Source organism: Ixodes scapularis, unplaced genomic scaffold (assembly GCF_016920785.2).
Source record: "Ixodes scapularis isolate PalLabHiFi unplaced genomic scaffold, ASM1692078v2 PGA_scaffold4__175_contigs__length_147842914, whole genome shotgun sequence".
In the NCBI taxonomy this organism is placed as follows: domain Eukaryota; kingdom Metazoa; phylum Arthropoda; class Arachnida; order Ixodida; family Ixodidae; genus Ixodes; species Ixodes scapularis.
Genome location: NW_024609879.1, coordinates 32,795,180 through 32,915,066, shown reverse-complemented (window position 1 = coordinate 32,915,066; position 119,887 = coordinate 32,795,180). Strand labels below are relative to the sequence as shown.

General features: G+C 46.8%; 1 protein-coding gene across 1 annotated transcript; it reads left to right on the top strand.

Moving 5' to 3' along the window:
• The first annotated feature begins 23,802 nt into the window (after nucleotides 1-23,802).
• LOC115311275 lies at nucleotides 23,803-111,252 on the top strand. The gene is made up of 11 exons (XM_040220294.1): nucleotides 23,803-23,857; nucleotides 28,590-28,655; nucleotides 29,578-29,687; nucleotides 38,649-38,720; nucleotides 39,727-39,878; nucleotides 39,959-40,005; nucleotides 86,704-86,812; nucleotides 93,067-93,216; nucleotides 96,368-96,524; nucleotides 107,954-108,070; nucleotides 111,166-111,252. Exons 1-11 carry the CDS (start codon nucleotides 23,803-23,805, stop codon nucleotides 111,250-111,252), a joined length of 1,122 nt encoding a protein of 373 aa, XP_040076228.1.
• Nucleotides 111,253-119,887: the final 8,635 nt, after the last annotated feature.

Genomic DNA, 119,887 nt, shown 5'->3' with positions numbered 1-119,887 from the left:
TTTTCTTCAAACACCTGTTAAGTGCAACCTCTATTTCGAAAGCCTAAGGCGGAACAACAAATGTTAGCAAGCGTGCTGCACTCTGTATGGAGGCAGCATCTGCGGTATTTACTCGAGTAATAGCCGCACTGTTTAAGAAGAAGATACCGCACATCTGCACTTGGAAAAAAAAAAAAACGCTTGACTTGCGTTCATTTGGCCTTTAGAATAGCAGATATCACAATTATATTTCAGTGCGACGCGCGGGAGAGCCATTCGAGCAATTTCAAAATAGGGCTGAAGCCCCGCCTCCTTAGCCTTGGGCAGACAAAAGAACCGTCGATGACGTCACGGACAGTGACTGTCTTCCGCGTTTTCTCGCGTTCAACTATACTTGCGCAGCAGATGGTTTGGGTATTCGGGTTCCCGGGGTAAAGATACACTAGAAGTCACTTTTAACTCCTTTTTTTTTTTTTTTTTTTTAAAGCTCCGTAGCTTTTTTTTTAAGAAGGAAACCTGAGTGTTCGCTTTTCCGCGGAGCACGCAGATAGCCAATCACCGCGATCTACAGCATGAGTTAGGCTGTTTACAAGACAGAGATAAGGTCTTCGTGCGAAGATGCCATTTGTATAGATTGCATTTGTATGGAGAATATTGTTCTCGATCTGGTTATTCGTTATGTTATTTATGCGTAACGGAATGATTGGCTGTATTTGTGTTGTGTGGGAAAGCAGACGCAAAAGGCCTTGCTCTTAAATATTGTGGCTATTACTCGAGTAAATACGGTATACATTTATTCGTTGCGGTTGACCTATTAATGTAATCGACCCCGTATGTGCAGCGAACGACGCAGGGCACCACCCACAGACACACAAAACACTTTCAAAATCAGATGTGCGAATTTCGAATAGATAATTGGGATCTAAACGAAATTACCGCACATAAAGAGCGAAGAGTGAAAATACAGTAGAGAGGGCGCCACTCACAACTGTATTTACTGAGATGAAGAGAAGGAAGAACATCGTAAAAACCCATCACCCTCCCCCCCCCCCCCCCAAAAAAAAAAAAAAAAAACAATGACGAAAAATAAACTTCTTACATTATCACCTTTTTTGGGTTGATGGGTTTCTACGATGTTCTTTTTTTCTTTTCATCTTAGTAAATATAGTTGTGAGTAGTGCTCTGGTACTGTATCTTCTTTCTTCTCTCTACGTGCGCGCTAATACCGTTTAGATGTTTAATTAACAACTAGACCAATTATCTACCCTTTTAAGGCCCTGTCAAACTGAGGCAACACGACGGTAACAGCAACACAACACGTTGTCCAACAGTCGGGCTCATTCCCCGTGTTGGCCGACAAACCTGTCATATTGCGGAAACAGCAGGACAACTAAAATGTTGCCTCGGTATGACAGCTTTCGGCAACAAAAACAGCAGCAACTTATGTTGGAGAACGTGTGTTGCTCTGATCGCTGGCTCAGCGGGCCGGAAACCCGAAAACACAGATAGCTTAGATGGCAGAGCTAGTTCCGTCTCAATAACGTCTTACTCGAATAAAGGCTTCGAAAACTTTATTTAAAAATAATAAAGGCAGCCGTGCAGCTAAAATAAAGTTGATGAATATTTTACTTCGTAATTAAGGAAAGCGATTGTCGAGATGGTCACAACTACGGTAGTGAACATTCAAACAAGAGTTGAAATTAGAACTGCCGGGAAACCAGCTCACATTACTGCAAGTCAAATAATATGGCATGCCTACTCACCTGATATTGTGCAGTAAAATAATCCACGAACGCAAACTTTACAATATTGAAGAATTAAAACGACCACTGTGATCATGATCGTTGATGCTTGGAACTTGGAAACAGCCGCTACCACTCACCTGATCTATTTCTAAAATTCCCAGAACATTTTAGTGAATGAAGCAATCACATCGCAGGCGGTAGGCAAATAGACAACGCTGAAAAATATTTATTTCACCGATTGTTATGAAGGCCAATTGTTTCGGTGTGGCGGTTTTTAAGCACTATCAGTCCAGCTCAACACCACGCTATAAAAAGACGCTTTGGGATACCTCATGTGCTAACTCATTTTTATAGTAGAAATAAAAATTGCTTGAGGAAAAAATCTTGACGCAAAGACTTCATACGTTTTTCCTCGGTTAGGGCTATCTGCTTTGTCAGCGAGTAAATAACATTTTGATAAAATATAGGGTGAAAATACTCCCCTTGTCAAGTTTTTCTAATCGCAGTCACCGGTTGATGCCGTCTCGTGGTAATTTCCGGCTCCTCGAACGCTCTAGCACTTCGTAGACACACATATCCAGTGACGCCGCCACGCCGCGCCACACACGGACAAAGCTAAACAGTCAAGATGGCGGAGTGTTCCCCGTGTTGTCCCCGCAGTCAGCGCGGTAGGACAGGGTTGTCGGACAAGAAATCGGAAAACACGGTTGCCGGGCGGCAGCAACACGTTGTCCGACTGTTGTTGTTACCGCGATGTGACAAGGTCCCCGGCCACACGAATTCCTTGTGTTGCCCGGTAGAGTTGTCGAACTGCTGCATCCGTGTGACAGGGCCTTTACGGATGATTGGGCAACTAAAGGAAAAACTAGAGCCCTTCAATTCCCTAAGGGTTGCAAAATGTCTCCCTAATACATTAAAAAGGTGAGTGGAAAGCGTTTCCGACTACTATATATATCGCGTCCTACAATGCGGTTGTTCGCGATCGATTTTCCTTGGATGACATTAAATGAGTGTCACGTTGTAACGGACCATGATTTTGGTAACGTAACACCAGCGGTGGTGGATGTTGCAGACGCCTATTTTTACGCGGTAGATGCCTTTTGGCTTGACAGTTCATGGAAACATGCGTGGCCGTGAGTTGGGACGCCGCGACGACAGCGACACTTGAGTTCTTTCCTACCTGAAGACCAATCATTACTTGCCACTTGGGGACATCTTTTGATATTTGAGCAGGATGGCCAGGAAGCTAAACGCACCAGTCGAAACGCGTTCCAGAATTCATGTTACAGCCATATACTCCCTGATCGCGAATTTGAATTTTCTCATGAAAACATTTTATGGCGGTTCTAATAGGACGTGCTGTTATTCTAGCTGTGCCGCGTGCACTGCTTAACATGACAGCATCAGTGTTATACTCGTTCCTTAAAAAAAAAAAAAGAACGGAAGCTCGTTCTTCCGTCCTGATTTTTGGACAGCGTTTCCGTTAAAAGTTTCATTTGTGAAAAAGGAACTCGCTCCCGTTACAGTAAAAAAAAATGTATCGTTGCATATACGTTGCATTTGTATTTTGCTGATTACCATATTTAGTTTGATCAAGCAAAGTTTTAGTTTTATATTTATCCCATCAAATGGCAAGACAACATGTTGAGTTCCTCGATGAAAGGGCACCAGGAGATGAAGACAAGTGGACGCAGGGTTTCATTTGTTTATATATTCACCATTAAAAATCTTAGCTTTTAACCATATTCATCTTTGTAATGAGCGATTCAGACGAGCCAAATGTACTCTTACGCCACATTGCACGAGCGCTTTACATCAACCTCACATGTTTCAATCTGACAAAGTCCCGTGTTCGAACTTAACAACAGTTGCTTATCGATGTTGCTGTCCGTAAGGCGAGCGATTTTAGAAGAGTGTGGGGCTTTTGGAACGTCACCCTTGAAAACTACTACTCCTTCATGAAGGTTGGATTTGCTGTTCAGTTTAAAGGTGGGGGACAAGGGAAGAAGGAATAAAGATTCATTTTTGGTCATCGTTTAAGCGACCATTGTTCGGGGTACACGGGTGCGTTCAATGGCTTGTAACTTGTTATTTTGTTGTAAGTGTAGGTTTTTTGAGGGAGTGCAGGAGATGGCGGTAGTCGGTTTTAGATTCCTTGACGTATGATAATTCCTGGAAATAAAAAAGTAGCTGCGTTTGAAACGTTTCTCTTTTTGTGAGTTTTTCTTCGACTAAAAGATTTGGTTTTATAGCGCAGCCTTGGGCACTGAAAACAAAATCGAAGTCCACTAGCTCTCCTTCAGCCTACTGTTACCAAGCGAGGACCACACAAAATAAACCATAAGATGAGTAATCAAAAAGTTACCGAGGTCGTGTTCTTCGTTAAGATATTGTTTTTACACGTTGGCATTTCTTTTTTGGAAATAAAATAAACACTACCGCACTCTGCAAAAAAAAAGGAACGCTGTTCCTTTTCTCGTTCCAGTAAAAATGCAACGACTTCCTGTTCCAGTTCCACCGATGGAAAAAAAAAAAAAAACGGTGGCGTTCCTCCTTTCCTTCTAAAAGAAACGCGTTCCAGGAACGCCTTTCTTTGGAACGCCGTTCCGTACAACAATGGACAGCACAAACGACACTCAGGTGACTGCAAACCAGATTATTCTACAGCATTCTCTACGGGTCTCAAAGAACAAAAATTTAAGACCGCGACGCACGCAGCGCAAGCTGTAATGCCAAGCTCCAGTATTGTTTTTGAACACTTTATAGAATTAGTATATAAAAGGGCACTTGGTGACGATGTAATTCAGGAAAAAAATTCCCGAAAACGACATGCGCAATGTTGCGATAAATCAACCTTTATGAATTGGCATAGATGTGAAGTGACATATTCGCTCTTTCTAATTCCTTGGCGCGTCGTCTGCTCTAATCATTATCGCCACATCACACGAGAGCGCCCGCCGAGGTGGTACATCGAATCATCTCGTCGCAACTTTGGTGGTGTCACATGACATTTTTGAGGCTTCAACTTTCACCAAACGCCATAGCTAAAAAAAAAAAAAAAATCTTTTTTTCGGTAGTGTTCCCAAGTGAGTGGGTGCTGTGTTTCCGATTCCACTCTACTTTTTTTTTTTTTTTTCTCCGCAGTGATCGGGACGATAAATAAACATCCACAAGCACTTGAGTCATATGCATACCGATCTTTATTCCGAATCGAGACGGGCGGGCGATAAACAAGTTGTTACGTCCGAGGTCAAAATGGCGCCAATACATCCAAAGGAGACGACTCCAAAAAAAAAAAGAAAGGAAGCGGTCTAACTGCTCATTCACACTGAAAGCGGATCCGCGTTCGCCAAGCGGAAGCGAACGTGGTTGTATAAAGATCCAGTACAAATGCACGCGCACTTGATGTCATCGAGTGCGCGAGCAATTGTACTGGATCTTTGCACAACCGCGTTCGCAACTGCTTTCCGAACACGGATCCGCTTCCAGTGTGAATGAGCGGTAAGGGTGTGTTTGTACCGTCCAAATACGTCCAGTCATATCTACAGACTTCTTTCGAGAACCCACCCGCTCGCCACACTTATGCACTTTGCAAACAGTTACCACGTCTCTAATAACTGATCTTCTGCATACAAACACACGGTGGAGTAGAGGAAGCTGTTTATCAACATGGCCGACAAATGACACGTCACGCGGAAGCCATGTGTTTTTCTGTAGGATGTCACTACACTGGCAGTTGGCCGTAGACATTTCTCCAAAGCGCAGAAGCAAGCGTAAGTGCCACATTCATCGCAGAGTTGCAACTCCTCTCTGGTGAAACTTCCGTGAGCCCTGAAGCCGGAGACCGAGCTGCAGTATGCACTCAATATGATCCAGAATTTTGGACAAAAACGAGCACGTACGACGTGAAAGCATGCGCGTGCCACGTTACACTCGGCGGCGTGTGTTTTGAGAACACCTTTCATTGAATACTCTTCGTTTCCCGCCATTATTAATTCATACGAAAACCCGAAGAGACAAGTCTATGTGGTGCAGTGGTTAGTTCACTCGACCGGACATTTGGAGACCCGCCAATAGTTTGTCATTCGGTGGCTTCGTACACTTTGTTCTATTCGATCAAGTACTGTTCACTCGTCTTCATATTTTCGATTATTATACATGTTTGGAGGCCGCGCATGATAACGAAGGTGCCCTTGGCAGAAGTTGTTATACACATAATGTGCATGCAAACATATTAGTTGAGCGGGTAATTATATTTCCAGTTCAGAAGCAAATATATTATATTACCCTGTGGGGCCTATTTCGTCCTTGATGCATACTTTTAGCATAGGTATATAACAGATGAATGCCGCCCCCTTGTTTAGTTACCAACCGAATGTTTAACAAAACGTTGTCGCATTTTTCGCCTCTCGAGGGCAAGCAACAAACATCGGCAATTGAATGCCGCTGGAATCCTAAGGCAGTGCAGCGGCCTTTTCGTAGTTTCTCTTTGGGATCGGCCGCTCTCTGCTTTACCGCCCCCGTGCTGATAAAATGGCACACGCCGGGAAGCGTATTTGGAAAAGCTTGTCGAAAAAGACCGCAGCCTATTTTCGGCACTGTTAGGAAATCCCGCTAGCATTGTGTGTACGTGACCGCATCGACAGATGTTGCCGCGGGATGTATTAAAATTTGTTTAACGCAGCGAACACTCCTTACAAATTATCATCCTGCTGCGCTTTATATATTATATTCTTTCCAGATTTCCTGAATGCTCAGTTTAGATCGCTGGAGGTGTGATCTAAATGTAGAAAAAGCGTTTCAAGCGCTTCCGACTACGTGGAAATGGTTAAGGTTCTTTGGACACCTTACGTCATTAAAGGGCTTACATTTTACACGTGCGTCATACCCCTTCTTTATTTGTATCTTAATATACAAAAATGTTTCCCTCGGAGCCTACATAGCCATGAATATAACTTATTGTAATATTTTGGCACCCCTGAAATGATTACTCTTTCATGTCATGGGATTTTGACACTGCGTGTCAAGTCCCATGACATGCAAGGAGAGTAAAAAAAAATAATTTCGTAAATTGAAAGGTTGATTTAGAAAGGCGTCATTATATAAACGTATTTAGCGTTTGGTATTAGAGGATAAATGGGACCAACTTTCATAAAAACATATTTTGCAGGTGTAAACACGAGTTATACGTGGATGTCTCAGCTTGAGAATGCACAACACTATTTCGACCAGGCAGGGGTTTCCTGCTTCAGTATCCACAAAATCACAATCGACCATCACCATTTGCATTTCTCTACGAATTAAATAATCTCGATGAATTAAATTTGATAAAGGGATAGCGGTAATCGTTGTACAACAGAAGATTTGTGTCTATAGTTGGAACTTTTATTTTAATTAATTCTTCTTGACTTCTTATTTGATGGTTTGTTATACTTATCATCAAGGTGTACCTTTTTGAAAACACTTCGCAGGTAATAATGTAGTTTTCCAGCTTCTTTAGACTATTGCTACAAATTAATTAAAACGCACCATATCAACTATGATCACTCGACTGTTCTGTGGACATTGAAACAATTTCGCTGGCGCAGGCTGCTTCATTGTAACTTCATACGATAACACCAACCATCGGTACGATAGCCTCACTACCTATTTCTATTAAGTATGTGAAAATGGAGCGCAATGTCAAGGATACTTCTTGGAGCCTCAAAATTGCGACGGTCATTTTGTGATGAGGAATACAAAATCATACTTCTGTTAACTGCTCTAAATCAATTGGGGTGTTTGCACGTTTATACAGCCTGTACTTGGTCAGCCACTTTCAAACCTGCAACGAGACACTCGCTGTAGATGAGCAATTTAGGCTGTCCAGTACAACTGCTACTTTGGTATCTTTAACGTGCACCACACAGTAGTGATACACTACCACGCCCCGGTACGATGCTCGTCCACATCAAAACGGACAGGGGTGGAATTGAACCCAGGATCTCGGGGTTCCTGAATAAATGCCATAGGTGTTCTCAGGGCTAACTTTTAGTTTTACAATGAATAAACCTAAATATACATCGCCTCATAATTTTTTTTTGTATTCTATCATCAGATCACTTGTGATCACGCTTTCAAACCTTAACATCCTACAATCCCCACTAGTGTAACATATGCGCGGATGTTTGAAGTTCTGCGATGGATTTAATTGGGCTAGAAACCAGGGTGCTGTTACCTCTATCCAACAAAGTTCTTCTAGAAAGCACCCTAGCGCACAAGTCTGACGCTTCATTGATCAATGTCCGCATTGTTACGTGAAGTTGGGTCAGCTCGGCCATCACAATTTTTTGTTTTGCGATTTTGTTTTGAATGTAGGTTGCGGAGATAAGGGTCTGATGCCAGAAAGTGGCTCTGCGCCCATACTATTGGCAGTTAAATAAATAATGAATCTATCAAATATAGCAAATGATTCAAGTCAGTATGAATAATAGTGTTAATAATATTTATTATTCATCGGTCAATTGATTAATCCATCAATCACGCAAGCACTGTTGGTGATTCTGTCCAGAAAGACAAATCGATCTTAGTGCTTGCACACTTAAAAAAAACAAGCAAAAACACACACACACAAACGCACATACACACGAGTGCAGAAGGGGAACGTAGTTCACCAGTCTGAGACTAAACGTATTAACAAGTAGGAAGACACTTAAATGAATAAGGCAAATCAAAAGAGCAAAAGAGAGACATCATCAGGTGTGAAAGCAAACAGTAAATACGTGGATATTGTACTGACAAACATCAACAATTCAACTGATCATCTCTTTTTTGCAGGAGGAATTTTCGAACACTCAGTCGATCTTTGGATCGGGGTTAAGCGGCTGAAATGTTGAGCTATATAAAAAGATGACTGAAGCCCTGTAGGCAGAAGTGGAACTTTAAAGCTGACTCGGACAGAAGGCTGAGAGAGGTAATCAAGCCGTGCAGGATCTTAAACAAAAACAACGAATATGCCTTGTGGGCACCCTGGCGGCTCCCCAGCCAAGTTGCCCGACTGCGAGGCAAAGGTGCCGAAGTTTTCCCGCGTGGCGGCGACGTCACGCCAGCCACGCGCACATCGGATGCGCCGCCTTGATAAGGCAGATCAGAGGCGGCGCACGGAGAGTCGCTGCCTGGACTCCGGCAGCGCCGGTAGCAATGTTAATCGTCTTGTCCATGTCCAATTAAATGTAGTTTCTTGTTGTTGAAACCGTTGGCTCCGTGTTATTCCTCCGGGTCGGGTATGCAGCAAGGCAAACCGACCACAATGGCGCCCAACCGTGGTATGCTACCCACTCGCAGGAATTTCACGGGGCTTGGTTTCTTCTTTCGGTAAGCCTTTTTCACATTCCCCGTGTTTCCTATCGTTGTTTCGTGCTTCCGACACGTCCACGTTTGTTGTATTGGCGTGTTTCTGACTGTTTGTTTTGTGACCGCGGCAATCGTTTTGCGCGCTTGTGTTGGGTTTTTGGGGACGTTTCTTTTTTTGTGCTTGCAGGAATGCTCACGCGGGAGCAGGAAGCGATGGCCGCAGCAGCACAAATGAACCTGCTCACGAAGGTCACGGAGATGTGCGACTCCGTGATGCAGCGCCTGGCCCACACGCCTGGCCAGCAGGAAACCCCACCGCGAGAGCCCAGACCACACTTGACTGTTCCGGTCTACATGGGGTACGACGACGTCAAGTCCGTGGCAGACTTCCTGGGCGAGCTGCAGACGTACCACCTTGCCTCCGGTGCCTCAGAAGCCTTCATCGTGAACCGGATTGTCCCGCTGGCGTTGCAAGCCAGCACCAGGTGCTGGTTGGGGTCACAGGCCCCCTTCACCAGCCTGGCGGACTTCCAGACAAGGCTTCGAGACGAGTTCCTGCCTGCAGGCTACGCGACGCAGATTCTCCGAGAGCTCGAGGCAAGGACGCAGCACTCGGATGAAAGTCTGGTCCGGTACGTTCGGGTCATGCAAGAGCTCTTCAAGAGGGCGGACCCGAAGTCACCGGAGTCGGACAGAGTAGCTCGGGTCAGAAGACAGTGTCACCCCAGGTACCACGTCTACCTGATCAACCGCACCTTTGAGACCCTTGAAGAGCTAGCCCGGGGCGCCCGCCTCATCGAGGAAGCTCTTCATGACGAGCGGAATTACGTGCCGCCGCCACCAGCCAAGTACGCGCTCGAACCGGCATGAGCATGGCGGGGCCCCGAGGCCTCCACGCAAGTGGACTGTCCGAACGAGACCTCCCTTCCCCACCACGTCAACCAGGAGAGTTGGCGTGGCATGCTTGGTGATATCCCGTGCGGGATAAGCGTATGTTCGCCTAACTCTCCCCGAGAGATCCCCGGAGGTCACAGCGAGGCCCGTGAGGGTTTCGGCCGGGGGTCGCCGCGACAGGTGGGAGGTTGTTGGCCGTGCCCTATCGTAAGCTGGCGCCCAACGGAGATCACCACTCAAGCGAACCATCTTCATCAGTCTGCTCCTGCAAGTGCTGGCGAAAACTGGCACGGTGCGGTCCCAAACCCGCAGCCCAGCAGCATTGACCCCCGCCGCAACGGAACAAGCCCTCCCCACAACAGCCAGTCGCAAGCCTGGTGGAGGCCCTCCCATAGTGGTTCCTTATCCGATCACTGGAGGCGGTCCGACGGGCACCTCGGTGCGGGTGGCCTAAGCAGGCAACTGTCGTCGGACTGCTGCTACGAGTGCGAGCAGCCCGGCCATCACCGAAAGCAGTGTCCAAGGCTTCTGGACACTACAAACAAGAGGTGGCACGAGACAGCGGCAAAGGGCCGGAACCAAAACAACCAGGGAAACTACTACGGCCGGCGACGCTGAAACCAGACAGCCACTCGCCGACGGCCGGTGCAATCCCTGGGAGCGGTCAGGCCGCGGCACAGATTCCATCGGTATGTCGAATCCAGCCCGAGCCTAACATCATTGAACCGCGCATGACAATATCACTGCTCGATTTTCCCATTGCCGCACTTTTGGATTCTGGGGCCGCTATCTCGCTCATAGGGGATTTCGTTTTCGAACTCTGCAAAGCAAAAAAGATAAGCCTCCGGGAGTGCGAAACCCGCTTGCAGCTAGCTTCTGGTACAGCGATAACAGCTGGAGGAGCCGTGAGGCTGCAGATTCGGTTTAATGGAAAGAAGCGACGTCAGCGATTTCTTTATATGCCAGGACTTGTGGTACCTGTGATCTTGGGCCGAGATTTCATTACAAGCGAAAGCATGACACTCGACTTTTCTGGTGCTGGATACCGGCTGGGACAACAACCGGAGCTGACTCCGTTAACCAAAAGGGAGGACTGCATCCCTAACTCGACCACTGCAGCCCACTTCATTACGGTGCCAGACGTCTTGCCTGCCGGCGTTCGAGAATCGTTGCGAAAGTGCCCCGCAAGCAGCCAGCAGAAGCAGGAGCTGCAAGCCGTCCTGGAGTCTTTCTCACCGATGTTCACGGAAACACCTGGAAAGACTGACATTCTGCTGCACCGTATTGAAACCGGTGACGCGCCGCCTCGGAGGTGCAACCCTCGACCGATCAGCGTCCACAAAAGGGCACTCCTTGATGCGGCGCTCGAGGAAATGATCGACACCGATTCAGTACGTGAGTCGAAGAGCCCCTGGGCATTCCCCGTTGTTCTCGCCCCGAAAAATGACGGAACAGCCAGACTCTGTGTGGATTACAGGCGGCTTAACGATGTGTCCGTACGAGACAGCTACCCTTTCCCCAGCATTTCCTCCGTGATGTACGCACTCGGTAACGCGACCGTGTTTACAACGCTGGATTGCAGTCGCGGGTTCCTTCAGATCGAGATTCACCCATCAGACGTTCCAAAAACGGCTTTCATCTGCCACAGAGGGTTGTTCGAGTTCACCCGACTGCCGTTTGGCTTGTCTAACTCTCCAGCCAGTTTTCAACGCCTGATGGATGTTGTACTTGGGAACTCGAAGTACGAATTTGCCATGGCATACATGGACGACGTGGTTGTTTTCTCGAGAACTATCGAAGAGCATGTCGAGCACCTTCGCATTGTACTTGAGCGAATGCGTAATGCTGGGCTCACGATTCATCCCGGAAAGGTTCAGTTAGCCGCGCCCAAGATTAACCTCCTTGGATTCGTTGTGGATAACGGCACGCTCCGCCCCAACGAAGATAAGTTGCGCGCGCTAACGGAATACCCAAGCCCACATGACGTAAAGAGCCTACAAAGATACCTCGGAATGATTGCGTTCTACGGGGATTTCATTCCACACTGTTCCGAGATATCGCAACCGCTCAATCACCTTCTAAAAAAAGGCGTCAAGTGGTGTTGGGCCGAACAACAACAATGCGCATTCGCAGCCCTTTCAAGAGCCGTGACTGACAACGCTTGTTTACAGCTCCCAGACTTCAACAAGCCGTTCGTTCTGCAGACAGATGCAAGCGACTGTGGCCTGGGTGCTGTCTTGCTGCAGGAGTATGGCGGTGTGCTTCGGCCAGTTGCTTTCGCGAGCCACACGCTAACTCCAGCCGAGCGCAACTACAGTGTCGTAGAACGTGAATGTCTCGCTATTATTCATGCTCTGAAGCGCTTCGATATGTACCTAGATGGCGCAACGTTCCAGATTCAATCTGATCACTTAGCGCTATCATGGCTAAGGGGACTTAAGAATCCAGCTGGACGTCTTGCTCGTTGGGCGCTTACGCTACAACAGTACGACTACTCCATTGTGTACCGCCCGGGGTCAACTAACAAAGTTGCTGATGCTCTTTCTCGTGCTCCACTTCCCGAGGAACACTCGCAGGATATCCATGGCTTGGTGACCGTCGCGGCCACGACACGAGGATCCCCAGATTCACGGTGGGGTACATTGGTGAGCCGAGAGGAGCTTCGCAAGGCGCAGCTGGATGACGGACTCTGCCAACGCGTGTCCGCTTGGCTGGCAGCAAGAGGTCCAGTCGACCGCCCAAGTGAGGAGGAGTTCGACTCCTACTTGATGAGTGACGACGGCCTCCTGCTGCGCTACATCCCCCAGGCCGACGACGATCCGGATGGCTCGGCATTCCGGACCGTGATACCCCGCAAGCTACGTAAGCTTTTCATCCGATACATGCATGACTCTGCCTTGGCAGGACACAGCAGTGGGAGCAAGACTTACGAAAAGTTATCCCAAATCGCTACCTGGCCAGGCATGAGGCAGGATGTGCTCCGATAGGCTCGTAGCTGCTCGGTGTGCCAGAAGGCAAAACCACGTGGTGGCCAGCCCCCCGGTCTCATGCAACGAACCGCGAGTCAGAGCCCTTGGCAGATTTGTTGCTGTGACGTCATGGGCCCCTTCCCACGTAGTACCCGGGGTAATCAGTACTTATTCGTGGTAACCGACCACTTCACGAAGTGGGTCGAGTTATTCCCTTTGCGGAAGCTAGATTCGCAAAAAATCTGGGAGTGTCTACTCGAAACATTCGCTAGGTTTGGCTTTCCTGCACAGCTTGTAAGCGATAATGCCTCCTATCTCACGAGTAAGGTGTTTGTGGACGCATGCGCGGTACTGGGAATCAAGCACAAAAGAACTTCCCCGTACCACCCGCAAGCAAACATCACGGAAAGGGTAAATCGAAACCTTAAGATGATGCTAGTGGCCTACACCGAGCGCCTCAAGGACTGGGACGCGAAACTGCCCGAGCTGGCATTCGCAACCCGTACAACCACTAATCGGTCAACCGGTCTCACTCCTGCCCAATTTAATTTCGGCAAGGAGCTCGCATTCCCGCTTTCTTACAGCCTCCTTTCTACAGAGTCTGGAGGAAGGCCTCGCCCCTACGTGAAGTTCGCAGAGGACCTGCGAAAGCGTTTCTCCGATAACCTTCGAGAGGCCAGAAAAAATCTAGACGTCGCCCGGGTACAGCAGGCTGAACAGTACAACCGGGGCGACGTGACTTGCAGTTCGAGGTGGGAGATATTGTGCTCCGGCGTACTCACCCACTGAGTGACGCCGCTGGAGGCTTCGCAGCCTCCCTCGCCAACAGGTGGGAAGGTCCGTTTCGCGTGCGTGAAAAGTGCTCGCCACTCACTTACAAACTAGTTAACTGTGAGTCTAGTGAGGAAACCGGGCCTGTTCATGTCACCGACCTTAAACGATTTTTTCAAGCAGAAGACGAAGATTTCTCGCAGGACCGGAACGACACTGACGGCAGTCCCGTTCCGGAAACCCCCTTGTCTCCACCGAGGCGGCGGTATAACCTGCGACGTCGGTGACACCAAAGAGAGAGAAACCCTTTTTTTTTTTGTCTCCTTGGCCTCTCTCGCATTTTGGGGGTAGTTGTCTACTTCCACGGATCTGCCTCCTTTTCAAGAGAGGGGGGAGAAGATTGTGTGCCCACCTCAGACCCGTTATTTCAAACTTTCTGGAAGGGGTGCGAAGATAACGTTAAGCTCAACCCTCAGCTGAGCTCCATGTCGTCTGCTTCCTTGTTTTTCTGTGGAGCTGGCTCATGGACACCACCGTCACCACAGCCGCCATCGGAATGACACGGCGGCCGGTCTCATGGTGGACCGGGCCACCAAGGACGTCGGCGCGCCAGGGGCAGCCCAGAGAACCATGGACCACGTGCAGAGCAGCCACCTGCTGGAGGCCTGGTCCAGAACAAGCTCAAGTGACAAGCTGGAGCCGACGGAGCCGCCGCGCTCGTCAGCAGCCGCCGCGCTCGTCAGCAGCCGCCGCGCTCGTCCAGCAGGCGCCGGCCGGACTTACAACGTCAGTCCGCCCAACAGCGCCATCCACCCCCTGACGCCCACAACGTCTCCCGTCATCGACATGCCGGACGAAGCTTGAGGGGGGGAAGTGTGGGCACCCTGGCGGCTCCCCAGCCAAGTTGCCCGACTGCGAGGCAAAGGTGCCGAAGTTTTCCCGCGTGGCGGCGACGTCACGCCAGCCACGCGCACATCGGATGCGCCGCCTTGATAAGGCAGATCAGAGGCGGCGCACGGAGAGTCGCTGCCTGGACTCCGGCAGCGCCGGTAGCAATGTTAATCGTCTTGTCCATGTCCAATTAAATGTAGTTTCTTGTTGTTGAAACCGTTGGCTCCGTGTTATTCCTCCGGGTCGGGTATGCAGCAAGGCAAACCGGCCACAGCCTTCACACGACGCTGCTGCAGGCTCAACAAGTTCACGAGTAGCAAGTTACTACCAACGTTTAACAAGGAGCACCTTTCTCAAGGTAATCATATTTAAAGATAGAAATGCATTTTATTTGGACTCGCTCGACATTTGAACTGCTAGTTTTGGGAATGCCGTTCAAAACAACCTACGCCTACTCTAGCTAGAACCTAATTAAGGAACAGTACAGCGTCAAAAAAGCGGCCGGCCTTTTTAATTCATTCGCTAATAATACTAATAATAATAGTAAAAATAATAACTATTTATTTGAGAAGAGGAGCATATCCCCGGTGCAACGCAGGTTCGTCAAAGCCTTCAAGGGCTTGTTTGACAAAACCAAGGTTGCAGATGCATCAAAATAAGTATCACACATACACACGCAAAACATAAATATGAACAAAAAAACTTGTCAAATTCATCAGTTTTTACAGCAGTTCCAGCTGAAGCCTTGGGCTCCCAATATAAAAAAAAAAATAGAACTAAAGAATTTTGAATGCCACTACACTGGCCGGTTGTTTGAAGACATTTCTACAAAACGTAGGAGCAAGTGCTAGTGTCGCAGTCTTTGCGAAGTCGAACTCCTGGCTAACGAATCTTCCGTGAGCTGAGAAGTCGGAGAGCGAGCTGCAGTATGTGCTTACTGTGCTCTAGAATTGTGGAGAACAACGAGCAAGCTCAACGTGCTATCGAGTGCGGTACCGCATTACACTCACCGGCGCGTGTTTCCAGAACACCTCTCATTATAATTCATTTTGCTTGCGTGCTATATTAATTCACACAAAAAGCCGAAAAGACAAGGCGATGTGGTGCATTGGTTAGCACACCCGACCGGATATTTTGGCGACCCCCAAAATATTTTGTCATTCGGGGGCTTCGTATGCGCTATTCTTTTCGGTGAAGTACTGTTCACTCATCTGCATATTTTCGATTTCTACCTCTTTGGAGGCCGACCAAGATAACGAAGGTGCCGCCTGAGAGAGCTTCTCATAAACATAATGTGCATGTAAACATATTAGGTGACCAGGCAGCTCCATATGCAGCTGAGGAGCCAATATATTTTATTACTTTGTTGGGCCCAATTCTTCCTTTATGCATAATCTAAGTATAGGAAGAGAACAGGGGCATGGCGCCCACTTCGTTAGTTACCAACCGAAGCACGCACGGACACGAAATTTCGTAGGGTTATTCAAGAAATACTCTAATCTTTAACAGAAAGTTATAGCATCGTTTCCTACTCTAAAGCAAGCAACAAACAACAGTAAAAATGGCCGGTGGAAACCTGAGGCAGAGCAGCGGCCTTTTCGTAGTTTTGCTTTGGGTTCGGTCGCCCTCTGCTTGACCTCCCCCGTACTCATAAAATGGCAAACGCCGGGAAGCGTATTTGGAAAAGTCTGTCGTGTAAGTCCGCACGCAAATTTCGGCACTTTGGTTGGCGGGTTTTGATGGACGTCCCGTCGCATGGCTTAAGGCCTGATCATACCAGCGGCAACGGCACCGCCGGTCGGCGCCGCTGGGCGGCATTGCCATCCGGTACCCCAACGGGAGGTGGCCACGTTGGCTTCCGTTTAACGGGCGTTGTAGTCACGTGACAGCACTAACTCCCACGTCCTTGCAATCGCGCGCGCGCCTCCAGCCGGATTTTTTCTTCATTCGTCGTCTGCTCTTCCTTAGATTCTTCCATTTCGGCTCTCATCCTTCGCATGTATCAGCACTGAAACCGCACTGACTGCCTACATCATAGAAGTCCGTGATGACCAGGTCATGAGCTTGAACTTGATCCTTCTTGTCAAACCCTTGCGATGTCGCCGCGTTCTGTAGGGAATGAGGCGCAGGTTTTGGGCCCGGCCAAGTTGGTGCCACCGAGACAGAATAGGACAAGTGAGTGCTTTGTTGCTCGGGCTGCACGCCAGGTATAAAGCCTTCTTTTGAGAACGTCACCATGTCAACACGATATCCGTCACAACGCAGGCGACATGCGGCAAGTGAAACAGAGAAACTCGTGTTATTACCGAATTTCTTTCCGATAATTTCTCGTCAGTTGTCCTTAGCTTCCTTATCTTTGTAGTCTGGTTTCGTCTTGTCTTATAAAAAGGAAAACAGTCGCAGAGTTTCGAGGAGCCGCTCCGTGGGTAAAGGGATTGGGGGAGATAGGGATAGCAGACGAAACGAAACAACGCAACGCTCCTTTGTAAAGCGTAGGCGCGCGAAGTGGCTTGCGTGTTGCCATAGGATCGCAACGTCACTATCTATACAAACTCGCATTGGCACCTTTCTTTCGAGGCAAGAAATGGCCAGCCCTCAACCACACACGTGCAGGTTACCTTGGCTGGGCTCGGGGGTGCGCCGCGGGGGGCGGAAACTTGTGTTGGACTTCAGGCCGCGGCGTCAGGCGGCGCGCGGCAAGCCTCCACGACGCTTGTGTGGTCGTGCCTGTGTTGAAAAAAGAAGAGGGGGGCGGGGGGCAAGCACACGTCAATGATTCAAGCAATAACCTTTAGGTGGCTCTTGGATTCGTTTAGGCTTATCAGGTAAGCAAATACATGAGTCGCCTAAAGGCTGTGCATGGATTACTAGAACGTGTTCACCCAAACTTTGCCCCCACCCCCCTCCCCTCTCATCTCTCTCTGCCCGTAACAAGGCAACGTATCTCCTATAAAAGCGAGCCATCCAGGGTGGCAGAATGGGCCTGTTAAGCCCATTCTGCCACCCTGGATTAATTAATTAATTAATCCAGGGTTTACTGAGGCTTTCAACCAGGCTTTTATTTCCAATTTTGGAAGCACAAAGAGGAAGATGCCGGGACGAACGCTGCCGTTGAAGACTGACAATATCCTGTCTCACTGACACACGTTGAAAAAAAAATGAAAATATCAGAGATCAAAACAAACAAAGAAAAAGCTTTCCCGAACACAACGTTAGCAAATATCGCTTGCGTTGCGTGTACGTGATTGCAGTGCCAGGTGTTGCCATTTTGCCGGCCCGGAAATTCGTTAGTTCGAATTCGTTTCATGCAGCGAATACTGTTTTAACAAAGAAAGAAATTGCTTCCTGCTGTCCTTTGTATATTTTATACTTCGAGATTTCCAGAATGCTCAATGTAAATCGCTGTAGATGCGATGTAAATGTAAAAAAAGAGAGGTTTTGCCGTTTCGGATTACGAGGAAATGGCTAAGGTACTTCGGAGACCTTACCTCGCTCGTTTACTTACCTTTGACGCCTGCGCTGTACCACTCGTTTGTATGTATCTCCATACTCAACAATGTTTCCCTCGGAGTCAACATAGCAACAGATATACCCTATGATGGTTTCAAATCATGGAACTTGACAAGCAGTGTATTAATACCTAAATTCAAGAAAGGGATAAAAACTCGTTAAATGAAAACTGGATTATGTTGAAAAAACATCGTGACTGGCACTTGGACAAAGAGACGAAGAAAACACAATACATTTTTTACTTGTCCCAGTAGAGGTTTTTTTTTTTTTTTTTTTTTTTAAACATCAACTTTTATTAGCTTGCCCAGTTATCTATCCTAATAAAAATGAATTTAGATAAGCGTCATTATAGCAAACGTATTCTACGTTTGGTAGTAGAGGGAACATGGAACCCACTTTTCCAATAAATATTTCTTAGATATAAACACAAGTTATATGTTGAGGATTCAGCCTGAGAATGCACGGGACTATTTCGACCAGGCAGCGGTTTCCTGCTCCAAGATACACAAAAATTACAATCAAATCGGAACACACGTGTTCTTAATATCTGAGTTATGCAAGGTAAAATCAAAATGGGTCGGTAATTTTACATCCTCCGGCGATATTTTTCTTTATGAAGTGGTTTAAACTTCGAATTCTTTAGATCATTAGAAATTTTTTCATCGGCCATAAAAGCATTTTGCATGTGTATAAGGACGTTTTTAATGGAGGCAATCATTTCGCGGAAATCACTCACTTTTATATTCTCAGCCACAGGTGATTTTTGTCTGAAAACTAAACAATATACTCCTGAGATAATCCCCTGTTTATACAGAAAGGAAAGCTGAACCTTTATTTGAGCCCCTTGAGTTAATTGAAAATGTAACGTTACCCTCCAGAACGCCTAAAGACGCCGTAAATAATAAATTAAACCTATCGGAAAGAGAACATGTAATTGTACCAAATATTTTTTTTCTAACGTCTCATCTACCGAATCGGTACCTTATGTCCACGAAGTTGGGTAAGCAAAGACCACGTTTCTGTAAAATTAGAGATAGCAGAACGGGACTGGCCCTGAAAGTAATTTCTCTTGGCTGCCCGAACAAACGCATTTGCGAAATTACGAGCGCAGCGAAATTCAGTCTTTAATTGCGTACGTCGGGGAGAACGCCTGAATTTCTTCCTTAGTTACTCTGTTTTGGATGGCACGTAAGATGCCAGAATTCAGCCAAACGTATTACTCGCCATGTTTTCTGATTTTGATAGTCTTGTTGGAGTGATTCGTAAAAAAACTTAAAATTTGTTGAAAAGTATAGTACACGTCGTTATAGAGTTAGAATCAGGTCTTGCCAATAAAAAACGAAAACCACTTCGTCAAATATATATATTTTTTTTATCTACGATTTCAATTTGCCTTCTTGTTTTAGCTGCTAGGTTAATAAAGTTTTCGGACGCAACCTGACAAGCTATGAAATATAGATCCGCTTTCATTTGTGATTTACTGCTGAAGTAATGATCGAATTTGACGTACGTTAGTGAATATGATACACGAAAGACGTGATGATTTGATCACCCAAAAGTCCTTCTCGTCTTGGCGAGTAAATAATGCTTTTGATTCTGTCACTCCAGTCGAACCGGAACTTTTTAGGAATCTATAATGAAATCCCCAACTAGGCAAACTATCTCGACAGACGAAAATCCAAGTAGCATTGTCCTTCGCTCGTGAGGAAAAAGATCTAGATTTGTCAAAAGGATACTATAAAGCGCCAAATCTGACCAGCAGCAGTGTGCGTTCCAAATTTTTAAGGAAGGTAACTCAGAGTTAGAAAACTCAATGTCAGTAACATTGCGCAACCCCTTGTTTCTCACCAGAAGTCCTATACCTCCTGACCCTTCATGCTTGCTAAAGAAGCTGGTGTAACCACACAACTAATATTGTTCGCTCAAGTTATAATAGATGTTAATATCTGTTAAACCTGAAACATAAAAATTACTGGTTCAGTAGAGAATATACATCAACCTTTAATGACATTGTATTAAATGAATCGACAACTAATGTAATTTCGCTCAGCGGGAGACGTGACGTTTTGCAATGCTTCTATGCCTTAGGCACTACTGTATCAGCCTTTTCTCTCTAATTAGGGATAATAGTTTTTATTTCCACACTGACATTTCTCTTAATCGTGATGTTGCAAATATTGTCGACACGTCTCTAACTGTTATTGTTTTCGAAACACGTATATTAAGCAATTAAAAAAAAATCCGCAGCTTTTAAATATTATTTCGCTCTCATTTGCGAAGCCGTCTTGAGTTTTCTTCTGTTTTATATAACAGCATTGGAGAGACTAAGTCTTCTACAATTGAGCGAGTTCAAACAAAATGTATACGTGTCTTTTATTCTAGTTACCTACATTTCGGGGTGTTTATGATTATCAAAGAATATGTAAACTGATTCGCTTGCACATCTTGTGTAGTTGACGGATGTTGCGTCATTTCATGCTTTTGCATAAGGTTGTAAGTGGTGTTGTTAGTTGCACAGCCCTACTGAACTGTGTAGATTTAGGTATTCCTCAAATGTCTAGCTGTGTACGCTCATTGTTTTATCCTTCGGTTTTACATAACACCGTTCCCATTACAAGTTTTCAACTGTTGTTTAAGCAATTCGATTCAAACCTAGATAAATTTGATATTGCTATTTCTGGATGCGAACATTCAGGAAGCGCACTGAGATCTTCATTTAGTTATGAAATATCAACGTTTGTTTTTGGGATGTGGATGTTCATAATTTTGACGCATTGCATCACTAAAGAGGCGTGTAGTTGTTTGTGTGGCACTGAGAATAAACCAAACGAATGAAAGTTCTATAATACAGGGACTGCAGTATTTAAGGAGTGTTTGTTTACATTTGTTTAAAACAGAATAAACGTTCGTTTTTAACAGGGTTGAGCCTATTCGTTATTATTTCCATGCTAAATTCAGCTAAAAAGTCCCGTGACGTCAGGTTCAGTTCCGTCAGCTTCGTAGCTAAATATAGCCCGGAAACTGAATGGGTGTAAAGGCAACGTGAAGATAGGTCACGTGATGTCAATTTCCACGCTTAATTCAGCGGAGAGGTATACGGACGGAACAACGATCGCAAGGACGAATTGACGGAGACTTTTTGGGGATCAGGGGGTTTTGTTAAAGAAGCATTGCATATTTTAACACCTCCATTCAGAGGGCGCAAGGTTATTGCATGCGTCAGGCGAACTACACGCGCAGAAAAGAATCTTCTCGGCCAGGTAGAATTGGCGGATCTAAGCGGTTAGTTTCGTCACGCCGCCGCTGCCGGCATGGATCTTGAGAACTGTAGTTTTTCTGCCCGCGTGACAAACTCCCTGGAGCTCTGCTGGAGCTGAGCATGACGCGACACGGGGCATCCCGTTCATGCAATGGCACCTGCCCCTTGTGAACTACAGTTATAGCGGCGCCACGCAGGCGTAGAACGTTTATGCTGAATTGGTGCTCTAATCGCAACCCCGAGGCAGATCCGCTCGTTTTCATCAAATGCGCGGGAAACTGCACGGAATCTTTAATCAACCACGTTCGCAACCGCTTCGCCAATGCGGTCCACCTGCCAGTGTGAATGAGGCATCAGGGAGACCGGTCTATTGTATACGTCCGCGAAATAGCCGACCGGATGTCCCTTTTTTCGCAATGCCAACGTGGAGCCAGTGGCGTCACGAGGTTCAACGGCACCCGGGGCGGTAGCCCGCCTCGACACCGCCCCCCCCCTCCCCCTCTCTTGCGTGGCCCACCGCGCCCCACTCTCGCGTGGCCCGCCGCGACTCCCCCCCCTCCCCGCTCTCGTGGCCCGCCGCCACACCCCTTTGAGCCCTGCATTCGGGGCGGTCCGCCGCCCCTCCCCCTCCCCCCCGCCCCCTTGTGACGCCACTGCGTGGAGCACACAGACATCCGCGACACAACGACTGCGAGCAGGATGGTAATATTAACTAAAAAAGAACACTAAAGCCCCCCGCGTACACTCATGATCAAAAGAAATACGAACAACGGAGCGCGCACCACCCCGAACCTGAAAAACTTTCAAGCGGAAAAGGGTGATACTTCTCCGCAAAGATTATTACCGGTGTTTGCACAGTCTTCCGTAAACTTGACTATACGTGTCCCGGAACTCGCTTTATTCATAGTAGGTTCAGCCATGAATTGCTGCGCTTCGTAAACAAAGCACCATCAGTGATGACCTCGTTTTCTTGCACTCCATTTTGACCATTTTACATTTTACATATTGAACATTTTCACTTGGAGTGCGGAGTTACCTTACTGCGTGTGATTTCTTTCACATAACCAAAGCCGTGCTTTAGTGCAGCATAATGATTGCATCGATGCACACAGGCCACAGTGCCAAAGGTTTATTGGAGAATGACTCCCCTTCGGTAAACCGTTTCACTCTACGTTTGACCGCGGCCGACGCATGTAATCCGATGGGGCCGAACAACCAGTACCAAAAGTGCACCGTAAGGGCGCACATCGTCTTTGTGCACTTGATATCATGGTCCAATTTGGGAGGGGGGGGGGGGGCCGGGCCCCATGACCCCCCCCCCCCCCCCCTTTGGCTACATGCCTGGTTCAAACCAATCACAGACGGTCAATGCGCCGCCATCCCGCGCTTTTTAGGTGCGCGATTACTCTAGCCATTGAGGGCAAACCGTCGAGCACTACGAGCGCCGTGCTTTTCACTTTTGGCGCCGCTTTATTTCTTTAGTTATATCGTGGCATCGGCTTCGGTCGGAATTGAAGCGCAATGTAGTTTCGTTGCTTCAGTCGAATGAGTAAGCAGAATCTCTCAAGGCGTACGAAACTCCTGAGACTGCGCGACCTGGCGCTGCGGTGCCGCAAATACCTTCGAAGGCTCCACGTCAATATTCCTGCCAGCCACTTAAGAGCACAGCGTGAAGGCAGTGCCGAATCAGATATGTAAACTCTCACGCGATGAATAAAATGCATAAACCGTCACTTGATTTCAATAAGTGCCGAGTTCTTTCGGCGGCACCCTCTTACGGTTTCCGTTCGCCACGTCAAAGCCAGGATTCGCCTCGATGTGATTGGCAGCCTTTGCTTTTTCGTGAACAGGCGATTGGGCAGGCATGATCAGCTATGGTTTGGGCAATCGCGAATGCCGACCACATCGGCGCTTTTGGTCGCGCACGTCGCTCATACCACCCACATTTTTCGATATGAGGCGCGCTATATAAATATAAATGGAGTGGTTGCCGCTCCGTTTTCGTGTTTATGTTTCCTGTGACTGTACGTGTTGTCATAAACTTCACGGATGTGCATTTTTACTTGCCCTATAATGTACTTTTGAAGGCCACTTCGGTAAGCAGAGAAAAGCAGTTAACTTTTGATTTTCAACTATGACCTTTCAATAGGAAAAACACCAAACACATTGCATGTTCATAAAAAAAAAAAAAAAAAAAGTTTCGGGCGTTTTTAATCTTTAAGTGAAGCATAAACAACGTTTCGAAACCGAACAATAGAAGCACTTGTCTTTTTCTCTTTTTTTCTTTCGAGGAAGTAACATGTGGTGTGTAAATATCGCGTAAAAAATATATTTGTCCCTGCTCTGAAAACAAATGGAGGAGAAGACCTGATATACGATTCAGACGAACGTTGAACATTATTCCGTTTCGCTTATGACCGCAAGTCTCTTTGATTTTGTTCAAGACAACGCAATGCTTTCGGTTGCCTTCTTCGTGTTTCTAACAGCGGCTCTTCTAGTCCCTTCAAGTAAGTTTATGAGAAAATCGTGATTGAAAATAGATATTTTATAAAATAACGCCGCGTGTGAATTTTCTTACTTAGCTCGTACCATAATTCGTAGATATCTGAGGCGCATATTTGTTTAAATATGACACAATAACAAATTGCGTTAAAGATATACTACTGATGTATTGTATTTTGTCTTTTTATTGAACCAGATCATTTGGTGCATTTTTATTTTTTCATACAGTTTCCCAAACCTATTATTAATAAATCAAATCAGCCTGCATTTCAATGGCATTTTTTTAGAAACGGAGTAGGTACTTCGCTCTACATGTGACTGATGTTTCGAATCGCAGATGACCTTACGATGTACACCTTCCTACAATATGAAAGTCCCACTAGAGAATGCATTTCAAGGTGAATAGGCCGAATTCGCTTTGAAAAAGGCAACATTTCTTAGTTCGAAAAAACAGATTCAACTTTCTTTGTTAGCCTCATATATAATTATATGTTTCTTACAAGTGTGGACTTAACAACAACGCTTAAACTGATTAGGCGAAGAGATCTTTCATATTGCAAGTAACTTTACTTCGTTTAATTTTAAGCCAGAGCGAAGCCGATGCTAATAGCCCTATACTCCGATTCAAGCAGCGTCAAAACACAACGTCGTCTTTCGGTGTGCATGTTATCATTAGCTTAGCCAATCAAGCCCAGGCGTGTGATGTGACCTTACACCTTTATTTTATCATATTTCGCTTGTCTTGTATGACTTCTAGCATTTGACTACAATCCGACTTATAATAAAATGACGTATAGATATATTCAATTTTTTTATTTATTCATTTCGAGTAACCTCGAAAGGCCTCATTGGTACAGTAAGCACGAAAGAATGATGGGTGAAACTTCGTAATTAATAAGCAGGTATCTCAAAGCAATAAATTTTAATGAGCTCGTTTTTTTACTCTCATTACGGCTAGTTTATTCTGCAGACGTATGAAGATTTCAAGAAAAACGGCACTTTAATTACCTTCTTTTGGTAAAGCATTTGCTCCTTTTTGCACTCCTGGAGTGTGAAGAATCAGCGGGCAAAAGTCCCTTCTTCATACAAAGACGATAGCCCGAAAATACATGACTTCCTCTGAACTCTAGTTTTAGATCTAATTAATGTAGATTCCCCCACCCTGGAGTTCGCAAGTAAAACTTAGTGCTCGGAGTTTTCAGCAAAAGCTTCCAGCACTGCTTTGACAACATCATTGTCAAATGCCACTCCGCCCCGCCCCTCCCCTTTTCCCCGGAAACACCTTTTGTGGCCACCATGTAATCGTTCACATATGTAAAAAACCTAAGAGCACACTTGCCGTCCAAGTATTGTTTCATAGCTCGATCGCACATTGCCAAAGATATATCACAAAGTACGGGGGCTACAGTATAGCCTATGAATCTTTTTTTTTCCTTTTGTTCAGAGTAACCACTTTCAAACCGAAATACCGTCGAATGAAAATACAGCTTGAACACTTCCATGAATACTTCAACGGACGTACATTTTGCGTTCTGACACTGAAGCACTTCATCTGTCTTGACACAGTGACGTATCGAAGCAAATAAACGCTAACCGGGAACGGAATAAAAAACTTCCTCAATGTAGATATTAAAAAAAAAAAACACCTCCGAGTTTGTTTATTACCTATCTCTAAGGAACTCCACAACAGCTTGCGAGTTCTACACAAGAGACTGGTGGAATAATTAAAACGTTCCCAACTGTTTCTGAAGAAACCACACTCGAAAAAAAGCTCCTGAGTCTGCTTTCCCGCACAACACTTGGAGAGCCAATCACCGCAACTTACGGAGGCAGCTCTGCAAATGATATTGCCGAAACATATGTTTAGACGAAAAATGCAGTCTGAGTTGTGGCATTAAGCAATGCAAGCGTGACGTTTTGCATTGCTTAATGTCACAACTCAGATTGCGTTCTTCGGTCTAAACATATGTTTCGGCATTGTCATTCGTTGAGCTGCCTTTGTAAGTTGCGGTGATTGGCTCTCCGAGGTTTCGTGCGTGAAAGTAGACGCACAAACATATTTTACAGTGCAGCTAAGCAGTGTTTGCCAAGCGCCCACCTTATAACAATGGTCGTAAATAAATGGCCCAGCTTGAGTGTTTTTACAGCAAAGAAGGCATCTAGGAGATTGTTCTTGCTCTTCCTTGCGCCCTTCTCCACTCCAAGTTAGCCAGCGCCAGACCATCACACAACTTCAGTGCAGCAGTCTTAACCTTCTTCGGATCGAACGAAATTAGTTTAAAGTTCTTAAGAATGGCTGCGATAGACTTAGACTTAAACATGTCCCGTGGTAGCCTGGCAAAAAACATCCCCTCTTCTTGTCTACCTTTAAGAAGCCAAGCTCGTTCTTTTTATTTTTGGGTGAATGAAAAAAACCCTTTCCAACGTCCTCCGCGCCTTGCGTTGACGACGTATTAGTGTTTTTGTCACAACGTAACAAACAGTCAACACACTGTAAAACATATTCGTTCCTTTCTTTTGTATCAGACCTATCTTAAACCTAGCGCAGCACAGCTAACTGTTCACGCGGTTTCAAATGTGGTTTGACACTGTACTTGCCTTTTGCGAGAGTTCTAAAGACATATCCTGAAAGCTGGACGCCCCGCTTAGCACTTGCGATCGGGTCTGCTTAGGCATCCCACTTCTAACTCATTGCGAAATAAGTTCTGTCAGTCTTTTCAGCAGATGCTGACATTTTCGATGTTTTCGGAGTCCCTCTGGTAAAGAGCCGCCCCCCATATACAACATTTTCATATAGTCGTGCAGTATACGCACCGGCCTCCAGTTCCTCAGGAGATCCGAACGCATTTTCAGCATCCTAAGGACTTCTTTGGCATGACCCCTGGAAAGCTGCATGCAAATACTCTCAACCTAGATTGGCAGCAGCGATCAAAAGCGGGAGGTCATCTACCCCTGCACTGCGGAACTTGTTTGTGTCATCCTTTTTCTTACAACATCACGATCATTGAAAGATGAGCTGATAAGACACAGGAAATGATTAGATGCGTGTGAAATAAATAACCAGTGCGAAAACAACTGCGAAACCCAAACTTCAATTTACTTACACAAAGAGAAATAAGACAACCTTTATGGACATGTGTTTGCACAATACTGATATGGTGGTTTGCTGTGTTTTTTTGTTTTTTTTGTAGATAAATACTTATTTGTCAGTTTCTCACTCGTGGTGTGTGCTTCTTCTCTCCCTTCTCCGTTGCGCTGTGCGCTAGTTCATACACTGCCTACACACGAACACCACTCGCCCACATCACCACTTTCATTCGACGCGTATAAATCGACCTTGCACCGACTGCGAGAAGGAAGGCAATGTTAAATAAAAAAAGCTAGAACGCCCCACATACATGGAACAGTTAATTTAGCTGTTCGCCACGCCGTCTGTGGCGCCGCAAACTATACTCTGTTTCACTCCAAGGGCCCTAAACTCGTCAAACGCAAGGTTGGGCCGAAGTTCACGGAGCGCACAGATTAAAAAATTCCGACGATGATTTTCTGTTTTTTTCGCCGGCGTCCAATTGGCGAGCTCCGCTAACTTTCGGCTCCAACTTTGTGTTTGACGAGTTTAGGGTTTAGGACTAAAAGAGTCAACATTAGAAAGACTTGGAGCACGTGAGAAGTTCGGTGGAGCGCTAAGGTTCCCGCCCGTGTGCGGCAGCAAGGCTACCGTTACGACAAAGCGCCCGCGTGGTTTATCCGTCTGTTGCCCGCGTTTTAACGGCCATGCATTGTACCTGTTTAACATGTGGTAAATTTAGAGCACTACTGCGCTTCCCTCGCGTTTAAGCTATTTCTAAAATGACATATTAAGTGGTTATCGATGACGCTCAGCAGTTTTTAATTGAAATCATTTGTCTATTTTCGTTAATTAAATCGTTACTTTTTAATTATCCTACTCAAAACTATGAGTAGGATAATCTATGTCCCCCCGGCCGCATAACTCTCCTGCCCAAACGCATTGGTGTATCTTTCACGGCTTTTCCTAAACAAATCTGTTCAAGACCGACCTACAGAATCTTCTTCTACGGAGCAGAAAACCGCTTTCCCAGTTTTCATCTCCTCATTTCTTCTCACAGCCTTTTATCTTCCTCTCCCCGCTGAAGCGGGCCTCTAAGCCACCCTCACAGGAAGGAGGAGGGTTTCCTTCTTTTTCACAGATAGAGAGAATTGAGGGAGAGTTTCCTCTTTTCTGCTCGTTGGTCTTCCTTCGAACTTAAGAAACAGCCTTTTTTTTAGAGAACGTTTAGATTTAATTCAAACATATCTGTTAAAACAAGACGCGAAAGCGTTATTAATGCTGAATTGCTTTGTACCGTTAAAATTAAAAACCTGCTGAGCTTTGTTAAAAATCACTGAAGTAGCGTATGAAGCACCTAGAAATGCCAGGAGTGCCCCGAAATTACCAGTTGTTCAATAGGAGCAACGCAGGCGAGGCGAAAACACAAATTACAAATTCATTCTCGATTTGTGTTATCCATCGTATCGACATGCATATTATATACCTTGTGGACTGGAGTAGGGTAGGGTGGTTCCAGTTTCGTTTAGGTAGGCTAACATATGTTCGCTGTTTCATTAAATATGGACGAGTGGTCACCACACAAACAATTGCTGATAGTTGTATAAATATTCATATAATTTTGGTACGAATTATAAATTAAGCGATACCAAACATTATATTCCTTACAGGTGCAGGAATCTGCGAAGGAGATGATTATGAAACTGATGACCGGTACAAAGACCTTTGTAAATCTGGTAAGAACATTTAGACATATTAAATTTTTAAAAATAAATCAAATGTCTCACCCCTAGGACAGCGGCGTTCCGAATTTAACTCTCTTAAGTTTTAACTCAGAAGATTCGAGCTATGCTTATTCTATCAAATTTAGAAAAAAATCCTTCCGACATTAACAATTGCATAATCTGCCGATTTCTTACTCAACGTTAGAAAGATGTTTGAACTGAAAATTCTCATTTGTATGAGAAATTTCTTGTGTCCAATAAACACATATGAATCATACAAGATATATAAGAACATATAAGAACATATAAGAACCGCATAAGAACCATATAAGAACTATATAAGAACTATATAAGATATATGAGAACACACAAGCACCATATGAGAAACTAGTGGGAACTTTCTTATAAGTTTCTTATGGGGTTCTTATATATCTTATATAATTCTTATATAGTTCTCATATAATACTTATATGGTTCTTATATGTTCTTGTATGTTCTTATATATCTTGTATGATTCATATGTGTTTATTGGACACAAGAAATTTCTCATACAAATGACTTTTTTTACTAGGGAGTAGAGCCGTTATTACAGGACGTTTCGAGAAGTCTCTTCCCGAAACGTCGTGTAATAAAGCCCCTACTCCTGTTCAAACATTTTTCTACGTTTGCGACTTTCTTGATGAAGACTTGTTCATTAATACCGTTGATTTCCGACTTCTGAGACCTGCTGAGGAAGATGTAAAATTTCGCATCTGTTATTCAGTGTTTTCTCTTCTTCTTAGGTTTATTGCACACCGACTCAGATGTTATGCGCTAGATATGTGAAATAATTAGGGGCAAAATATTATTTTGATGACCAACGCTGAATGTGTATATGTGGAACACCCTTGTGTAAAAAAATGGATGTTCTGAGAAAAAAAATTTACCTTTCTAGTTGGCACTATTGACGTGGGAATATACATAATGGTGGATACAGCCTACGGGAAACTGCTTAAAAATAAGCATTCGGACGTCATATCGTACATCAAAGTACTCGTCAACAACGTACGTATATCACAATTGATTTGCACAGAGCTATAGAACTCAATTTTCAGCTAAGGAGTAGATAAGTAGAAGTGTTAAAATCGGTTTGCTTTTTGCAATTGCCTCAACTATTTTGATAAAAAAAAACTAGTAGGTGTAAATTGAGTATGCTTCTCAAATACAAAACTAGCAGATGAGTTGAGTGTAGAGCAAATGAATGCACACTGACAACCTCATACATATTCAAAATAAAATATCCAAAAACCTCTGGTTTTGTTCTGCCTTATTGTTCAATCCGGGCATGCTTCATAATCGATTCTTTAAAACGTACAACGACAGAGACGGGACGGAAGAAAGGGGACAAACAACCGCTGAACTTACAACTGGAGTTTTAATCGTCAAGGCGAAGCCTATATACAGGATCAAACGAGGGAAACACACAAAGCCAATAACACCCCACTGAAACCAGCACAATTCGTGCATTCTGTGTTGTGAGAGAGGATCAAATTCTTTAGCCGACAGAAGAACCGACGGGATGCTGACACACTCTTCCCCCAAGCGCGCTATAGCCTGTCTCTATAATCGCCCGGTCAAGGCATTAACACTTCTTCCAATGACAGTATTTTTTTTTTTCAATTCCGCATTAGATTAAAATGACAGAGGCTATAGTACGCTTGGGGAAAAAGTAGTATGTCAGCGTCTCGTCAGTTCTTTTGTCGGCTAAAGAATTAGATTTTCTTTCACAACGACAGCATGCACGATGATTGTGTGAGTTTCATCATGTATATAGGCTCCGCATTGACGAATAAAACTTCAGTTGTAAGTTCAGCGGTTGCTTGTCTCCTTTCTTCCGTCACGTCCGTTTCATTGTACGTTTTAAATACTCATGCCTTACCAACACGCCCAAGCTTCCATTCTGAACAATTTTATAATGGACTTGTGGCGGTATTTGTAAAAGAGTTATGATCGTTATCCTGCGTATAAATTTTGAATTACTAAGAAAGCGGACTTCAAAAACTCTTATACCATGAGATATGAAATTAGGAAGTTTAGAATAGTGCATCCAAAAGCTTGGCGTTTTAAAGGAAATAGCGTTGTTGGCACCGCGCGTGCGTAGAACCGAAACAATGTCTTAGGTTTTAGGTGTACACATCATCATTCGAAAAATGCCTGGGAAACCATGGTCTTATCAGCCTTTCGGACTGCTCTCGCACACTTTTGCAAAGCGCCAAATTTACCCGGTGGTCTTGCAAAAATAAAAAAATAAAAACTTTTATCGTTTCCACTCTGGTGAAGAATGAAGACCAGCGAAGTTGTACTATATATGGTGGGAATGAAGTAATGGCCGGCCGCAAGTCAGCAAGCCAGAGTAGAAAGGCTGGAAAGGTTGGCTCCATCTATGAGCGACGGCGGCAATCAGACAACCGGCAAGTCGGTTTTCTGGTTGCCGACGTCGCTCAAAGATGGCGGTAGCTGTCCGGCGTTTTGTGTTGACATTTGTTTGCCCCCGTACACAAGACTGGGGAAGCTAGCCCTTAGCAGCTCCGCTGTAAAGGAATCGCGTTCGTCGATCCGCGTAAAGAACCAACGCATCGCAGGAACCTGGAACTCCGTGAGAATGTGACGCCATCGGCTGGGATAAAACGCGAAACTTTAGGAGCGAAACGTATTCGCAACTCCAACACCCTATAGGTGGCAGGGCGGTAGTTTCAAGATGGCGGAAGAGACGGGGAAAGATTCTCCAGGATATCCCGTGCGCCTGCTCGCTGGCGCTGTTCAGCGCGCAAAAATGATTTGTTTGTCTACAAATGCGAAGCGGTTAGGGAGGGATCATATTACAGGTGACGGAGATGCTGATGCACGTTAGGAAGACGAGCATGCTCTTATTTAAAAGTTGCAGAAACCTCAAAGTGTGAAGCTTTGTGGTGAGCGAGCGCGTTTTAGGCGCCGGTCACGTTACTGTTTGTGGCAGAATATTTTTGAGGGTGATGAAGATATGTTTGCGCTTTGCCTGGCCATTAGTGCTCTAAAAAGAGAGCCGCGAACGGTGATCGCCAAGCTTCGAAGAGCAGCAATACACAGTATTGGTGTCTTCGCGTCACAGCCTCTCAAATCGCTGCTCACCGTCTCGGTTTTAGTGTATTGCAACACATAATCAAACAACTCTATGGTTATTAATTAAAAAGTTTATTACCGCAGGCTACCGTGTGGTTTCGCATTACCACCGCCAGCTCGCGCTGCGCCTTTGAAGCACAATTTTCAGTGTGCGCCAGGAGCGTTGCCGTGCTCATCACTCTTAAAACAAAAACAAACAAAAAAATGTTGTAGTCCTTACAGCCCTTGTCACATATACGGCACTCTGAAACTTCAGTTCGCCGTGCAGCCCACTGACGTCAAACTGACTGCCCCAACTTTTACGAGAGGCTTGATGACGGCGCAATATAATATATGAAACAGCTAAAGTACGCATCAAAGAGTGCCGAAAAACAAAAAAAAAAAAAAAAAAAAACACCGAGGTTTTGCAGTAGGGCCTAGAAAACTCGATTACTTTCTTTTTTTTACACTCATTTACACTTACTTAGGCTCTTTTAATAAGTTGCACAACTCCGCTATTAAGCCGCTCGTGAAAGTTGGTAGCGCCGGTTGAACGTCAGTGCGCTGTACGTCCAACTGAAGTTTAAAGGTGCCCTACGCTATGCAAAAACTGCCTATTAACATAATCGGCGTGTTTAGGGGTTTGGTTTATTGATCTATAAAAAAACATATCTTAATATACCGTACATTTGTTATACCGTGTTATTTGCAACATTGCCGTCCCTCTGGCCAAAACTGCGCGTTCTGAGCTCTCGTCACAAACGGCCGGCTGACACAGACGCGCTTAAAATGCTTTGAGCATTTTTTTTATTTGCTTTGTAATTACCTCAAAGCAAGTACGGGTATTATGTCTTTTTAAAGTGCTTGGAATAAATGGTCATGTTCCTTGTAACGGCCTTAAAACGCGAACCCATTCCCGATTTGCATTGCTCGACATACCGTGGCGCGACGAGTTTGCTCCTACTTATGGCAAAAAATAGACTTTTCATATACCGTAATACAGAATTCTTTATTATTATCGGGAGCGTTTTCCGTCACGTTGAGCACAGATTGAGCTGGGGGCCATGCAGAAGACTAGAAATCCGCAGCGTATGCGAGACACGAAAAGTCCCTAATGAAATTTGACCTCCCGGTCCTTTGTGCAAGGCTGTTGCAAGGCGGAGGACGAGAATTCCTTTTTTAACGCGCCCACTTTTTTCGTTAAAACGGCTTCACGCATCAAGGCCTACAGTCCTTGCCACCGTTTCCGCGCCGCCGCCGCCGCTGCCGTCCCCGCTCCTCTGGTTCTCCGTTCGTCCGCGGGAGGGCGAGCGGCGCGCTGGAGTTGCGAATACTGAATAAAAAATAAAACAGAAAAAAAAATTTGATTACACGTCATCTTAAGCGTAATATCGGGAAAACAAGATCTGACATTACGGACTCATATGACATCTTTATTCGTAATAAATGCTTTGCAAAAAAAAAAAAAAAGTTATGTAGTTTTTTTTGTGCAGTTTATTTTTTTGCAGAAATATATCCCATAACAGCTCACCCACAATGTAATTTCTTGCGTGTATGGTATCATGCTTGAGTGGATGGCGGCTGACAGGAATGTTTCGCCTATCTCTTTTGTCGTTTAATCATGATAACGACAGGTCCTCAAACTTTAGAATCTTACCACAAAATGGCTGATGTCAGATTCTGGCGGAGTGTTACCTTCCTGTGATGCACAGTTTATTTACGCTGGGTGAAAACCGCGGTTCTTTTTTCTCAACCACAGCCGGTGCACTCTATTTCACTTTTATTTATCAAATACTGCAGGCCAAAAGACCGATCTCACCAAGCTTCGGCGCATGCGTGAGGCAGCCTTATAATTTTTGGTTCAGGGGGGGCTGGCAAAAGTACTCGAAACTGCTCGTGCTGCTCCTTGTTCTAGTCGCGCGGAGCTCCAGCGATGTGTCACACGCGCAACGAGACTAAAGATCTCTCAATGTGTTGCGGCAGCGGCGGCGTAGTCAAACTGGCTGGTGAGATCGGTCTACCAGGAGTTAAAAAAAAGACTGTATACAAAAAAAAAGATTTTGAAAGCAAATATAAAGAAAAAAGAAAAGAGTCAATCATACTTACGAAGACAATCATACTTACACCCACAAGTGCACCTAAAAAAAAAAAAGAAATGTTTAGTTTTCAATATAAAATATACTGCGCGAATAATAGAGTGCAATATGATAACAGAAAATGAAATTAATTTTGGGCTGGGATAAATAATTTTCTATTGGAGTCTTACTAATCGCATAGCATCTAGTGGGTCAAAAGAAAGAGGGTAGAAATTCAAAAGCCTGCTTTTTGGCATGAAAATTCGAACATATGGATGACTATTTTGTATCTCCTTCTCTTCGTAAGTTTTTCGCTTTTTCGCTGCGATCTATACGCGGTGCCCAATGCACGTGAGCCTACCCCAGCTCACGCAACGGACGCGAGAAGTGCGTAACTCGGATATACACGCTAGTCAACAGTCAGTTCGGCGACAATGTTTGAATTCGTGTTCGTCGCCAACAAGGGCTGTGACGGTACTCATCATCCGTTGAAAATGACAAGTTTCACGGCGTGCTTAAAAAGAATTACGGAAGCTTGGAGTCACCGTGCCAGTGCCCAAGCACGTCTCTATTGCGTAATTTCTTATTTCTTTTTTGAGTTGAGGAGAAAAGCCAAGGAGAAAGAAGTAGAAAAATTACTTCATGACCCTTTTAATACTTTTCGACAAGGAAATTTGCTTCTATGTCAATTATAACAATATTCAAGAATAAAAAAAAAATACATGCCCACAACGTCGCAACAAACGTCACTCTAAAAATGCTGGAGGATAAACCATATGACTCACTGACGATGCGGGGTGAAAAAAATAGCAACGGCGCGTTTTGAACAACGGCGCGTTCAAAGAAACGGCGCACTCTGAGAAAAAGTGGAGAAAAAACCCAGGGCAACGGTGCGTTTTCCTCCCTTTTACGACCCGCCCCCAAGTTCCAAACGGCGCGTTCTAAACGGTAGCCTAGGTGCATTCTAAGGAAGAAGAATGGCAAACAGGTAGCATTGGCGCGTTCTCCTGCCTTCCACTGACGCGCCGTCAAGCGGACACGAGAAGGGAGGAACCAGAAGTTTTTTCGTCCTCCATACGAAAGGAAAGTTCCTCCCTCCTGGCTCACCTTCTTTCGGTTTAGTATGCCGGGCACGTCGCAGGGGCTGTTTAATATACTCTGCTGAGTTTATTTAGCGTCAGCGGCAGCAAAGGCCGCCTGTAATTCAGCCTTCTAGTTCAAAACGCGGAGGACTATGGTTTTATTTTTGTTTTTACCACCAATTTTATAAAATGAGCAAACGAAGCCGTTAGAGACATCGAAGATCCCGAGCCGTGTCAGCAGTGCTACGCACCCTGGGCTAAGATATCTTTCTCCGCAACTCCTGAACCGCAACGTTTGGGACGACGCTTGCCATCGCCGTAGTGGCAACATTGCGTCTCAGACAGGCACGTTTTCTTCCGTGAACCAGCGTGTCTTTTGTGCTGTACGTTCGGTTCTGATTCCTGCTGCCTATCACCAACGACGATCGCCATGGTTTCGTATTACTGCGTGTCACCAAGATCACCATGACAGTGATGGACGCTGGGAACGACAACTGGAATCATATATATGACGATGTCACAATGTGTTTGGCGTGCCAGTGGTGTTACGTCACGATGAGATAACGTATACCGTAGCAGGTTGACATTCTGCTTTACATTAGAATTTCAAAACCTCGCTTGATCGATTATGTCCAATCGATCAACTAACGGGTTATGTTGGAACGCTGTCTGAACCCAGCTTCAATCGTACGGACCAACGTACCTTTTTGCAATGTGCTGTTCCCTCCTCGAAAGCGATTGCGATCTCGGGGAAGGGCTGAACAGGCTTGATATTTTACAGGAAGTACGTATATGCACAGTTCGGTATAATAGCATTCAACGTGATTAAGCAGAAATAACGATGCGGTGTAAGGAAAATGTGCTTTGTGATATAGCCGGATAGGTTTTAGTCGGTAGTCGGTTTGTCTCCGAGAAGCTGGTTTTTGAACTTGCGAGGACGTAGCAAGCCATATACAAACCATGCAGCAAATTGCGTCTTTGACAGCACTTATGTTGAGCGAAATTCAATTTATCTACCCCTAAGGCAGTGAAGCGTCGCTTCAAGCTGAGTGAATACCTTCTTTAGAGAGGTTAATTCAAGGCGACAATTGTACCGCATACGAACACCGTAAAAAAATACAACGTTAAAAAAACTCTGTCTCTAGTGCATTACAGAATACGCTTCGCGGGGCAGCGCGCGGGGCAGCGAACACGTGGCCGCTAGGACCCGCAGTTTAGCGAGCTGTTTAATCGGCAGTCGCGAATAATTACGGCATGAACGTTTACTTTTTTTAAGAGATTCTTCTCTTCGGCCGATGCAAATGCCTCCTGAGGAAGGACATTCCTGAGAAGATGTCAACATAGTGTCAACATTATGTATTGCTTAATTTCTCAGCGAGAAAATCTGGAGAAAATTCGTACCTTCAAAATGACGAGCAATAAATTAAGAATCGCGGTGCTAAGAGTAAGTAATCGGGGTAGTGAGTGTCCAGGTTTGTCTGTTTCGTGTATATATGCGATTTTCTTTTTTTTTTTTCTTCTTTTTTTGTTTAGCTGATGCTATTGTGTTCTCGCACCCGTAATATATGCACAAGTGTGTATGGTAAATTCCCGAAGAGCAATGGCGCCGAGAGCAAATAAAAACTTTCAATTTGTCGCCTATGAATGCGGCAGTACGTGGCACCGCCCAGCCTAGGTACCTGCAATTATTTTATTTAATACTGCCACCAGGTGGCGAGCGATTTATCCTTATTTCACCCTTCGCGATATATTCTGGTTACCGTGCAAAATTGAGGCAAGTAGGCTGCTTGGGATTCGCTCTCTCATTTGAGGGTAGTTTTTATTTCGCGAATGGATCACCACTTCTTCGTAATGTGCGGTGCTAAAGAAAGAATTTTTTGCTTGAGAAATAGCACAAGTAAGACCTGAAGTGCCCTAAGTTGACGTTTTTGTGCTGTCTCTGTTTAACATCGTATAGTGTTGACAACAAGGGAACTGAGTGACTGGATTCAAAACGCGAGCTTCCTCAGCCGCGCGGGGGCTGACTTCGGCAATAAATGCAGTTCAGGAAAAGCTCGTGTTACGTTTTTATTTTCTGCTCCTCTCGCCCCAAAAGCAGCCTACTGCTTTTCTTGCTATTGTTTTCAGCAGTCACTGCGAGGTCACCAGAAGCCCGAGGCATTCGCCTGTCCAAAAACTATCCCAACTATTTTCGGTTTAACCTCCACAGCGTTTTGTGTAAAGACCGAAAACAAACGCAGCGTCCTCGCTAAGCATTATTAAGCTCAATTCACTCGACTCGGGGCCGCAATAACTAGATGAATACGTGGGAAGGATTTTGCTCCACTGCGTTCAGGGACCAACGTTCCTCCCTTATCGAAGGAACGTAGACTAGAAGTTCGATCTTTAATTGATAGAGGAATATATAAAACCTTTTTTTTTCTAAGAGTGTGGTCTAGCAGCAAGACAAGCAGAGTTGGAAGATGGCGGCACCTAGGAGAGGCGGTCGCCGCATGAGCCAGGGTGGGCGCGAAGTCGGTTGCGTTCTCGTCACTGGAAATTTCAGGTCAGGGCGACAAACAATTTATGCAGCAGATACATTTCATAAACTATTTGGAAGGTTCAACAAGGCGGTAACGATCGCCAGCAACTTGTTGTTGGCGACGTGTAAAGCCTCTCGTGCCGTGGCGACGCGAGCTGACATGACCATTCGAATGCTCTGATCGTATTCTCGAAATTACGCGAATCTAAAATGTTGCTCATGGCCTAGCTTTTTTTTTTTTTATTTAAAGTAATTCGCGTGTCCAAAAAATTGGTTTCTGCACCTTGTTGGCGCTGCAAGCACGGGATTCGTCGCATTCGAATTGCGACGGAGAAACGCTTTTCTAAAACTCTCTTACTTGACATGCGCTGAGGTTAGCGCTGAATTTATCGCTGATGTGGGCTAAGATCGCGCACATTACTTTAAAACTTCCCATTTTCTTCTACGTCTTTCGTTGACAGCGTTCACGGGATACAAACCCCATGTCTATGCGACTTAACGTCATTCAAACTACGATGCCACGCGACAGCGTCGTTTCACATGACGTCACTATACGTTACTTCGTCAAAGAGCATTACGTGTTGTCGTCTGACGCTGTAACGTTAACTTACGTGGCCACCTGATACTGTTGCGTACCGATGTCACGTGACTTGGTTGAGTCAAGTTACGTGGTAACGTACCACTGACGGAAAGTTACGTGGTCACTTGATACTGACATCAAGTACGTGGTGACGAGACACTCTAACATCATGGCGCGTGGTCACATGACAATACGACGTCGAGTTACGTGAAATTGTGACACTATAACCCCAAGTTACGTGGTTATTCTACAATGAGACGCCAAGTTCAGTATTTGCGGAACGTGGCGAGTTCAAGGTACGCGGTTACGTGACATTCTGACGTCAAGTTACACAATCACGTGTCACCACGACGTCATGTGACGTGATCGCGTAATCCATCGTGGATTAGAACACGTGACAACGTGTCCCATAATGACACCACCCATGCAATCGACAAGCGCACGGTTTACCATTTCTTCATTCCAACTCCGCGTGACGTACTTTATTTAGGAACCCGCTCATAAAAGGATCGTGCTTTAAAAGAAAGGTATTAAAATCGCACCTTAGCCCTTCGTTTTATTCCTAGAGCTAGTTACACCGTATGCCTTAAATTTGAAATCTAGTATTCTCAAAGTTTCTTTTTGTTTCAGGTAGAGGCTTATTTCTGGAACTTCAAGTGCCCTGATGTTAAATTTTCTCTTCTTGGAGTAAAGGAGTTAACGGTAAGCGAAGTGAAGGAAAAAAATATAACCGTATTGAATCAGTGTTTGTAATCATTTCGCCGTGGTCTTGATGCTCAGGGAATAACCATGTCTTTTCGATTGGTGCTGTTATTTCTTACTATATTTATTTTATATTGCTACAATCGACTCTGCATGAAACATTCTTGACGCGCGTCACTTTTACATTTTCTCATCAGCATTAATTTTTATAATACGTACCTTTTTTGCACAATGTCAACGTGCAGAAAAGTGTAAACCTTTTTGTTTAAACAAATTCCAGACTGTGGAGGCACGATAAAGACGGCTTTCATTGCTTTATTAAATATAATACCAAAAACGGTCGTAACAAAATAAATTTACTTCCTACGAAACTTTTTTTCCATTAGAAGGAACCATGCGTAATCCCACTAGGTTGCTGCGAATAAGAGTTAAATTTAAAGCGGTCCATATAATATTAAAAATATATCGCTACTTTGAAACTTCATACTTCATACGTGTATCATGACGCGCGCTTTAGAATCTTGGGTCGTGTCGCATATTTAACACAATGGAAATGTTTGGCCTGCGTAATTTTGTAAATTTCTAATATACAATATGAACTCAAATTAAAACAAAACAAAAATATTTTTCTGCAAAACATTATACTTGATCACATGTATGAACGAATTTTTCAATGTCTTACTCTTTTGAAAATACTTTTATTATCCAGTAAACATGAGATATTCTGAGATAAATGTTGATTCAACACCTCGGGTACCGTACTTTGTGACATGATGGATTCTGGTGCTTTAAAATTATGCACACTGTGCTAATTAATTTTAACCCTACATATCCAGCCACCATTATTTTAACAAAAGCTAGTGTTACAATATTTTAACATAATAAGGTGATTTGTATGAGATCTATAAAACAAAACAAAAATTCCACTTACGTGCTAACCATATTTAAATTTCAAGAAGTTTTTTTAATCACGAAATCACGACATCTGTGCAACGATCTGTTTTAGGAAGAGGAAGAACGTTCTTTCAAGAAATACAAGACATTCAAAAACGAGTCAACGAAAAAGCTAGACTCCACTTTTACATTGGCTATGTTTAACCGCTGGGTAAATAAGACAAACCAATGCGAACGCGCTGATGTTGTCTATCTACTAACAAGGTCGGTATGATCAGAATACTTTACGCTAAAGAAACCTTTCATATAATGCAATTATCAGTCTAGTCATGTTTTTGTTATAGTGATCCCATTGGTGATTTTATGGGGGCATACAGACTAGAAATGAAAGGTAAGAAATCATTACATTTATTCAATTCATTTAATACATAATGTTTCAAAACACTCTAAATGTGTGAAGGCGCAGTAACCACTGTGTCAGGTTGATTATCGCCTTCTTTATTCTGTAACGTTCCGAATTGTTGTCGTTAATTGTTTTCTTTATATTAGGTGTAAAAATTATTGTGAACAACAAAAAGTTTAAATGTAATAAACAAAGCCTAACGTGTTAAAAATAAAGAAAAATTAAAATTTAGATGATAATTCCGGTAACCAACGATTATTCATTCATTCAAGGATCTGGAAATTATGCTGAATCATAAGAAAATAGGCATTGAGAAATGCAATCATTGATATTATTTACTTTTAAGAGTGCAACCAGCTCCAAGACTGTTGTGATATTAAAAAGATACACTTGCCCGGATACTTTTGAATACATATATCGAGTAATAATCTACACGGAGCGACAATTGTGGCCCACGTGAATTGCCGTTTGTTTTTATTGGAGTGTGTTTCTCATAACTATAGAGAAATACCTAAACTGTCTAATGTAGAGAAACGCTCTTCTCCGGTACAAAAAACTGCCCGAGCAACGATCGAAAATAAAATTAGAGCGGGTTGGTAATGATTTCATGAGAAGACCCCACGCACAAATTTCTACAGTACTTATATTTTCGACTTCCTCTTCTCCCCTCCGGCCTGCGCTGGGATTTTTAATAACGTTCTAAAAAAAAAATATCGGTTCCCCTTTTTTCAGTTTTCACTCTAAAATGATGAAGCATGGAATTGTTCGGTTCCACGTTATCTCTTCCCGTTCAAAGTCCCGTGGCCACCTAGATGCGTTCAGAATAGCAGCATGGCAAGAACGCTTCTTCGTGGCTGGGTAACGGAACGATATTCAAAAGTTCCACTCTCATTCGTATATAATAGAATCGGGAAGCTCTTATTTTCCCATAAAGAAGCCTTCATGTCTATTTACCATTTCTTATCTGCGTAACTCCGCTAACTGCCTCAACGTCATGGCAGCGCGTTTTGATACGTGCGTTGTTTTCTCGTGGAAGTTTCGCCTCAAAGAACTTTGAAAAAAATTGAACAGCAATAGTGCTCCAAAGGTAGTTTCATCCAACATTCCAACCGGGTTCTCGCTTGCTAAGATCAAGTGGTGTACTCCATCCGTTAAACTGTGGAGATAAGTACATTGGAAATACTGGTAGATGCCTCAACACTCTCCTCTGGGAGCACATCTTTGAAGTAACCAGAGTAGCCAGTGACTCTCTTCACCATGTTGTGGAGCATAAATGCATTTCTTTGAACTATGAGCTGCACTTCTAAGCAACGCGAGTTATCGGGTAAAACAAGGATAGACTTGACAGATAAATAATTAAGTCCTATCGGATGGACGGTGATGTCTTCAACTTTGCCTCGCCTTCATATATGTTATCAAAGAGTGCAGTTGAGTTTCTGGGGCAATAGTTAGTCAGCTCACTTCAATTTTATAATTTTCCATTTTCGTTTCCTATGTTTTATGTTTCTTTCTTTCCTTCGCGTTATTTTTATTGTTTTTTTTTTCTTTAAGAACATTACATTAACGGAAACGTTTCCTTAACAGTTTCTTTATGTGCTTTTAATCATTTTCCTTAATGCGCTTCTTTCTCCCGCGTTTCTTTTTCTTTTTTACAAGGATGTTATTCCTTTTGTTTTTCGAGCGCTTTCGGTTGTTAGGGAAGGGAAGAGCTGACGATTTGAGGGTGACTTCATTAAAAGTATTTTTCTATTTGAAAGAACTGTACTATTTGTTTTCGTCCCTACATGTTTTATTCTTTCTTTTTTTTTTCAAATCAAGAAAACCGCGAGTGTAGTATTAACATTAACAGTTCGCGCGGTGTATAGTTCAGAAGAAAGTACAATAATAAAAATTAATTGCTGACGGAAGCTTTTATTTTTAAGGACAATAAATATAGTCGTGTCATAATCCCTACTGAAAAAAACCATTTGGCGCCTGTATGAAAATAAACGGGTCCATACCGGTAACAGTTTAACCATACCGGTCACCAGTTTTCCAAAAGGGTCGTCCGTATGGCTCAAAAGGGTCCCCCATATGAGCCATAACGGTCGCCTATTTGGTCAAAGAGGTCACTTCTTTGGCAAACGGGTCACTCGTCGGGGTAAATGGGCGACTCGTTTGGGCAAAGTTGTCGCACGTTTGCTCAAACCGGTGAACCTGTTGCACAAGCGGGTGACCGTTGACCGTCAAATTGTACCGGTTTAATCAAACGGCTCTCGGGAGCCCGTTTGATATTGAACGTACAGATCGGCGGCCTGGGCACGCCTAGGTGTTTCAGCCGTGGCAGCCAATGTTTCCGGAAGGCTGGGAGCGCCGGTTCATTGACGCGTAATGCAAGTAATTGTATTTATATTTTAAGTGCGCTGATGTGCGCTTATACTGCAACTAAAACTAACATTTTTTTTTATTTTTTCACGTAAACGCGCGACGTTGGTGAGCCGATATTTTTCACAGAACTTTAAAACTTTGTCCATCTTTTTTTCCTCAATTTCCTTATAGGCCCGTAGCTCTCAAGTTTTGAGAAGCGCTCCAGACGAGCACAATAGAATGAAGCAATGGTGAGGGTGCAGGCTAGCTGGTGTAAATTGAGCATAGCTGTAATCCCCAGTCTCGGGTTTACAACTATGCACAATAGAATATTTGGCTCGCGTTTCGAACGTGCGTCATCACGCTTACCCCACTACAGTTTTTTTATACTCCGTTCCATTCTAAGTGCCAGCGTAGCAGAGGCTACAAGAGCGAGCTCCGAGCTTGCAGTGTCCCTTCCAAGCACGCGCGCCCGTGCAGTGCCAGCATCGCTCAGGTAATATGTCTTTGCAAGAAGCTTCGGCTTTGCTATCATGTAAATTCAAACATACGGGCTCATGGAAGCTATGAAAAAAAGTGAAAGCCGCTTACAACTCCCTGTAACGCCGAATTGGAGCGCAGCTCTTGAGGAGGAGGAGGGAAGGGCGCTGGGGGGGGGGTTAGACTAACCAGGGGGGGGTTACGTGACCTTGGGGGGTCACCTGACCCCCAATGCCGATGACGTCATCACCGACGTCACTGATGACGTCATTAGTGACGTCACTGATGACTTCACCAGTGATGATGACGATGACGATGCGAATGTCGGTGACGTCATCAGTGACGTCGCTGACGACGTCATCAGTGATGATGACGATGACGATGCGAATGCCGGTGACGACATCAATGACGTCACTGATTTCGTCATCAGTGATGATGACGATGACGATGCGGATGTCGGTAACGTCACCGGCATCCACATCGTCATCGTCATCATCACCGATGACGTCACCGGCATCCACATCGTCATCGTCATCATCACTGATGACGTCACCGGCATCCGCATCGTCATCGTCATCATCACTGATGACGTCATCACTGATGACGTCACCGGCAACCACATCGTCATCATCACTGATGACGTCATCACTGATGACGTCACCGGCATCCACATCGTCATCATCACTGATGACGTCACCGGCATCCACATCGTCATCGTCACTGATGACGTCATCATCACTGATGTCATCATCACTGATGACGTCACCGGCATCCAAATCGTCATCGTCATCATCACTGATGACGTCACCAGCATCCACATCGTCATCATCACTTATGACGTCACCGGCATCCGCATCGTCATCGTCATCACTGATGATGACGATGACGATGTGGATGCCGGTGACGTCATCAGTGTCGATGACGTCATCGGGGGGTCACGCGACATCGGCGGGGGTCACGTGACCTCGGGGGGTCACGTGACCTCGAGGAGGGGGTCACGTGACCTCAGGGGAGTCACGTGACCTAGAGGAGGGGGTCACGTGACCTCAGGGGAGTCACGTAACCTCGAGGAGGGGGTCACGTGACCTCAGGGGAGTCACGTGACTTCGGGGGGTCACGTGACTTCGGGGGGGGTCACGTGCCTCCCCACGAAGTCACGTGACCCCGGTGGGAGGCTCGCGCGGTGCATTATGGGATATTTCCCATGATGCACCGCGCGGTTACGCCGACGGCGACGGCGACGGCGACGGCGACGCCGCTCAAGCCGGAAACGGGCCCCTAAGAGCTGCGCTCTAAAACGCAATGAAATAATAAAGCTGATTGGGACGCCGAGGCCGCGAGCTGCATAATTCCTTTTTATTATTATTTTTTTTTACTTTTTGTTATCGCGCGTCCACAGATGCGGACAGATGCTTGAATTCGAACGTGGCATGTGCAAAATCGAACGTTACAGCGCCACCTGGATAGTGCTGCCAGCATAACATGGTCGCGTCTTGCGGACGCGCTCGCGCCCCCTGCCTGAGAGCAACGGGTCTATTCAGCTGGAATCTCTCTCGCAGAAGACGCAACCGCATGAAAGAATGTACTTCTAGAGTCCGTTTCACTTCATTTCAAGACGCGGCGAAGGTAGCGCGCGAACACCTGGCTGCAAGAACATCGAGCATTGCGAGAGCACGCCCGCCGTTGCAGCAGTCAAATTATGAGCTCGTGCTGGGTGCTTCTTTGGCTCGGGCGCAAGCTAAGCTCATGGCCGACACCATTTCCAGCGTGCGTGCTGAAATGCGCGCGTTTCGCCTGCTTTCCAAGGCTGCAAACGCGACGTGCAGTGGCAATTTCAAGAGAGGAAAAAAGCGCGTGTACAGCGGTGTTGGTACAGCGGTCCGTGCACCCTCCCCCCTAGCATTGACTGCATTGGCGCAAAAAGCCAACCGCAGGTTTTCTTTTTTTTTTTTCTTTTTTTATGGAATACATGAGGAGAGGGGTGCGAGGGAGGGGGGTGGGGTGTCCCACCCCCCTCCCTCCCGGTGTCTTGCTCCTTGACCTCGCCGTCGCCCCCTCCCTCCTCTCTGGTCGGCTCTGTCACGTGACCAGAGAGAGGGTAGGGCAGGCTCCACGCTGATAAGCAAAGCCAGATCCGGCTGCGCGCGCGTTGACAGTCGCTTCTTTCTTTGTCTGCTTGTTTTCCGTTGCAACTTCGTTAGTCCTGCATGCTTCGATCTGCCGCCTTTCCCTGCGGTCTTATAAGAATGTCTCTCGACAACGTATGGGATGTGCACCAAATGTTCGAAAAGTCCTACGCGTACATCGGGCGCGTTCAGTAGCGCCTCCCTTGCCTCTGAACGGAGTGATTCGAGTCGGAGTCATCGGAGCGCCTACTGAACGGCAAAAAAACCCGCGGCTCCAAACTTGCTTCTACGCAATTTCCGCTTCCTCCCCTGTGCCAGACGGTCTCCGAATAAACTGGAAGCAGACGATGGCGAGCACGATCGCTTTTATTTGACGCCGGTATTGAAGTCTTTACAAGGTCGTTGAAGAAAAAGCGGGTGATTGTACACATCAGCGCTGCTGTTCGAAACGATGCAACGCGATCGAGCCCTTCGCTTGGCGGTGCAAAGGCAGCTACTGTCATAAAAGCCAACAAAAAACGTCGTCAGCACACGCAAAATATAGAGCTCGGCGAATCTACGCCGCCGGTTGCGATACTTTTATACGGCCATACGTTTGTTCTGCACTTCGTAACGAACTCGTATACACACGGGAAGTTCGGCCGCGCTCGGCGATCAAGGTTTTGTCGGCCGAAGGGAGCCTCAGCCAACGTGCACCCCGATTTAGCTACGCAAACAAAACACTAATCGGTATCATGCTCTGCGTGAGTGTCCAACCGGCTTCCAAAGTCGCGGTCATACCCTGCCTTGCTCTGTTGAGCGCGGACAGGACTATCGTCAATATTACCGAGTTTCCGTGCAACGGCGATCAAGACACGACGTCAAATGAACGTTTGCGTTGTTTATTAGCATATTCAAACCAAACAAAATGAGGTCCAATGCATTTTCCGAAAGAGCCTTACCTCAAAAAGAAATTCGAACGCGTTATTCGTCTTACCTTGAGCACTTTTCATTAACAAAAGCGAGCAAACCGCACACCCGCGACAGAACCGAAGCAGCTTATCCCGCCATTTTTTTTTTTCTCTTTTAGCGCCGGAAATCGTCACCAGTCAGGAAATGACGTCATCTTAGCTCCTTTGACTCTACGTGCACCGTCTCCGGACTTGGTGCTTCGGAGCTTGACTCCGAAGCCCCGGAGTTACGTGCACCGGAAGTGACTTTTGGCCGTCCAGTGGAAGGAGTCAGTGACTCCTTGACTCCGGGGCCGCTACTGAACGCGCCCATCGGCAACAAGCGATTCTTCAAAGAAGTCAGGAATTCTTGCGGTGTGGCTGCGTTCGGCAAATGACAGCTTGTGCGCCGCATCGTGCACTTCAAGGAGCCTTCCTTCACGTTCTAGTGTTTGTGTGGTTGTCCTGTTTTGACCGTGTCGACAAATATTACGGATTGCATCTCACAAGGCCGCTATTATTATGGTAAGTGCACTGCAACCTACGTGTTGGCAACGATTGACCGCTCTTCTTGGCGTACTATTCCAGGTTATCCGTAGAATTATGCAGCGCCTATTTACGCGGCAGCCGAGAGAATAATTTCCCCGAAAGTCCAGCTGTATAATCTAGAATTACCTCGATTCTTGTTTGCTTTGCAATCTTCTCAGTTGTATAAAAGCTTAAAGTGCCTCGCACATTTCACAGATCGCTTGCACGTTTGTACTTGTCGTCAGAAGAGGTAATAAACTTCGAGGAGAATTGAAAACAATGTTTTGTGTCTGTTTTCCTGTCCATTTGCAAGCACCTACGCGAGCGCATTTGTTCTACGTGTTTTCTCCATGTTATAAATACGTTTTTGAGTTTCGGGACGTCTTAAATAAGTTTAAAATAACCAACCTCCCAGACGATACCCATTTAGGGCTAGCGAATCCGAATGGCACGTTCAAACGTGTGGTCACGTGCCAGGTCGAACGGCCACCCGTATCAAACCGGCAGCTGTATCAAACGGGCATCCGTATCAAATGGGTACCGTTTCAAACGGCTACCCGTATCCCATATTCACGTTTGATTCAAACGGATCGACAGGTTTGATTCAAACGGGTCGACCAGTTTGAATTTCAAATGTTTTTTTTCAGTAGGGAATGTGACTTCAAGGATACCATATATGCGTTTTTTAGTTGTATTTAAAAACAAGATAGCCGGAAACGAACATAAGATAGCCGGAAAAAGGCTATCTTATTTACGTTACAAGGCACAGAAGCCCAACGCAATGTAGATGCACTCCAGCTTTACGAGACGCTCCCTGCAGATGGAACCGATGAGTTCCAGACTTTCCTAGAGGCCTTCAGTAAACAATTTGAGTTTTCCAGTAGTGTTACGCTTGAGCACCGAAAGCTACGTGCGTTGGTTCAACCTCCCAGACAGTCGGTCACTGGGTTTCTCGCTGAATTACGCCACCAGGGCTCGTTTTTCGCATGCGGAACAACACTCGACGGAAGAGTGTGCAAGGGTTTCTTGGATAGGTTTAGAATCTAGACGCGTTCACGATCGCGGTCTTCAGGAGTGCGAAGGCTGTGCAGTGCCGACTTTGTGCGAGCTTTTCAGTGAGCACAACAGTATGAGCAGAAACCGAAAATGGCAGCGAGTTTTTAAGGGCGAGAAAGGTCAGAAACGGCGGTCTCAACGGAAGTTCAGCAAGTCGTAAAACACCGAGCACCGAGCCACCAAGATGGCGTCCAGGCGCCATAGTCTTCTCGGCACGTAAGAGATGGCTACTCCGGCATCCCTCCGTGGCCTCAACCTGGCTACCCCCGTCCCAGCCTGGACAAGGGATGTCTTGGACCCCGGTGACATCTGGTCTCATGCCCCGGCTCCCGGCACTGGTGTTTCAGCCTCGCAGTTGTCGTGATCCCGCTCCGCCTCCAACTGGCAGGTACGAAACCAACAACGCCTGCTTTTTCTTCGGACTTCGTCATCATGACATGACACTTTACCCGGCGTCCGAAGCTACACGCTTCCTGCGCGGGAATCTAGGACATATTGCGGTGCTATGCCGCAGTCGACGCCCGCCGTCGGCAGCCTTCGCCTACGTTCGTCTGCAAGCATCTTTTTTGGTTCCCGGCCGAGGTTCTCGGTGAACCTTCGCTGACCGACACTCTCAAGGAGACTGGTCTAACCTGTTTGGCGCGTTCGACCCGCTTCTGCCTCCGGACATGTGGCCGAGTGTCCGTTTGTGGAGGATCCGGCGCCCGTGGAGACGACAGTGCGAGAAGGCGGTCTCGTTCGTCATGATTTATTCATAGCCGAAATGACGGTAAATGGAACACCTCTTAATCTTCTTGTTTATTCAACAAAAACGTTCAACGAAGTTAACAAGCATCACAAGATAGAGTTGCATCCGCCATCGAAGAATCGTTCGCTCTATGCAAGATACCATACCTGTGCTTGGATGTTTTGTGGGGCAAGTAGTCTTTAAGGACCACTGGGTAGCAATGGAATTTTGTATAACCAAGATTGGACGTTCATTACTCGGCATCGACGCGGTTTGCGAACTGAAACTTGTGTTGAATGGCGCTAAACTCAAATGTCTGTATGCGAATGCAGCTCACGGAGGAGGAGCACCGCAGCGAGATGTGAGCCTCATGCCCAACCCGCGGCGACAACCGTTCACCGTGCCGTCCCGTCAAGCATCGCAGCTGCCTGGTTTTTGACATACTACAAGTTCCAGGTTCCCTTCAACACCTGCTCATAATTACACATCTCCTGCCTCAGCGGTCCCGGCGGAGACCATACATAAAGTCATCATACACAAGTCAAGTCAGCAACGCCATCTCTAGAGTCACGAACTACGCGGTCCACAAGACCATCCTGAGAGTCAAGCGCCCTATGGTACGCAATCTCACCCGGAGAACACAAGTTCATTGAATAGTCACCCTGCCACTGCTGGTTCTTTTAAACAAGACACCTCTAAGTTACCACCCGGGTTCAAACATTTCGAATATATTTTTAGCCCACGCTTGGGTCTGGTGAAGAATCACACTCGTAAGATTAAGTTGCGGCATACAGTTACACCAGTTTAATCACAGCTTCGTCGTCTCCCGATGAGCTTCAGAGAACGAGTTTCTGAAGAAATCTTCAAGTTGGAAAGCGAGGGCGTCATCGAACATGGTCAAGATTCAGAGTGGGTGTCGCCCATTGTTGTCGTTTGCAAGCCAGACGGCAAGATCCCAATATGTGTGGATCTACGAGCACCGAATCAAGCCATTGTCATCGATTCTTTTCCTCTTCCCTGCATCAATGAACTTTTAAGTTCTGTAAAAGAACTTGTTGTTGGGCTAGTTGGTGTTGACTGTATTGAACCATGGTTAAAAGTGCTAAAAAGACGTACACAAGCAAGAAGACAAACACAGTGCTCTGCGTGGAGGGGCAGTGTTCTCGAAACTGGAGTTGGCTTATGCCTACCATCAGGTCCGTCTCGACCCGGTGAGTCGTGACCTCACTTTTTGCATCACCTTTGAAGGATTGTTCCGCTTTCAGCTAGTCTGTTTCGGACTAGCATCCGCACCCACAGCTTTCCAATAGTTAATGTCTAAAACTTTAAGCGATGGTCCGGGAGTCCAGTTCTACTTGGAAGATGTTATCGCTTATAGATCCACTTTGAAAGAGCACAATGAAAACCTATGTGGCGTCTTGTCTCGAATTTCATAAGCGGGATTGAAGTTGAACCGTAAAGGTGTTTTCCAAGAAAAAGAGCTCTCATTTTTGGGACACCATCTTTCCATGAAAGGCTTAGCACCCGTTTAATCCAAGGTAAATTAAGTCCTAAATTTTGCAACTCCTTCTGATCCAGTTAAGTTGAGAGTGTTTCTAGGGCTTGCAGAGTATTACAGCAAATTCATTCCTCGTTGTTCCACGGTCGTAGAACCGACTCGTCGTCTCCTCCGTAAAGGAGTTCGTTTCAACTGGTCTCCGGAAGTCGAGGCTAGTTTTCAGAAGATAAAGGCTTCCAACAAACAGACTCCAATGTTATCCATGTTTGACCCAAAGTCGCCTATCGTCATGGTAGCATAAGCTTCGCGGTATGGTCTTGGCGATGTTGTCCAACAACAGTATGGAAATCGGCTTTGTCGTGTAGCCTTCGCGTCTTGCTCACTAACTGATGCAGAGCGAAGGTACTCGACTGGCAAAAAGCAAGCACTAGCATGTCTCTGGGCGTGTGAAAAGTGGCATGTCTATCTGTGGGGAAGGTCGTTTGAGATCCGTACGGACCACCCAAGCGTTGGTTACGTTACTTTAAAACGAGGATCCTTGAATCCGCCTTTAAGAATCACGCGATGGTCATCCAAAATTGTGAACTACAACTTTAAGATGGAGTTTTAGAAGGGTGCCAGCAACGTCGTCGCTAACGCATTTTCAGGGTTGCTAGTGTTTGACACTGAAGAGGACATGAGATTCGACGAGAAAGTTGTTTCCGTTCCCTACTGAAAAAAACCATTTGAAATTCAAACTGGTCGACCCGTTTGAATCAAACCTGTTGATCCGTTTAAATCAAACGTGATTATGGGATACGGGTACCCGTTCGAAACGGTACCCGTTCGAAACGGTACCCATTTGATACGGATGCCCCGTTTGATACAGGTACCTGTTTGATACGGGTGCCCGTTCGACCTGGCACGTGACCACATGTTTGAACGTGCCATTCGGATTCGCTAGCCCTAAAGGGTATCGTCTGGGAGGTTGGCTATTTTTAAACTTATTTAAGACATCCCGAAACTCATAAACGTATTTATAACATGGGGAAAACACGTAGAAAAATGCGCTCGCGTAGGTGCTTGCAAATGGACAGGAAAACAGACACAAAGGATTGTTTTCAATTCTCCTCGAAGTTTATTACTTCTTCTGACGACAAGTACAAACGTTCAAGCGATCTGTGAAATGTGCGAGGCACTTTAAGCTTTTATACAACTGAGAAGATTGCAAAGCAAACAAGAACCGAGGTGATGTGAGACTACACAGATAGACTTTCGGGGAAACTATTCTCCCCGCTGCCGCGTGAATAGGCGCTGCATAATTCTCCGGATAACCTGGAAGAGTACGCGTAGAACAGCGGTCAATCGTTGCCAACACGTATTTTGCAGTGCACTTACCATAATAATAGCGGACTTGAAAGATGTAATCCGTGATATTTGTCGTCACGGTCAAAGCAGGACAACCACACAAGCACAAAAACGAGAAGGAAGGCTCGTTTAAGTTTTAACACGATGCGGCGCACAAGCTGTCAATTGCCGAACCCAGCAAACCGCAAGAATTCCTGACTCCTTTGAAGAATCGCTTGTTGCCGATACACGCGTAGGACCTTTCGAACATTTGGTGCACATCCCGTACGTTGTCGAGAGGCATTCTTATAAGACCGCAGGGAAAGGCGGCAGATCGAAGAAGGCAGTACAAACGGTTGCAACGGAAAACAAGCAGACAAAGAAAGAAGCGACTGTCAACGCGCGCGCAGCCGGATCTGGCTTTGCTTATCAGCGTGGAGCCTGCCCTACCCTCTCTCTGGTCACGTGACAGAGCCGACCAGAGAGGAGGAAGGGGGCGACGGCGAGGTCAAGGAGCAAGACACCGGGACACCCCACCCCCCTCCCTCGCAACCCTCTCCTCATGCATTCTATAGAAAAAAAAAACAAAAAAAACAACAACTTGCGGTTGGCTTTTTGTGGCAATGCAGTCAATGCTAGGGGAGAGGGTGCACGGACCGCTCTACACGGGCTTATCTTCTCTCTTGGAGTTGCCACTGCACATCGCGTTTGCAGCTTTGGAAAGGAGGCGAAACGCGCGCATTTCAGCACGCACGCTCGAAATGGCGTCGGCCATAAGCTCGGCTTGTGCCCGAGCCAAAAAAGCACCCACTACGAGCTCGTAATTTGACTGCTGCAACGGCGGGCGTGCTCTCGCCATGCTCGATGTTCTTGCAGGCACGTGTTCGCGCTACCTTCGCCGCGTCTTGAAATGAAGTGACACGGACTCTAGAAGTACATTCTTTCATGCGGCCGCGTCTTCTGCGAGAGAGATTCGAGCTGAATAAAAAAACTGAAGCAAAAAAGGTGGACAAAGTTTTAAAGTTCTGTCAAAAATATCGGCTCACCAACGTCGCGCGTTTACGTAAAAAACGAAAAAAAAATGTGCTAGTTTTAGTTGCAGTATAAGCGCACATCAGCGCACTTAAAATATATATACAATTGCTTGCATTACGCGGACGATTTGAAAGCAATGAACCGGCGCTCCCAGCCTTCCGGAAACATTGGCCAGCTAGGCGTGCCCAGGCCGCCGATCTGTACGTTCAACATCAAACGGGCTCCCGAGAGCCGTTTGATTAAATCGGTACAGTTTGACGGTCACCGGTCACCCGTTTGTGCAACATGGTCACCGGTTTGAGCAAACGTGCGACAACTTTGCCCAAACGAGTCGCCCATTTGCCCAGAGGAGCGACCCGTTTGCCAAAGAAGTGACCTGTTTGCCCAAATAGGTGACCGTTATGGCTCATACGGGGGACCCCTTTGAGCCATACGGGCGACCCCTTTGGCAAACTGGTGACCGGTATGGCTAAACTGTTACCAGTATGGACCTGTTTATTTTCATACAGGCGTCAAATGGTTTTTTTTTCAGTAGGGTTGTCATGATTCCATCGCCCAAAGACGGTTTTCAGCAGGCTACGGCCTATGACGTATTCCTACCTACAGTGATACGGTACACTACGTCCTCCTGGCCTGAAAATATCAAAACAGACCCAGACCTACGACCTTAATACCAAGTCAGAGATCAGCTTCCCTTGTACGATAACATCCTGAACATGGGAGAGATGTTAGTGGTTCCTGTGCAGATCCGGGACAGGATAATTGAAGTAGCACTTGAAGTACAGGGTGATTCAAGGAGACGCTAGGCTCTTTAAATCGACCGCAAAGTTCGATTTCTTAACCTATGGCGCTACGACCTTGTGCAGCGTTGCCCACAGATGGTGCATTTTTTTTTTTGTGACATTTGCAGAGAGCGAGCTTACCTGAAGAAAAAGTAAAGAAAGAAGAAGGCTTAGCTCCTATGGAAATGCGGCGACGCCACCGGTCTTCAAACAACACGGCACCGTTTCGCACGGGAGACAAGAGTTGGCGCAAGCGGTCGCGACGCCAACTGCCGCCAACGAAAGAGCACATGCACGACGCCGAGAGCAGGCGTCTTTAGCAGACAAGGACCTGCAGTTCCTTTTTGTTACCGCGCCTGTTTTCGTTTCTGCGGCTGTCGCCTCCAGCGCAACTCGCACCGCTTTTGAGTCGAAAAGATTGTCTGCTAAAGACGCCGGCTCTGGGCGCCGTATGCTCGCTGTTTGGCGGCGTTCGTTGCGCCATCTCTTGTCTCCCGTGGCGTCGCTGCCGGTGGCGTCGCTGCGTTTCCATAGGAGCTAAGCCTTTTTCTTTCTTTACTTTTTCCTCAGGTAAGTTCGCTCTTTGCAAATTTTACAAAGAAAATGCACCATATGTGGGCACCGCTGCACAAAGTCGTAGCGCGATAGGTTAAAAAACCGAATTTTGCGGTCGATTTAAGGAACCTGGCGTCTCCTTGAATCACTCTGTATATCAAGGAATCACAAAAACCACGAGTGTGATCCGTGAACACTATTAGTGGCCACTCATGAATCAACAAATCAAGAGAAATTTTCGTGTCGTTCTATTGACAAACCAGTGAAGACAGCACGGGCTCCTTTGCAGCCCGTTCATTTCCGAAGACAACCCTGGGACAAACTCGGGATCGACATTGTCGGCCCGATTGATCTTGAACCACCCAGTCAGGCGTTTCTCATTGTCTTATAGACTACCACTCCAAGTGGCCCGAGGTTCAAGCCATGTCTTCTGTTGCCTCAGCGAGCGTCATCAGTTTTCTCTAGAATATTTTCTTCGCGCGAAGGACTCGATGTCAGATTGTCTCTGACAATGAATTCCATTTTATCTCTTTAGAGTTTCAAGATTTTCTACGTTAGAATGGTATCAAACACAGGAGAAAGGTTGAAAGATTTAATCGTGTTTTGAAATCTTGTCTTCAGTTGGCCGTTGTACAAGGTCGTCCAGTTACAAAAGCCGTCGGGGATCACCTGGAACGTATTTTCGTACTGTGCATCCTACAACAGGATTTGCACCGTCCCTTCTTCTACATTGGGAGAATTCACAGCTCTAAGCTTGACGTGCAGTGTGTGCCGAGAAGAGAAGCTCCTACTGACCTCCCAGAGAGACGAGCTCAACTTCAAGAAAGAGTCAACAGGCACGGCCGCTCGATTAGCACTCCCCTTGCAAGCGGCCTGCCCTATGCCTCACTCCGCCGGTGAGAGCGATATATCTTCTTTACCGCGCAGCGCCAGCCGTGGCCCTCGTTATCGGCAAGAGAGGAGTAGTCGGCCCGGCCCGGCCCGGTGTGGCTATTTAGATTGTTTCTCATGGAGCGGCACCTCTCAATTGAAACGAGGGCCAGATTGCATGACTGGTGTGACATATCTGTGTAGAATAAAAGCACACCATTCTGTCTGCAAGGAGCTCATCAAGCTGCAGGCTACGCGTTAGAGCCGCATTCAGCTGGCAATATATTCGAATTGTCGTTTTCTTGTTCCCGTAAGTGTTGCCCCGTTTCTATTATCACTGTAATAGAGGAGTTATAGTTGGACATAGCTAGGCCGTATAATTACCGGTTTTAACCGACGCTCGAGCACGCTCGAGCTGTGCCTGTCATTTATCTGTGAAGTACAATAAGAAAAGGATGTCTCGTGCATGACTTCAGCAATATAAACTTCATTGTTCACAAGCAGATCAAGGGAGTCATATAGTTCACAAGAGGAGTATCTTTCGGGAAAGAGGCTTCCACGAAAGTCACAATATATTTTCTAGAGAGTTGTTTAGGTCACCAGCCCAGTTTGCCAAATGAGGTCTGAGGAGCTTCCTAAGAAAGAGCTCGCAGAGCTCTTCGCTGTAGTACGGGCCTCTGCAGTCAGTACACTGCATCAGCGGGTAGTCCATAAGGTGTGGAAACACAGCGCTCGAGAGGACCTTGCAAATCCGTCCACAACAATGAATCGCTGCCGACTGCAGAGGCCACTCGATAAAGGTGCAGGCCAGCTTGCACATACAGAGAGCGTCATGTCGTGGATACTGGAGTCCTCCTTATTCAGGGCTAAACACGAAGTGATATGCTCCGTCTTGTGATGTATTTCCTTTAGGTTGCAGCTTGCATTCAGGATACGTCACCTGCAGAGTTGAGCGTTTTCTACACATTAGCCTCCCTTGCTTTCAGTCAGACATTTCTATTGCTTTGCTAGGCTGAATGTTTCAGAAAATTACTTTGAAAGTACGACAATTTCTACAATAAAAATGGTCACTTTTTGTTCGCAAACAAAGCCTAAGAAACCAGCAATGTAAGTCAGCCGTGCAAACTCAAGTTCGGAAGCCCACGTCTCTTCTTCTTTCTCATCCATCAGTGGCTATCGCCACGAAAATATAGAGACGCGCGAAAAAACGACCGAAAACACAAACAACACACTCGAGCACAGAGTGACAATACGATATTTTCTCCACGCAAAGTGGTGCAAAGGTGGGGGGCAAGCAAGTTTTGCGGCTTCTGCAACTGCTGCCGCGCCTTACTATCGGCGAAGACAATGACGGCCAGATATTTTATCTGGATCGCGGAGCAAGAACGTGTCGGGCGCCTTCTCTAGCTTTCTACTCACAAGACCACTCTCCGATGTGCAGCGCCCCCACGGCATTTGGCAGAAGTTCTCTCACGCGTGCTCTTTTGTTTTCGGAAAAATTTGGCAGGCCACACCAGCAGGGGGGATCGAGCGGCCGTGCAACAGGTATCAGCATGATATGAAATCCTACTCGGATCACCGTAGAGCGGTACGACCGCTCTACGGTTACATTATAAACTGCATAGTAGATACACTGAGCCACAATGTATACAAGCACAAAAAGGACCTGCCACATATCACCTAGCTGATGGTCGAAGAGGGAGCGCACCGAAGTTCAGGAAGTCAACATAACTGCCGCCGATACAGGTATTTGAGCTCTGAAAGAAGTTTCTGAACAAGACTGCTACGAGGATGATCAGTGTGGTATACTTTTACCTCCTACGGCTCCTGCGGTTCCTGCGCCAGTACATATCCTTGGAACCACTTCAGCGCCTCCAGTGCAAGTGGGACCTTCCTTGCCGGATGGTTCCACTGACCTCGCAGCATCTGGCCTCTAGGTGAAATCCGGGTCTCCTGCTGCACGTACGATAGGTGCTCCCCTTCATGCTGCGCTGGATTCTTCCAAGAAGACAGATTCTACTGCTGCTCTCGAGTGTCCTGCTACAGATACCCCTGGCTTTTCCCTGGTTCCTCGGTGGACTTGGGGCACTCCAACGCGTCCGGCCACCCTGCTGCGACCGTGTCTCCTGTTCCTGTTGGGGCTCATGGCTCGGGTCTCGCTGTAGACCCCGGGCATTCAGTGGAGCCGGTGCACGCTACTGTGCCAGGGTCTATGGTTCCTGTATCTATCCCTGGTCTGTTCTGATGCCTGTACCTGGTCCTTCGTCCGAGCGTGAACAGTCGGTTCATGGCCAGACTGCTATTCCTGAACAACTGGCCGTCCCTGACCTTATAGTTTTCCCAGGACCCCCTGCGGAACTTATCAATTTCCCGTTGCCGAGGTGGAGTAGTCCTCCGGAGTCTCGCTCCGGTAAACCATAACCCACGCTTCCGAAGAGTGTACTTTTTGCAAGTAGTGTGTAGTATGTAGTGATTTCTATATAAATGTACTTCTTGCAAATTAATTCTGACGTTTATTTGGAAATAAATTTGTATATAAATCATAACAAAATAGAAATTGAAGCACATAATGATGAATGTGCTCGAATTTATAAATTTATATTTTTTTATTTTAGTTTCTTTTGTTTGGATATTTTTAATTAATATTATTCGTCACTGTTTTCTATCCGGCATACGCGGGCCTATTTTATATTACGGAGTGCGTGGGTGCCGGTGAACTACAAAGCATATGGACATGGTGCAGATACCACATAGACGGAGGTGCCGGCGACTTACTGTGGAACCGCAACCCGGTAGCTGGCAGCATTCACAGGTAGCTTAGCCCACGACCCTGATTACAAAACTGGCACCATGGCCAGGCCACAGAAGCTAAGTACCCCGAGTGTCGGCCTCACGAGAGGCGGGCGCGAGCTTGTCGACGCTTCCTAGAACTCGAATGGAGCGGTTGTCGTTCCTTTGTTCCCGAGGAACCCAGCCTGGGTTCACTCGGGGTACTTAGTATGATCTATCAAATTCTTTATGTATATCGTATGTATAAAATATACATATATATTGCCGCGCGCGCAGCTGCCAAGTAGGCAGCGCGGCCGTGGCCTTAGTCTACTTCCGGCAGCGATAGCGTGCGGACATACGATGTCTGGCTCCGAGGGAGCAGTTTCAGCGGCCCAATCGGGCCGCGGTATCAGGATCACCGACGATAAGGAATACGCTGTCATCCTTCCTTCGCTGCCAACAGGATCACTTGTGTTGAACACAGTATTTTTACACGCTGATGTCAAGGGCCGCCCGTACCGTGCGGAAGAATTTCGGGACGCTTTGGCAAGCCTGAGTTTACTCCCCGAGGTCGTAGCCCTCGGGGCGTACCAGATGAATCATGTCTGGGCCGTCACGTTCAAGTCCCTCGAGGGTGCCAAGAAACTGCTGGCTACACCGGAGCTCACCGTCAAGGGGCGGAGGTGCATCGTTGTAGACCCGGGAAACCGGGACGTGCACCTCAAGCTCCATTGGCTGCTTTTTAACGTTGGCGACGACGACGTGAGGGCAGCCTTGGCGCCTTTCGGCAAGGTCCTGGACGTCTCCAGGGAGCGGTGGCACATCGACGGCTGCCACAGCGTCAGCACCATGACGCGGACGGCGGTGCTGCGCCTGAAGGGGGGAGTGACTCCCGACGACATCCCGCACCAGCTGCGCGTCGCCGGTGAGCTCGCACTCGTCGTCGTGCCGGGCAGGGCGCCGCTCTGCCTGCGGTGTCAGCGGACGGGGCACATCCGCAAGGAGTGCCGCGTCCCCAAGTGCGACGTCTGCCGACGTTTCGGCCACGAGGGCACGCAATGCGTAAGGACCTACGCGGCGGCCGTGGGTCCTGTGGGAGGCGAGGAGAAGTCCGAGCTTCTCATGGACGAGGCCGACGCCGAGGAGACCGTCGCGGGTCCGGACACCGGGGCGGCGCCATCGCAGAGAGCAGCGGCGGCACCCGAGGGCGACACGGCCACGTCCGCGGTCAACGTGGCACTCTGTGCTGGGACGGCGAGCCAGGCCAAGTCTCCGGACGTTCCGTCCGTTGAGGCGCCGAGGCCAGGAGTCAGAGCAGCCGACACGTGCGACGACGCCCTCCCTGAACAACCAGGCGACGCGCCCATGGAGACGGCCGTGACACCGGAGCTCGCCCCAAAGCGGACTCGGGACGTCGACGGTGCTGACCCAGCGGCAGCGACCAAGGAAGAGCCGCCTGCCAAGACGGTGCCCCTGTGGAGGCGACGTGCGCCTGTTAGGCCGAACATTCCGGAGGAGGACAGGAGGGCAGCCAAGCCTCCGCCGTGAATGCGTGCGCCGTAGTTCGCCGAGAGCCACGGAGTCAGCGATTTCAAAGGACAGACACCTGCACCGCGTCGACGCGGCAGGTTGTTCCGAGGTAAGCACCACGCGGTCTGTCTTTTCTCCCTATCTTGAATGGCGGTGATATTAGACGCCCCTTTTCGTGTCGCCACGATTAACGTCCGCGGGTTCGCTGCGAGGCGTCGGCAGTACCAACTGAGCCGACTGTTTGCCGAGAACGAGTTGGATATCATTGCCGTTCAGGAAACAAAGGTTGAGAGTCAAGAGCAGACAGACCGTTTGGTGCGGCCTTTTCGAACTCGTTTTAATGTCTGCGTTTCGCACGCTATGGGAACATCGGGGGGTTGTTGTTTGTTTCTTCGGAAGTCTCTGGGGTTTCTTGAGACCGCCGTGGTTTCTTGCGCGTATGGCCGTTTTGTAATATGTCATTTTTCTTTTTCAAACATGGAATGGCGCGTTATCTGTGTTTTTGCGCCCAATCGTGAGTGCGAGCGCAGGGTCTTTTTTGAAGGTCTGAGCGAGTACCTTAATTGTGAGCGATTTGTAATTTTTCTTGGAGATTTTAATTGTGTTTGCGCGCCCCAAGATCGGGTGAATTTGACACGTGTTCGCGACCAGAGTGCCTTTTATTTAACTGACATTGTCACGAACAATTCGTTGGAGGACGTGGCTTCTGTATCCTCTAGTAACGGTGTTCGTTTTACCCATTTTCAGGGCTCGAGCCATGCGCGTCTCGATAGGGCCTATGTGTCACTCGACCTTGTCCCGCTATGTGCCCATTATATTGTTCAACCCGTCTCTTTTAGCGATCATTCGTTAGTAATGTTCACGATTGGTAAAAAAGTAAGCAGCCAAATTAGAATTGGTCGCTCTGGAAAATGAATAGCTGTCTTGTGAAGGATGAAGTTTTTACCGTTCAAGTAGAAGAATTATTTAGGAAGTTGCATGAAAATGAGGCGACCATGTGGGGTGAGCGATGGGAACTTTTTAAAGAGGAGGTGAAACTTGAGGCCATAGAAAGAAGCAGTATTCTTAATTTTCAGCGAAAGCAGAAAGAAAAAACGCTGCGTAGTCAGTTAAGCACCTTTTTACTAGAAGAAAGTGCGAAGCCGGGCGAGTTTGGGCAAGAGATAAGACAAGGGAAGAATCAACTCGAACTTATCGACTGCGAAAGATACAGGGGGGCTATTGTGCGTTCGCGGTCTGAAAAGCTGTGGCAGGGCGAAAGACCGACGAAGCGCGCGATGAGCGACGAGAAGCGGTATGCACAGCGCAAGGAGATAACCGAGTTGTGTGTCCGTAACTCGATAATCCGCGATAAGAAAGCGATTGAGGGGGCCTTCGTTGAATTTTATCGGGTTCTGCTTAGAAAAAGCGTTCCAGAAGAGGACGGGTTTGAAAATGAATTCTTGTCGATCATGCCCAGGCTTGAAGAGCACGTTCGAGAACGGCTGGAAGAGCCGATTAGTGTTCGCTAGCTTACAGTTGCGATCGAGGAATTAAGTGCTAGCAAAACGCCCGGGCCGGATGGCCTTAGTGCGGAATTTTATAAAGCATTTAAGAGCGAGGCCGCAGAAGCTTTGCATGAGGTGTTGACCGAGGTCTATCAAAGAAACGTGTTACCGCCATCTTTTTCAAAATCACATATCGTTCTTATCCCTAAATCCGATGACCCTGTGAAACTGTTATCCGTGTCCTCTTACAGACCAATAAGTCTTACTAACGTAGACTATAAAATTTATATGAAAGTCTTAGCCAGACTTGTGCACGTTACTGAAAAATAGTAAGGAATTACATTTACAATTACTCAAGGCTAAATTGTAATTTATTACAATTACAATTACCCTCCCATGAAAGTAACTGACCGTTACCCCAAAAAGTAATCCGTTACTTTCGTGGCGTTACTTTTAACATTATTGTCCTCAAGTAAGAAACAAAAGCAAGAGGGTTATTCAAGTTCTTATTCTTGCCACCTGTTCCATTTAATGACCTTGAGTATTTTGAGCAACAGCTGGCTCTCGAATGTCTCGTCAGACATTTTGCATTATCTATTATTGAATGTCACGGGTGGTGAGTCGTGACCAATAAACAAGAAATAAACAGAAATAAATAAACGTTTAATGTGGCGAACTTGTGCCAAAAATAAAGAAGGAAACAGAAGAAAGCAGAGCGTCGCGGGCGTCGAAGTCGGCGTGTCAGCAGAATCGAGCGCTAGGGCGAGACTCACTCGACAAGGTCGCGGGCGGCCTCTTATCTAGAGTGCACCGCTATCTCGAAGATTCGGCGAAAGCGGTTCGAGCGTCGCGTGATCGGGGCGAGAATGAACACGCACTTTCTAGAAAACAAAAGCAGGGATAAATGATAGAAGTTACGTGCGGTACATGAATAAACGGGAACTTTCAGGAGGACCGTGACCGAGCGTTGCTTTCTCAGCCTTGCGCGCGGCATTACTACCCCCCCTTTAAAAGTGCATCGCCCCGATGCAGTGTAAAACAAATCAAAATAAAAAAAAGAACGATAAACTAAGGAGTCTTTTGGAGCACAAAAGGTCCACAGTCCTATCGAGCGTAGTACGGCCTCAGGCGCACGACGTGGACGACCTCAGGTCGTGGTGGGCGGCGTGACGATGTTCGTGTTCCGTCGGGCATCACCTCGTAGTTCAGCTCACCGAGGCGACGAAGTACCTTGTATGGTCCAAAGTACCGTTTCAGCAGTTTCTCACTGAGGCCGCGGCGACGGATGGGCGTCCATACCCACACCCTATCTCCGGGCTGGAAGTGGACGTCCCTGCGACGAAGGTTGTAGCGGCCGGCGTCGACGCGTTGCTGGTCTTGAATCAGGAGTCGGGCGAGCTGGTGAACTTCTTCGGCGCGTTGAGCAACCGCCTGGGCGTCGTCGCTCTCGTTGTCAGATGGCTCATCGGGCAGCATGGCGTCCAGGATGGTCGTTACCTTCCGACCATGTACCAGCTGGAAAGGGGTGAATCCAGTGGTCTCTTGAACCGCCGTATTGTAGGCGAACGTGACGTAGGGCAGCACCTCGTCCCACGTCTTGTGCTCTACGTCGACGTACATAGAGATCATATCGGCGATTGTCTTGTTGAGTCGCTCCGTCAGCCCGTTGGTCTGCGGGTGGTACGCAGTTGTACGACGATGGCTGGTGTGACTGAGTCGGAAGATTTCTTGGGTCAGTTGTGCCATGAACGATGATCCGCGATCTGTAATCAGAACTACTGGAGCGCCGTGCCGGAGGACGATGGACTCAATGAAAAACTTGGCAACTTCCACAGCAGTCCCCGAAGGAAGAGCTTTCGTTTCGGCGTACCGCGTGAGATAATCTGTGGCGACGATAATCCAGCGGTTCCCCGACGTGGAAGGCGGAAAAGGACCAAGTAGATCCATTCCGATCTGCTGGAAGGGTGCAGTTGGAGGAGAAATAGGCTGCAGGAGTCCGGCCGGCCTCGTCGGAGGTTTCTTGCGTCGCTGGCACTCGTGGCATGATCGTGTGTACAGGTGGACGGTCTTGGGGAGCTTGGGCCAGTAATACTTTTCACGAATACGGGCCAGTGTCCGGCTGTATCCAAGGTGTCCGGACGTCGGGTCGTCGTGACATGCTTGAAAGATCTCCCCTCGAAGGTCGGTCGGGATTACCAGCAGCCACGGCGAGTGGTTGTTCCCGAAGTTCTCTTTGTAGAGTACACCTTGTCGAATGGTGAAGGTCGGCACGGCTCGTGAGAAAACACGGGGTACGGTACCGCCGCGCCCTTCCAGGTGCTCGATTAAGGCTCGCAGCTCCGGATCGTCTCGTTGACGTCGTGCCATGTCATCTGTGTTCACTGTCCCTAGAAAGCACTCGTCATCATCGTCGTCGCTGCTGCCGGAAGGTGTTTCGACAGGGGCCCTGGACAGGCAGTCAGCATCGCTGTGCTTGTGTCCTGACTTGTAAACCACAGTCATGTTGAACTCTTGTAGCCGGAGGCTCCACCAAGCGAGGCGTCCTGACGGGTCCTTGAGGTTCGCAAGCCAGCAGAGCGAGTGGTGGTCCGTGACCACGCGGAAAGGGGCTTCCGTACAAGTACGGACGAAACTTAGTGATTCCCCAGACGACCGCAAGGCATTCTTTCTCAGTCGTGGAGTAATTTATCTCTGCCTTGGAGAGTGTCCGACTTGCGTAGGCGATGACTCGTTCGGTGCCTTCTTGTACTTGAACTAGTACCGCGCCAAGTCCTGCGTTACTTGCGTCAGTGTGAATCTCGGTGTCCGCATCCTGATCGAAATGTCCAAGAACCGGAGGCGTCTGGAGTCGTCGCTTCAGCTCGTCGAATGCCCGCTGTTGTTTCTCGGCCCATTCGATCCTCTCGGCGTCCTTCGTGAGGTTTGTGAGCGGTGCGGAAATCCGTGCGAAATCCCGAACGAAGCGACGATAGTAGGCGCAAAGTCCAAGGAATCTTCGCACGGCCTTTTTGTCGGTCGGCACTGGAAATGACGCGACGGCGCGAGTCTTCTCAGAGTCTGGGCGTACGCCTTCGTTGCTAACCACGTGACATAGAAACTTCAGTTCGTCATAGGCGAACCGACACTTTGACGGCTTGAGGGTGAGTCCAGCGGTCCGTATGGCTTGAAGAACAGCTCGGAGTCGTCGCAAGTGCTCGTCGAAGTCGCTGGAAAACACCACGACGTCATCAAGGTTGACCAGACAGCTCTGCCACTTCAGTCCTGCCAGTACGGTGTCCATAACACGCTGGAAAGTTTCTGGCGCCGTACATAGTCCGAAGGGCATTACCTTGAACTCGTACAGCCCATCCGGCGTGACGAAAGCTGTCTTCTCTCGGTCCCGTTCGTCGACTTCGATCTGCCAGTAGCCGCTCTTCAGGTCCATCGATGAGAAGTATCGAGAGTGGCGGAGCCGGTCTAACGTGTCGTCGATTCGGGGGAGTGGGTAGACGTCTTTCTTCGTCACCGCGTTCAGCTGCCGGTAGTCCACGCAGAACCGAAGCGTTCCGTCCTTCTTCTTAACCAGTACGACTGGAGAGGCCCACGGACTGCTTGATGGTTGGATTATGTCGTCGTTCAGCATCTCTTGAACTTGCTCCTGGATCACCTCCCTTTCTTTAACGGAGACTCTGTACGGTGATCGATGCACAGGGCGCGCGTCGTCCTCGGTAATGATGCGGTGCTTCGCAACGGCTGTTTGGCGTAACTTCGACGACGTCGCAAAGCAGTCACGGTATTCGGCGAGGAGGTTAATCAGCTGCCGTCGTTTCAGGTCCGGAAGCTTAGGGTCGATGTCGAGTTGCGCTGGCGACGTACCGTCTTGCTGAGGTGGCGAGGATTCATCAGTAATGGCGGCGATTTCGGCGGAGTTTCGGAGATCCTCGACGTGGCCAACGGCTGCACCTTTTGTGAGGTGTTGCGTTTCATTCCGGAAGTTCGTCACGAGGACCACAGTGCGGCCATCCTGAAGTTCAGCTACTCCTCGTGCGACGCCTATTCCTCTTCCCAGGAGCAACTGGAGGTTACCTTCCAGAAGAACTTCGCTACGGGTAGCTGCATCGGTCACGACAGGTACGACAACACTTGATCGCGGCGGCAGATTCACGTGGTCGGCAGCGACTCGGACGGTGGCTGACGCAGTTTGGAGTTTCTCTGAAGGCGGAACAGGTGTCCGCAGCGTCAGTCTGTTTTCTCCAAGGTCGATGACGGCGCCGTATTCACACAAAAAGTCCATGCCGAGAATGACGTCTCTGGAACAGTCTTGTAGAATGACGAATTTCACAGGACACGTCTCGCCGTGAATTTCGACGCGAGCGGTGCACCTTCCGACAGGCGTGATGAGGTGTCCTCCGGCGGTTCGTATCTGCGGTCCATCGCACGGCGTCGTGACTTTTCGAAGGTGGCGAGAGAGCCTCCCACTCAATACTGAGTAGTCTGCCCCGGTGTAAACGACTGCCGATGCGTTTTGGCCATCGATAACAACGTTTAGGTTGTTGGACACCGTTGTAGGCGCGTCGGTGCAATGCGGGGCGTCGAGAGAGTGGGAGCCCTCCGGCGTTCTTGGAGGCTGTTTGCTTCCGTCGTTTTCGGCAACGTCTCCTCCAGGCGTTGCCGCACTCAATTTTTCCCGACGACGCAGGGGAGACAGGCTCTCTCGGCGGGATCGTGGCGCTGGGGAGGCTGAACGTCGTGGCGATGGGGAGCGGGCTTCACGGCGGACAGACGACACTGGGGAGGGCGAACGTCGGAGGTACTCCTCGATGTCGTGAAGGCGTTCGCCGTACCTCGGGCGTGGGTCGTTCGGGTGGAACCCACGCAGGCCCATTTGCCGGTAGGGACAACGACGGTAGATATGGTCGGCCTCCCCGCAGTGGTAGCACAACGGGCGTCGATCGGCCGTCCTCCACACGTCGGTCTTTCGTGGAGCAGCTTGTTCTGGGCGGACGTGCGCCCGATCTTCAAGGCGTCGTGAATACTGCGGCGCTAGAGGTTCACGTCGAGGTGGCGCCGTATACGGGTGAGAAGGGGGCGGTGGTCGTCGGGTAGCTGTGGCGTAGCTCAGCTTCGGTGGTTCAGGAGCGGCGCTGGCGAGAACTTCTGGCTGCAGCGCCTGCTGAAGTTCTTCCCGGACAATCTCGGCGACTGAGGGCGTAGCCAGGCTTGTGGCAGCAGGTAGCAACTTCTTCAACTCCTCCTGGACGGCTTCACGGATAAGGTCACGGATGCCGGGGAGGGTGGTGCCCAGGTCGGATCCAGATGTCGCTAGAGTAGTTACGCCAGGGTGTCGTTGGTAGTGTCTGGCGCGGGCTAGCAAGGCCCGTTCCATATTTGTCGCCTCCGTGATGAACTCGTCGACTGTTGTTGGGGGATTCCGGATGAGACCGCCGAAAATCTCGCTTTTCACACCCCTCATCAGGTGGTGCAGCTTCTTCTCCTCGGTAGCCTGAGGATCGGCGCGGGCGCTTAGGCGGAGAACATCTTCCACGAAGTCGGTAATGCTCTCGTTGGGGCCTTGAGTCCTGGTACGAAGTAAGTCTTCGGCTCTCTCTCGGCAGTGCTGGTTGACAAATGTCGCCTTCAGCTGGCTCTTAAAAATGTCCCAGGATGTCAATGAAGACTCGTGATTTTCGTACCAGCTTCTGGCAGTCCCCTCGAGCGAGAAATACACGTTTTGCAGCCGTTGCTCGTTGGTCCAGCTATTGTGGCGGGCGACGCGTTCGAATTGGTCGATCCAATCTTCAACGTCTTCGTAGAGTTCGGCGTGGAACGGAGCCGGTGTCCGAGGTGCGACGGGTAGGTAGACGACGGCAGGAGCGGCGGGGGTCTGCGACTGGTTGGCCATCGTCGGCTGCCTGGTCCTGGGTGGTAGAAGTCCGTATTCTGGGTTTAGCCCTTGGGTGCGGCGACTTGATCGAGTCTCGATCTGGTCTTCGTTGGGTCCTCGGGAGCTTGGGTTCGGACTTGTACTGCGGGAACTCGGAGGGCTGCGCTGCACGAACATACGGTACCCCGCACCTCCACCAGAATGTCACGGGTGGTGAGTCGTGACCAATAAACAAGAAATAAACAGAAATAAATAAACGTTTAATGTGGCGAACTTGTGCCAAAAATAAAGAAGAAAACAGAAGAAAGCAGAGCGTCGCGGGCGTTGAAGTCGGCGTGTCAGCAGAATCGAGCGCTAGGGCGAGACTCACTCGACAAGGTCGCGGGCGGCCTCTTATCTAGAGTGCGCCGCTATCTCGAAGATTCGGCGAAAGCGGTTCGAGCGTCGCGTGATCGGGGCGAGAATGAACACGCAATTTCTAGAAAACAAAAGCAGGGGTAAATGATAGAAGTTACGTGCGGTACATGAATAAACGGAAACTTTCTGGAGGACCGTGACCGAGCGTTGCTTTCTCAGCCTTGCGCGCGGCAATATGTCGACTGCTAGGCTGAACACCATTTGAGCTGAGGCACTGGATGGGAGTGCCCTATATTGTTCCTCACGAATGCTTTATGCTCTGCAGTGAGCTTCTTCAGCGAAGCAAAGGAAGTACTAATTACCTCGAATGTAGAGCAAAGCGTTGCAGCCGTTGCCTGCTATTCGAGAGATTTAGTAGATCTTTCCGATACCTCCGATACCCGCGATAACGGTACCCGATAACGATATGATGTATACGCAAAGAAGGCTGCGAAGTATCGGATATCGTTATCGGAGTCATCGGACCGATCTACTAAAATTGTTCATTCTCTAAATCACGAAGCTGTAGAAGTCATCAATAGCAAAACATAGTTGTAACAGTAAGGTGATAATAAAATAATAAATAAGGTTTGGCTCGATATTCTTCTTCCTTTGATTCTGAACAGTTCGAGCCTCACTTGAGACGTTGGTGAATAAAAAAAAAGTTTTCTGTATATAAATATAAGTAATAAAAGAAAAAGAAGGACGCTCATAACAACAATTAATTAGAACGTCGGTTAAAACGGAAATGTAAACGCATGTCGCCATGTGTACTTTTCTTGGTGCCGTTCAAAAACGCACGGAGCACGAACAGACTGCGGCTTACTCCGGTGTTCTCCAGATAGACGTCCACTGATGCCACGGGCAGCAAAGTGTAGAGTACTAAGTAAGCCGGGCTATGGCCCCACTCACGAGTTTTACTCTCGCCTCAAGTCCAGAATATCAAGTCTACGTCAGCCACCATTATGTTTTATTGTAAAAATATCTGCTTGAGATGAGATGCGTCCTGCTGGGGCAAAACAGGAAGAAGAAGAAAGGAAGAATATTACCATTTTCTAAATACTTGCAAAAAGCTGACTCACAAAAAAGGATAGGGTAGACGGAGCGTTGTCTCCTGTTGTGACATTATGAAAATGGCTGGAGTCGCTATATCCGAGAAGGACATTGTTTATTCTTCTCAGTACACTTACCGCTTCGAGCTTCTCGAAGAGGCGCACAATCACTTGGTGTCCTCCTTTTCCCGTCTTCGATCGCCAAGAAAAAACAAAGGAACTAAAAAAAAAAAAAGCGGAAATAACTTGCCCCCCCCCCCCCCTTTTTTTTTCGCGAATTGTTCATTTGTATTTTTTTGACGTTGATGTTAGGGTCTTAAAAAAAAGAGAGCGATTCAGGGCTTGGTGTTGTAAAAAAAGGCTTTCCGGAACTGAAGAGTGCCAAGCCTCCCTTTGCGGCTGCGCTGGTCGATTTGTGTGAAAGTGTCACTGCGCTCTACTTTACAAAAAAAAAAAATGAAAAAAAAAAAAGTTTATTTAAAATGGGGGCGGCGGGGGGGGGGGGGGGGGTTGGTTCCGACAAAAAAAAGTAACGGATTACAAGGAATCCGTTACGTCAAAAATGTAAGGGAATTACTTTAAAATTACTCTAGAAAATATGTAATTATTCCGTTACAAAATTACTGATAAAAGTAAGGGATTACAAGTAATTTCGTTACTTGTAACGGATTACGTACAAGTCTGGTCTTAGCTTGTCGTTTGCAAAATGTCATTACATATCTGGTCGGCCCACATCAGACGTGCGCTATAAAAGGTCGGAGCATTTGTACAAATATTCACGTGGCTCGAAGCATACGAGAATGTTGTGATGCCTTCGCTGGCCGAGTTGCCATGCTGCAGCTAGACTTAGAGAAGGCGTTCGACAGGGTTGCACATGATATTATTTTTCGTATTTTGGAACATGTTAATGTTGGTTCTGTTCTTTTGTGTGGTATAAAGATGGCTTACGCCGACTGTACCACGTCAATTATTGTTAATAGAAGCGTTAGTGAAAGTATCCACGTCCAGTCTCCTGTTAGGCAAGGTTGTCCTCCGTCCCCTTTGCTATTCGCGATTTACTTAGAACCCTTTTGTTTAAGAATAATTCATAATGACAATATACGAGGTTTTAGATTACAATCTTCTGAAGTAAAGGTCCTTTCCTACGCGGATGACGTTGCTGTTTTTTGTAGTGATCATGACAGTCTACGTAAAGTGGCTAGTATAGCATCTTCCTTTTGTAAGAAAACAGCGAGTAGAATCAACTGGGGAAAATGCGCGGGTTTCTGGCATGGTAACTGGGCCACCACGCCTAAAGTTTTTCTGAACGTACAGTGGACAACCTTGCCCGTGAAGTATCTCGGTGTGCCACTTCAGCACTACCGAGACACTAAGCAACTGTGGAATGAGGGGACTGATAGGGTAAGGGCGAAAACAGAGGGTTGGAAAGGTCGCGAGTTTTCAATGTTTGCGCGCGCAACAGTCTGCAATTTATTTTTAATCGCGAAAATATGGTATATTTTGCAAGTTTGTCTATGTCACGCCTCAATGTGCAGAAGCTGCACAGGGTTTTCGCTGTTTTTATTTGGAATTCAGGTTGGGAGCGTTGTTCCCGTACCAACTTGTTTCGATCAGTTCGTAGTGGAGGCCTTGGACTGTCTCACTTGTTTATACGTCAAATAGTTTCCAGGTTTTTGTTTTTTCGCGATCAGAGAGATGTATTCTTGAGAACTTTTATTAATGTGCATTTGCAAAGCTTCCTGCCTGAATTTGTAGTATCTTCTAGCGACCAAATAAGCGCGAGCGTTCAGGGGTTCACGCGGGAAGTTGTGATGGCATTTCGGATGCTTAAAGCTCGGTTCTCCTTCGAATACCTAAGTTCAGTCAGTCGCAAAAGGCTGTATAGAGATTTAGTCGATGTTCTTTTACCCGTACCTCTTTACCGATCTTTTTACTGTGAGGGCGCAGGGGAGGATGTTTTAAACAGGGTGAAAAGAATGCCGGTAAAACCTTCTCTTAAGTCGTTTTTCTTTCAATTGCATTGCGGCGTGCTACCCGTCAAACCGTGGCTTGAAGAGAAAGGAATTTTTGTGCCATGGTCAATTAATTGTTTCTTTTGTAAAAGGCCCGAAACTATAGAACATGTATTTTTAGAATGTTGGGATGCGGTGTTCCTATGGGACATCCTGCAGCGAACGCTCAAGAAAGATTTCCCCCTCACAGCGCATGGCATACGGTTTCTATCTGTAGATAATGAAGGCGGTGTTCCTTACGATATGTTAATGCTCCTTGGCCTCCACAGTCTTTGGAGGACGAGGACGGGTGTTAACCACGCGGACGCACAGGTTCGGCCCGCACGAGAGTACCTCATTGAAAGTGCCGCTTACATGCGTGAAGTATACCATTCACTGTCTGATCCACCGGACTGGACGTTAATGTTGGACAGGTTGGTCTGTCTAGAAAGATTTTAATGTTGCCGCGAGGTCCGATTACGGGCCAGCGCGCTCTTAACATTTGTCAATGTATGTTTCTGCCTTTGTGCTTTCAGTTGTTCTTGTCAAAACAGGCAATAAAGAGAAAAAAAAAAGAAAAAAAAAAGCGCGGCCGTGGCTTTAGGGTTATCGTGTTTGCTTCCCACCTGGTGGGCCAGGGTTCGATTCCTGGGAGAGGTGACTTTTATTTATTCTTTATACTTGTCATTCTCGCAAGTTCGAGAATTTTCTAGTTTCACCCAGCTAAAAATGTCTACGCCTCAAACGTTCTAGGCCGGATGTTCCAGAAACCCACGCCGGTACAAAAGGCGCTCAGCGTGGCGAGCCGGGATCAGTTTCACCCAAGCGCTCGACTCTGCCGTCTCGCCGACCTCGACGCTCGCGACGCTTTGTTATTATTTTCTATTCCCTTTTTTGTTTTGGGCACACGTTCGCCACATTAAACGTTTATTTCTTTCTATTCATTTATGTTATTCTGGCCAGCACCCGTGACATTCTGGTGGAGGTGCGGGGTACCGCATATCCGTGCAGCGCACCCCTCCGAGTTCCCGCAGTACGAGTACGAACCCAAGCTCCCGAGGACCCAAAGAAGACAGCACCGAGACCCGAGTACGTCGCCGCATCCAGGGCCTGAAATGGAATACGGACTGCTGCCAACCAAGACCAAGCAAACAAGGAGGATGACGATGGCCAATCAGTCGGAGACCCCGGCCGCTCCTGTTGTCGTTTACCTGCCAGTCGTACGTCGGACGGCTGCTCCATTCCACGGCGAGCAGTACGAAGACATTGAAGACTGGATTGACCAGTATGCACACGTTGCCCGCCACAATTGCTGGACCGACGAGCAGCGCCTCCACATTGTCTATTTTTCGCTTGAGGGGACCGCCAAGCACTGGTACGAGAATCATGAGTCCTCCCTGACGTCGTGGGACATTTTCAAGACCGACCTCAAGGCTACATTCATCAACCCCCACCGCCGAGAGAGAGCCGAGGACAAACTGCGAACCAGAACCCAGGGCCCCAACGAGAGTGTCACCGGCTTCGTAGATGATGTCCTGCGCCTGAGCGCCCGCGCCGATTCTCGGGCTACAGAAGAGAAGAAGCTACGAATCCTCATGTGGGGCGTGAGAGAAAACATCTGTGGTGGCCTTGTACGCAGCCCTCCTACAACTGTCGAAGATTTTGTCGTCGAGGCAATGAACATCAAGCGTGCCCTGCAGGCCCGAACCAGCCACTAACCGAATCGCCGACACCCCTACTGAAAAAAACCATTTGGCGCCCATATGAAAATAAACGGGTCGATACCGGTAACCGTTTAACCATACTGGTCACCAGTTTGTCAAAGAGGTCGCCCGTATGGCTCAAAGGGGTCCCCGTATGAGTCATAACGGTCACCTATTTGGACAAACAGGTCACTCCTTTGGAAAACGGGTCGCTCTTCTGGGCAAATGGGCGACTCGTTTGGGCAGAGTTGTCGAACGTTTGCTCAAACCGGTGACCATGTTGCAAACTGTACCGGTTTAATCAAACGGCTCTCCGGAGCCCGTTTGATATTGAACGTACAGATCGGCGGCGTGGGCACGCCTAGCGTTTCAGCCGTGGCAGCCAATGTTTCCGGAAGGCTGGGAGCTCCGGTTCATCGATTTCAGATCGTCCGCGTAATGCAAGTAATTAATTATATCTATATTTAAATTGCGCTGATTTTCCATTATACTGCAACTAAAACTAACACACTTTTTTTTTTTTTTTTTTTTTTACGTAAACGCACGACGTTGGTGAGTTGATATTTTTGACAGACCTTTAAAACTTTGTCCATCTTTGTTGCCTCAATTTACTTATTCAGCTCGAATCTCTCTCGCAGAAGACGCGACCGCGTGAAAGAATGTACGTCTATACTCCGTTTCACTTTAATTCAAGACGCTGCAGCGAAGGTAGCACGCGTACACGCGGCTGCAAGAACATCGAGCATTGCGAGAGCACGCCCGCCGTTGCAGCACTCAAACTACGAGCATGGGCTGAGTACTTTCTTCGCTCGGGCGCAAGCCGAGCTTCTGGCCGCCCCGCCGCCATTTCCAAGGTTCGAGCGCGTTTGTTTTTCGAGACTACAAAAACACATCTCCCTGGAATGCCTGGGGCGAGGGAGAGGGGCTGTCCCAGTGGTCCCAGCGCCTTGACCTCGCCCCCTCCCTCCTCTCTTTTCACCCCTGTCACGTGACCCACAGCAGCGCGCGAGCTACACGCTGATAAGCACCGAGATCCGGAAGGGCGCGCCTTGTAGCCGCTTTTTTCTTTGTCTGCTTGTCAGTTGCTGCTCAAAGTTCGCTCGTCCTACCTGCTTCAATCTGTCGCCTAACCTTGCGGTCTTATTGGGGTGTCTCTCGACAACGTATTGGTTGTGCACCAAAGCTATCAGTGTTCGAAAAGACCCACGTGTATATCGGCAACGAGCGATTCTTCAAAGAAGCCGCAAATTCTCGCGGTTTGGTTGGGTTCGGCAAATGACAGCTTGTGCGCCACATCGTGTTGAAACTTCCAAGAAGCCGTTCCCTCTCGTTTGTGTTTGTGTGGTTGTCCTGCTTTGACTGTGTCGACAAATATCACGGATTACATCTTTCAAGTCCGCTAGTGTTATGGTAAGTGCACTGCAACCTACGTGTTGGCAACGATTGACCGTTCTTCTACGCGTACTCTTCTAGATTATCTATAGAATTATGCAGCGCCTATTCGCGCGGCAGCCGGGAGAATAATTTCCCCGAAAGTCTACCTGTATAGTCTTCACAGATTGCTTGCACGTTTGTACTTGTCTGCAGAAGAGATACTAAACTTCGAGGAGAATTGAAATCAATCTTTTGTGTCGGTTTTACTGTCCACTTACAAGCAGCTACGCGAGCGCATTTGTTCTACGTGTTTTTTCCATGTTATAAATACGTTTATGAGCTTGGGGACGTCTTAAACATGTTTAGGATAACCAACCTCCCTGACGATACCCATTTAGGGCTGGCGCATAATTTGCCAATTCGAATGGCACGTTCAAACGTGTGGTCACGTGCCATGTCGAACGGGTACTCGTACCAAACGGGCACCCGTATCAAACTGGCACCTGTATCAAAGGGGTATCGTTTCGAACGGGTACCGTTTCCAAACGGGTACCCGTATCACCATAATCACGTTTGATTCAAACGGATCGATTCCGTTTGATTCAACGGGCGACCAGTTTGATTCAAACGGGCGACCAGTTTGCCACCCGTTTGAATTTCAAATGGTTTTTTTCAGTAGGGACGCCTGTTGCTTCGACGCTGGCATCTTCTCGAATCGACGAGGGCCGTATCCGCGCTGACAACCTTCGTGAAATTGTCTGAGACATCGTCCGGGAAGAGCTCCGGAAAATTCTACGCGACACTGATCACCCCGCCTCGATCTCCATCGCCGATGTCGTGCGGGAAGAAGTGCAGAGAGCCATCCAACCAGAGGTTCCCATCAGCGTGGCAGTCCCCGAAGAACCCACGCTAACTTACGCCGCAGTGGCCCGACGGCCACAGGCTCCTACTCGCGCCTATGTCGCGCCGCCCCGACGTCAGTCTCCTGCGCCACAGCACGACCGACGCCACGACGACCAAGTCCAGTACGCCTCCACGGAGCCCCGCGTACGCCAGGAGACCGACGTGTGGCGAACGTCCGACGGACGCCCTCTATGCTTCCACTGCGGGGAGGCAGACCACACCTACCGCCGATGCCCATACCGACGACTCGGGCTGCGCGGGTTCCACCCGAACGACCCGCGCCTTCCTTATGGTGAACGACCTAGGGAGATCAACGAGTACTCGCGACGCCCTCAGTCCCGCGAGCCCGCGTCCCGCCGAGAGTTCCGGTCGCCGTCGCCACGACGTCCAGCTTCGCCGATGCACCGATCCCGACGTGAAAGCCTGTCACCCCTCGCTCCTCGCCGGGAAAACTAGGCGCGGCAACCCCTGGAGGTGGAGTTGCCGAAGACGACCGACGCTAAGATCCTCCACGAACGTCGGAGGGCCCCCACACGAGCGCTACCAGAGACCAAAACGACGCCCCTGTAACGGTGTCCAATAACCAAACGTCGTTATCGACGGCTGCGACGCATCAGCACTCGTGGACACCGGAGCAGACTACTCAGTCTTGAGTGGGAGGCTCTCCCGCCGCCTTCGCAAAGTCATGACGCCGTGGGATGGACCCCAAATACGAACCGCAGGAGGACATCTCATCACGCCCGTCGGAAGGTTCACTGCTCGCGTTGAAATTCACGGCGAGAAGTGTCCGGTAAAGTTAAGCCGTTCTACAAGCCTGTTTCAGAGATGTCATTCTTGGCACGGACTTTCTGTGTGAATCGGGCACTGTCATTGACCTGGGTGAGAACAGACTGACGCTGCGGAAACCTGTTCCGCCTTTAGAGAAACCCCAAACAGCGTCAGCCGCCGTCCGAGTCGCCACCGACCACGTGAACCTGCCGCCGCGATCAAGTGTTATCGTACCCGTCGTGGCCGATACAGCTACCTGCGGCGAAGTTGTCCTGGAAGGCAACCTTCAATTGCTCCTGGGAAGAGGAATAGGCGTCGCAAGAGGAGTAGCTGAACTTCAGGATGGGCGGACTGTGCTCCTCGTGACGAACTTCCGAAATGAAACGCAACACCTTACGAAAGGTGCAGCCATGGGCCACGTCGAGGAACTTCGAAACGCCGCCGAAATCGCACCGATTACTGACGAAACCTCGCCACCTCAGCAAGACAGTACGTCGCCAGCGCAGCTCGACATTGACCCTAAGCTTCCGAGCCCGAAACTACGGCAGCTGCTTAACCTCTTCACCGAATACCGTGACTGCTTTGCGACGTCGTCGAAGGTACGCCAAACCGCCGTTGCGAAGCTCCGCATCGTTACCGAGGAAGACGCGCGCCCTGTGCATCGATCGCCGTACAGAGCCTCCGTTAAAGAAAGGGAGGTAAACCAGGAGCAAGTTCAAGAGATGCTGAGAGACGACGTAATCCAACCTTCAAACAGTCCGTGGGCCTCTCCAGTCGTGCTGGTTAAGGAGAAGGACGGAACGATTAGGTTCTGCGTGCACTACCGGCAGCTGAACGCCGTGACGAAGAAAGACGTCTACCCGCTTCCCCGCATCGACGACACTCTAGACCGGTTGCGCCACTCTCGATATTTCTCATCGATGGACCTGAAGAGCGGCTACTGACAGATCGAAGTCGACGAACGGGACAGAGAAAAGACAGCCTTCGTCACGCCGGACGGACTGTACGAGTTCAAAGTGATGCCCTTCGGACTATGCACGGCGCCAGCAACGATCCAGCGTCTCATGGACACCGTACTGGCAGCGCTGAAGTGGCAGAGCTGTCTCGTCTACCCTGACTTCGACGAGCACTTGCGACGACTCTGATCTGTTCTCCAAGCCATACAGACCGCCGGGCTCACACTCAAGGCGTCGAAGTGCCGGTTCGCCTATGACGGACTGAAAATTCTAGGCCACATGGTTAGTAACGAAGGCGTCCGCCCAGACCCTGAGAACACTCGCGCCGTCGCGGCATTCCCAGCGCCGAAAGAAAAGAAGGCCGTGCGAAGATTCCTCAGACTTTGTGCCTACTACCGACGCTTCGTTCGGGATTTCGCAAGGATTTCCGCACCGCTCACAAACCTCACGAAGGACGCCGAGAAGTTCGAATGGGCCGAGGAGCAGCAGCAGGCATTCGACGAGTTGAAGCGAAGACTCCAGACTCCTGCTGTCCTTGGACACTTCGATCAGGATACAGAAACCGAGATTCACACGGACGCTAGTAATGCAGGACCTGGAGCGGTACTGGTTCAAGTACAAGAAGGAACCGAGCGAGTCATCGCCTACGCAAGTAGGACATTGTCGCAGGTGAAGAGAAATTACTCCACGACTGAGAAAGAATGCCCGAAATTTCGTTCATACCTATACGGGAGCCCGTTCCGTGTAGTCACGTACCACAACTCGCTCTGCTGGATTGCGAAACTCAAGGACCCGTCAGGACGCCTCGCTCGATGGAGTCTCCGACTACAAGACTTCAACATGACCGTGGTCTACAAATCAGGCTGCAAGCCCAGCGACGCCGTCTGCCTGTCCAGAGCTCCCGTCGAAACACCTTCCGGCAGCAGCGACAACGATTTCGACGAGTGTTTCCTGGACGCAATGAACACCGACGATATGTCCCGACGTCAACGAGGCGATCCTGAGCTGCGCGCACTAAAAGAGCACCTGGAAGGGCCCGGAAGTGCCACATCACGTGTTTTTTCACGCGCACTGCCGACCTTTGCCATTCGACAAGGTGTGCTCTACAAAGAGAACTTCGGGAACAACTCGCCGTGGCTGCTGGTAATCCCGACCGACCTTCGGGAGGATATCTTCCAAGCTTGCCACGACGACCCAGCGTCCAGACACCTTGGTTACAGCCGGACACTGGCCCGTATCCGTGAAAAGTATTACTGGCCCAAGTTCCCCAATACCGTCCACCGATACACACGATCATGCCACGAGTGCCAGCGACGCAAGAAACCTCCGATGAGGCCGGCCAAACACCTGCAGCCAATTCCTCCGCCAACAGCACCTTTCCAGCAGATGGCAATGGACCTACTTGGCCCTTTTCTGCCGTCGACGTCGGGAAATCGCTGGATCATCGTCGCCACACATTATCTCACGCGGTACGCCGAAACGAAAGCCCTTTCTTCCGGGACTGCTGCAGAAGTTGCCAAGTATTTCATTGAATCCATCGTCCTCCGGCACGGCGCTCCCGAAGTCCTGATCTCAGACCGTGGATCCTCGTTCATGGCCCAGCTGACACAAGAAGTCCTTCGTCTCAGCCGCACCAGCCATCGTCGCACCACGGCGTTACACCCGCAGACCAGCGGGCTGACGGAAAGGCTCAACAAGAACACCGCCGACATGATCTACATGCACGTCGACGTGGAGCACAAGACATGGGACGAGGTGCTGCCGTACGTCACTTTTGACTACAACACGGCCGTGCAAGAGACCACCGGGGTTACACCGTTTCAACAGGTTCATGGTCGCAAAGTGACGACAATGCTGGACGCGATGTTACCCCACGTACCGGCTATCGACGGAAGCGACGACGCCCAGGTGGTTGCCCAACGGGCAGAAGAAGTCCGTCAGCTGGCCAGACTCCGGATTCAAGCCCGACAACGTAGCGACACTGGCCGCTACAACCTCCGTCGTCGGGACGTCCACTTCCAGCTAGGAGACAGGGTGTGGGTGTGGTCTCAGCGAAAAACTCTTGAAGCTATACTTCGTACCCTACAGAGTACTTCGTCAACTCGGGGATCTGAAATACGAAGTGATGCCCGACGGTATACGGACTTCATCACGCCGCTCACCGCGACCTGAAGTCGTCCACGTCGTGCGCCTGAAGCCGTACTACGCTCGATAGGACAGCGGACCTTATGAGTTCCGAATGACGCTCTAGTTTGCCGTTCTTCTTATCTGCTTTGTTTAGTTGTGTGTTTCATCGGGGCGATGCACTTTTTTGAAGGGGGGGGGGGGGGGGGGGCGTAATGCCGCGCGCGCAGCTGCCAAGTAGGCAAAGCGGCCGTGGCTTAATGGTTATCGTGTTTGCTTCCCACGCGATGAGCCAGGGTTTGATTCCTGGGAGAGAAGTGTCTTTTATTTATTCTTTCTACTTGTCATTCTTGCAAGTTCGAGCACCTTCTCGTTTCACCCAGTTAAAAATGTTCTACGCCTCGAGCGTTCTAGGCCGGATGTTCCAGAAACCCACGCCGGTACAAAAGCCGCTCCGCGTGGCGAGCCCGGATCAGTTTTGCCCCAGCGCTCGACTCTGCTGTCTCGCCGACCTCGACGCTCGCGACGCTTTGTTATTATTTTCTATTCCCTTTTTGTTGTTTTTTGTTTTTTGGGGGGGGGGGAGGGGGCACACGTTCGCCACATTAAATGTTTATTTCTTCCTGGTTATTTATTGTTATTCTGGTCACCACCCGTGACAATATATATATATATATATATATATATATATGCATGTGTGTGTGTGTGTGTAGATAATTTTATACATATATATATATATATATAAAATAAAATAATATAAAAAATATACAAAATTATCAAATAAAATATAATGTTGATATAAAAAATATAAATGATAAATTTAAGATATTATACTATTAACTCCTCATTTATTTTGAAACTTATTTGTAGATACGTTTTCATATCAATTATAAAAAAAGAAAATGGAGCACATAATGATTTGCGTGTACCGTAACATAACAAACAATGATAGATAAATTTGAAGTATGAAGAAGTGTGCAGTGGAGGCATCATCCATGCCTTCACTGAAAGAGTCCATGGAAGGAGTCTCCACTGAATTTCACACACCACCTACAGTTTCCGAGCCACCCACAGCCCCTCATCCACCAGCGGCACGAGGTCGACCAACGCGCCATTAAAGTCTTCCGAGCAAGTTCAAAGACTTTGTTATGTTCATCGATGATGGTGGCCATGACTCAGGCTCTGAACTTAGTGACCATGAATTATACATTATAGATTATATATTTTTAGATAATCTAGGAATTGTTTTTTATGTGGATTGAATTTAGTACTTGAAACAAGGTATTCGCACACGTGCTAAACATAGGTGTCTAGCTTCATGTTAGGAAATCCTTGGCCGAAGAAAAAGATGTCCATGACGAACACATATGCTCAACACCGACAGTACCAACAAACTAACCAACATCGCACATGTGTCCTGGGCATTTGGATTGTAAAATAGATAATGTTTTGAAAATGCTTTATTATTATACACATCCTTTACTTTTCGCTCATTGAAGGGAGAACATATAGGTGGATTTTAGAGATATGCATGTTTTGGGTGATTTAACTTCTGCCTGCATGTACTCTTATAATGTGAGAAACTTTCCAGCGTCATCTGCATAAGACTTTATTTTAGGCAATGAATGTTCTTTCCACCAAGTGCAATTTTGTGCAGTGTGAAGACTTTTTCTAAGTTTTCGCTAAGTTTGTAAGAAAGTTTTGCAAATACTTTACTGTGTCAAGATTCTGAGAGTGATAACAAGTAACGGAAAACCTGCGTTTTCCGTATTTCTTTAAAGGGAAGGAGAATGTAGTATTCAGTAGTCAGTTTTCTTCTCCAGTGGTGGCGGCACTCGTGCCCCATCTCCAACGGTTGAATGGGTTTTGATGATCAGGCCACATCGCCATCAGCAGAAATAAGCAAAGCATCACGCGCGTCGGTCTCACGAGAGGCCGGCGGGAGCAGTCGTCGCCTGCCAGAACTCGAACGGAGCGGTTGTGTCTTTCCTTTGCTCCCGAAGAGCCTAGCCTGGGTTTACTCGGGGTACTTAGCTTCTTTGGGCTGGCCATAGGGCCAGTTTCGTAATCAGGGTCGTTGGTTAAGCTTCCTGTGGATGATGTTGGCTTCGAGGTTCCATTTGCACAGTAACTCACCGACACCTCTTTCTATGTAATATCTGCACCATGTCCATATGTTTTGTAGTTCACCGGCACCCACGCACTCCGTAACATAACATAGGCCCGCGGAGGCGGGACAGAACAGTTGTCAGATCCTATAGCCTTGACTGATATTTTAATGCTGATCAGAAGGATGATTTTAAAGGAGCTGGGCAACGATTTTAACGGTGAAAGAATTCGCGTCTTCTGCTTTTGATATTGTTCACCTTGTCACAAATGACAGGAAACATACCTGCTTTCATCGAACTGTTTTGATTCCGCCGCGTAATAGCCAGGCAAAAATTACATTATACCCCGACCTGCAGCCGCGAGCGGCGGCCATGAGAAACACGCGGCGTGACGTCAATGGGGAATCTTGTAGAAAGATACCAAGTTGTGCGAATACCTGCTCGATAAAGGTAACGTTTCTATAAATCTTGTCGTTCCAACATAAATATAAATGCGTCAAATACCTGGTATCATCGACAAAACTTTTATTGTACGGAGTTTTAGTGGCGCCATCTATCCTAGGTCCACAAAACCGTCAGCTCTCTTTGCTACCGCGAACAGCCGCCAAAAGCCGAAGGAGGAGATGAACAGGGCAGGACAGGTATGGCCGGACCCGGATGAGACTTTCCTCCTTTCATCATAGTGTTCGCGCGGCACCCGCCAGCAGGTGGTCACGCGGTCGCGAGCGGATGAGTTCTCGCTGCTCACTGATGTCTCTAAAGAGAGAACTTTTCCGGAACCCCGCGCCTACCCCATCAACGTCACTGCGCACGTGACCCGGAAGACGACGTACGAGTTGAGAGGCGGCAAAAACCTGGATCTTTTCCATTTTTTTAAAAATAAAAACTAGGGTATCCAGGCAAAATCTGTTTTCCGTAGTTCACTTCAGATGTGTCAGGCATCAACTTCCACAATAATTTAATCAAAGCCCTGAAATTGTTGCACAACTCCTTTAAACAGTGACCCTGCCCCAGTTTAGTCCAGATTGAGTCTATCTAAAATTAATCGAGTGTCGGGCCTAGGCAGACAAGTTGTGCTTGTGTCTGACAGCAGAATTCAGTAAGAAGCTGACACTGGTCACTAAGAACCCATCTTGATACACCGGAAGGAAGAAGGTTTTGTACTGATCATCTTTGAGTCTAGGAGTGTAGTAGGAACGAGAAAAAAATCTGAAAAAGGGAGCGAGGCTTTGCCGCTCTGTTCGTCTCCGCTAAGGGGTGAAGATAGAAATGTTTTCGAGACACGATTTAAAAGGTGACACAGCATAAAAAAAGACAGAAATCGTACATTCTATGTCAACTTATAACATCTTGTACCGAATGTCTTCCGATGCAACTAAGCTTACACTACTCTGCTAAAGACAAACAATTTAAATTCGAACGCGTTGCCATATGGTCGACGCGTTCAGGTCATAAGGCATTAAGGAATATGGGATACCGGCCCGCGTTTGACACCGGCACACAAGCGTTTATCCGTTTTATACCAGCACCCGTTTAATACCGGCAATCGCTTATACTGGCATTCGTTTGTTAGTAGTACCCATTTAATACGGTACAGTTTAGAGCAAATCGTTCCTTAGCCTCAAATGGTACCATCTGAAATGGTGAACCCAACACACGCAATAACGAGCCTTTGACGCGTTTTAGAGCGCAGCTCTTAGGGGCCCGTTCCCGGCTTGAGCGGCGTCGCCGTCGGCGTCGGCGTCGCCGTCGCCGTCGCCGTCGCCGTCGCCGTCGCCGTCGGCGTAACCGCAACCCTCGTAACCCTCGTGAGGGTTACGAGGGTTACGAGGGTTAATCTCATGAGGGTTACCCTCACGAGGATCACGAGGGCCACAAGGGTAACTAACCCTCGTAACCCTCGTGAGGGTTACGAGGGTTACGAGGGTTACAAGGGTTAGTTACCCTTGTAACCCTCGTGAGGGTTACAAGGGTAACTAACCCTCGTAACCGCAACCCTCGTAACCCTCGTGAGGGTTACGAGGGTTACGAGGGTTAATCTCATGAGGGTTACCCTCACGAGGATCACGAGGGCCACGAGGGTAACTAACCCTCGTAGCCCTCGTAACCCTCACGAGGGTTACGAGGGTTGCGGTTACGAGGGTTAGTTACCCTTGTAACCCTCGAGGGTTACGAGGGTTACGAGGGTTACAAGGGTTAGTTACCCTTGTAACCCTCGTGAGGGTTACAAGGGTAACTAACCCTCGCGAGGGTTACTTACCCTTGTAACCCTCACGAGGGTTACGAGGGTTAGTAACCCTCGTGAGGGTAACCCTCGTGAAGGTAACCCTTTTCAGGGTTACGAGGGTTAGTAACCCTCGTGAGGGTAACCTTCACGAGGGTTACCCTCACGAGGGTCACGAGGGTTATGAGAGTTACCCTCACGAAGGTTACTCACCCTCGTAACCCTCACGAGGGTTACGAGGGTTAGTTACCCTCACGAGGGTCACGAGGGTTATGAGAGTTACCCTTACGAGGGTCACGAGAGTTACCCTCACGAGGGTCACGAGAGTTGCCCTCACAAGGGTTACTAGGGTTACCCTCACGAGGGTCACGATGGTTACCCAGGTCGTGACCCCCCCTGGGGTCACGTGACCTGGGGATACCCCCCGAGGTCACGTGACCCCCCGTTGACGTCATAGGCACTGATGACGTCGTCAGTGACGTCACTGATGACGTCACCGGCATCCGCATCGTCATCGTCATCATCACTGATGACGTCATTAGTGACGTCACTGATGATGTCACCGGCATCCGCATCGTCATCATCATCACTGATGGCGTCATCAGTGACGCTACTGATGACGTCATCGGTATCGTCACGTGGCCCCAGGTCACGTGACCCCCCGACGTCACGTGACGCCCCAAGGTCACGTGACTCCCACAAGGTCACGTGACCCCCAAGGTCACGTGACCCCCCGCCCCCCGAGGTCACTTGACCCACCCCCCAGTACCCTTCCCTCCTCCTCCTCAAGAGCTGCGCTCTAATTCGGCGTTACAGGGAGTTGTAAACGGCTTTCATTTTTTTCTGTAGGCAAAATAATTAGAATAGGCGACATACCTCTGACGCATAGAAAGGCCATCGCACATCCGATAAGAGTTGTCGTTGAGAACACAGAACACTGAGCAATCAGTCGCTGCTCAAATTTACGTTCATTCTCAACAAGTTGTGAACACCGTAAAGAATACCCTGTCGCAAATAAAGTAATAGTTATAGCACACGCACAAACGGTACACGCGGACACCCGCTAAGATAAACAATGCAATCATCAAAAGCAACATGAGGACTTGAAGTTAAATCTCAGGGTGCAAAATGGTGCATTTGGTGTGTGACCGAGACAAACAGCTTTAGATGAAATTGGAAATTTCAGGACACGGCTGACAAACACTCACAGTCCCACTGCTGTCTTGCAGCTTGAGCTTTCTTCACGTTGGTTATTTCCCCTTTGTCTCCCCGGTGCTTCCCGTCCGGCCGCTAATCGCGCCCCGTTGACCACGCATGTCGTCTTCGTGCTTTATCTCCGCAGCGACTGCCTTTATCTTCCCTTCCTAAAAATGTCCTCAGCGCTACCGAGATCTCGACCAGCCGGCTTTGAAATTCCGGTGATGCCTCCGCCAGTTCCCACCCCCTGTAGCAGTTGGCGCACGAACACACTCACGCACTGTTCATGTCCACCACGGCGCCTAACCACAAGGTGAGGTCGTTACAAGTAGCTCGAAGACTGCACAGAAGGGGTCCATCCTTGAGAACTTGACGACCCTGCTTAGGCAAAAATCAACAGAGAGTTGAAATTAATACACAATTAATAATTATATGAGCTACAAAACACAAGTTTATTCTTGCAACCAGCGTGCTGCGTTGAAAAGTGGCGTTGTTTTGCTTTCAATGGTGGAGGTCCCAATGGTATAGGAGGTATTCACTGGACGCCATATTTGAGGGCAACGTTTAGAGCGCAAGCCCAGAACGAGCTCACATTTATAGCCTGCTAAGACCGGCAGCCTTGATGGTGCTAAATGCAAGCTCAAAAAGGACTGCGGAAGCTCGCCGTCAGCACGCGCTCAGCAGCGCACACGGATATGGCAGCCAGTGAATACTCCCTATAAGGGGGATCGGGTGAGGAGGCCGAACGCGGAATTGCCGCCCCGCGGGAGATTACTTTACCCGCTATGGCGGGTTCCAATACTGGCTGCACCCGTTGTCCGCAATTCCCGAAAGTAAGCACATAGAAGCAACCGAATGGAGGGACACAAGAGGTGTTCGCTGCTACGATAACATACAATAAAAATGATGCCGAAATCGCTGCTCTCGCTACGCTAATTTTAGGCGAAATGCGCTGCCAGTTAACGCAAGGGTTTTCAACTCAGCAAAGGGTGAGAATAGGAACCTTGCCACCGTTGGCATACAGTTGTCTCCGGAAAGCCAGTATATGTTCTCCCGGGCGTTGGTGGTTTCGTACGCAGCCACTACAGCCATCCTCGATCGCCATACGGTCCGCATACTGTTCGCTTTGCGATCGCCAAACGAAGATCGTCACTATTGTGCAATGGGGAGGAAGCTTTTCTGAACCTTCAGACATTGTGTGCGTGACTTGGATACGTCTATTTGTATTAGCTTTAGAACGCCAGTTCCGTTTCAAAGTGGCCGTAAGCTAGCAGACGACACGACAACCAGGACTACCCAGCTCCCTCGCGCGCACACTTTCCGAGTGATTTGGGAGATTCGCACAATGGTGCACGCGCTGCAACATGCAGCACTTGTCCATGCACGGTGGACCGCGCCTTACGTCGCGCCCACCTCGTCCTCTGCCCGAGCAAGGGAAAGGGGACATATGCAGCTAACGAACGGAGCGAAAGAGCACGGCGGGAAACGCGCCGAGGCCTCACCCATCCAGTCTTGTCTTCTCCAAACCACGACCGTGCAAATAAAACGACTGCTTCATGCACAAGTGCAATAAATGCTCACGCATTTAATAAAATAGTACAGTCAGAACGGAATGAAACCCGAACGTCGGAACGCGTGGTTATCGATAAAGGCTGCTCCACCTGGAGGGCTCCTAAGAACTTATGAAAATGCACCTAGGTGCGAGCGTGCGGGTCCTACTAAGATGTCCTGAACCCTCGCGCGGGGCGTCTAAAACTTCCGCGTTTCGCCGGTGCCGCTCTGTAAGCGCCGTCACTCGGGGTGCTTTTCTGTCGCCGCACTGTCGACCGGTTGATACCGGGCGGCCGCTTAACCTGGCTATAGCTCTTTGCGATAGGCCCTGCTCTGACAGGGTGATGAATTTATTCCGCTCCTGAATCGATACTCCTGGCATATCGGTGGTTACCAAAGAGAGCGTCAGCAAACAATTCCTCGCTTTTTAAGATTCGACTGATAACTTCGCACAAAAACATGGGCATTGCTCATGAAAACCGAGGCATCCGCGACGGTCTGTTGCAGCATTTCTCTTTTCATAAAGAGCATGGTCGTGCGAATAAACATATTTTATTTTGCTGTTATGACGTTTCACTACTTCTTAGAAACCGGGCGTGGCACGTTGTTCACCCTCCGGTGAACAACGTGCCACGCGTACCAGGCGTGGTACCGGTGACACGTCATCGAGCACTACGGGCCTTCTGTGCACGAAATGTTTCAACTTTCATTTCGCCCTTGCAATACACACAGCGATAATGAATGACAGCGCTGAAGAGATATCGCTGGGAATCCGATATACAAAGCGAGTGACAGCGCTTTTTGTATCGGTTGTGACGGCACTTACAGCGTGCCACCGGCGAAACGCGGAACTCCCAGACGCGCCGCGCAAAAGTCGAGCTCATCTTACTAGGACTCGCACCCTCGCGCCCCGGCGCATTTTGATTAGTTCTCAGGGGCCCTCCAGGTGAAGCCGCATGTATCAACGGCCACGCGTTCCGGCGTTCGGGTTTCATTTCGTGCTCACCATACAAACGACCGCATCAGAAGTTTAAAGCTATCCGAGTTAATCCACAGGACTGCGAGAGTCAGTGTGATACTCATAAGGGCACAACGACAAGCGGCGCTCTTAGTAGCCTGACAGCTTTACAGCGCTGGAGTTAATTAGATGCTCGTAGTGTCGGCTGCGGTTCATACTAAGGAGAAACAGAGTGTAGTACCAAGGGGGCAACATAGCTTACGTTCTAGCACTTTTCCGGGACCCTGGTTTGAGGTGGTCGGCAGAGCGCTCTGTCACACATCCAAACGGCTACAAGCCCCAACGAAGAGTAGCCGAGAGCAGGCCCGCACGCTCCCTCTCTCTCTTCCTCTCTCTCTCTCATACATGGCGGTAAAGCAGCGGTATCACCGAACTTCTCCCCGGTTCGATTAAGCTGTTCACACATTTCACCAAACAGGTAAGGAGTTTCAAGCTGTTCGCCGCACTTCTATGCGGTGTGAGCTGGTCCGCATAACGCTAGGTTAAAAAAGAAAGGGGTTTGATCAAACCGGTGGTAAGTTCGATCGAGCCTGTGAGCAGTTTGACCAAACCGGTTCGCAGTTTGTTTTTACCGGTAAGCAAAAGTACGAACCGATTACGTCTATGGTTTAACGGGTTTTAATACAAATAAATTCTAATTGCAACGTTTTTTTTTTCTTTTTCAGTAGTCTATGCATATGTCATAACCAAAAATGTCCGTCAAAATTGCTAAATATATTTTTGTAATAAAACTGATCATATATTAGATCAGTGTGCGGTATTAGTTTAACGTAAAGTTGAGACTGCAATTATTTGTGAAATACAATAGCGGATAAATGCACTTCACGAATCTTCTGGCTGACTTCTCATTTTGACAAAGTTGTGAATTACATTTCAGCTTATTAGCGGCTCAATTTCGCTAGTGGCACGTTGAATTATCGGCTTGAGCTCAGAAATCGCTTTATATTCGTTGGAATATAGATACGAGTATCGGACAAGCCACTAATAAAAAGTCAGAGTGGTATCTCCTGCGACTTCGGTGATTCATTTCGGTCACCAGTGCGTAATATAAAGGGTCTAGATTTTTTTCGCAACAACTCAGTTGTTTTGGGAGCCGTTCAAGAAAGTCGTGAGGGACGTGTTTTTTTAATAATATGTTTCCGCAATTAATCACAATGTGCTTGTGTGCGTGTGTGTGTGTGTGTGTGTATTTGTGTGTGCATGCTTGTCTGTGTGTTTGTGTGTATCTCTGTGTGTGTTTGACGAATCATTTATACTGAAATTATTATATCTGCGTTTTTTTTTATAAATGATGTCTACTATGACAAATATACTTATATGACTGAGATTGTCTATAATACTATTCATACTACAATATAATATTGAAAATGCCATAAAGTTTGTCTGCAACCTTTACCGCAATATATTGCAGCTGCATCTTATTTCCTCGGAGCATGTAGAGGGCGGCCAACTGCATTGTCAAGAGACGATGGGCGATCGTTTACTGGAGTTTCTGGTATGGTACAGCAAGTGGCACGACTGTAAGTGCTACATATATTAACCTCTGTACCTCTAAGTTTGCCCTGCACGCTGCACTTTTTATGTCCTTTATTCCCAATAAGTTCTCGGGTCTAGACGCTCCGTCAAATGCTAGGAAGGTGTAATAGATCTTGATGAAATATTAAAAGAACAGACCATTTTATAAACATTTACCGAAATATTTCTCCGTTGTATTTAGTGAGGAAATGAGGAGGTAACATCAGGTCATGTAACACCGTGACGTCACGTGACACTGTGACTTCGCATGACAGCATACTTTTTCGCGGTATATTTCAATTTCCGCGCCAAATTTAATTGTGAACTTGATGTCATGTTTTTGTGGGGTCGCGTGACCATAACTCTGCACCGCATAACAGAAGCGGGACCCGCGGGGGCATTGCACGGGCAAACCATGACCACACGATGCCCCCCGTGGACCCGCCTCTGTGCTAAATCTGCTGAGTTAGGATCCACGACACCATTACCGATGCAGCCCATGGTGGGCATGCCCAAGCGTAGCTGAAGTGGGACCTACGGGGTACTGCGTTGGCAGCGAAAGTGGGCGGGCCCTCGCTTGGCCTGTATCTACGCTTACTTCGCCCTCGAGTAACCGAGGTAGAAGAAATAGAGATATTTTATGCGCAGCCCAAATATTGAATTCGCACGCCGCACCGACATTTTGTATCCGCTGCCCCAGCACGTTTTGCCCATTGGGGGATACGTAGGCCTTAGTTTATCTACTCCTTGGGTTATGAAAATGGTTCATTATAAACGCTTTCTGCCACCCTTCCCACCTTGTGAGGTCAATGAAAGCATTGTCGCTGTTTTCTGAATAGTTTGTGGCGACCGTCCTGAGAACCCAACCCTCCCCCTTACTGCCGTCTAATCCGTCCGGCCTTCAGAACGCGCATCGGTTAAGGTATAAGCATGGCGATTATTCAGCACAGTTCAATTGATACTCTTTCCAGTTTAGAATTTTGCTTTCTAGAGCTTATGATATAACAAATCTAGTGGCGTGAAGCTACTCATTCCTTGTTTGCGTAGCAACAAGCTCAGTGACTCCATCTCTGGGTTGGCCGTTCTCACTTCCAGTCTGAGCAGATTTTCGATTTTCTTACGCATTATTTTGTGTTTCCCGGGATTCAATTAATTTTGAAAGGGCCACCAGTCATCATTCTCAAAGACAGCGCATCGATTTGAGGTCCGATGCACTGTGAAATCTGCATTCTGGTCCGGGATCGCAAGTGTTTAAGGGCTTTTTTTCATAGGGTTATTTGTTTGTCCACGCATCATGAAAACACGTTTCATGGTCTCGTGATGGACACGTCATTTGAGGACTAAAGTTTCGTGAACACACGTTTTGTTGACACTGTGATGCTTTGTCAAAACGCATTTCGTAAACACGAACAGTTGCGACGTGTCTCCGAGAACGTATTTTCTTTTAGTAAATGTACTGCATTAGATCACTGACTTCATTTTGTTCGCTGAAAGACTACTGTAACTAAAGGGGAGTCATCCAGGTGGCTCTAATAAGAAAAAAACCTAACTCGCAAGCCCTAATCCTATTAAAAACTCCATACAGTATTTCGTAGACGGTCGAGCGTGTTTGTTTCTAATTTGCCATAACGAAAGAGGGACATTGAAGACAGACAGGCTACACTGGCTTTACTTAACTCCCCCCCCCCCCCCCCCCCACAGCCCCCTCATCCTTTGCTCAGCTGGAGAAACTTTCGATAAAATCACCATCCCGAGGTTGTTCCTGGCCTCATTTGAACCGCGAAAGGTTCGGCAAACTATGCTATCATCCCCGTCTGGGATGGCAGCTCCGATTAAATAATATTGGCCATCGATTTTTATTTAAAAAAAAAATCATGCAAATATTATCTACCCCCATACCCGGAGTTTAACAATTATCCCCTTAAGAATATTTTCTTTCGCGAAAGTGAATATTAAAGTTTACTCTTACACATCCTAATCAGTTGCTGCCCGCTCTACTGGCAACAACAAGCAGGGGCGGCGCTGGAATCACTCGTGACTTCTAGTGTTGTATCGGAGAATAGACGCTCTCTCCACGGAGTAGTGTGTGTTTATAGAGAGCGTCTTTGGTTTGGCAAATGTTCTCTGGTTTAGTCTATTTTATGCATGCGATAGAGGATGGGGAAATTGGCGATATGCTGTGGGGTGCAATAACACCAGGATGAAAAACAACAGAGTGACGCCTCATCCGTTTCCGACCGAAAGCTCTTTGTGCGGAAGAGGGTTCAAGATATTAGACGCAAAACCTGGATCCCAGTCTTAGCGTTATGCTCTAAAACAGCTTGCTCCATGCAAGGAAACAAAACCTTTTACACCATTCTTCTTCTGTGGCGGCATCTGTGCCCATATGTTGGCGGATTGCGAAAGCAGATGCCGCGGGTGCTCCCTCAGAGACGATGCCGGTGGATCAGATACGAACGGCAAATCGTCTGAAATGTCGTGCGTGATCAAAATCTTGAAACATTAATTCGTAATTACTTGATTCAGACATACATACATATAGTATATTCTTGCCTGCGGACGATCGCTTTACTAAACCAACAGCGCCTAAAATAATCAAAACCACGTGCACTAAATTTTTGACGTCATTACGGTGAAGCTGAGCCAAAAACACAGATTGGATACGAGTGCGAAGTCAGTGCCCCGCTGGGCCTCGTGTCCAATCAAGGCGTCAAAGGACGCTCGGCATCGAGCTCGGGTCCAATAGACTACGTCCAGCTAGCCCTCACCGTGTGCATTGCATTCTAAGAACCTTTGGGCCAGGAGCGGAGCTCGTATGTATATTGCTGTTCACTGATTTTCACATTCATAACGTGCCATTTCGCCGGGATGAGACGCTTCCAGTTTTGTAATACGTCTATTGCTGAGCTGGTGCTATCCGACTCTGATGAGATTTCATGGGACGAAGATTGGGGCGTCCGGAGGCCTTCATTGCTCCAGAAGGGATTGGATAAACAGGCTCAAGCTGCCCACGTAGTGGATGTTTTTATAACTTTTGATGCCACAACAACACGGCGGATCAGTAAAGTGGCAAGATAGTTTCGACCTGTTTTATATTAATTTATATTTATAATTTATATATTTGTTTTGAAAAAAATTATATTCTAGTAGACTCGATTTAATGTGGTATATTAGAAAACGATTTTAGTACAAAACTTCCAAATTGACACCTTTAAGAAACACAAGGAGTCGACTATTATGATCCAGGATCTTCCTTGACGATTCCTTCTTCCGCGATCACATAAATTAATTACGCAATATTAACAGCTGAGGAGCGATAGCAAGACGCTCCGGATTATCCAAGCCCGCATTGCTTCAGCTCTCGGTTACTGTGATACGACTGAGCTTGCCGAAACTAAATATTCAATTTTATCTCAAATTCGGTAGCTTGACTCACAGTCACATAAAAGTGTTAAAACACAATATACAACATTTTTCTTTTTAAGCTGCGTAACTAACCTTCGAATTATTGATGATCTGTAAACGAGTCCCCACTCCCTGAAATTGAGATATTTTTTTTTCTTAGCCAATATCTCTTTAATATGTAAGCGGCAGTGACCTTATTACTTATAAAACAGTCAAAGAAGAGTCATGAAACCACGGACATGCTCGCAACACCACGTCCATTCAGATGTAAATCAAATGCGTTTTTACAGCATTTCAGTTTTGCGCATTACAAATTAGGGACCGCAAGTTTCAACCGTATATCATATTGTTTTTTTACGCCACTCTCAATTAGAGGGTCACATCTTTTGTTTATTAGGTGCGGTAAGAACATCCTTGAATAAGAAACAAAAAACATCTTTTGATCCCGTAGCATCACGCGTTTGCCTCACGAGGACCGCTTTCATCGCTCTTTATTAAACAGTAGAAAAAAAACAATTTTAAGCTAAAACCTCCACATTAACTTTATTCCTTTCCAAAGCATAACCTGTTTTTGTATCACCACGTCAATACTTTAATGGGAGGGGGGCGCTCATATGACCAAACGTATTCCTGAAGATTCGCGGTCGCCATTTCTTAGTTTGTAGGCGGAAACTGACTGTAGCGGAAGTGTACAAAAAGGCATACCTACGATCTGTTGTCAATTGCCCACTTCTACGGGAAAACCTGCTTTCACATTTACGGCTCGAGTGGTAGATGCTTGTTCAGACTGCCCCGGCAAGGTTCACACCTACCCGTTACAAAAAAAGGACCCTTCGTACGTGCAATATGCATTAGCCTCTGCGGAATTGCGTTATTCTTAGAGATTTCCGGTCTCTACACCGTTGCGATGCGTGCATTCAGAGGGTCGCAACTAGACTTTTACACGTTACTGAAAAATAGTAAGGAATTACATTTACAATTACTCAAGGCCAAATTGTAATTTATTACAATTACAATTACCCTCCAATAAAGGTAAGTGACCGTTAACCCAAAATGTAATCCGTTACTTTCGTGGCGTTACTTTCAACGTTAATGCACTCAAGTAAGAAACAAAGGGAAGAGGGTTATTCAAGTTCTTATTGTTGCAACAGGTTCCATTTAATGACTTTGAGTATTTTGAGCAAGAGCTGACTCTCGAAAGTCTCGTCAGACATTTTGCGTTATTTCTTACTCAATATGTCGACCGCTATGTTGAAAACCCTTTGAATATGGCACTGCATGGGAGTGCCATATTGTCCCTCACGAACGCTTTATGCTCTAAATTAGAGTTTTCAGCGAATTAATGGAAGTACTATTCACCCCGAAGGTAGAATAAAGCTTTCTCGTTGCAGCCGTTGCCTGATATTCGAGAGTTTTAGTAGATCGTTCCGATACCTCCGATAGCCCCGATAACGATATGATGCATGCGCAAGGGCGGCGTCGGAGTATTGGATATCGTTATCGGACTCATCGGGACGATCTAATAAAAATCTCTATTGTCGAAATCGCGAAGCTGTACAAGTCATCATCAATCTAGGCAAAAATAACATAAGAATTATGTCCATCTTACTATACCGGCATATATTACCAGACAATAGCAAAACATAGTTGTAACAGTAATGTGATAATCCAAAAAATAAAGAAAGTTTGGCTCGATATTCTTCTTATTTTGGTTCTGAACAGGTCGATCCTCGGTAGAGATGTTGGTGAATAAAAAAAAAAGGTTCCAGTATATCAGTAAACATAAGCAATAAAAAGAAAAGTCGCTCATAACAACAATTAATTAGGACGGCGGTTAAAACAAGGAAACGTAAACGCACGTTTGCCGTGTGTACCTTTCTTGATGCTATTCAAAAACGCACGGAGCACGAACCGAGTGCAGTTTACTCCAGTCTCCTCCAGGTAGACGTCCGCTGATGCCACGGGCAGCGAAGGGCAGAGTACTAAGTAATCCCCGCTATGGTCACACTCACGAGTATCACTCTCTTCTCAAGCCAGAATATCAAGTCTACGTCAGCCACCATTATGTTTCATTTGTAAAAATATCTTCTTGAGGTAAGATGCGTCCTGCGGGGGTCAGTACAGTTAGAAGAAGAAAGGAAGACTATTACCATTTTCGAAGTGCCGGCAAAAAGCTGACTCACAAAAAGGGTGACTTACATGCATGTACAAGCGTGCATGGTTTTGGCAATAACACCTTCTCATATTACCAGATCTCTTTTAGTATATTTCAGTGTAGACGGATCGTTGTCTAGTGTTGTGACATTATGAAAATGATCATAGTCACTCTAAGTCTATAACCGAGAAGGACATTGTTAATTCTTGTCTGTGCAGTTACCGCCTCGAGCTTCTCGACGATTGATACAATCCCTTGGTGTCCTCTCCTCGCCGTCGATCGCAAAACAAAAAAAAGCGGGTGTAACTTGTACCCTCCCTCCCCCCTTTTTTTTTTCCTTTTGTAAAAATCTTTATTTGAATTTTTTGATATTGTTGTTAGGATTTTAAAAAAATAGACTCAGGGGCTTGGTGTTGCAAAAAAAGGCTCCGGATCTGAAGAGTGCCAAGCCTCCCGTTGCGTGTCATTGCGCTCAACTTTACCACTGTAACTTTACAACCCCACCCCCTTACGTAAAAAAATTAACGGAATTACTTTAAAATTACTCTAGAAAATATGTAATTAATCCGTTACGAAATTACTGATAAATGTGAGGGATTACAAGTAATTTCGTTACTTGTAACGAATTACGTACAAGTATGGTCGCAACTGGGCACTTTTTTTCGGCCGACTTTTTTATTTTTGTTTTTGTATTTGCAGGCTTGGAATAAATTGGGACGATCTGAGGTCTCCAGCCAACCCATGCTCAGCTGACACCGGTTACGTCATGAGTAAAGTCGGCGAGTCTACTAAACTGTCGAATTTCTCCTGCTGCTCTTATGAAGGATGGAGCCTCCACCACCTTTTCCTGTTGAGTAAAAATTCCTTTTTGCGATCAGTCGACAACCGATATATTTCAAAACATCGTTTTAAGCCCTGATATAAAAAAATATCTCAAATATGTGTTAGAGATTATAAAATGTCATTATTTGTTAAAGTATGCGAAACATCGGGGGGATAGGGGGGGGGGGGGGGTGGGGAATCTATTAGTATCACGCAAGAAAAAGTAAAGCTGGCACTAAAAAAAAGCTCAGCACAAAGGAGAAACTTTGGGGGCCAGTTAAAAGTCGAAGCGTGGCACTGCAGACGCGAAAACACCGGCCAACCAACACAGAAGGTTTCAGGGCCAGTGTCATTTTTGCAGTATGGGAGAGGTTACCAGAGACCAGCCAACCCCAAAGAGCACTTTTGAATTACAACTTGTCCGCTTCAGGCTTTGCCCGGTAATACATGACCGTGGACAGGGAGTCTTTCTATGCTTGCTCTTTGAGAGCAGCGGTTCTAAATACAAAAGAAGAAATTGCAAACAATAATTGCCTACCGGGTCTCTTCCAGATTGTAAGGTGAGAACGGTCCGGCCACTCTCGCTCTTGGTGCATTCACGACTTGGCAGCGCCGCGCCGTGTTTACCAAATTAGCGCTCCGGCCGTCGATCACTTGAACAACGCTTTTAGTGGCAGCTGTGCCAATGTGCGCATATGTTTTTTCGGTGTACGAATTCCTGACCTTCCCCCGAAAATGTAAACAAAATATCACCTTTCTCAATACTTTTTGAGGCAATAGTATGTTTTGGATGTCACCTAATTAGTCAAAAGTGCCTTACGATTAGAACCTATAAAAATACTGAGGAGTTGCATTTTTGTTTTTATTCTGTTAGGACATTCAAACCCACCTGTCAGTGAAATGTCGTTGCAAAACACTATTTTACGTTCTTCTTTTTTTGAAAAGCTATGTAACATGATAAGTTTATCTGAACACATCTCTGTTGCTCAGTACTCAGCCCACAAGGCGCGCATGAGGCACTTCGAACGATGCTTGTCAAAGTAAAGTTTAACTCATAACGGGGACTTAGCTATTCTTGCTCAAAATATGGAGATGTGCTTATTTTTGTAGACTGCGATATAAACGCAGTATAGAATGCAAACCAGAAAGTCATTAAATCAATATGAGCATAAATATTGATCGTATCAAACGGTTGGATTAACAAACAATGCATTTTAAGCAGGAGCTATCTAGCCAAAACAACATTTAACTATTGAAGACAATTGGTCACCACTATATTAGCGCATTTTCACTCCATAAAAGTTTGCGTTTTGAACAAGGTGCAAATATTGTTTAGCACCTAAATGTACAGTTGATAGTGTCATTGTTGCAATTCACCGATGACAATTACCCAAACATAACCACACTAGAAAATACAATTCGTTTTATAGGATCTTTTATTGGAGAATTATTTTTCATCTTATTTGTCTTTTGGCGAAAAAGAAATGCTTTCGTAAAACTACCTGAAAAACTAAAAGAAACACAAAGTACCACGGACCGAGAATTACTCTGGACGCAAAAGGTTCCCCGCAATTGATGTCCGTACTTCGCTTATTTGCAATGCAGCGGTTGCCACGCGTAAAGGACGTAGCGAAGATCAGCTGTAAAGTTAGAGGCTGCATACATCCTCAACTGCCACCGCATGGCACATTTTGGCTTAAGGCCCTTAACCGCAAAGAGAACTCGATTTTCAATTAGCTTGATACGTAAATCTTTAATATACATATATTAGGTAATAAATGTAAGTAACATTGAAATCAAGGTAGCTTTTTCTCAAATCACAAAATTAGACACAAGGTCAAAATAAAACCTGTTCTTCAACGAAGAAATAAAATAAAATTCTAACACTATGCTGTCTGAACAATGTGCCTAAGTTGTGTGAGAGTTAAAGATATTGACAGTTATTTTGATCAGAAAACCTTATTAATCACAAGCAAATAGTACTAACGACTTAAGCCGAAAGTTAAATAGGTTTAGGTAAGTTCCTTTTTGGTACAGAGAAAAAAGATGTTGCAAAATAACTGCAAATATTTCTTTGCATCCTTAAAACTCGGCCAGCCATAAGGTACTTGAATTGTTTGAAAATTAAACCTTACAGCGTAAATTAAAGATAGGATCGAGCTTTGTAGGAAATTAAATATCTGCTACCTTATGAACATTTTTCGGTATTGGGGTAGATTATATAGGTTTATATAAACTCCCTCGATGATGGAGTGGTGTGCGTTAATATTCAGACAATTGCGTCATTTACAATAAACGTGAAAACGATGATGATTAGTATGTTCTCTACAAAGAACTTTCAAAAATTATCTTGTGGCCCGACCAATGGAAGATGCCGTCGTCAGATAGATGTATTTTTCACAGATATACAAATAAGAAATAGCATTATTTTTTTCAGGAAATCGAGAGCACTCAAAGGATAATGCAAAAAATAAAAACATTCCAGGTTAGATAATATTGGGTAAATTATGTACCGATTCAACTGAAATTTTTTGTTGAGCTGCGAAGAGAGCATTGTTCTCACCAGACGGGGCATGCCCCTGTCACCCTATAGCGTAAGACTCTGCGTATAAGGTATTTGTGAGGCCCGTTCAAAGGCGTGCCTGCGTAGCTTTGGGTTTGTCATGACAGTGCGAAAAATATCGATGAACTAAAGAAAATTCAAAGCTTCGAAGCGCGCTTTTTTCCAATATCTATCGACATTTAGACAGCTCATGAAAAAATGTAAAGTCCTGGAATGGGAGTCACTGAGATTCCTCCAAAAAACTGCAACTGAAGATTTTACAACTCATAACTAATAATTCATTAAGCGTAGATCAATCAGATCACCCCAAAGAAGTCTCAAGTGATAATACATTTCTAATCATAGCAGGCTTTTGGGGCCGTATCAAAGGAGAAGTGTTATCACAATTCACTTTTTTCCATTAAGAAGAATACAGTTAAAATGCGTGCCAAAAGATGCTGGTGATAGCCCTAACACTGAGATATTTTAGGCGAAGTTGTGATAATTTCAGCAATAATTTCGAATATTCTGTTTGCCAAAGGGCGTGATTGTGTGTGCTTCATTGTACTTTGTAGCCGCTCTTCCTGGGAGCAGCAACCCAGCTCCAGTATTATACATTATCTTTTTTTTTTTCAGATCAAAGAGAGAATTTTGCTTAAATCGGACTCACATGTCAATAAGATTTGGAAACGACAAACTTCCCGCGGATTTCTACAATGCTTCTGAATACTGCAAGATATTTTCTGGGCGCGAAGAAGCCAACGCATGCTCTAATATTGTCGACATTCAACAGGTGTGTTGGAATGGGCTCTACATATATACCTACGCAATGTAAATTCGCATAAAAATCCAAGAATCAAAAGTGCTTTGTATAAACGCGCCTTTCGCGTATTTATAATGCCTACAATTACCCGTATGAAGATTCCGCTCTCTGGTCATAAAAAACGTCAACTGAAACAACCAAGAGGCGGCCGCAACTAGCATGAGAATGTGCACGTGGTCAAATATGAGACTCCACGATGGCTCTGCATGTAGTTTTCTGTGTCCAGAGATGCACTTCAAATTTGCTTTCCCTCCGCGTTGTTTTGTACCGCCTGTACACGCTGAGCACTGGCTAGAATAGATCTGGGCGGGTGATGTTTTTTGTCATGATCAGCAGAGTGAGAGAACAGTAAAGTTACACTTCCATCCGCATGTTATTTTTATTTACCTTTAGGTGGCTATCTTCCTCCCAAAGGGAAAAGGCCAGTCCTCGCTCTCTAAGGTTGCTTTGGAATTAGTGCTTATATTGTTCAATACTGTACATTCTAACAGAATATAGGTTATACAGCTGGAAAAAATACTAATGCACAACCCCGCATCGTGTGTGGTTAAAATGAAAAAAGAGCCTACTAAAGCCGCTTTGTTCTTTTATGGTGAGCTTCCATGATGCAGAAATATTTTTGATGAATGCTCGACTAAATTGTGATTACGAACTGTTCTTTATTTCACCTGAAGGATGACAATATTTTCGGTCGTAAACAAAACAAGAAAGCTTAAGCGTACTTCTTTTTTAGACTGCTCTCCCAATATTTCCCCCAAAGTTATATTGCCACGCGCGTCGCCGAGCGAGCGCGTGCGTGGCCGAATGGTTACAGTGCTTGGATTTCGCACGGCGGCCTTAGGATCGAATCCTGGGAGGGATTGTTTCTTTTTAATTATTCTTTCAATTTGTCGTCTTATCGAGACACCTTGTCGTCTGATAGACGTACGAAGGTTCTATGCACCGAACGTTCTACGCCGAATCTTCCAGAGACCAACGCGAATGCAATACGTTCTTCGCGGGGTGGTTTCAGTCCAGTCTCGCCCCAGCGCTCGATCCCGCTGTTACGCCGTCATCGACGCCTGCGAGGCAAGCCTTTGTTCTATTTTGTTTTGGGCACAAGTTTGCCTCATTAAACGTGTCAGTTGCCTTATCCTTTTGTCGTCCCCCCGTCATTCGTGGCATTTTGGTGGATGGGCGGGGTACAACCCATACAGTGAAACACTCCGAGTGGCCGCAGTGCTAGCCCGCTCAACAGCGGATGAAGACTCTTCGAGGAGGAACCCGACGCACGAGCAAGCCGCTGCATGCAAGGCAAGCCCCCGGAGTTTGGTCTTCTGACAGTCAATGGCAAGACCAAACCGTCGAAGAGACCGGCGATGAGCAACCAGCCGCCGCAGACCTCATTAATAACCACTCCATCCGTCGTCCTTCACCCCCCCCCCCCCCCCTTCTTCCCCACTGCGGCCTCGAGCCATCCTTGTCATTAAAAGACTTCAATCAATCAATCAATCAATCCGTCGTCCTTGTGCCAGTCGTCCAATGCAATCTGACTCAATGCTATGATGAAGCCCACAAGGATGTGAAATTATGATTTCCGCATAGTGAACCCCATTACCGTCATGACGGATGGACCACAGAGCAGCGCCTTGACAATCTATATTTCGCACTGAAGGAAACCGCGAGACACTGCTTCGAGAACCACGAGGCTTGGCTTACGTCGTGAGACGCCTGCGTCACCGAGCTGAAGCGGACCTTCATAAATCAGCACTGTAGGTAGCGGGCCGAAGAGCTTCTACAGGTGAGGACTCGAGCACCCAACGAAAGCGTAACCAGCTCTGTCGAAGATGTTCTGCGGCTGAGGACTTGGGCCGACCATCAAGCCACCGATGAGGAAAAACTCAGGGTCGTTACGAGAGGCGTGAATAATGAGGTCTTCGGCGGCCTTGTCCGATATTCTCCAACGACAGCCGTCGAGTTTGTGGCCGAAGAAACAAACATCGAGCGGGTAATAACGGCTTGAGCTCACCACTCTCATCGGCTTAACAATGTGTCAGCTCTGGAAACGGCACGCTCTGAGTTAAGCACAACCACCGACGTGATTTGCGAGATCAGCCACGTGGTTGTTCGCGAAGAACTCAAGAAACTGCTGCCTTCAGTTTCTCCGGCATCGCTGCCTGCAGTTTCTCCGGCATCGCTGTCCATAGCCGAAGTTGTACAAGAAGAGCTTCATAGAGCTATCGAGCCACAGGCCTCTTTCAACTATGCATCGTCCGAAAAACAGACGCTGATCTACGACGCAGTTCTCCGACGACCACCGCCTCCTGCTCGTCCGTATACGGCGCCGCCACGACATGAACCTCCAGCGCAACATTACGTCCGCTCTGAGTAACTTTCGCATAGGATGCCTGACGTTTGGAGGACGGCTGACCGATGACGGCTATATTACCACTGCGGGGAGGCCGACCTTATGTATACCGCCCGTTGCCCCTACCGGCAAATATATATAGGGCTCCGCGTCTTCCATCCGAATGACCCACGTACACGCTACGGTGTGCGACGGCGGGAGATTGAAGAGTACCTCCGAAGACCTCAGTGTTCATCACCTGCACCCTGCTGCGGGTCCCGGTTGCAGTCAACACGACGTCCAGTATCGCCGTGCACTGACCCCGTCGAGATAGCCTGTCGCTCTTGTCGCGCCGGGAAAACTAAGCGCGGTTACCCATGCATGTGGAGTTGCCGAATGCCGACAACGTAAAGAGCCTCCAAAGACGTGGAAGACTTCGCACTCGGCCAGCGCCATGCATCAGGGCGACGCGCCTGCAGCAGTCTCCAACACCCTCAACGTGACCATCGACGGCCACGACGATTCGGCATTCGTGGGCACCGGAGAAGACCATTCGTTTTGAGTGGGAGGCTTTCACACCGGCTTCAGAAAATGACGACGCCAGGGAATGGTCCGCAAATATGAACCGCCAGGGGCCAACTAATAACGCCGTCTGGAATGTGCATTGCATGATTTCACATCAACCCTGAGACCTGCCCCGTGAAGCTCGTTATTCTGAAAGACTGTGCGTGGGACTTTATCCTCGAGTTATACTTTCTAGGTGAGTACTGCGCCGTAATCAAAATTGGAGCAAACCGCCTGACGCTGGAGAAACCTGTCCTACCCCTGGAGGAATCCGCAGAAACGTTTTCCGGGGTCCGTATCCACGCACACCACGTGAGCTTACCGCCGTGGTCTGGTGCTTTCGCACCCGTCGGGACCGATGAAGCTTCCTGCGGCGAAGTTCTGCTTGAGGGAAGCACCCAATCGTTTCTAGAAAGAGGAATCGCTGCCGTAAGAGGAGTGACATAACTTCAAGATGGGTGCGCTATGGCCCTGGTTACAAATTCTTGAGAAGAGCCGCAAGATTTCAAAAAGGTGTCCCCGTGGGCCACATCGACGAACACCAGAAGTCAGCCGAATCGCTTTACTTTCAGAAGTGTCTACTTCATCGCAGAACGAGAGAATGCCGCCCTCGAAACTTGACATCGACCCTAAGCTTCCAGCTTCTGAACGTGGTCGGCTGCTTGACCTTCTTAGCTAATTCGTCGAGTGCTTCGCCACATCAAGGCTGCGACGAACCATGTGTAGCCAATCATCACACCGTTACTGACGACGACCCGCTCCCTGTCCATCAGTCGTTGTACCGAGTCTCCTTAAAAATGGAGGCGATTCAAGATCAAGTCCTTGAAATGCTCGTCGACGACACATTCAACCCTTAAGAAGTCCGTGGGGGTCCTTAGTCGTCGTTGAAATGAAGAAGGACGCAACCCTGAGGTTCTGCGTGGACGATCGGAAACTGAACGCTGTGACTAAAAGAACGTATATACGCTCCTTCGCATCGGTGATACGTTAGACCGACTGCACCATTCCCGATATTTTTCGTCGATGGACCTAGAGAGTGGCAAGTGGCAGATGGGAAGTCGACGAACGCGACCGCGAGAAAACTGTCTATGTCACACCCGACAGCCTACGCGAGTTCAAAGTGATGTTGTTCGGACTGTGCACATCACTAGCCAGGCTCCAGTGCACAGTGGACACCGTGCTTGCAGGTCTAAAATGGCAGAGCTGCCTCGTCTACTTCGACGATGTCGTAGTATGTACACGGGATCTCAACGAACACTTGAGACGACTTCGAGCCGTGCTTCGAGGCATCAAGACCGCCGGCCTGTCCCTCAAGCGTACATGGTGTCGGTTCTCCTATGGTGAACAAACGTTCCTTGGTCACGGCGTGAGCAACGAAGGTGCTCGCCCTGAGCACCTTCGTTACCCCCGTGACATTACGCGCGTCTTACATTACGTAAGACGCGCGTCGAGGCAGAATTTTCGCCGCCGCCCGACAAGAAGGCGGGGCGACAGTTCTTCGAATTTTTGTGCATACTATAGGCGTTTTTTTTTTAGATTTTTCAAAGCTCATCGTGCCGTTAACACATCGCAAAAAAGACGCCGCAAAGTTCGAGTGGAGAAAAGGGAAGCGACGCACCTTCGACGAGCTGAAGCGAAGACTCCAGATGCCTCCTATTCTCGGACATTTGGACCAATTTGCGGAGACCGAAATTCACACGGACGCAAATAATACGGTACACAGAACGGTGCTGGTTCAACTGCAGGAGGGCACACAACGGGTAATCGTCTACTCCATGCGGACACTTTCAAAGGCCGAGAGCACTTACTCGACGACTGAGAAGGAATGCCTGGTCGTCCTCTGGGCGATGACCAAGATCAGCTCGTACCTTACGCGAGCCCGTTCCGAGTTGTCCCGCTTAATGTTGGCTCGCCAACATTAAAGAGCCGTCAGGACGCCTGACTCGCTGAAGGCTCCGATTGCAAGAATTCGACATGACTGTCGTATATGAGTCTGGCCACAAGCACAGTGACGCCGACTGTCTATCGAGAGCCCCCGTCGAGTCAACTCCCGCTAGCACTGCCGACGACGACCACGAGGCTTTCATTGGTGCCGTAAACATGAGTGATGTGGCCACACTCCAACAGGGCGACTCTCAACTCCGCGGGTTGACCGAGCACTTGGAGGGCCGAGGAGGCGCAGACCCCGGCATCTTCTTCAGGATCCTGTCAATTTGTGCTGGTACAGGGTGTACTCTAGAAACAGAACTTCGGCACCAGCAACTTAGCGCGGCTATTGGTAATTGCCAGTAACCTTCGTGAAGAAGCTTTCCTAGCCTGCCGTGACAATCATACAGCTGGACACCTTGAATAAAGCAGGACACTCGCCAGGATTCGCGAGAAACGTACCACTGGAAAAAGCTCTCGAAGCCTGTCCATTTCAACGTCCGATCGTGCCGTCAGTGTCAACGCCTAAAGAAACCGCCGACCAAGTCGGCGGGACTCCTGCAGTCAATTGCGCCTCCGACCAGGCCGTTCCAGCAAATCAGAATGTATTTGCTTAGACCATTCTCTCCGTCGACGCAAAGCAACCGGTAAAAAATTCTGGCGACAGATTACTTCAAACCCTGGGGGTAGGCGAAAGCCCTTCCGGCGGGAACTGCCTTAGAAGTCGCCAAGGTTTTCATCAAGTGTCCTTCGGCGCGGTGTCCCCGAGGTCCTGATGACTGACAGATTATCTTTCATGGCAAATTTGACCCAAGAAATCCTTCGGCTTTGTCGCACCAGCCACCGTCGTACCGCTCGTACCACCCGCAGACTGACGGGCTCACGGAGCGACTCAACAAGAGAGTTGCCGAGATGATATTTATGTACGTCGACGCAGAACACGAGGCGTGGGGCAGTGTATTGCCATACATTACGGCGTTCAACACGGCGGTTCGATAGACCACTGGAGTTACACCTTTTCAGCTGGTACATGGTCGGAAGATAACGACCACGCTCGACGCGATGCTGCCTCGCAATCCACCTGACGACGGGACTGACGACGCCCATATGGTTGCCCAACGGGCCGAAGAAGTCCGCCAGCTCGCCCGACTTCTTATTTAAAACGAGAAAGGCGTCGACTCTGGTCACTAGGACTTTCGTTGCCTGGACGTACACTTCCAACCCGGGGTGAGAGTGTGGGTGTGTACGCCCACCCGTTGCCGCGGCGCAGCGAGAACCTGTTGAGACGCTACTTTGGACCCTGCAATGGACTTCGTCAACTAGATGAGCTCAACTGCGAGGTGATACCCGACGGAACGCAGGCATCATCACGACGCCGACCGCAACCCGATGTTGTTCACGTCGTTCAACTCAAGCCATTCTGCATTCGATAGGGCTATGGATTTTTTTTTGTTCCAGATGACCTCCAGTTTACCGTTCGTTTTTATTTGCCCTTTTTTTATTTCGTGTTGCATTGGGGACTTGCACTTATAAAAAAGGGGAGAAAGCACACGCGCATCGCTGAGTGAGCGCGTCCGTGGCCGAATGGTTGCCGTGCTTGGCTTTTGCACTGCGGCCGCAGGATTGATTCCTGGGAGCGGTCGCTTTTTTATGTATTCTTTCAATTTAGCGTTCTCATGACTTCGAGAACCTTGTCGTCCGATCGAGCTATGAATGTTCTACGCGCCGAACGTTCTACGCTGAATGTTCCCGATTTACACGTGGGTACAGAACGTCCTTTGCATGGTGGTCCGAGGTCAGTCTCGCCCCAGCGCTCGATCCTGCTGTCACGCCGTCACCAACGCCTGCGACGCTAGCCGTTTTTTATATTGTTTTGGGCAGAAGTTAGCCCCATAAAACGTTTCGATTTCCCTATTCTTCTAGGTAGTCACCTCGTCATTCGTGACAATATCATCAAGTAGAACAACTCGCGTACATTTTGTACCTAAAATGATAATTATTATTTCTATATTAACCGCATCGACTTATGAAAATCGACTACACCTCCCGAACCAAACCGGGTGGACAGAAACACACACACGCACACACGCATATATATATATATATGTGTGTGTGTGTGTGTGTGTGCGTGTGTGTATGTGTGTGTGTGCATTCGCGCAAAGCAGATTTCGCTGCGGAGCATCAAAATGACTTACCCCGGGTGCGTTCAGTTGTTATACGGGAGGTTGCAATACACTTCTAAGTTTTATATTGTAGCATTGCAGTACAAGATTTAGTGACATACAAGGCGGAGGAGCCTCATGTTTCAGTTCATCTCATTTAACTGGCGCTTGGCTACGCTCATTTTTGTAGGCGTCAACGAAAAAAGTAATGAAATATGTTGCTTCTTACTTGCCAAATTAAAGAACGCGTTACCGTCTAACTTACGTCAAGATAAAAGGAACGTGTTACCGTTGCCGATAAAAAGTAACGCACGTTACTTTGCGTTACTTTTATTTATTAATTGACAGTAAAAGCGTTGTTAGCTCTTTTTTTTTTTTTGCGACAGCGTTTTTTAGCATTACGACAAATGGCGCGGGCGTTGGGGTTGTTCTAAAGTGGCAGTTTCTATGTGGAGAAAAGACTGGCGAAATTTTGAAGGATCGTGAAGCGAGTGCAAAAATAACGACTTGGCACCCATATTTCGTTTGAGCTTAGCTCCGGACAGCCGACGCTACGAGCTAATGGCACCAGTCATGCAGCGTCGAATGCGCAAGTCACTGGGCCTTTTTTTGTTTTATGAATGGCTCGGGGGAATGATAGAACATTTACAGAAACCTTACGAACAATATGATGGTGCCTGAACGACCCATCATGTTATAGCGTCGAATCCCTCTGGACTTAAAGTGAAACGTAGTATAGAAACGCGAAAAAAAATTTAAGTGCACTTGTTTTTAGGTTTTGTGAAGAATATGTAACGAATAATGTAACTAAGTAAAGAAAAAACAGTGAGTGCGCAGGCGAGCTTGTAGATGTTGTTCATGATGTAGAATACCCGAGACTGTGGTAAAAGCCGGGAAACTTGGTGGAAGAAAAAAGACAGGGAAAAAGAACCTTTCAAACTCATCTACTGCGTTTATTTCCTCAAAGCGTTATATATCCACCACCTAATCACCGACCACCGACGTCACAAAGTCCCACCTTTGTTATACAATCCTACCCCCACTGGTCTTCACCTCAGCCGTAAACGGTGACCTCAATCCGAAACAGAAAACTTGGGACCTTGAACAAAACAAAGACAAAAAAACAAGTACACCGACCCACTTCCTTTCCATCCGGATCTGAAAGGGCTGTGCTTTATCTAAACGAGAACTGATATGTCCTCCACTGAGCCCCTGTCCGCAAAACGCCTCATTGCACGCCCACTTACCAAGGAAAAAAGAAAGAAGTAACAGGTAACGTTACCCGTTACTTGAAGTAACTAACATAAGTACGTTACCCGTTACAGTTTTGAAAATTTAACGAGTACGTTACTCCCTTACCGAGAAAGGTAACGCGTTCCCGCTGACGTCGTTACTTGTAACGCGCTACCGCCAGTTAGTCGCCATTTATTCGCCAATTCTTCGTTTACAAAACGTATAATTTCTACTGCAATCCTCCAGTGATTCACAATATTTGTGGAGGAAAAGTTATCTGTATTTACTTAGGCGATATATAGGGGCTACCAGTAAAAGGCAGCGACGTACAAAGTTCATTCTTGCATGTTTTACAGCGCTGGGTGTTCTAGGCTAGTGCATCTTTGTCTTGTTTGTTACACTCGTCGCCTACGCTTCCCACTTGCCGGCGTTCAACACCTGATGTCTATAGAAAATCCTCAAGCTACACTTTGGAGAGTAGATAGCCAAGGTTTTATAAGTATATATTCGGTAACCACCAGCAGCCTTATAGTGAATGCTTCTGCTTTTGTCAAAAGGCGGTTATTTGTTGCGCATAGGCAAATTATTACTTTTAGAAAATGCAATAAAAGCAAAAAAAAAAAAAAAACTCAACAGTGTTACCCTATTCATAGTCAGAACCGCTAGAGGAAACAGCTACCAATAATCATTGTAGTTGAGTGAGAGTTTTTGGCAGCGTTTCTCTGAATCCCATTGGTGTTTGTCATTCCTCATGTTAAATAGCAGGGCCGTTCAGCTTCAGCGGAACATTTTAAAATGTTCGCAAGAAAAACATTACACCAGTATTTTATATTACTATCTGTTTTCGCTTTTTTTTTTGTGTTTCTAATAATAAACAGATTTTCCTCTCTTGTATTCTCAGATGTAATCAGTGTTTTTCCGTAACTTAAACATCTGCTTCCTTGAAAACCACTATAGACCTTTTCACTTCAGTAGTTGCCTGACCGCCGGGTAGAGGGCGCTGGCGCACTCACCGCCATGAGGTTGCTTCAATTTGGTTAGTTTCGTTTTCAACAAGCACGCGATTGTGGAGCTATTTCATGCCGTTTTCGCTTCTTTAATGTTACAAATTTGTTCCTTGTACCACACAGCGAATGAAACAATGGTACTGAGCCACCTGGAAAACCAGGAGGTGGTTTCGGGCCTAAATTGCGAGCACTTACACGAACACCAAATGCGTCTGATTACGTCCATGGTTCATTCCGACCACTTTCGGCGGTGAAACAATTACGCTGATGCACAGGATTACTATCATTCACGGCCGTACCCGTGGACACTAGTTTCCAGGAAAATAAATAAATAAGGAGCAGGACAAGCTCCGCTTCCAGCCGCTCCAGCACGCGCTCGTTTCCTGCCGCCGTGCTTTGGCTGCGCGTGCACCGTGTGGTACGGCAGGTAGATGGCTCGCGCTCAAGTAAGAAATTATATCTGCTCATCTTATATTGCAAGAGACTATAATGCATGAGTGCTTAGTGAAGATGCAGGTTCACAACATGATCAACAATGTGCTGAATCACGAAGAACAGATGAACGGACAAGTTTATTGCTCGATGTTTGTTTTTTGGGCACCAAGTTTTCATAAAGTTTGCACTAGAAAAGTATTTTATAATGACGTAGAGAATATTCAAAAGAACTAATATTGTATTGTCTTGTTTCATTAAAACAGAAATAAGTTAGAGAAATATTTTTATAGATCACCTAGGCCGACTAGAAAATTTCTTTAACTAAAGTAGTCACTAACAACATTTCACAATATTGGCCTTATGAAATAAACTATTTGTTGCATGTATGGACATTTGCTTACGACGTTCTCAAGGTATAAGATAAGTGACTTGCCTTCAAATGTGGTCTGAAATTCATCTCGCATAAAATTTCACAAAGAAAATTAAAGCGCGCAAAAGAAGTGATATATAGGAAGTTTGGCTGAAGTCGAGCGCCAGGCGCCACGCCATGCATGGACCTATGCAGAAAGCTCTGTACTGGTTTGAGCCGACGCGCTTTCTAGATTTCGGCGTCGCCAGCCGTCAGCCGCCAGTCGTCAGTAAATCCCTATTCGCCGTCGACAACGTTGCACTCGGGCGATTTTCGTGCGGACAGATTTTTTTCGGTGTCACATATTGTGTACCAAATGCACTCTCAAGCTGTCTGTAACAGTTTCTCCCAAGGGGAGTCGCAATATTTTTTTTAATTAAATAACTGAAATGAACTGTGTGGTTATCTTAAGAAAATACTTCAGGCAATTAAAAGGCGTATGGCACCAAGCACGGTATACAGTTTCTTGAAAATCATATATAAAGCGATCAAGCGAAAATTTATATCGCAGAGACGATTAAGAACGTAGGTGATATTGTAAAGGAATTGTTTGGCGTTGACGTACCATTATTCATAGAATAAAAAAAAATCCAAATTAAACGTTTGTACTCCATCTTGTCCACAAGTTCCCCCACATACCGTAGTCGAGAGCAACCGTTTTCGCTCTGTTATAAATACAAAACTCGATGCTTTCAGGAAACACACGTGATTAATTTTGCTGAGTAATTTACTAATTTTGTCCCCTTCCTTGAGATCCTAAATGCGCGATCATATATATACTTACCGTGTTCTTCCTATTACGAATGTTCCGCCGTAACAATTAGGAACCAAACCTGAGTTTTCATATGTTACTGACTTTTGAGTCCTCGTGCTGTTTTAGAGTCATGCATGTATGGCTGTGTGCGTGAGCGCTAATGCTGATTTATGAGCCCATATACTATAGCATCTTAACAAGTATCCGGCGAACCGACGGTAAAAATGGTCAAATTTTGTTACAAAACTAACTGCAGAAGTTGTGCACATAATGATGTAATGCAATTATATGGTAAAGATAAGTATCGGACAACGCCTTCTGGAGTAAGGTAAGAAAGTCGGTGAAACGCGACGAAAAACACGAATTTAACGCATCCCCCAAGGCGTGGAGTAGCGCGGAGGGGAGAGCGGAGCAACAAGTTGAAGCAACATAATGGCGGCCGCATCACGTGATTCCAAGATGGCAGCGCCCATGTGGCGGAGGGTGAAAAGGTCTATAAAGGAGACCTAATAGAATCAGTCAGTATATCTTAAGAAGGTATATCTTAAGAAGTGTTTGAATAAACTTATTCATTTAATTGCAGTTACGGTCGGACCTTGGGAAAAATGCAGATGACGCCGAGTGCCAGCGTCAATGCTGCATTAACCAAACGCATTTAACTATTAACTCGCCCGACGGAATGAAATGCGGCGACGAAAAGGTATTGTAATGAGATGCCGTTGCCCCACACTCATAGAGTTGCTAAACCATCATCTGTGTTTGGGGTTAAAGGACATATTCCAAATTAGAGATCTGAATTAACGATATTTTCAGTTACAAGGTTATGTCGGTTATTAAAAAAGAGTTTTTTTTTTGCAACTGATAAATTCACTTATACTTAAAGGTCCCACATAAATGATGTCGTGGTGCATTCCTAAACAGTCAGAAATATTCTAATGTAAGTCACTGAAGTGAACGACTTTCAGGCAAATCATCATTTGAAACTTCGCTTCGCGTTTTCCGTCACAAAAGCCGAAAGGCAGTCTAACAACCAGAGTTTGAACTTCTTTGCAACTGTGTCTATCTACAAGTAGCCTGTGTGCTCCTCAATGACAGATAATAATTTTAAATAAAATGCACACTGGCTTTGATAGTGGAAAATGATATATTGAAAAATATTTAGTACACGCCTAAGCATGTTAATTTTTATTTTAGCAAGTGTGAATATATTTTGGATGTAATCTTAAGTAACTTGTAACTGATATCGGCAGGCTGAACAATATTTTAAAACAATGGAGGAATTTTTACGGAGCTGTCTGCCGCCTGAAACTTTTTCACCCGTCTATCTCGCCGTGCATTTCCGCGTTAAATATGGCGACGAAATTTAATTGATGAGAAATTATACAATGTTAAAGTTACGTCACACGTCATGGGTCATACTGGAAACGATTGTCTGCTAAATACAAAAGGAAGTTGGTACATATACACCAATTTAAGACCCGGGACACCCCAAATTAAAATCGTGACGTGACATTACGTATGTATGTCCCGTGGCACGTCGTGATAAGCGGCGCCTTGTAACATGATGTGGCCTGACGTCTTGCGAAGTTAAGAGCTCCATACGTATATGGCACTCCTTGAATATTATATTCTATGCACATAGAACTTCTTTGATAAAGTTCGCTGGAAATCCATTTTTTTTTATTGAGTAACAAGATCACTACGTGGCGTGACAAAATAATTTGAGTGAAAAGTACTCAGAGAGACGTGCCAGTTTCAAAGGTGAAATGTAAGCTTTTAATCGTGGTGTTTCTTATGTGTCCACCTTACCTTGTCCTGTGTGTTCTCTCCTTCTTGTCCGTGTGTTATTCGCGCTGTTTTTTCAAAATGGATTCAGACCTGACAATACTACACGCAATAGAGGTTCTTGAACTAGGTGAACTTTTCAGAAAGCAGGTGTCATCCACGCAAGTCCACGCCAATCATCCGACGCCACCATACTACCATGAGAGGACGCTATATAGGGAAGGGCTAAACACTCCCCACCGTTACAAAACAGCACAACACACACAATTAGTACATACAAACACATCAATTCAGTGTAACGCCACCGGCGAAGAATATATGCGGTAATTTGGTCGACATCCCTTATGTTACGTTATCCAACGTCAAATGCATGATAACTGAAATCACTTCACCACATGACTTGACCACGTGACGTTACAGTTCCACACCCTTGAGTCACGTGGTCACAATAAGTGAAGTCGCGTCACTTGACGTAGTTACGTGTCCGTGCGCTTCATGGATGCACCTACCACGTGATCGATATTCATGGACATTTACCACCTCAGCAACGCGTTATAGGTATGATGCTGTTGCCTAGAACGCATCTCTGACTGGTGTGTTGCCCCACGCCCTAATAAGTTGTCCTTCGATTTCTGCTTGATGACCTCATAGGAGCGTCATGATGTCACCGGCTGCGATCCTGGCGGTGTTAGAGCAATGGTGATACTGCAGCAGACGCCTGTTCTGCTGAAAGTAACTCTACAGCTCGAGTCTACGGAAGCTTGGGAAGCAAACAGTTTTGACGCCGCGAGGAGAGCTACGCTCGCATTCTCTAGTGCTTTTTTGCAGAGATACTATGAACAACCGCCACGATCGCGATTTCTGAAAGCATAAAACTCCGGCTTTCTTGCCATGATTTGTTGTAACTATGGGGCCACTTTTGATGCACGGGCGGAATAAGACCATGAACAAATATCAGTCGGAGACACGTTCCAGGCAACGTAGAATGATGTTTTTGTCAGGTACGAACAAAGTACAACGCAATTTGTTTTTGTCGTGCGCATTCGGCTTCCAGCGAACACAAGTGGTTTGCCAAGGGTCGGCTGGAATGAGTCCAATCATTGTATCTCGTTGCTTTAGCATTGCTTGATCATTGCTCGTTGCTTTAGCATTGAACAAATTTCCTGCTTGATACACGCTTGACTCAACGACAAAAGAGCGACCCTGCCATGAAAGAAGGCTCTTTGACATAGGAAAGGGGTTCATAAAAGAAGCCATATATATTTTGATATATTTAGAGACTTTAGTTACATTACTTGTGTGAACATCCCACCGTATGCCGGTGAACCATTAAGCAGGTATTATGGTTCAAATATGTTTTGATTTAATGTTCAAACAACGACAATATAGGCATGATGTAAACTAGATTCGCGAAACTAAAAGTAACTTTTTCATTGTGGAAACAAAAGAAAATTGGAGTATAAAATATTACTTCTATAATTATATATTTCAAAATGAAATCGCAAATAAGGCAACTTTAATATTGATATCTACTTGCGCTCACCAACTTTGAATGAATGTTAAATTAAGCCTATATATTACTTCGAATATATTTTGGGTACTCTGTTTTTTTTGTTTTTGTTCTGCGACCGTTCTCCGTATTGAAAACATACTTGGTATTTTTCACCCCCAATGAAACAATTTTGACTGAGAGAAAACAAAGAAATTTTAAATATAAAATGTTCTCTTGTGCTTAAGACATAGTGCATTACATTAGGTGATTATTTCAATGACAAATGACAGGGAATACGGGTCTCTTATTGGTTTCTGAAACATTTTGTTTCCACGGAGAGTACACCGCTACTTTATGGCGAAATGGTATTTTAGCTACTACATTTGCTTATGAAAAAAAGAAATTGTGATTTTCTTTCTTTCGTAAGGTAGGTGCCTACCTTTTTGAGGAGTAATTCTACTTGATAAGAATACTTAATTAAAGTTTCGGTTGCTGACAAAATTTCTCCGTGTTAACAGGTTTGCATTCATGGAGTTTGCGTCTCAAAAAAAATCAGACGCACGCAATCGAATGATAGAGCAAGTGATGACCAACGGGAACTCTGAAAGAAATTCAACCAAATGAATTCATTCATAACCAGGCATGAAGTATACCTGTTGATTAAGAGATTTGAAAAATAAAAAAAATAAACTAATTATAACTACGCTGTCTCCAAGTGTCTCGTGCGATTGACCGGAAGTTTTATAATAATATATTTATGAAATGAACTTTAACGAAAGGCTCTTCCCAAAGAACACAAACGCGCTCAGTGTGATGTCGGGAGCGACTCCACGCTTCACGGCAGCGCACGAAGAGCTCTTCCCTTGTACGTTAATCTGCTTCGTTGTGCGAATATAGAGCGCAAAATTGTTCCCTACACACATCGGAAAGTTTTTTTTTTTAGGAAAATGTTTAATTTATAGTTAAAGCTTGGGCGAGATCATGCATATATGAGAATTAAAACAAGCAAAATGATGAGCGACCAAATTAAGATAGACATAAATACAGCTCTGTGCCTCTATCATTTCTTCGTGCCTGTTTCTATACAGAGAAAGAGGCAAAGCATCGCTGTGCTTATATTCACTCGGTGTCTCGTTCTTTGCGATTTTTTTAATTCTTAAGTGCTTAACTCCTGAAATAATATCACATGCTCAACAGAAAATTAAAGAATGTGTTTAAAATTTTGGTAGTACTAGCCATATTTTTCCCCACATTAACTTATTTGTTGTTGACATTTCATGATTAGACTGTGAGGGGTTATGATAATTGTGGGTCGAGTAGCAGTTCCCACTTCCCTGTTGAAAAAAAGTTCCTTAAAGCGTTACACATTTTAAGGTATTTATGTTAAAATGGTCATTGAAATCAAGAATATGTCATTGCTGCTAGTTCCGCGCTGCATATTGCTATTCTAAAACAAAAACCTAAAATAGTAATTTCAGAAGTAAGGAAACGTGCGAAACCGGAAAAAGAAAAGAGGACACAAAAAAAAATGAAAGACGCTGACCACTCCCTGTAACACCGAATCAGAGCGCAGCTCCAATGTGTTCAACACAGACCCGTACTTACTTCGATGGCCACTTGGATAACGAGTACAACACGTTTTCATACGTGCCTCTGTCATCTATGAATGATGATATCACTTGCCTGAACAACGGGTAACTGGCATCTCCCCTCCTCCCTCCTCATCCATCCTCCCTCCTTCCACGTCCTACCTTAACCTCCCCTCTCCCTCCTCATGATCCTCCCTCCTTCCTTTTCTTACCTCATCCTCCCTCCTCCTCCCTCCTCCTCCTATCTCCATCCTCCTCTGTCCTCCTTCTTCCTCCTCCGCCTCCTCTTCTCTCCCCCCCGCGCATTGCATCATGGGACGTTTCCCATAATTCAACACGCGGGACCTTTGTGACGTCACTTGTGACCCTCATGACGTCACTTGTGACGTCATTATGGTACGTTTCTAATAATGAACCGCGCGGTTAAGCCGACGGCGACGGCGACGCTGCTCAAGCCGGAAACGGGCGCCTAAGAGATGTGCTCTAAAAATGAAAGACGCTTACAATGTAACTTAATGCCGAATTAAGCGCCGTTCACATGTATGCAACCGAGTAAGACCGAGAGTCCAGACCGGTTTTAAGCCTCTTGCGACGTCCTAGGACCCGATGCGCTGCTGCGGAGCTGGTTCTAAGACATCGCAAGAGGCTTAAAAACCGGTCAGGTCTCTCTCGGTCGTACTCGGTTGCAAGAGCGTGAACGGGCCTTTAGAGCGCACCTGTTGAGGAGGAAGAGGATATGCCCCTCCTCCCTCTTCCGTACCCTCTCCTGCTCCCCCAATTAGCGAGACTTTTTCACATAATTTAGCACTAAATTTAGCGAGGTATATTTTCCGCTAAATTTGGCGGGGGTAATTTTTTGGCTAAATTTAGCGGGGAAATTTAGCGGGGAATTTTTAGCACTAAATTTAGCGGGAAGTTTTCCCGCTAAATGTAGCGGGGAAGTATTTTCGATAAAGTTAGCGGGGAAATTTACCCATAATGCAACGCGCTGTGGCGTCACGAATGACCCTCGTGATGTCACACGTAACGTCCGGGTGACGTCATCATGGGAAACGTCCCATAAGGCAAAGCGCGGTTGCGCCGACGAGGACGGCCACGGCAACGCCGACGCCGCTCAAGCCGGAAACGGGCGCCTGAGAGCTGTGCTCTAAAAGAGGACAACATACACAACGTCTCGAACACAGCCGCAGGTTTACGCTAAAACTACACCCTTTTATAGGGGTACACCGCAGTCAACGCGAAGAACCCTCACACCAAGTTTTAGAATAAACCTTTAGCTGTGTTCGACACGTGTGTGTGACGGGCTCTGTTTCTTATCTTTCTTTTTCCTTCTTCACAATTCTCAGGTTTCGTTATGTCTGCTGTTCACCAGCTTGACTGTACTTTTACTCTTCTCCCAGTCGTCATTGATTTATTCAGAATTCTCGACACATCTACGGAGAAGCAGAAGCAATGGCACAACCTAAAAGTGGCGGTACTGTGTACAGTCGCACTGAGTACACCCCCTTTTTAGCACAGAGAAGGTGTACTCAGTGCACCTCAAGTGCGGAGTTGAATACATCAGTCAAAGAGGCCGATGTATTCGTGTGCCTTAAATCAGATGTTCAATCAAAACTAAAGATTCGACAAAAAAAAATTAGGCAGATAGGCACTGGTTGTTGTTTGCGGGTTTTATGGCGCAAGAACTCCTACCGCCATTCTGCGCCAATCTAGGTAAGCTAAAATACATTGTTAAAAAGTACACCAAGACTAGGCTAGAAGTTGGCTATAGTTTGTGTAAAATATCTGTAGCTTTGTGAAAAGCTAAAAGACGTTCAAATTATATGAGAAGCTGTTCCCCTAGAACCAAGACAGGGTGAAACGGAATGCTGTATTTAAAAAAAAAAACTCAGGGAAAAAGGTATTGTATTGTTGTAAAAGGCCACGGCAAAGAAAGAGAACATGTAGAACAGATAAAGTTTCTCTACAGTACTTGCATAATGGCGGTTCTTCACCTATAAGCAGGTATTGATGAGTAATGAACGAGTAGCCAATTCTCAAGCGGCACAGGAGAACTTCGTGGAAACGATTTTTATTATAGGAGGTTTCCCATGTGCCAAGTTCTGGTTTGATGGCATGAAGCTTATTATTATCGGCTAACTTCCATTCAGATTACCATAACCGTGAAAGTGAAAATCTCACAGACATTTTAAGGTCTTAGTAAGGTATGCGGATATTCGATGGTAAAAGGTTCCGTGAAGAGGCGCCTAGTCTATCTGCAGCCTCGTTGCCTGCAATGACCACATGGCTCGGGATCCAGCGAAACATGAAGTCATTCCCACCAGCGAGTCCCTGTTGAACTTTGGCCCGTACGAGTTGAGTCAACTTATTCGTGGTTGATGTAACAGAACATACAGCGCTAAAAACAATTTAAGAGTCTACAAAAAGAATGGTTTTCATCACTTTGCTCCTGATTATATAGTCAAGGGTTGTTAGAACACCATAAAGTTCCGCATTAAAAATGCTGGCGACATTCTTGAGTCGAGTAACATGGGTAAACGAATTTGAATAAACAGCGGAGCCAATATACCCTATTGAAAATTCCATCAAGATACGTAATTTCGGACACTGACTGCCAGTCAGCAGCCCTGGTGGAACGTGATGGACCATTAGACGTCATCATCTGATGGACCATCAGACGTCATCTGATGGTCCATCAGATGACGTCTGACTGCCACTGCCAAGGGATTTTCATCAACAAGGGGAGCATTTTTATAAGAGTAAAGCTATATGCACTCATAAATATCGCCAAATGCCTCGATAAAACAAAATGTTCGAGAAAAAAAAAAAAAGAAAAAAAAGCAGGCCCACCGCGGATCGAACCCGCGACCACTTGCGTACAAATCGGACACCTTAAGCGCTATGCTATGCCATTTTTTTTTTCTTGATTGCACCGCTATGCTATGCCATTCTTTTATTGCCTGTTTTTACATTTGTACAATAGGATATATACAAAGGAGGGGTTAAAACCACTTCAGCCGTAACTTGGCTGCCGTGGAGTCATTAAAATTCGTTTAAACACACCAAAACATCAAGAATGAACAACCAATCCGGCGGTTCGGGCTGTGCCCGGAAGACTTCACGCGTGCCGGCAACACTTTCAATAAAATATTCACGAGCCGAGCGGACTGTTTTATCCGCGCGATTCACGTCTAGTCTTGTTTTTCATAGACTGTGAAGGCGCAGTAGTAGTAGCATATCATAAGGTACGCCATTTACGTTCTCTATTGATAGAAACCGTATACCTCTGGCGGTTGTCGGAAAATCCTTTTTGAGTGTGCGCTGGAGTATATCCCACAAAAACACAGCGTCCCAGCAGTAAATAAACACGTGTTCTACAGTTTCTGGCGGCTTGCATAAAAGACAATGCGTTGACCATGGTACGAAAATGCCTTTTTCCTCTAACCATGGCTTTACGGGTAGGACGCCACAATGAAGTTTAAAAAAGAAGGATTTAGCACTAGACTTTACCGGCATCTTCTTCACTCTTTTTAAAACATCTTGGCCAGGGCCTTCAGAGTATAGGGAACGATAAACGGCACAGGCAGCAGAACATCAACCAAATCTCGATACATTTTTTCCGTGACACGGTACTAAGATAATCTTAGGAAAAACGGACCTTCAAGATTCGAAAAGAGAGAAACACTTCTATCAAATACCCTCGCACAGCGGCACCTGTCCCTGTGAATGACAAAACAATAAATTCTGACAAAACGTTTTGCAGACAAAGTTGAACAACTGTGCGTAAAAAGGCATCCCTCTGATCGCGTAAAACATAAAGCGTGAAACAATCTGACGTAAGAACAAATGGGACAATCCCAAACCACCACTTCGCACTGACCTAAATAAATTCGTTCGAGCGGAACGCTCCCATGTCGAAGACCAAATAAAAACGGCAAACACTCTATGCAGCTTTTGCACATTCATACGTGACATACACAACACTTGTAATATATACCAGACTTTTGATATTAAAAACAGATTACACCGCGGTCAAACGCGCGAACATAGATAAATCCCTACCCCTCCACCCTTCCGCCTTTAATCTAACATTTTCGATCTCTTCGTTCCAATAATTCGTGGTGTCCTGATAATGTTCTAAAGGCACTCCGAGATACTTCGTGGGTAAAGTTTTCCACCTAACATTCATGAACACTTCTGGTTTACTTGACCAGTCACCGTGCCAGAAACCCACGCATTTATCCCATTTATCACCCACGCATTTATCACGTTCTCTATAGCGTTCACCACGCTACCAGTTTGCGCGCAAAAATACGAAACCACATTTATCGCTTCACGTACGCTGTCTCGATCGACACAGATAACCGCGACATCATCCGCGTAGGAAAGAACCTTTACTTCACTTGAATGCGATGCTATGCCATCGCTTAGGAAACTAGATTTCATCATTCGTTTTATACGAGATGCTTCGGCAGGAAATGCAGTTAAGTCTTCAGCATCTTATGGAAAGCACTCGTACATCACTCGCCGTACTTCAGTTCTACTCACCTGCCATGTAGAGTACGTTCGCGCCGTAGAACGGTCCTTTTGTTCGCGCGTCTCCGGCCTAGTACACCTGGTACACCTTGTCATCAACTACACCGCTAAAGTCGCTTACATCGTCGGAACTCACAACAGGCTGGGTCTTGTCGAGTAGAAATTCTACGAAAACATAAGACATTGTAGAGCCCGGGCAGGATCGACAGGTTGGAGCAAGCGGGCAAACAAAACGAGTCGAGAGCGATCGTTCATGAGAGCTCGGCGAAGCCTCTATGGGCGATGCGAAGTCAGCGAACTGGCGTGTTCGGTGGGCTTCTGATCAGGGTTGTCGGTCGGCTGCGTGTCATATCTCTAACATCAGCGGTTTTATGGGCTCACGTCCCGAAATTGTTTTCTTGTGCATAGAATATTTTTCGTATTCATAGATTTGACGAAATAGTGGTATCCGAAGGAACTTTACGTCCCTTGACCGTACGTCTGTCTGCACGTCAAAGCTTTTTGACGTACAGTCAGAGCCAATCGACGAACAATCAGAATCGCCATCAAGGCATCTTGATTTCATTTCGCGGCGGCTGACTGCCACCAGGAAACCATCAGAAAGCCGACAAGCGGAGTCTGACTGGAGTTTGACTGTCGGTCAGAGTAACTTCTTGGCCAATCAGACATGCTTGACGTACAGTCAGGCACAATCAGCGGTCCAGTAGAAAACATTGACTGCCAAACAGGGTTACATTGATGGATTTTTCCTTCGGGCACATTGAGGACTTGGCACCATCAGTGTAAAACTGCCAGTAATTTCTGTATTTTTCTTGAAGAGCTAGGAATTGCTGTTGTAGAATAAGTGGAGAGACGTTATGTCTCTCCACTTATTCTACAACAGCTATAGGTTTAATATCCCATGGGGCGGTATGACATGCACTTTCTAGAAAATGAACATCCTCACGTGGTAGGTTAAGGGAGTGGCGTAGGTTCTCAAAACGAAGACTCAAGGGTTGAATCACAGTACGGTTATGGTTAAAAGTAGAACAAAACTTTGACTGTCGAATACCACTGTGGGTTGGATGGCTGGGTTCTGATAACACCTTGTAGGCATAAACTAGACTCAGATACTGCCGCCTTTTTTCAAGGGACATTTCATTGGACTCAGCATACAAAGTTAAAACAGGATATGTCCTAAAAGCACCTGTTGCAAGACGCAATCCAAGGTGATGCACAGGGTCAAGCAGTTTTAAGGCATATGGCCGGGCAGACGCATAGACGATAGCACCATAATCAAGGCGCGATCGCACAAGAAAAGAGTACAAACGAAGTAGACACCTCCTACCGGAACCCGAAGACTTGTGTGAAAGAACTTTCAAGATGTTCATCGCCTGTAGACATTTTTGCTTTAGCCACTTGAGGTGATATAAAAAAGTTTAGCTTGCGGTCGAAAATCACACCAAGGAACTTATGGTCTGGTTTAACTGCAATGTTATTTCTTTTTAAAGTAAGGTTTGGATCTAACCAAAGTCCACGCCGCAGAGAGAAGGGCACACCGACTGTTTTCTCTGAAGAAAACTTAAAACCATTTTCATTTGCCCATTTAGTCATTTTATTTATAGTTAACCGCAGCTGCCTTTCACAGCTAGACATATTACACGATGCTACAGAAATTTGGATATCATCTACATAAAGGGAGTATTATACGGAGAAAGGTATGACACGGCATAGAGAATTAATTTTTACACCAAAGAGGGTGACACTCAAGACTCCACCCTGAGGAACCCCGTTCTCCTGAACAAACAAGTCGGAAAGTGTTGTACCTAACCGTACACGAAAAGAGGGATCACATAAGAAGTTTTTGATGCAGTGAAGCAATCTGCCGCGTACTCCATACGTAAAAAGGTCACGCAGGATGCCATGTCGCCAAGTGGTAACGAAAGCGTTCTCCAAGTCGAAAAAGCCGGTACGCAATGCTGCCTGTTCACAAATGCCTCCCGTACAAACGTCTCCAGCCCAACTAAGTGGTCGGTAGTGGAGCGTACAGGTCGACAGCCACACTGATTTACATCCAAAATATTATTTTGCTCAAGGAAGTAAACAAGACGCTTGTTGATTAACCTTTCTTACGTTTTTCCCAGGCAACCTGTCAATGCTATCGGCCTGTAACTTGACGGGAGGGAAGGGTCTTTACCAGGCTTCAGTAACAGAATCACTTCTGCCTGTTTCCATTCGGTAAGAAAGTATGAATCTTTCAACAGGCCATTAAAATAAATGAGAAGAGCTGAGAGTGATTCATTCGATAAATGTCGAATCATCTCGTAATGTATACGATCAGGCCCTGGGGAAGAGTGCTTCCGAATATTCAAAGCCATTTGGAGCTCCACCATTGTGAACCGTTGAATGTAGGGTGCAGAGGCTCCTCCTGCCAAGCTGACTCTTGTTCTCTCTACATCAAATTTTAACTTCAAAAATGCCGAAGAATAGTGCGAGGAGTTTGAAACGGCTGCAAAATGTGAGCCTAACAGATTAGCCTGGTCGTGGAATGAGGATGCAGATGGAAAGAGGGGAACTGTGAAATAGTGGTATCTGCCTTCGACCTTGTGAAGTCGGTCCCACACTTCCTTTGGTGGGACATAGCTACTAATAGAGGACAAATATCCCCTCCAAGACTTCCGCTTGGCCTGCTTTCTTGTCCAACGAGCTTGAGACCTATTTCGCTGAAACTCTATAAAGTTCACAAATGTTGGATATCTGCGAAATATGCCCCAAGCCTTATCCTGTTTCTTCTTGGTGATAAAACAATCATCATTCCACCATGGCTTACATTTTTTGGTTATTTTACAGGAAGTCTGAGGGATGGAACGAAAAGCGGCATTAAATATCTGTTCTGTAATGTATGTTGTGGCTCCATCATGTGTTAAGGACTGGAACATGCGAGGTTTTAGGTCCAAGTTTAGGCTAAAAAGACTCCAATCTGCGTTTTCCAGTTTCCAACGAGGGGTACGTTTCATAAGGCTTGGTACAGAAACCAAACTCTCCAGGACGACTGGAAAGTGGTCACTTCCGAAGGGATTATTTAAAACTTTCCACGTAAATAAAGAAAGCAATGAGGGAGATGAGAAAGAAAGGT

Excerpts from the sequence above, each read along its gene's own strand:
- LOC115311275 (XM_040220294.1), top strand. The coding sequence starts at position 23,803 with ATGCTTTCGGTTGCCTTCTTCGTGTTTCTAACAGCGGCTCTTCTAGTC. Across the intron at positions 38,721-39,726 it reads TTGGAGTAAAGGAGTTAACG|GAAGAGGAAGAACGTTCTTT; the intron begins GTAAGCGAAGTG and ends GATCTGTTTTAG. Across the intron at positions 39,879-39,958 it reads GTTGTCTATCTACTAACAAG|TGATCCCATTGGTGATTTTA; the intron begins GTCGGTATGATC and ends TTTTTGTTATAG.